Below are 125,868 nucleotides of genomic sequence, written 5' to 3'. Positions count from 1 at the left end.
CCCCCCCTCCTCCCTCCTCCCTCTGGAACAGCTGGTTTTAATTCTAAAGTGCATTCCCAGACTGGATTGTAAGGGTTAAAAAGAGCTGCAAACTCTCCTTGTCAATGAAAACGGATTGATTATTTATTGTATATCAGAGTGAATGAACACTGCTTGGAATTACTTAGAAAAAAATATATATATATATGAGGAAGTTTTTTTGGTTTTGTTTTTTTAATAACCCTAACATTGCAATATCAATATCTAACACAAGAGGGAGCCATTCTGTTTTTGTCATATACACTGTTGTCCATAAAGTTGGAATAAAACATTCTTTTTCACCTTTTCTCATGTGACAATGGGATTTATTATTGATAGAAAAAAGTATAAATGTGACTCAGTGTGTAGTTATTGCACCTGATTAAAGGTGATTAACCTTTTCATGCACGAATTATGCAAACCTTTGTCAAGATTTTTTTTCTTGAGTGTTTTTATTCCTCCTTAGGCATGAAAAAAAAAATTGCGGTTGAGTTTTTTTTTTTTTTTTTCATGTAGTTACAAAAATGTCCATGCATTTAATTTGTGAAGTAAAGAAACGTGTTTAAAACCCAATATCAGAAAGTGAGACAAAAACAGTGAAATAAAAACATTTTAATCCTGCTAATCTGATGTTTTCTCACATTTTAACATAATGTAATGTTAGTTATTACTCACTTCATGTAGACAATATGCAAAAAATAAATAAATAAATAAAAATGTTGTCTTACAATTAACAATTGATTTACACTCAAACATGTTAGTACAGATCAGGTTTATCCAGAACACCAAAGTTACAGTAATGATATGAATGTCAGTGTATGGGATGATGCATAAGTGTCCACTGTGTTGGCTGATATGGAACTAAAACAACAAAAACCCATGAATGTACAAGAGAACAGCTGGAGAAGAACTGTCCAGTGTAGTGACCACTATGCATGAAAGGGTTAAAGGTGATAGTGATGTGTAGAAATAGGAATAAAAAGAAGAATGTGTTTCAAAATGAAATTATACCAACTTTATATATTATTCTACAGATTTCCATGTCATTCTTTGTTGTGAAGAGTAGAGTATTTTTTTTTTTTTAGAACAGAATCACAATAATTTAAAATTGCTTGCCCCTGTCGGCCACTGTAACAATCAGTTGAAAAAAAGATGAATTACAGCATAAAAACAGTAATTTACGAATAAAAATATGAATTAGCATAAAACCTTCATTATAATCAACTAACTAGTGACTGACTGAATAGATGAATAAATACAATGCAGATGGAAATATTGGAAACGCCCTTCAATGCCAGATCATTTTCACATTTTCTGGGATTGTCCAAAAATTAGACCTTACTGGACTGAAATGATGAAAATGATTAACATAATAATGGGGTTTGAAATTAAACATGATTTCTGCACAGTTTATCTTGGAAATCTACCACCCACAGTCAATTCTAGAAATAAATACCTGATTAATATAATGCTGGCAGCCTGTAAAAAAGCCATAACAAGAAAATGGCTGAGCGAAGAATCCCAAACAAAGAAAGAATGGATTGGAATTATTAAAGAAATATATAATATGGCAAAACTAACTTTCTCCTTGAACCACAATTTGGACAAATTTACTAATTATTGGCTAAAATGGACATCTATCCTAGAAGATGTGACGCCCCAATAGGACAGCACCTTGTTTTACTCATGAGAAATACACATATATGTCAACATCTGTGTGTTTTATTATCAACATGTGTAAATATGCATTTCAGGAAAATGTACACAAATGTTTATGAAAAACGATGGATGTAACTATGTCAGCAGGTTTACGGGACATGATTGGATGCAATATGAGAATATATCTGAATCATCTGACTTGGACTGAAACAGGACAATACCCAAACTATTTCAACCTTCTTATTATGATGGGATAACATTGTGACTCATTGACCCACATATTTGTCGTTGTACTTTAATTTTTGATACTACCCTGTCTGTGCTTGTTGACGTCTCTTGTTTTGTATGTCTTTACTTTTTGTTTTATTATCTGTTTGTTAAAAAATGTAAAACCTGCTAAAAATAAAGTACAAAAAAAATGCAGATGGAAATATTATTGTTTGTTTAGATGGTTTATGGCTATTGGAACATAGGACTAGAACACTAGGTTACAAAAAAATGTTTTTTTGCAAGTTGTCTAGGTTTTTTCAACTGAATTAGGACCATTTTGCACCGCTAAATCCAAAAATGACATCTGTTTTTCTCAATCAGGTCAGGTTTTTTTGCTATTTTGATTTTGAAAAATTTGATCTTCTCACAAAATTGATTACATTTTTGTGACTTCATCAGTTGATTTTTTAGATAGTTCTCACCCAAAATAGGTTTTAAGAGAAAAAAAATCATTTTCTAACAGGATGTATTTATTATTTATTATGTATTCACCGCAGATGTAGCAGAATACGTCAGGCTTATTTTTGCAAGATCTTCTAGTCGAAGCCATTTCATTCACCTGTAATATTAAAAAAAACCATTAATCATAAATTGGAAAAACTAAAATCTTCAGAACTCGTTTATTGCAAGAAATATGAAAGAATTTTGTATCATATGATGTGAAAATGCCCATAAATGTAAGCAAAAATGTTAAAAAGCCAATATGTAGCATAGTTCAGAAAGTTGACCTGATTGAGCAAAGTTAATGTGATTTTTGGATTCAGCACACCAAAATTATCCTAAATCAGCTCAGAAAACTTAAACAATAAATTGGTTGTTGACCAGTGTAATGAGAGAGTGTGTATTTTTCATGGTTAGATCAACTTTTTAGTGGCAGTAGGAGCTGAAAGCAGTTGGACAGAGGTTGGGTTTGATCGTCTTAAAAAATATATGCAAAACTACATAATACTGCAGCAGGGGTTCCAAATTTTTTTAAAATTCAAGATCCAAAAAATAAATAAAAAAAACTGTCTCCTCTGGACTCAGACTTAGAAAAATATGAAATTTATTGCTATAGATCTCATTTTGTTTGTTTGTTTGTTTTTGTACTGACTCCTTTTATAAATAGAAGAGTCATTTTTGGCTTCTTTTGTCTTATATTTTATTAATTTTGTTGCGTCTTTTACTACTAAGGGCAACATTTATAAAATCTTCCAGGGAACACGTTTCTTCTAATTTAACACTTTATAGTTTACCAGTAGAAATACTCTGGAATTCAAAATTTCAACCTTAGTTTGTTATTGGAGGACAAAATAAGACTTTATTACTTTTCTGAAATTTTTCAAAAATTTTTATTGGTATGTCGAAAATCAAGGTCAAGGAAGTTACCATATGTGGTTCCTCACCCATAAGTGGCAAACAAATAAATAAATTAATTAAATACAAGAAGTATGTATAAAAAAATGACAAGAAAAACACACGTAATGAACATTAGAACATCACTTTTAGAGCATTCCAACAACATAAGTGCTGATCCAGATCCCTGTCCACATGCACATTATCCCTTTGAATATCCTTACTTACATTAGTACCATTACTTCATGGTACCTAACAAAGCAGGTACACTCACTGTTCATGCAGAGGTGGACCTTACAGACCCTGTAGACCACATTGGACCAAAAAAAAACAAAAAAACAGCTTTATTTAACCTGTTTAACCCTGACCATATTTTCAGGGGAAAAACACCTAAAAAGACATACCCAAAGTAAATGAAGAATTACTTCACAATAATAAGGTTCATATGGATGTTCTTGGTGTCTATGGACATTTAGAGACCTCGCAGAATCTATTCCCATTGTCTAAAATATTGTATCTATTACTATACCTGAGTAAACTGTAACAAACTAAAAGAGAAATTAGAATTTTTTATCCTCGCCTGTTTTTTTCCGGCTGGATTGATGATGATATGCATAAATTAATTGTTCGTGTTGGAGATTTTTAATAGCATATATTTCACCCCACAAAGATTAAAAAGCATGTTTGAACACTAAAATTTGCAATAAAATAAACTTTTGATGTACTTTTATTAACATTAGGGTCTAAACTTTGAGCAAAAGTTGAAAAAAACATCCATTGTCCTGATTTATTATATTTTTATAGTAGATGAATATTAATATAATTTTTTCGGCCTGCAGGTGGGCTGATCGGGCTAAAGAGATTGGAAAAAAAATATCCCATTGAGATGAAGAACCTCTTTTCCAAGGCAGTCCTCGCCAAGAGGCAGCATGAAATTCAACACACAGTTACAACTCACAATAATTTACAGGACAAGTCAAACTATGAAAAACAAGTGCAAGTCATTGAGTTAGTCTCTAGCACTTTGAGTTTGGATTTAAAAGTATTCAAGGAGATCAATTCAGTCAGTTTTCAGTCTTTTAGCGACAAATTCCTTGTGCAAGAAGCAGACTAGACTAATGCCCTTTTACTAGCTCTGTACGGGTGAACAGCACAAAGAGGAACAAATGCTCATTTGATCACAGACAATAAGAATCAACACATCTTCTTGTCATTAAACTGCAGATATAGGAAGGCAGTAGTCCCAGTATGGCCTTGTAAATAGAGGTGCACCAGTGTTCCAGCCTCCTAGTGGACAGGGGAGGCCATCCCACTCTGGAATACAACTCACACTGATGTGTCATGGCTTAAGACATAGTACTAAACCTAAGGGAAGCATGAGACACTGTGTCAACCAATAGTCGCTGGCCCAGTAAAGCAGTGGTTCCCAACCTTTTTTGGCTCGTGACCCCATTTTAATTTCACACATTTCTGGCGACCCCAGACATTCAAAATACAGACTTTTTTTTTTTTTTTCTCTAAAATTAATTTGTTTTTGATCATGTAATAGTTCACTATACTATGTTGTAAATAAACATTAATTTTAGACGACATTTAGTCTATATAATGAATATTATTATGGATGGAGGCAGAAAAGCCAGGTGTAGATTACTGCACAAGTGAGAATTTTATTTTCCTTGGTCAGGATATGTACAGTCAGTCCAGCTTGTATTTACAAGGCTGACAATTAATACTGAACAAACAAGAACTCAAACTATGAATTATGAAAGAGCTGCAGCATCTGAAACTGACCACAATGAACATTTGACAGATAAACAGTACCACAGTGCTTCAGTTTCAGCTTCAGTTTGTCATGTCTTTTATGGATTGGGATTGTCTCTCAACTCACCATATTTGTTTTATTAGTAAGGTGTTTTTTTTTTTTTTTTTTTTTAACAATTACTAGAAATTTCAGGCGACCTCATTTGAATTCCAGGCGACCCCACATGGGATCCTGACCCCAAGGTAGAAAAACACTGCGATGAAGGGTTAATTAGGGAAAATTAATCCATTCATCATAATGTTTCTATAAAATTTCCCCTGACAAATGCAACTCATTTTAGGTCCCAATCATAAGTTTGGGAAACACAGTTCTGACGTATAAAACACATAGCTGCCATTGATTTAATTCAAATAAAACTCATGCTTGTTTTAATTTCTGATAAAATTATGTTCAATAGCAATTTTTCTGGTATGTATGGAATGGAGTGTTCTGGGTTTGTATTTCCCAATACTATTATGCATGATGGTGAAGGGAAAAAAACAAAACACCGGGCTCCATTTCAATGTCTGGCACTGTTGGCACGGTCGGACTGTTCTTTTTTCTTAATGTGGACCATGCAGAACCAACCCCAGCTGTAAATAACACTGACACTTGTTAGAGGAAGAGCAGAGTGAACCTGGAGTTGGGAAATGAAGGTAGGTTTGTGGCGCATGTATCCTGTACAGGAGTTGGTTCATTAATGCAGAATATGCAATGTCTAAGTCATAATATGTGTTGTACTTGACAGGTTGATATTGCAGCAATGGGCATCTTGTTAAGACTCACGGCAGTGTTGCTGTTGATGTCTCTGATGTGCTCTGCCATGACCCAGATGTCAGTAAGTAATGTTATGCACCTTTTTAATGGCTTCCCAGTGTGTTTCTATGGCTCTAAGGTTCAGGTTAAACAAAATTATAGACACCTCTGCCATTCCTAGAAAGGTAACGAGGGTAACATGAATACATTGTGCTTACCAGACAGCGGAGTGACCAGTATTATATCAAAAATGATGGCAGAATTGTTTATATGTTTTTGGTTTTGGACATTTGAGGAAACGGAGTCATGTGGACCAGAGTTGGCAGCTCTCAAGCGCAACATAAAGAAGCTGGAAAACAAACTTGTGATCGGAGCTTGGCGTGTTGAATACTTGACGAGGCACAAGTATTCCCGGCCATTCCAATCTACTCTGTCTAATGAGGATCAAAACCCACAAATGGACAATGGGACATCAGACAGCTCAAATGTGACACACATGAATTCACTTCCACCAGCAGGAAGTTTAATGGTCCATGACAAAGGTAAGAAAAAGGTTGGGTTTTATTTAAAGTTAGAATTTAATACGTTTGTGACTGAATTTACAATACTTCCATGTTTTGTTTTGTTTTTTTATTTGCATACACTAAAATGTGACCCTCAAACACCTAAACATTCTGCACTGGAGAAATTTACTGATCTAAAATGTTTAATAACCAACATTCCTATAAATCAATTGAAATAACTCTTTAGTTTTTTGGCAGCAGCAGATGTAGCTTTTTTGGTTGTTCAGAGGCTCTATAGTGAACATGGAAAGTGTCATTCATTAAAAAGTCAAACCTACATGGTTTGATAAATGGCAGTAATTGTAGACACTTCATTTTATGTAAGGTTAATGGCATTATTTACTGAAAACATCACTTTTTCTTAATTGTTTTTTTCTGTTTTGCTATAATAACCTTTGAATTTACTCCAAGCTTTTCAGAACATCTCTTTGGTCAGTAGATTAAATACTGAAAAATATCTGAAAAAAGCAAAATACAGGGAGCAAATTACATATATACGTAGAATTCAGGGAGAGATATTTACAAAGAGATGGAGTCCCATGATTAAGCTTTTAATGCAATAAGCATTCAGAAGTGGTCGTACACGTGTGTTTTTTGTCATTCATGTTTCTTTTGTGACTAATTGTAATCAATATCTACTGCAGATATCCATTTTTTTTTCATGTTTGCCATATGGGGATGTTTGATTAGATACGTAAATGCATGTAAAATGTGTTGTATATTTGTATGAGCAAAACTAAATAAAAATTAAGTTTAAAAAATCAAAAAGCAAAATACAGATGATAATATTAAAACAAATGGTGATAAATCAAATCACTTTGGAAAAGTTAGATTTAATATTGAATTTTTGCTATCCTTCTAGACTGTTCTGAGCTGTTTGACAGACTTAGATGTCCAAGTGGTTTTTATCGGATCAGACCCAACTTACACCAGGAGCCATTTTTGGTTTACTGTGACATGGAGGATGGAGGTGGATGGACAGTATTCCAGAAGCGTCGTCATGGAAGGGTGGACTTTAACAGGTACACTACAAACACAAAGTTGAGGATATTTCTTTTTTTTGTGGCCTTTTTTTTTTTTGGTCATTTTTGCCATTTGTAAATAAAATTATGTCTAGTCATTAAAAAAATGTGTTTCAATTCAATTCACACACAAAAAACGTAAAAAGTGCTGTGCAAGAATCCCAACTGAAAAAAAAAAAGCCCAAAAATTAAACATATCCTTAACTTTTTGTTTGTAATATATATGAGCTACAGGGAATAGAAGATGGGGATGAGGAAACTTTTAGGTGTTTGTTTTTTTTGGTTTTTTTTTTGTCTTAATAAGGTGAAAAGTTGATTTAATTCTAATTTCAGAGACTGGGTGGACTACAGAGATGGCTTTGGTGACTTCAAACTGTGGAATGATGAGTTTTGGTTGGGAAATGAGCACATGCATTCTCTGCTTTCTGAAGGTTATCACACACAAACTCTCTAAATATCAAACTGACTCTTTTAGATGAAGAATAAAGTCTTTTGATACTGACTTTTTAATGTTTTTGTTTTTGAAATACTCTCATTTACGGAAGAGGATTAGGGCCACAGGGAAAAAAAAAACCAAAAATCAAGGTCCAATGTTTATTTTTAAATCAGTATTCTGAGAGAAAAAAGGAAAAAGTCAGAATTCTAAGATTAAAGTCTGAATCCGGACTTTAATCTCAGAATTCAGATTTTTTTCTCTCAGAATAATAATAAATAAAAAAATATTGGACCTTCATTTATTGTTTTGTTTTTTCTCAGAATAATAAAAAAAAATAAAGAGAGAGAAACTGACTCTTTTAGATGTAGAATAAAGTCTTTTGATACTGACTTTTTAATGTTCTTGCTTCTGAAATACTCCCATTTACAGAAGAGGATTAGGGCCACTGGGAAAAAAAAAACCCCACAATCAAGGTCCAACATTTAAAAAAAAAAAAAAATTAATATTCTGTGAGAAAAAAGAAAAAAGTCAGAATTCTGAGATTAAAGTCTGAATCCAGACTTCAATCTCAGAATTCTGACTTTAATCTCAGAATTCAGATTTTTTTCTCTCAGAATAACAATAAAAATATATATATAGGACCTTCATTTATTGTTTTGTTTTTTCTCAGAATAATAAAAAAAAATATATATATAGAAACTTAATTTATTTTATATTTTTTCCAGTAGCCCTAATCCTCTTCCGTACTCCTTGTATCCTAATTTGTTGGTTTTATTTTTCATCCTGAAGGTAAAAACCTGGTGAAGATCGATCTAATGGACTGGGATGGACAGAGAAGTCACGCCTTTTATGAAAACTTCAGGATCACCGATGAATCTGTGAGGGGAAAAAAACAATTCTAATGGAGCTTTGATATGTCTCAGAAATACTGTGATTCCCATAACACTGTACTTGCTCCAATATCGGATTCAGGACAAGTATCGTCTCCAGTACGGCATGTACAGTGGGAGAGCAGGAGACGCACTGACCGGCGGAGGGGGGATGGTGGAGCAGTGGTCATCTTGTCTCAGTGGCATGCAGTTTAGCACCAGAGATCAGGTGAACCATCATTTCCTGTCACATTCACAGATGACAGACACGTCTCTGACATGACGATGAATATGGTAATAATTATGATGATATTAATGATTGACAGGACAATGACCGCTACATTCAGGGCAGCTGTGCCCAGGAGAATAAGGCAGGCTGGTGGTTTAACAGGTAACACATGTCCTCAAACTTTATGTGTTTGGTGCTTTTTATGCTGGCAGACCTTATTCTTTTCATTGTAAATTAGATGTTGTTTCTGAATGGTGTTTATTTTGCCTGTTGAATCATGTCCATAATACATAACAGCCATAGTATCATAGGTATTACTAAAAATCAGCAGCAGCGGAAAATGTGACAAGACACATCCCCCTCTTCTCTTCATGGACATAGAGCTAAAGTTTATCAAGTTATCACCAATACTCTCACCTGGACCCCCTATGTCGCAAGTCTTGCTAGGAAGACTACAATGCGGATCACACACTAACCCAGTGGTTCTCAAACTTTTTCTGTCGGGCCCCCCTTTGGACCATGAAAAATCTCCAAGCCCCCCTCAACCTCAACAACATTGTACCTGTGGTGCAATTATAACTTTTATTGAAAGAAACATCAATATCGTTAGAATACTTTTTGCTTTTCCTTGAATAATTTGTTGTGCAAATTAAAAATAACTTCGATTTTTGATTGAACAATAGAAATGACCTCAACAAAACTGCTCCCTGAGACATTATTCTTTCAGTTAAAAATAGGAAATGTGTAATTATCTTACAACTATGACAATAAGGTAAATTTTTTTGTAGAACAACAAACAAATTTTGGTAACAAAGATGAACATTTTAACAATATCAGTGGCTACAATGAGCCTGTTTCCGTTGCACATCTCAGAACATTAAAGTCCAATCTGTACAAACTGTGCAAAAACAGAAACATTGCACATTTTTCTTTTCCAGTCCAATCCTTGTCCATTGTCCAAACCTAAACTCTTGGTCTAGTCTAGTGACAGATCACCATGGCAGTAGATTTGTTTGTTGTATGTCCCTAAAATGAGTCCAGGGTGCTCCAACACTAAAACATTAGTTCCACCTGATACATGTTCTAACCTGAAGAAAAAAACAAAACACCTAGGAATGATCCCATGGCCCCCCTGTGGGCCCGCCCCACAGTTTGAGAAACACTGCACTAACCCGATCAAGGGACCTTTTTCCTTTTAAGGCCAGAGTTACCATCTACAAGGCCTACATAAGACCCCTCCTAATTACCACCATACATTTCACAGCATAAAAGACCCAAAAGTTTCTATTTAAATCAAGGTGAAACTCAAGTATGACAACAATAACATCAGAAATGGTTTTACCTACACTGAGGACAAAAACCTCACTGTGGTTAATTCTTGAAAAAGTGACTGAATGCACTTTTAATTTTTAACTGAGTGCACATTTTAGTTTTGGTTAAAATATACCTAATTTAGTGTTAGTGACAATATTTCCCTCTTTAGCATCACCTCCTGCTGCTCAGTTTGGTTTATCATTAAACTTGTCTTCTGGTATGAAGGTAGATTTGTTTCTTTATTGCTTTAACCAGATAAATAAATAAAATTAAATCTACCTTCATACTTCTGTGTTTTACTTGTTCCGCTGTGATCCTCTGTATTATGTCAGGTTCAAAACCTATTATCTTTTCATTAAATACATTTGAGAAGTTTAACTGTCATCAATTTGGGTCGGGGCTTGTCATTGATAGTAGACAGTGGGTCCTGAAATCAGACCAGTTGAGAACCACTGCCTTAGAGCATTGTAGGAATGTGGCAACACTCTTTACTTTTTACATGCATTTTTTCTTCAGACCATCTCTGGAGCTAGGTGCTATTCCTCCCCAAGTTCCTACTAGCTCACAAACAACAAGATTGACAGTGACTTCAAATCCATACTGTGTAACCCTTCCTAGATCTCACAACACTCCATCAAACCTATATATACAAGAGCACGCTTCTTATGGAACACTCTGCCAACCCACATCTTACCGCCATATCCAAACATGGTTACATTTAAGGAAACTGTTAATGATCATTTATCTCAATCATACAGAAGAGGATTAGGGCCACTGGAAAAAAACATTAAGGTCCAATATTTTTTTTATTTTTTTTTTTTTTATAAGTCAGAATTCTGAGATTAAAGTCAAAATTCTGAGGAAAAAAGTCAAATTCTGACTTTAATCTCAGAATTTCGACTTTTTTCTCAGATGAGCAAAAGGTGAGTGAATGTTATGTTTTGAAACTTGTGTACCTGAATTTGAAGAAAAAGCTGTTGATATCTGTTTCTCTTCCTTTTGCTCATCTAATAGTGAAATGGCTTCCTCTGGAACCCCTTGGATGCGTAAAAAGTCACCTTAATCCATTATTATGTTAGCCAGCTTTACTCCTCCTTCATGCCATAAAGAAAAAGTGACACTCCCCCTGAATGTCAGAAAAAAAAGTCTGAATTCTGAGGAAAAAAAGTCAGAATTCTGATTTTAATCTCAGAATTTTGACTTTAAATTTGAAATTCTGACATTAATCTCAGAACTCTGACTTGTTCTCAGAATTTAGACCTTTTTCACAGAATTCTGACTTTAATCTCAAAATTCTGACTTTAATCTTGGAATTCTGACTGACTTCTCAGAATTCTGACTTTTTTTTTTTTTTTTTTTTTTTTTTTTTAAGAATTCTGACTTTAATCTCTTATTTCTGACTTTTTAAACTTTTTGTCTTTTTTATCCAGTGTCCCTAATCCTCTTCCATACAATCAAACTAAGTAAAGTCATGTATCAAGTAAAATGAAATGAAACTTTAGCTTAATGGACCGCTTTTCATCAGAAATGATAGCAACATCAGGTCCCGCAAAGTACTGTAAAAAAATAAATAACTAGATTTTTTTTAGTCTTTTTATTCCTGCAAAAGCAATATCTCACACCACAGTTAGCAAATATAAAATACTATGAAATAGCCAGAGGTCAGATAACATTGTCACTTTAACAGGCTAAATAAATATTGACTTGACAATATTTAATAATGTGCTCTAACCTTCTTATCTGCAGATGTCATGCAGCCAACCTAAATGGGAAGTTCTACCGCAATGGGATTTATACAGGCCAGTCTGATAATGGTGTGGTGTGGGGGACCTGGAAGGGGCTGTGGTATTCCCTGAGACACACAACCATGAAGGTGCGGCCGCTGGTTTTCTTGGACGCCATGGGCAGTGGAGCTGGAGAAATGTAACAAAGCCAGACCTCTTGTTGATTTTATGCAACAGGATTTGAGTTGAAAAAAATGAGCAGAGTGATGATTTGTTAAAGTTCTTTGTATTTTAATGCTTCCCTTTGCTTCATTATTAGTCATTAAAAATACAGTATCTGCTAATTCCCAGTCGGTTGTTGTTGTCTGGTAAGTGTATGGTATTAATCAAACAATAAAATGAATAGCACCTAAGCCCCAATGCCTCACTGATGTTTGTACGGAACCTTAACCCATAAAGACCCAAACAGCCACTGGTGACCAAAACCATCTACTGATCTAAACTGTTTAATATCTGTTGATCCACTAATACTATCAATCCATGTAAATAATTGGTGTAAAATGCAGTTTATCATCTTTTCATGGTCATCAGATATGACCCATTTGGACGTTCAGAGGCTCTGTAGTGAATGTGGAAACACTGTCATCTTCTACAACATTGATTCACCAGTAAAACCAATGGAGTTAGATCAATGACAGTGGATGGAGACACTTGTTTTTATGTTCAGTTACTGATTTCTTTGCTAAAAAAGTCACTTCTGATATGACAAACCTTGACTTTAACCCTTTCATGCATGAATTATGAGAACCTTAATCAAGATTTTTTTCCTGAGTGTTTTTATTCCTCTTTAGGTATGAAAAAAAACAATGTGATTGATTTCTTTTTTTTTTTTATGAACTTTTTTCATGGAGTTACGAAAATATCCACTTAGCTGAACACCATGCATTTAATTTTTGAAGCAAAGAAAGATGCATTTACTGACATACTGTGTGAAAACTATGAAATAAAAACATTTTTATCCTCCTGAGACCCAGCAATGCATTTTTGTCCTCTGTAGGGGACAAAAGTGTGACAGTTTCACTTAAAAAATGCTGTCATTACAAAGGACATTCCATTAAAAAAAATAAATAAATAAATAAAAATAATTTTAAAAAGTGTATCTGGGGGAAAAAAAAATGCATTATGCAGTTTCCAATCAAGACAATTGTTTAATGGAAAAAAACCCTGAAATTTTCATTTTCCTGGGTCTCAGGAGGTTAATGCTGCTAATGTGATGTTTTCTCACATTTGAACATACTATAATACTAGTTATTACTCACTCAGATAACATGGAAAAAAAAACTTTTTGGTTAAAAAAACAAACAAACTGTTAATTACAGTGTAATAACAATTAACAATTGATTTAGATAAAAGAACAGGAAGGTTACAGTAATGGTATGAATGTCAGTGTATGGGATGATGCATTTGTGTGCACTGTGTTGGTTGATATGCAACTAAAACAACAAAACTCATGAATATACAAGAGAACAGCTGTAGAATAACTGTCCACTGTAGTGACCACCATGCATGAAAGGGTTAATCTGAGCTTTCATGAACATCTACATGATTAGTGAATTAAGTACAGAAAAATACATGATTTACACTAAAAAGAACACAAAGTAAGGAGGATAATATTACAATCTTTGGTGATAAATCACTTAGGAAAGGTTTAATATAGAGGAAAAATCATTTGGGAACAGCCACAAAAGTAGCACTGGGTCTTTATGGGTTAAATAAAGTCACAGCTACAGAGTTCTGTTATAAATTGTGCACTTTGCTGAAATCTCTTGGGAAATGTAATAAAAGAAGGTAGTAGTGTTTCAATACACATTCAAAATGTCCCTACACGGTAAACTGCATCACAGTGAGAGTACAGTTCTGCAACATTTAGAATTCACAGCATAATTGGAAAAAAAAAAAAAAAAAAAAAATCAAGCTTTTATAATGTGCATAAAATTTATCTTAAGTAAACAAGATATTTTGTTTGTTTTCAGTTCTGCACATTAAAAATCACCCTTCTTGGACTTACAAATGCAGATGTAAAACAATTAGTAGCATGCAGAAAGGAGTCAGTGTGTAAAAGTGTATACAGATATAAGTAAGATACCATGAGAAATACAGATGAGGAAAAAATTATTAGACCATCCATGTTTTCTTCAATTTCTTGTTCATTTTAATGCCTGGTACAACTAAAGGTACATTTTTTTTGACAAATGTAATGATAACAACAAAAATAGCTCATAAGAGTTTAATTTCAGAGCTGATATCTAACCATTTTTCATGTTTTCTTGATAATAACCAAAATCACTTCAGTTCTTACATTAATAGCTAAGACATTGTACTGCCAAAAACAGTGCTTTTAGGCATTCCATGTTTTCTTTTCTGCCTGTTTTAGTCACATGATACACACAGGAGTTAGTACTTGATTGCATAAATATTGTTTTTGATGACTTTGATGGTCTAATAATTTTTTCCGCGACTGTATGATTTACTGCAACTACATCACCAGGAGTTGATACTGTAAACAAAAAAACCCAGGCACAATGTGAACTAAACAAAAATACAGGGAGGTTTAATTATAATGCCAAGTAAAACTTTAAATAGTAAAAAAAAAACACAGTATAAAACAACTTCTCAAATAGAATAAACTTAAATAGTTTTTCTCTCATTCCCAAAAATAAGCACAAAACTTTAAGTTGTAGTTCATGTTACAAATTTGGTCAAAAGTGTTCAAGGTGGTTGAGGGGTTGGAAGATAAATGTAGTCAACAGTCGCTTTTCCATTGGACATCTGCGCAAAACTTTACCGATATTTACTAAATGTCGAAAAAACAGAAGTGCGTAATGTTCGTTTTTCCATTAAATCACAAAAGCGATGATTTGTTTATTTATTATCGTGAGATGACACAAGAAGTCATTCCATAAACATGGCGACGAACGTAGATATGATGTTGATTTACAGATATATTCATTATTATCACATATTACCCCTCTATCTCATACTAAATTAAAAAATGATTGGGTTTCCTGGTGTGTCCACACATACCGCAACATGTTTTTTATTCTTCTTTGCTTGTTGTAAGGTACATCAACATCCGTTTTTTTTAATTCACCTAACTCTAATTGCGAAAAAAGGTCTTTCCATTGCAGTTTTGCGTGATATACCATTTGCACTACGCCCAAAAAAACCACCTCTTGCCACCGCAAAAAACTTTTAATCAAAAAATGAGACTTTTGACGAAATTGTCATTTTTCCATTAGGCAAATTTCTATGCTGAAGTTATATTTGCGCAATTTGAGGGTCAATGGAAAAGCGACTATTGTTACGAACACATACACCTTTGTGATCTACTCCGCTACTCCTTCTCCTGCTGAGGATAGATCTAGGTCCAACATCTTCTGCTCTGCTTCACTCAGCCTATAAGGAGAACCGCCGCCGCTACTGCTACAGTCTCCAGACATCGGCAGAGAGTGGCAGCGATTTTTCCTCTGCTCCAATGACGATACACTAAAGGTGGAGCTCCGCTGGCGACCCTTGACCCCAGAGCTAGACTGGGCCTCCTTTAATTTCCGGGCCAGGATGTTTCTCTGGATAGGAGATGGACCGCGACGGTTCCAGTTCTGCTCAGCCCGTTCTGCTCGACCGAGACTCAAGTGATTCCCTCCATGGGAAGGAATCGCAGGCCCCACGGCTGGACCCCCGATCCCTGAGATTCCCTGTCCTCGTGTCTCACATTGCCGGTTTCTTTCCACTACGACATTAAGGTTTGCTTTATTATTTCTTTCAGATGTTGAGATCATGTTTGTGTTGGTGCCTGTATGCCTGATTTCACTGTTTTGATAAGAAGCAGGTGTTTCTGTCCATGGCTTCTTTTGGTCATTTCTCTGGGATCTGGATTTAACCCACTCCGACGCCACAGTCTCTGCAAAAGGAGGACACTGCTGCCTGTCCCTTCCTCCTTTGGTCCAACAGCTGCCTTCTGGGAGGGTACGAGATCCCACCTGTAAAGGATAATACATGATCTGTGTTACACTACATAAAAGGCTTCAATAAACCTTGACAAATATATGTATTAGAACATGTACAGGGTGGGGAAGCAAAATTTACAATGAACATTTAGTTGTTTTTTCTAAGCAGGCACTATGTCAATTGTTTTGAAACCAAACATATATTGATGTCATAATCATACCTAACACTATTATCCATACCTTTTCAGAAACTTTTGCCCATATGAGTAATCAGGAAAGCAAACATCAAAGAGTGTGTGATTTGCTGAATGCACTCGTCACACCAAAGGAGATTTCAAAAATAGTTGGAGTGTCCATAAAGACTGTTTATAATGTAAAGGAAAGAATGACTATGAGCAAAACTATTACGAGAAAGTCTGGAAGATACTATTAAAGAAGAATGGGAGAAGTTGTCACCCGAATATTTGAGGAACACTTGCGCAAGTTTCAGGAAGCGTGTGAAGGCAGTTATTGAGAAAGAAGGAGGACACATAGAATAAAAACATTTTCTATTATGTAGATTTTCTTGTGGCAAATAAATTCTCATGACTTTCAATAAACTAACTGGTCATACACTGTCTTTCAGTCCCTGCCTCAAAATATTGTAAATTTTGCTTCCCCACCCTGTATATGATGTTAAGGAAGTTTTTGCTCTGCTGCTGGTGAATAATGAAATAGAGACTTCTGCCCGTCGACAAGATTTTATTTCTTTGCAAAGAAAGGTCAGTTCTGCACATGAGCAGCGACTGTGAAGAAAAGACCAAGAGCTTCTCACAAGATCCACCTTTTATAGGGTGAATCGCATTTGCAAGTGACACCTCCGGTCTCCTCAAAGGGCCTTTTGACTGAGTGATGAGCCCCAGGTTTTAACAATCAGTCACCTTTTGTTACCTTGTAAGAAAATGTACACACACAGTATAGAAGAGTTTGGGTAAGGATATGGGAAAGTTAGCAGGCAGTGGGAGGTATTTGGGAAAGTTAGCACGCAGTGGGGGAGGGTATTCAGAAAAGGATACGGGAACAAAGAAGGGAATTAGATAAAGAAATGACAATTCCATTACAAATTCAACATCAGAGCTGTATCACCTGGGTCATGCTCCGTTCTCTGAACTGTCTTGAGAGCGCAGAAGCTGGAAGCTGAGGTTTGGTGTCATTAAAACTTGAGGTTCGGCGGAAATTTGGATTCCTGTGGTAGGAGTTTTCACCTCCTACAACTCCTCCTGGTCTGAGACTTGCCAACCCACTCCTCTCTACCATCTCCACCCAGTCTGCAGTGCGGTCACGCCACTTTGTGCTACCTCTACTTGTGTGGCCGGAAACAGGTGGACCCAAGACCACCTCCACTCTGGGACTCAGTCTGTCCGACGTGGTCATAGAAGCTGGCGATGGGAACTCAGAAAAAGGAGCGGCTATGCGAAAATGGTTGTAGTTGGGGTCATCTTGGAGGCCTAACGTTAGTGCAGAATGAGTAAATCCAGTAGGTGAGGAAGTAGGAGAATGGGTAGGAGAAACCGATGTCTCTACCAAAGTGTCATGGACTGGACTTGAAGACACATGGTAGAGCTGTGTTGCCTCCTTTAAGCCCTTCTTCTTCATTTCCTTTAATTGCTGCTGAGCCAAACGGTACCTAGAGAATATTAAAAAAGACAAGTTCGTGATCAAGTGGGTTTGAAAACAGCTTTCTATGTCTGACTAAAGTGAAATACATACCCAAATATGGGTGGAAGCATCTTCTGACCACTGGGAGACAGCCTTTCTGGGTCCTGTGATAGAGGTATAACCATGGTCTGTGTAACAGGCTGACTACCCAGGGGAGGCCTGTCTTTCATACCTGGGCCTCCAGGTGCAGCATGGTTGTCAGACAAACTGGGTCTCTGGAGGCTGTTCCCACAAATGGAGGCCTCGTCTGATAACTTCCTCCCACCGGGGGAATGCATGGAGCCTCTACGAACAGAGCTGCACGGTGGAGCCTGGCAAAACTTTCTCCACACCGTTATAACGACCGTAGCCAAAATCACAGCCAGGCAAAGGGAAATGCCGGCCACGACTACCACATTACCGCCTAAGGGCGCAGAGCCAACTTGCACAGGTGGAAGGGAAGGAGAAGGAGCAGGTAATTCTGGGGAAGAAACAGTAGAGAAATTTAAGGTGTAGAATCTAGTGTAGAAAACAAATAGGAAATATAAAAATCCTGAAAAAAGGCATAAACAAGTGGTTCCAGGCACAACAAACCCCGCCCCTCACACGTATTGTAGCTTATTTTGGCATCGATCCAGCTGATGTTATTATGTCTATGCATGTGCTGATGTCAGCATATCAGTTGCCTCTATATATGTGCCAAGTTTGAAGTAAATTGAAACAAAATTGATGTTTTTATAGACATGTGAATTTTCGCCCATCATAAGTAAATGGGGAAAAAAAAGATTTAAAAGATTGATAAAAAATTTGCACTTTGACCTACTTTTCCCAAAATGTAATCAGATCTATTCTGGGTCACTGGCAACCTATAAACCCAATTTAGTATGAATTCAACTCATAGTTTGGCATTTGAAATTTCGGCCATTGTAAGTAAATGGGGAAAAAAACAATCTACTAAGGACTTTTTTAGAAAAACTGTTTCATGAATTTATACTGTAATCCAGTACTCATTCCTGTTATGATTTTTCTTTTCTTTTTTTTTTAATTAAACCCCCATTTTTCCAGTTAGCTTAGCTCACCATTTGAGGAAAACTTAATTCATTAATCATTTCATACTTGTTTGATCTGTGACACAAATAATAAGTTATTTGTTTTATTAACTAAAATCAGTCATTTCTGCACATAGACAGCTATTTTTTTTATGTAAACTCTTTTATGGAAACAATAAGGGAAGTAGCAATATTATTTAAACATGCTTTTTAAATGAAACATGAATTATGGTAACAAGGCTGTGAAAAAAAATCAAGTTACATATTTTGACCACATTTTAAATGGTAATAACCAGGGGTGGGCAATTAAGTTTCCTATGGGGCCACATGAGAAACTTTGACAGTTGTTAAGGGTCGGATCAATACATTTGCAGCTCTCCTTAATCTCTCTCTCTCTCTCTCTCTCTCTCTCTCTCAATCTCTCTCTCTCTATATCTATCTATCTATCTATCTATCTATCTATATATATATCTATATATCTATATATATATATATATATATATATATATATATATATATATGTATATATATATGTATATATGTATATATACAGGGGTTGGACAAAATAATGGAAAAACCTTCACCTCAAGATGATAATGCCCCAATCCATACAGCTAGAATTGTTAAAGAATGGCATGAGGAACATTCTAATGAAGTTGAGCATCTCGTATGGCCGGCACAGTCCCCAGACCTCAACATTATTGAGCATTTATGGTCAGTTTTAGAGATTCAAGTAAGACGTCGATTTCCACCGCCATCGTCTGTAAAACAGTTGGAGGGTATTCTAACTGAAGAATGGCTTAAAATTCCTTTGGAAACAATTCACAAGTTGTATGAATCAATACCTCGGAGAATTGAGGCTGTAATTGCCGCAAAAGGCGGACCTACACCATATTAAATTATATTTTGTTGATTTTTTTAAGGTGTTTCCATTATTTTGTCCAACCCCTGTATATACACACACACACACACACACATATATGTATATGTATATATATATATATATATATATATACTTTACTATAATACAAAAACAGTAAATGCAACAATAAAATAATAACATGAAAATGTAGAGCACAGAATACAACTATTTAATGAATATTCACAAAAAGACTTTCAAAAATGTGCAAAACCAGCTCCACATTAACTTTACATGAAGAACTATAAATGCATCCAGCTTTGTTTGTTTGCATATCACAGTTCCTTTTCATTTTCTTTACCTCTGACTTCAGAAAAGAAATACTCACAAGTCCATGTTTTGTTAAAAACTCTGCATTCGGAACCAGTCTTTTTTTTTGCTGTTAGCTGACATCTTCATTGGCTCAAACTGACCAACAAACCATTCAGTGCATAAGCCTTATTTAAGTACAGAAATTATGTGTGTGTGTGTGTGGGGGGGGGGATGGTAAATGATCCCCCTCCCTTTCTGATCCGAGGGGACACCGTGGAGAGGGTCAGTGACTTCAGATTCCTGGGTACATACATTTCTCAGGACCTCACATGGGGCAGAAACACCAGTGCCCTTGTGAAAAAAGCACGGCATCGCCTGTACTTTTTAAGGTCACTGAGTAAGGTGAACCTGTCCCAGGAACTGCTGCTGTCCTTCTATAGATGTTCTGTGGAGAGCATCCTTGCCAACAACATCTTAGTGTGGTATAGGAGCAGCTCTCAGGCTGACAAGAAGGCTCTGGAAAGAGTCAGGAAGTCAGCCCAGAGCATCATAGGAGTCCAGCTGTCCTCTCTGTCAGACATCTATAACACCAGGTGTCTGCGCAGGGCCAGAAGCATCACCCTCGACGGTTCACATCCTGGACACAGCCTGTTCTCACTGTTGCCCTCAGGGAGGAGGTACAGGTCCATCCAGGCCTGCACCTCCACATTTAGCAGCCCATTTTATCCAAGTGCAATACGGGTGCTGAATACACTACAATGACAATACCTCACAAAGGACATATACTTAACATAAGTCATAGTGTTCAGCCAGGGTCAAAGTGCAATATATACTTAGCTCTACTGTTTTTTTGTTGTTTTTTTTTTTTTTCTCGGTTGGTGACATGTCTGTTTTTATACTGTATATATATTTACACTTCCTTTCTTCTTTAAACTTTTGCACTACGCATCACCAGAGAGTTGTCACTTACAATTTCGTTGTACATATGTATAATGACAATAAAGGCATTCTATTCTATTCTATTCTATTCTATTCTATTCTATTCTATTCTATTCTATTCTATTCTATTCTAAATTAGCAGATCCTTCAAAAATAAAAGCAGTGGCATTGTATTGGTTACGTCTATTATGATGATATATTGCACTGACTTTTAATTTGCCAATGACCTCATGTGGGCCAGTTAGGGTCAGCTGTCGGGCCACATGTGGCCCCCGGGCCTTACAATGCCCAGGTCTGGTTATAACTATGCATGGTAATAGATTAGTGTTGAAAAAACTTTTTAAAAAAAAATTAAGTTTACTTTGAAAGAGTTTGAACTACCTATTCATGTAGAACTACAGAGCAGAAATGCACAGTGAATATAAATGAAAAAGAAGATACAACAGGGCAAATCAACTGACCGACACAGTCCTCCAGTGAGCAGAGGGATTGCTCTTTGACCATGCCAGTGCACTGCAGCCCTCCTACACCCGAGGGCAGCAAACACTCACGGATTCTTTCTCTCACGCCCTCTCCACAACTCACACTGCACACACTCCAAGGCTGCCACGGACCCCATGATTCTGCAGAAAGAGGAAAAAAAAAAGCAAAAACAACTCACAAAGTCCAGAAAAATTAGTACCATTTCATTCTGACTTGTTACTTGTCCAAATCATTTGCTAACACAGTTCCTTCATAACAACACTGTAATATTCAACTGTTGCTGTGAAACAGCCAAAGGCAAAACAAGGGTTTAAATGTATTTCTGGTCACTTGACACAGATAACACAGGGTTGGAAAGAAGCGAAACAAATCAGACCTTTCTGCACGGAACAGAAACATACACAGCGTTCATATCATATGACATCGGCTGGTTAATGCTGTATTCTTCAAATGGATAAAAAGAAACCGTGTGTGCTTTGACACAGCCACAGGAATAATGTAGAAAGGTCAATTTAGTGAAATATGAGAATGTCACAGTTGCAGATTTTCTTCATGTGTCACAATAACTGAGACACTTGAAAATGATTTTCACTAATCTGGGAAACAGTCTTATCTTTATATACGAGTTAAACATTGTTATTTGTTCTGAATGGCTTATCTGTCTATAGAGTATAGAGGATAAATAATAATTAGCTTTGTAATGTAATTCTCCGTGTATGACTGTTTTTTGGTTTGTCTGTCAGCAGAATTATGCAAAAACTACTGTTACAGCAGATATTCATGAAATTTGATGCAAAGGTAGAGAATGTGCAATGTAGGTGTTCTAGTGTTGCAGTTTGTTATGATGGCTATTTTATAATCTGTGGTTATATACTGTGTTTGCACAAATTCTACAAAATGTGAGAGATGATTTATTTATTATTGCTTTTCTGGGACTGCTGAATGAAAGGCATAAAAAGACAATACAAATACTCTTTCCAGTTGTTAAATGTTTCATTTTCTGTGTAATAATTTCACTGTTTTTAATTGTACAGCTGTTTTTATGTCTTCTTAATCTATTCTTGTATTTTAGTCTATCATTTTGCTTTTCTTATTCTTCTATATGACACTGTTTTTCATTGTACAGCTGCTTTATGTCTTTAATTTATTCTTGTATTTCATTCTTTTATTTTGTTTTTTTCCCCTGTAAGTCACTTTGGAAAAAAGCGTCTGCCAAATGCATAAATGTAAATGTAAATAAACCTCACCTGAACTCCTATGAACAACCAAACAAGTCTGTGCTGGACTTGGGGAGCGACTGAAGTTGAAAACAAACCGAAAGCAATATTTATTCCTTCCGGGGTAAAATACAGAACAGTTAAATTCTGTCTCATTTTCTCCCTGAGTCAGCCAGTTGAATGCCAGTGGAGGAGAAGAAGGTTCCTCTGATCCAAACCCCATCAGTGCCGTTCCTCCTGTCCCCATCCCAGAAGAAACCGCTACACCCCTTCCAACCCCGGTATCCTTATAGAGCAATACTTTTCCATTTATGTGAGCACACGGTGGAGTTGTGAGTTTAACAGTCATTGTCCCTTCACATCCACTCCTGTAAGCATTCGCATTTTCCACTGACAGTTTATAAGAGAAGATGCGAGACAAGTACAGAGGGCCTGAGCTTTTCACTTCTTGAGCTGTATGAGGGGACCTCAGAGCCACTCGTATGAAGTCTCTTTCTGTGAAGGGAAATGCACAGGGCAGCTCAAGAGTCTGGGAACGGAGGGGTTTGATTGGATGTCGTGTGCGGGTTCGGACCTTGTCGATGTTGTTTCGTCCAATCTGGTTATACTCCATGAAGCTAACCTCTAGAAAGAGAGCAGAATCTAGGCCGCTAGAGCAAGCCTGGAAGTGCTCATTGGTAGATATTCCAACCTGGTGAGAGAGAGAGAGAGAGAGAGAGAGAGAGAGAGAGAGAGAGAGAGAGAGATTGTCATCAGTCTGCAGCACAATAATGTTTAACCCTTTCATGCATAGTGGTCACTACAATTAACAGCTATTCTACAGCTGTTCTCTTATATATTCATGGATTTTATTGTTTCAGTTCCATATCAGCCAACACAGTGGACACCTATGCATCATCCCATACACTGCAATTCATACCATTACTGTAACTTTGCTGTTCTTGATAGCAGTAACATGTTTGAGTGTAAATCAATTGTTTGTTATTGTTAATAGCCTGTAATTAACCATTTTTCTTAAACATAAAGTTTTTTTGTTTTTTTTTTGCATATTATCTCCATAAAGTGAGTAATAACTAATATTAGAGTATGTTAAAATGTGACAAAACACCAGATTAGCAGCATTAAAAAAAATTTTTTCATAGTTTTCACTCAGTATATCAGTAAATATATGTTTCTTTTTACTTCAAAAATTAAATGCATATGAATAAATGAATGAATGTTTTTATTATTGTGTCTTGCATAAAAAACATGCCCAGCCATTACATGGGCTTATAAGACACCAAAAATACAAACCAAAAATCGAACACCAGACAATAGGCACAATAGATACGAACAAAACAAAATACTGACCTATTTAAACAAACACATCTGCCGCTTTTTCCAGGCTTTACAAACAAATAATGCTAATTTATATACATTAGAACTAAACAACCATTTCATCTTGTCATCATCAGTGCTCCAGAACAAATCAGGATTTTGGATAAACATATCATCAAACAAGATGCATATGTCCAGCTGAGTGGACATTTTTGCAACTCCATGAAAAATAGGTTCATAAAAAATTTCAGTCGCGTTGTTTTTTTCATGCCTAAAGAGGAATAAAAACACTCAATACACACACAATATCTTGATTAGGGTCAAAACACGGTATTCAAAATCTCTCTGACAGGACATTTTACAGACAATTTGACCCACATTTTTACTTTTAAATTCATTTTTGTTTTAGTTGGACCATAAGGGATTATCCAAAACTAGGAGCTACTTTATATTGAAATAAATGTTGGAATGGCAATCAATTAAAGTTCGCTCTCTGATGGGAGATTACTGTTTGGATCCATTAAGGTTCTCATAATTCATGTATGAAAGGGTTAATGTTCAAAGTCTGGGATCTCAATTGTCTTACCTGAAAGGACCCAGAGTGGTTTCCAGCCCTCTCCACAGCAATATGAAAAGTTGGCCATTGCACCTGCAGTTCTGAACTCCACCACTGGGTGATGCTCTGCACACCACCACTGTTTGTCCCATTAACAGGAGGAACAGTGGTGATGCTGGTCTGCCTCAGCAGGAACCGGAACGTTCCAGCATAGAGGAAGCAAGAACAGTTGAACTCCACCCTGCCTGTCGATAGGTCATTAGAAAGAATCCTGGTGAGAAGGGTGGAGTTGGTTCCCGTGTTAACCAGAGAGAGGCTCCTCTGAAGGATGGTACTGTTGTTGGGTTTCACACTGAAGTCCACAAACACACTGGCGTTGCTAAGGGCGATGTAAAAGGAGGGCCAGATGCTGAGCCCTGCAAAAGCTACAGGAAAGGATGCACAGAAGTGAGACAGGGCAGGCAGGGCATTGGACAAATCACACACACTCCCATGGAATATCATAGACTTCTAAGTCTGTCTCTTGTAAAAAAAGAAGGGGATGAGGTGTATGTAGGGTGCAAGTTTGTATAAGTATGTGTGTGTGTAGAAAAATATGTGTGTTCTAAGCATGTGTGCATTTCTATTGTGTTTATGTGTGAGTGTATATACAGATGTTTTATTTGTGTTCATCATTGTGAACATGGGTAATTGTATATTTTTATGTGTGGATGTATATACAGGTGGGGAAATATTTATATGGTTATTATTTATAGATGGGTATGTTTGTGTTTTGTAATACTTTGTAAAACTCCTTCAATTAAATAAAGGTTATATATATATTTAAAAAAAAAAGACAGGGCAGAGAGAAGGATTTATGTCAAAATGTACAGGGTGGGGAAGCAAAATTTACAATATTTTGAGGCAGGCATTGAAAGACAGTGTGTGACCAGTTAGTTTATTGAAAGTCATGAGAATTTATTTGCCACAAGAAAATTTACATAATAGAAAATGTTTTTATTCTATGTATCCTCCTTCTTTCTCAATAACTGCCTTCACACGCTTCCTGAAACTTGTGCAAGTGTTCCTCAAATATTTGGGTGACAACTTCTCCCATTCTTCTTTCATAGTCACTTTAAGAAAGTCGACATTGCTGTGTGATGTTCTATTGGTAGCATGTTCTAAAACGCCCCAAATAGCATAATCCAGAGGGTTTAGATCTGGGCTAGAAGGCGGCCATAAACATGATTCCCAAAAATTGCTAAAGTTGGATTTGTTGCTGTTGTCAACAAGTGTTTTGGTGTTCTTGTGTAAGATTTTAACTTCAAATCATATTTTACTGCATTTCTAACGGTCTTGTTGTCTACCTCAAGCTCAACTGCCATTTTTCTCATGGATTTGGTTGGATCCTTTAGGATTTTGGATTTGAGAGCTTTAATAAAAGCTTTGGTACGTTTTTTGTTGCTTCCTCCACTTCCAGACTTTCTCGTAATAGTTTTGCTCATAGTCATTCTCTTCTTTACATTATAAACAGTCTTTATGGACACTCCAACTAATTTTGAAATCTCCTTTGGTGTGACGAGTGCATTCAGCAAATCACACACTCTTTGACGTTTGCTTTCCTGATTACTCATATGGGCAAAAGTTTCTGAAAAGGTATGGATAATAGTGTTAGGTATGATTATGACATCAATATATGTTTGGTTTCAAAACAATTGACGTAAACAACTAAATGTTCATTGTAAATTTTGCTTCCCCACCCTGTATATTTTTATGTGTGGATGTATATACAGGTGGGGAAATATGTATATGGTTATTATGTATAGATGGGTATGTTTGTGTTTTGTAATACTTTGTAAAACTCCTTCAATTAAATAAAGGTTATATTAAAAAAAAAAGACAGGGCAGAGAGAAGGATTTATGTCAAAATGTATATAATGGTAACAGTTCTGTGTGTGTTCAGTTTATTTCAAATCAGTCAGTTTACTCACAAAAAAAAGGTTAAAATAGAACAATGTAAGATACAAAGCATATTTATGAAATACAACACCCAGATAGGTTATTCAGAGGCTGAAAGTAAAGGCCCAGACCCCACTTAAATAACATTAAAATACATGGTTACACATTCAGTACTTGTGCGTTTCAAGTAAAAAATATGATGATATGATTGATGTATTGAAATAATTAACTGAAAAATAAATGAGGAGAACCAGATGCATCAGTTTTAACAAATCTGTGGAAAGTTATTTATGTTTTGGACGAGACTTTGGCATTTATACAGTAGATGGACTGAAAGGGGTCATATTTTGCTAAACCCACTTTTATTAGTCTTTGGTTAATTTATTTGTGTTTTTGGACCCTACTAGTTCGAAAAGTTTGAATTTGAACCCTCCAGGTGCTGCAAAGCTATCTATATATTCATTCCAGCAAAAATCGAGTGGATTTTTACAACCTGTTTCAATTCCTTCTTAATTTGTTCCGTTTTATAACTAGTTATGTCACAACATTTGCACATGTAAGGTCCAGACTTCCGACAAACATTTCTCCAAGTACGACATAATTGTTTGTCAGCAGCAGCGGTTGTAGTCGAATACTGAAAATATGTCCAAACTTCGAGCCGATTGCCTAAAATGTTCAGTTGTTGGTTGTATTAACGAACACAAGTGGCTGAACGGGACAGAAAGCACGGTCAACAACCTGGAGGGGGTGGGGTCATGTGCATTTAAAGGGCCAGCGCTCAAAACCACCTTTCTGGTGTCGTTACTCAGAAATAGGGTTGAAGATGGACCTGTGGAGTTGAATTAATGAAGAATTCAGACCCAAGCATAGCACTTACAGTTTATGTAGACCACAGGGAAATGTTTTAAAATGCATAATTCTATTTAAAAAAAATAAAATATCACTCCTTTAAATACCATTAAAATACACTGTTAAACATTCAGTCCTTGTGAATTTCATATAAAAATGTATTGAAATTATCATCTGAAAAATAAACAAGAAGAACCAGATGCATCATTTTAGTAAATCTGTGAAAAGTTATTTATGTTTTGGACAAGACTTTGGCATAAATAGATGGACTTAAGTAAGAATTATCGTTTATCCCTTCTAACCACTGAGTTTAGCCATTATTCAGGAAAAAAAAAAATCTGTCTTGCTGTGTAGTATAGGTTTTGACAACATAATTGTTCACAACACCAAAATTCCATGTACAATTCAATTACAATAAATTATATTTACTGATATTTTTCAGCTCAAAGTGATACTTGAACATTAAATTATGCAGATTAGTATAATTTCAGTGACCACTCTGCCACAAATGATTCATTCACATTAAACTAAAATCATCTCAGACCCTATAACACAGGCATTGTGCATCCATTAAAACAACTGAAACGACATGCATTAACATTAAGAACTTTTTTCAAACACACAAGAAGTAAAGTTGGACAACGTAAGGAAGCACCCAGATAGCAAAATCATTATGGCTTAAATCTGGCCCAAAACTGGCATGCCATTTGGCAAAGTTCTGGGCAGATGTATGGGCCCTAAATGGCCCAAAATAGGCAAGCCAAAATCAAACCAGAAGGTAGCCAAAATTCACCCAAAACTAATTGTGGACTTCCAACATATAGCCATAATTGTCCCAGAAAAGCCCCAAATCCCCATAATCCAGCCAAAAAGTAGTCAAAACATGCCATACCATCCCTATACTTGATCCGGCTCTTTACCCAGTCTTTTGGTTCACCAGACATATGCCATAACTCAGCCATATATTGCTGGTGCCTCCATATCTATTATGGATAACCTTAATCATACCACAGTTAAGCCTAAAGGTTTTCATAATGCCAAAAAAAAGCCAAAAATGCCAAATGTATGCCATAATACTGCCAAAATATGTGCTATCTGGACAGTTAGTTGTTGACGTCTTAGCTGCACCTATGACTATATAAAAATGTAGTAATTACATCCTCACAAAGAAACTATTGAAAACAAATAGATGTGGGGAGAGGAAGACAGCGGCCTCTACTACCGAGTTCCGCTCCCCACCTTTCGGTCAGCTTCCTTTTCTGATTTGAATACAGGCGCATAATCATGTACAGATCTAAAAAAAAACCAGATTACATCATATTAAAGTTTACATGTACATTTTGCATCACAAGCTGTAATGTCCTACAAGTTTTTTCAGTCATAGAGTTAGTTTATTCAGGTGACAGGTTTGGTGACACTCACCATATCCCATGAGCACCAGCAGGAAAAGCAACAGCAAAACAGCCTGTGGCATTCCGATGTTTGTACCTCTGTATTCTGCTATAACGCATGACCTTCCTCTTCTGCCATCCTTGACCTCTGCAAAACAGTGAAAGATAAAAATAAAATCACAGTTATTAAAAAAAAGAAATAAAGAAAGAACAAAATGAGCAAGGAGGAAGGTTTATGATGACAAAGGAGAAGCTGGAGCTGCTTACATTCATGTGAGGTATGAAAAACAGGAAAGCTAAAGCTGCGGCTGTGTGAATTTTCTGGATTTACAATGGCGTCTTCCTCTTCCTTCCATCTTCACAATGGGTATGCAGAACGGACGTCACCACACAAGTGTAGTAGCTCCAGGAGGTCTTTACCCATGACAAATATTCATGAGGGAGTGCCAGATTGGTGTTGTTTTCCAGTAAAGGTTTGCATTGGTTGAGTTTGTGCAGAATAGAGTTTATTGTTTAACACAACACCATCCCAATGGGCCTCTTTCACTATATAAAAATATATATTTTATGGAAATTTGGGATTTTATGCAATCAAATATTAGATTTTGCATTTAGTCTATCCAAACTTGAACTTGGTTGTGCTTTCCAGTAGCATTACATAATTGGATCACTCATCATATAATTGGATCATGAAGTGGACTCATGACCATAGAATCAAAACTAAAAGAAAAAAGATGCTTTATCATCTGTTTGGACTCAAATCTGGGATCAGCTGGAGGAAATGATCATTTATATCACCCGTTTTAAAGTCTGTCAAATCTATGTGAAACTTCTGAGGTATTCTCAAATGTGAAATGTTTAATTTCCATTCATTTTAAGCTGAATCTAAAAGTTCCTAGTTTCTCAGACAACCATCCCACTCTTCTTTCTATCTCTGGAAAATAAAAGTCGATGTACTCACCCTTCTGTCAACTCTGCACAGCATTCCCCCACTCCACCTTTTCCACTAAACACCCGCAGTAACGACGACCGTGAAATAACAGAGTGGATGATCCACGGCGGTGACAGTCCGTGGGATCGGTGTGACGGACGTAGAGTGAGCCACGGGAGCGCGCCGCGCTGTGGAAGACGCGTGGACGTGCATTGTGGGGAATGTAGGATTCCTCAGTGCAGCCGTGGGATTCTTTATTGCAAAGAGTAAAGATGTCTGCACACCAGGGGCGGATCTACAAGGGGACAGAGAGGGGTAACTGATGGGACCCCCCCCCATGGAGCTAAAGTTTTACTTTTAGTGGAATTTATAGTTTTATTATAAATATTCAGGAAAGCATAGCCATAATCTTCCCTGTTTGAACTGTTTTTATCTGTCCTACTTGCTTTCTGCTTAACTTCCCTTTTAATGACCTCCACCAGGAGGTATTGTGATCACATTGCTTTGTTTGTTTGTTTGTAACTTTACAGGAAAACTATTACAACCATCTTTACCAAATTTTACCCACAGATAGGCCTAGGCCCTTTGACGAACCCATTAAATTTTGGGCCAAGTAGGCCAAAGTTCAAGGTCACAGCAAGGTCACAAAATCTAAAATTTTCCTGCCTCTCATCATTGAGCAATTTTCGAAAATTCATTAGAAAAAAAATCAAAACGACTCTGATCAGCCTCCAATTTGATACACCCGTAGCTTATAACAATATCTTGTATCTGGCACAAAATTGTTCACACCCACTGTGGAATGTGGACACTGTGGACATTTCAATTTAACACTGAAAATCCCATTTACGACACATTTTTCATTTACGTGTTTCTATCTGGTTTATTTATGTTTCTGTGTGGTTTACTGCTGGCTGGCTGGTTTATATATGTTTCTGTCTGGTTACCTCCACCAAGGAGGTTATGTTTTTGCCAGGGTTTTTTGTTGGTTAGTTAGTAAGCAAAAAGTTATGGACGGATTTTCATGAAATTTTCAGGAAATGTTGATACTGGCACAAGGAGCAAATGATTAAATTTTGGTGTTGATCGGGGGGCAGGGGGGCAGATATGTCTTGGCGGAGGTCTGTGCTCTCCAAATGCTTTTGTAGTTGTATTTATTTTACCCTGCTTGTAGCACTTTGAGGTTTGTAGCTAAAAATGTAAAGTGCATTATAAATACAATTTCTTATTATTAATACTTTAATTTCCAAAGAGATACACGTTTTGTTTGGATACAGATCTTGTGCATATATATCTGACAATACCTAATAATATATCATATAAATATAATATTTTTGTGGATCTTTTGTTGAGTATATGGGAATTTTGCCACCTCATGTCAAATTTAATAGATCTGCCATTTTGTCACTATTGTAACTTTACTTTTCTCGTATGTCAGTACGGGTGTGTATGTATGTGTATGCGAGGATGACAAGTGAGGTTAATTATAAGAGATCTAAGAGACTTGATTTTTCATATATAATGCTGATAGGAAGCTAAAGGATAGACTGTTGTGCGGAGAAGGGGTGCGATTAAATAAGTTACACTTCCTCCCACTCCTTTTCGGATGTACAAATGAAGTCGTACTTTGCTTTTATGTATAAGTTTGTTCGTTTTTTTTTTCCCATGATTTCTTACTGTTTTATTTCTAAGGACTAAGTAAGATTACTTTGTTTGTTGTATATTCAAAATAAACTAAAATTAAAAAAAGAAAAAAGAAAAAAAAGAAAAAACAAAACTGTCGATTTCCTCAAAAACAATTTGACATTTTAATCATGAAAAAAAAGCTAAATGGTTTTATTAGGATATCAGAGTGTAAGTATGTTTACTTTCAAAAGTAGGGGTCAGACTACAACAGAAAAAAACAACTGAGGATTGCACCAATGAAATATTCCAGGCAGTTTAAGCAGTAGACCACATTATGTATTGGAATTATTCAGAAAGGTTCAGTTTGCTCAGGCACCTGGGCCATCAAAGAGCTTTTCCAAAATTGCCTGAGGAAAGTGACTACAGAGATAAACTGAGATGAAAGAAAGGGGATGTAAAATTATTGTATTTTAACAGAAACTTACAACACAATTATAAAAAGAATAAGCAAAACAGGATTATACACCTTTACAGGCTGCCACAATGCAGGGTAGCAATTATAGCATTGTACAGTCGGCAGTCAGGTGGTAAAGTGCAGGACTATTCTTCTCACACAATCAGATTACCTGTCCCTCCATGAGTTGACTGACAAGTTATTCTTTCATAATCCCCTGAAGAAAACAAATATAACTGAGACTTGAACTGATGACACGCAACCATTCAGGATACGGATTCTAATAAAGTGCACCATTGAGTAACTCAGTCCATCTCAACATGCAGGAACAAGACCTATTTTGTAGAAATGCTCGACCAAAAGTTCAATGTCGTGCATGAATCTGTAATTATTGCGATTGGACCTGTATCAGTTCAGTCTCACAGATTTCCTGAACCAATTGGGTCCATCTACTACTAATAAGCGAACCACATGGCAGCCTAATCTAATCAGCTGCAGAGCTCTGTGGACATTCGTTTTCCATTGGGACAGAGCCAGCAAAAAACAGGAAGCACTTTCTGAGATGAAACACCGTTTAGCCCTCAGCTGCATTCACAACGTGAACAAAGAACCTTGCTATTCTGTGTTAAAAGCCTCAGGGGACACTGAGATTAAAAAAAAAAGAAGATTAACCCTTAACATTTCGACATGTAGCTTCTTAAACCAGGTGATAATTTACAATTTGCTCATCTTTCACACATTCATCACTACTTTTCTTACATTCCTTATGACATGGTGTAAGTCTATGAGGTAAACCGATATCATTAACCTTAAGGAAACCTCTCTTAAAACTTTCACAGAGCCTGACATTGAAGTGCTTTCTGGAGCTTCAATAACACAACTTGGCACATGGGATGAAACAACTCTATGACATTTGTCAGTATGTTCTATGATTTATACACTGGGAAACAGGAATGAAAGCAGATCAGGTAGTTTATTTACAGTATCGTGGTCTTGTCTTGCTAGAAAAAGCCATTACATTTACAGACGGTCTGATTGGACAGTGGACATGAGGCGAGACTTGATAGACACTTTTGATATGACTGTTAAAGTTATCTCCTCCAGATTCAGTACAAGAGTAGTCTCAACTTCACAACCTGACGGGTGAGGCGTAATACTGTAGACAAAATACAGCAGATACTTTGGCTGCTGTAAACCAGTGGACAGACATGAAAAGATTGTTCTGATGCAACAGTCTATTAGCAGAGACATTAACTTTTTGTTAATGACGCATCTCAACAGGTTAGAACAGATTTGGATAAAATCTTAAACCCTCAACGGAGTCATCTCTACACAAGTGACCCATCTTCTCAGCCAGCAGCAACCTGAAGAAGAGGATGAGAATGACAAAGAATGAAGAAAGAGGATACATATGGCATCAAAACAAATTGAAAATAGACTATATCTCAAATCCAACAGACTCACATGATATGTTTAATTGGTCAGTACTGCAATAGATGTGATTAACTTACCGTTCTTTTGACAGAAGAACAGAGAGTCCCAAAAGCTTTGCAAACTCTTCTGCTGTCAGTGAACCCTTCTCTGACACCTGTATAAGTGGGAAACGAGAAAGACACACAGCAATAAGATGTGGAACAAAGTCCAAACTACTAATTTAGGGTCATATGCTGATGGTAACTCATAAGTGAATGTTTTCCAAAGATATTAATCCCGGACAGGATAACAATGTTGTTTAGTCAGTGTAAGGCATGGCTCTGTTATTGCAGCACAACCTCACATCACAGTGTTTGTAATGGTACAGCTTACATTGTCCAGTGCCGAGGCTATCATTTCCTCTTCGCTGTGAGACTGCAGCTGGACCACCATCACACCGCTGTCAAACACACGTAGCCTACAAAGACGACAAGACAGATGAAGGAAATGGGTGTGTAGTTGTGTGTCTCTGCATGTAAGATAGAGGTCAGATGAAGTGGTTTATGCTGAACTGATTTATTTTTTATTAAAATAATGCAAGCTAGCTAAAGAAATAAATCTTGGGGCACTAGGACCAATGAGGTAGCCAGATAGACCAGTTTTTCTTTTGAAACCCTGGAAGTGACAGGAAATGACGGGTAGGGAAGGTTGAACACCACTTCCAACAACAGGAAGCCAGGCAGGAAGACCCGGCTGATTCTTCTGTGAAGCAGGCGCCAACTCTGCTCTGCATTCCCTCAATAAAAACATAAGCTGCTCTCCATGTAAGTGAATGGATATGCAAGGAAGTGCTGACATATTAAACACAAACACAGCTTTAATTCACCTCAGTGGGAGCTTCAGCGACTCAAACATCTTGCATGCGTTTACCAAATCTTCTGGAGATAATAACTGTGGAATCGGAGAACAAATAACCTCAGTGTCTGACAGGTCAATAACATTTACAGCATGTGTTCTAAAAAAAAAAAAAAAAAAAGATGTGCTATAGTCGTGCTTATTAAAGTTTGATCTTTACATTTCTTCAGTTATTTTGGATGTGTTTTCAAGTGAGCGTTACCTCCATCCCTCTAGCTCGGTTGACAAGACAGTACACCTCAGTCAGAGCCATCATACCTCCACGCTCCTGAGGGAGACACCAGTGAGTGGCAGATAGTACAAAAGTTGATGTGAAGGTGCAATGTGTAAAGTAATCCTAAACAAGTCCAACCATCCAATCATAGAAGGAAACCTATGGTGGCCGCTAGACACAATAAAACATGAAAATCCCTCACAAGAATTTGTTCCATTTGTCCTTTCTGCACTACTGTGGAAGCATGGCAGCACAACATGCACTTACTCCCTCTGTGGATTTTTATTTTAACATGAGTATACACTAATTAAAATCTAATTTGGAATACTGTAATTCATTTCTGCCCACAGATCCCTATAACTCCAACATATTGCACCTTTGCAATAAAAGAGTCACAACATGCGTACAATTTTCTTTTATGTGATCATAAAATTAATTCACAGAAGTTCAAACTTACCTCTAGGGGAGCCTGTAGCATGTCTCCCAGTTGCTTAGCCAGCTGCATATGGTAATGTGTACCTGAGCCATGTGTTTCCCTGGTAACGGGGTTAGCAATACCCATGCTCAGAAGGTAAGACTTAAACCTGATGGTCTATAAAAAAGATAAATATGATTAATAGAGGGTAAATGACTTGGAAATCAAATGCTTTTAACACCATCATTTTGCTGATGTGACATGCTTTCAAAATTATAAAACAGTGGAATAGTAAAGTAATGACCATTAGTGATACTGAATGGATATTAATCTATACTATTTAGAACCTTTTTTCTGATTACACAGTTAAAGTTCTCACCTCATCCTCTGTTATGTCCCCCTGCTTGTCTTTAATCTTGTTAGCTATAGATCTGGACACCTCCACCATCTCTTTGGCCTGTTACAAGCAGACAAAAACTCAGCAGTTTCTACTACACAGCACTGAATAAGTTTAGCATTGTGCTTTTCTTGTTATATAGTGTAGCTATAACTTCCTAAAATCTAAGATGATGAGGTGAATATAAGAACATACGAACATAGAAAGGAAACTGTTCTTTACCTTCACCATTAACTTGCTAAGATCCTCAAAGGCCTGAAAAAAGAGACCAAATAAGAGACAGAGCAAAGAAATGTAAACAATTAAATAAACCACAAAATTTCATAGCTAGGGATAATTTTTAAATTCCAGACACCCCGCCTTCTTTCTTCATTTATTTTTGGCTGATGTTGAACATTCTTTTACCCCATCTCCTCCCAGTACTGAGGTTTAATGTCATACCTTTCAAGATGCAGAATATACAGTATAAAATGAAATAATGCTTGGTGGTTGCTTGACCAGTGTCACATCAGCTGTGGTCAGCTTGGGTTCATGTCAACTGCAGTATTTTAGCTTCATGGTACCTCAGAAATGTTTTTGTCTGTTTCTTTCCTCTTCTCTTCTATCTTCCTTTCAATGCCAACAATTCCCACTGCACGTGTCCTTCCGCCCTGCATGGACACAGAGGAAAGAAGAACATATGTAGTGAAATAGCCTCTTACAAGACTAGAGAGTGTGTGGAGAGACTTGGGTAAACTTAAGTTTACAGGTGTGTGCAAAGAGTTGAAACAGAAAATGGGGAAAGAAAGGATACATCACTACGTATATTTGGATATACATCTTAAAAAAAAACCTACAAAAGAAGGCAGCATGAGAGACTCAAACTTAATGAAGGATTATTACTTTACATTAACAACCACTAAAATACTAATTTAATACTAAGACTGCCACCTTGTGGAAGATTATGTAAATTGACAGGGGCGTTTTCTAATGATATACAAAGTTTCCTTGAATAAGACACAGAGCCTCAACTTGCTCTTTGTGACTGTTTCACTGATGGGTGAATATGTGATTCTGTGCATGAATGGATGAATGTGACACAATAAAAAGAACTTTTAGAACCTACAAAATAGAAAGGGCAAGTACGTCTTACTAAACTCTTCAATGACACTTTGGATCATGCAATTACAGCTTTGTCATGGAGATATTTTGCACACATTTCCAACATTCTAATGAAAATATCTTTGAGATATTCATTAATGAAATATTAGTTGGATGAGGATAAACATCTTCTAACCTGGCTGCCCGTTCCTGTGGAGATGGGTTGTGAAACTGGTGTATTCTCCCATCTCTTCTGGGTCATTTCTTCTGTTAGTCTTCTGTAAAACTGTGAGACCATAACACCATGCTTATTCAAATATTAGAATATTCATATCAAGTATGAAGTATTAAAACCAGATTCTACACAGCAACATCACTGATCATTTGTGTTTAGTTATTCATACGACTTGGACTACCTCAATCTGCCCATGCTCTTTGAAGGATAGCTTGATGTAGGAGTACTTGCTGTGTTGGTAGGGACCTGGCTCCTTGTTGACAAGTGGTGGGTGCAGGTGGATAACTATTTTTGCACTAGAATATAAGAGACAACAGTAATTATGATGAACATAATCAGATCTGTTTCAATTATACACAAAAATATCAGAAAATTGTCTCAAGAGATTTTACACTCTGTTCAAGACAGCATTCTGTCTTTTAGCTCTCTGTTTGAGTTCGGAAAAAGTACCCCTAAAAACACCCCTTAAACAGGGAAACTGAAGAAACCTCGGGGAGAGCCACAGAAGAGGGACTTCTCTTCCAGAATGCCATCAGAAATGTAGTATTCCAGCTTACAGGTACTGTCTTTGTAAAAGCTGGTGTGTTTCTCCCTATACAGAGCTTAGCACATTTGAAGTTTACTATAGCATTTGCATTAAAACTAACCTAGATCGTGTGAGATGCAATTATATATTATGGAAAAGATCGCTTCATGTGTTTTGATTTTTCATCGTATTGCCAGTAAATGATGTCTGAATTTACTGTAATGTTGACATTCTAATGTTCCTTCCATGTTTACCTCTTCCCTATGCCCGCAGCCTGCTCTTCGAAGAAGATGATCTGTGACAGGGGCATGGAAATGCAGCACTCCTACAGATATCAAGAGACACATAGACTTATCACTAGCGTCAGTAAAAGTGTTGTCATGTTAGTCTTTTATTATATTCTGTTAATGCTCACTGACATGATTTTTTATGTCCCTCCAAATTAGCCGATGGGTGCTCAGTAAAACAACTCCGACATCCAGTTTAGCCTGGTTCAGTGTAAGAAAAGAAGTTTCATTAGTTCATATGTAGCATGTTTGGTTTTGTTGTCACCTTATGTTTTGGTTAAATTCAACCTCAAAACTGTCTGAACTTCCAGAACACCTGGAGAGATATTAAACTAGCGTTAAACAGCAAGTTACACTTTTCCGTAACGCTTTATGGTGTAGCTGCTGTGCTGCCGACGATTTATATTTTTATTTACGACAAAATTATACCTTGTCATCACCATCATACAGTCTGACACCTCGTTGTTGGATCACCAAAGTTTCGTTTATTTCCAAGAGTCCATTTGACCACGAAAAACGGTCCATTTCTACAGCTATGAACACCCCACCAACCTGCTAGGCTAAAACACTTTATGTTTACTTCCTGTACACTGTCAAAAACTGCCCTGATAGTGCCTGATTAGAAAAAAATAAATACGAAAAAAACGTTAAAATCACCACAGTTAATTGTTGTTTCAAGTATAGATCAAAAATTTTCAAATGAGGTATTACACTTCAGTACTGTAATAATGTTTTTTATTCATGTTTGGTTATGTATTGTCTTTTCTCACAGGCGGTGTCTATGGGGTCCTTCACGATGTTGACGTGCCTAGCGCCAGCTGTCAGTGGAAGCTAGCTGCTACATTACCCAGCGCGTTCTTTTGCGATTTTTAGTCCATCTTTTTTCATCTCTACTGACCCCCAAGCACACGATTTAAAGTACTCTTGATGGCAATTATGTGCAAATTATTTTTTTGTATATTCTAGTGTTTTTTCCTGGAACTTTGCTCAGATTTGTGATAGCAGTAGCTGGCTAGCTTGTTGTTAGCTGCGGGTAGAAATCTGGTGCAGACAGGTTTTGCATTGCTTGCACAGCTCTTCGAATTTGGAAGTCATTGTTCACGGACGGAACAGTTGTTTTGTATATTTAAGGACTCAAAAGACCATGCGGCTTGATTACGCATCTTACAGTTTACAGCGAATAATTATTGCATCGAATAATGCTTTTGCAGCATTATGAATTTAAATTTGTAATATTTGGTTCGTGCCAAATATTGAGTGTTCATGTCATCTGAATGCGTTTAACTCTGAAATTTATTAGTATAATACGCTGAAAAAAGTAATTCCCATTCTGTATTCATTACCAAAAACCTAATATTCGTTACAGTCTATCATCCAACATGGATAAGAAATCATTTGACATCGTCTTGGATGAAATAAAAAAGGTAAGGGATATCTTGTCTCTATAATCTGTCTACTTTAAAAGTGAAAGTATTTTAACACCAGGTTTTTGTATATGTTGTGTTTCAGTGCGTCCTAACTGATCAGCGGATCAAAGCCATAGAGCAGGTGCATGGGTATTTCTCGAGTGAGCAGGTACTGGTTCACCACTTATACCTTAACATCATGTTTCCACTCAGTACGAGGCAGATACATACTCTAAATAAAACCACAATAAACACCTAAAAAATGTGTTTGTCAAAGAAGATTCTTGTAACTGTGAGGAATGACTTTTTTGAGTTCTGTAAATGCATGATGATGCACGATGGTGAGATTACAGACGGAGTTGGAATTTATGCTCATGCCAAAAATGTGGTTACAACAAACACAAACAAACTCATCCTTTAAATTGTTTATTACTGTTCTTTTCAATTTTACCTTACCTCATTATTTTAAATTGTCAAACTTTATTGTGCAGGTGATTGAGATACTGAAGTACTTCTCTTGGGCAGAACCTCAGATCAAAGCAGTTAAAGCTCTGCAGCATGTGAGTAATACCTTATAAGAGACAAGTGTTTGAATGCTTATACTTTAAGTTCTAATTGTATTCTTCTCAAAACAGCTAAGATAAACCAAAGCTCAAAAGTGGAAAATAACTGAAACATCAATGATACTAAACATTTACATATAATTGTCACATCTCACAGTTAATAAATAATCAATACATTGTTTTATATATCTGTTGTAGAAAATGGTCGCTATCCCTACAACCAAAGTGGCAAACATCTTGAATTGCTTCACCTTCTCAAAGGACAGACTGGTTGTTCTTGAACTCATAGCACTGTGAGTGAATTTTAAAAATGCAATTCAATGTAAACATCATCTGTGATATTACTTTGGTCTACTGAGATTGAAAACAAACTAATGGATTTTTTTATGTATCCGGTTCACATACAGCAACATTTCAGATGCCCAAAATTACCGCCCTGTGGAGGATCTATTTCGAATCCATTTGTCTGAGAAGAAGCGGGCCCGCAGGATACTGGAGCAGGTAAGTTTGCCATTTCAAATGCACCTCTGTGGCATTGCTTCTGTTCATAGGAAACTTTTGCTAATCCTGTGTGTATGTTTTGATATTAAAAGACCTCTTTGTAGTCTCCTCAGAGTGGTTGCATAATTAGTTGAAGACAGAGTATGGTACAAATTATAAGTATTTGTAGTGAACAAGTAAAGCAAGTATACATGCATCTTTTCCAAGGTGCTGTGTGATTGTGATAAAACATTAAGTTTGCCTTTACTTATCAGTAGAAGTATTTTCTAACAATTCTGCCACCTTTAAAACAGTTTAAACTCAAGCATACAGATCCTAACATGATACTTCTTATTTTCTGATAAGGTGTGTAAGGTTGGCTGCAAGGCTCCTGTAGCCATGATCTCCTCCTGTGGTATGATACCTGGAAATCCCTATCCTAAAGGCAGACCGAGCCTGGTCACTGGCACATTCCCTGTAAGTATGTTCTGTAGAGATCTACTGAAAGATTTTTGGAAAAATAATCAGTTCTCAAGAAATTTTCATTCAATAGGCAGCAATTAAATCTGTGATTTTAGCTGACATTAAAAAAATGTCTGCTGTTACATGCTGTAAAAAAAAATCACTGATTTTGTTTTGTTGATGGTTACAGGGTATCCCTCCAGTAAAGAAAGAAGGAGAGAAGAAAGATGATTCCTCAAACAGTATGGAAGGAAAAGGAATCGCTTCTCGAATCCTTGGACCATTTAAACCTGTAAGAACTAGACCAGGACTTACCAATCAATTAATGAAGTTTGATTTATATAGCGCCAAATCATAACAAAAGTTATCCCATGACACTTTACAATTAGAGCTGGTCTAGGCCAGACTCTTAATAAGCCAATTCACAGACGCCCAACAGAATCCTCCAGGAACAAACACTTGGCAACAGTGGTGTGAAAAAACATGCTTTTAACAGGCAGGAACCTCGAGCAGACTCCTGCTCCTCGAGGATGGTTGTCGGCCTTGACCAGTAGGGGTTAAAGAGAGAGGGTTAAAGGAAGAGACACACGAATTCACAGCAAACTGAACTATAACTGTTAAAGCTAGAACTGCTGTTACTAGTATAACTACCAGTAACTAGTACAACTACCCCTTACTGCTAATACTATTACTTCATGTACAAGTACTAACAGTGGATATACTGCTACCATTACTGCAGCTGTTAGTACCAATAATAGAAACCTCCACCTTCCCAGTAACTATATGATAAACGCAATCACAACTATATGGATAAATGAATAATAATGATGGAGGCGGGGGTGGGGTCCAGAGATGATCCAGGGAAAACATGTGAGTCGATAAAGCACCAAGACACACCAAGACAAGAAGAAGGCAAGTCAGTAGCACGGCACTACTAGGGCAGGAAGAGGAAAGAGGAGCTCATTGTGTCATGATGAGTCTCCCAGCAGTTTAAGCCTGTAGCAGCCTATCTAAGAGCAGCCTGCGCCGCCCTAACTACAAGCTTCATCAAAAAGCGTATGTGTCTTGTGCCCCAGAAACACTTCTGGAATGAGTGACAAAGCCTCACATGACTAATTATGTTACTTTCCACTGATAACCCTTAAACATGCCTCCTTAGCTTGATTATGCAAGCCAGTGATAAGTTATGATCTGTGTGCGAAAGGGCTGCTGTAAATGCTGCACAGCTTAACACAAATATGTTTAGAAATAAAATAAAATGTGTTCTGTTTTTTTTTTAAGGCTGGACCATCATGTTTTGATGTTTGAATGCTCTCTAATATATTTAGAACTATAAATGTTTAGAAATGAGAATTTGTGTTCATTAAAATCCTTCATGAATGTTTTTATTTGTCAGTATTAAAATATAACGATCATGACATTTCTACACTATCTATATATACCAGCTGTAGCGAGTCTCAAAACTTTTTTGTGGAGTTTGACTTTTAAATGTTAATTTTCGTATTTATTTTCTAGTTTCCATCAACCTACAACCCTCATCGGCCTGTTCCCTACCCAATCCCACCATGTCGACCTCATGCTACCATCGCACCAAGTAAGAGACAATGTTTTTACCCTGCTTGTTGTTCCCCGTATATTATTCAAACATGGTATTAAAAATCTATTAAGGATAAACAAACAAAAATGTGCAAAGATTTAGGACGTTTGATGAATAAACTACGCAGCTTTAAGTGGGTTTACTGAGTGACACAGTTAGGTGTGTTTTCTTATCACTTTTAACTTCTGCCTGGGATTGGTTGAGGTGTACATGTAGTTAAAGATTGGGTGCGTATATGAATGTGTGGTGGAAACTGTTAATTTTTGCAACTGCTACTCAGGTGCATTCAACAACGCAGGCCTTGTTTCTATGGGAGGGGTTATAACAGCCAACGTGGCCCCTCCCCCCTACAACAGTACCCACAAAGTAGCAGGTATGATCCAAAGGAAGTGAGTGTGTATGTCGGAATGTGTGACAAACAAATAGACATTCTGAAATTTACTACCTAACTATCTGGCATGCTGCTTACCTGCGCTTCTCCAGTCCATTGCCTTGATCAGGTGAAGAATGTGCTTCTTATTTCTAATGAAGTACACTGAGTGACCTAAAAAATATAATCGGGTGTACATTTTAATGCAAGCCGATACAACAGTCTGCATAATGAATTGACACTTTTAATTACAAGCAGTTGGAAAGATGTTACGACCAAACTTTTGATATGCTTACCTCTGTAATATGTAAATGTGGTGGACAAAGTGTAAGACCACTACAGAATGAAGTCGACAAACCAGACTGGATGAACCAAAATATAATTTATTCCAAGGCTGTTTGATTGTATTGCATTGAATATTTTTTTTGGTCAACCAGTGAAGAAATATGTGTCATCAAAATGCGAGGACGGTTCTTTGGGTGCGTGAATTGGAAATAGATTTACTCTCTGTCATTAATCTCCTTCTTCTTGGAATCACGCTTGAAAACGTTCAGACATTCAACATGCATCGCTTTCAATAAGTTAATGTTCTCAGCAGTTTTCACAATTGAAATACAGCTTTCAGAGCCTTTGGGGAGATCTGAAGCCACAAACTGTAAAAACCCATACCCAAAGCAGCGGGTATTCTTTTAAGTTCATTGAAAAGAGTAGGAGAATCTGCAAAAGTGGGTCTGAGGTTGTATATAATTGTAACCAAATCAATTCACTATTTCCCCAAAGGTAAGACGGAGACGTATGTATTCCAATGTTGAAAATTGTTGGATTTTTATGTACTAAGCTGCACGCAGGTGAAGTCCCTGGCTATTCCTTTTTGCTCTGTTTTCTTCTCTTTTTAGACGTGAGTGGTTTGCTGCTTATAGTTGTTTGGGTTTTAACATTCTGTTTTGTCCGCAAGTTAAACTCGTTGTTTTAACAGTAACACTTCCAATCAGCACACACACCATGAAACATATAAGAAAGACTTTGGCTCGTTGTTTTGTAATTTGAGTCTAATTGTATCCAGAATAAAAGTTCTCACCAGTTAAGTTTGTGTTTTTAAAAGCTCTTATCTTTGTCCCACAGGTTACGCCAAACCAGGCAATCCACAAAACACAACACCTGGAGTCAACAGTGGGCCCCTCCTCATCCCTCATGGGTCCACGCCTTCAACCCCTGCCCCATCTCAGCTGCCTCCCACAACCCCCATCACTCCGGTTTTCCCTGGCATGGTGCCCTCGCATAACCCTAATGCGCCCTCTCCCTCCCCAGCACCATCCCCATCTGTCATTAAAGCTGGGCCACAGACCCCCACTGGTCATGCTACGCCTTCACCCTCTACTGTCATTAAAGCCCACACCCCCTCAGGCACCCCATGTGGAACTCCAGTGCCCAACAGTGGAGGGTTTTCCTCTTCCCCCTTCCATGCAGTTTCCCGACCAAGCACTCCTGCTAACTCTCGCGGCAGCCAAGACCACTTATCACAGACAAACTCCATGGGCTCAACTCAGCAGAAGGTTTTCCCCCAGGCAATGGAGCACCAGTCAGCACACACCTTCCATGGCATACCCCAGCAATCAGGTAACCCCACTGGATCAGTGATCAGAAGTTACACTCCCTCAGGACCACAATCTCTCATTCCTGGATCTTCCACTCCTGTAATCCCAGCCTCTTCCACCCCAGGCCTCAGTCACAAACCCTCCCCATCACACTCGGCACAGACCCCCATGGGGCTCGCAGGAGTCCTTCAAGTCGAACAGCAGCGTGCAGCCTTGAACAGACACCCTGGAGGCAGTAGCAGTGGCAGTAACAGCCCTGTGCCCTCTGCTTTCAAAGGCACCTCTCGCTCTGGAACCCCCTCTGTCAGCTCTTTGGTGGTGGGTTCAGCTCAGGCTGCTCTGGCACGTTCCTTGGGTCTGTCGCAGCCCTCGGGGTCTCCTCAAGTCTCTCTCCCTAGTCCTGTTGCCATCGCCGGACTCCAAGGTCTGTCCTCCAGTCCAGCACCCTCTCATTATCCCGGCCTGCCCTCTTTTCCTTCCCTTTCTTCCTCGCTCCCTCCTTCTTCCATTCCTTCATCGCTGCCAGCAATGCCCCCCACTTCCAACATTTCTACACACCCTCCAACGTCCATCTACCCAGGCCTTGCTCCTAACGCCACCCCCAGTGCCGCCTCCCCTTTTGGTCTAGGCCTCACCTCTGCCCCCTCTATATTCCCAGGCCTCCCACCTGGCCCAAGCCCTGCAGGCTTCCCAGGGTTGGGGGTTTCAGGAGGGCCTGGTTCTGGGAGCCCTGTGTTATCTTCTTTCATGGGACTGGCAGGGGCCACTCCATCCTCTGTGGCACCGGTCGCACCACTGCAGGCGGCAGCAGCAGCTGCAGCAGTAGCAGCCGGGGTGCCATCATCATCACCTGTTTTACCAGGCTTTGCATCTGCCTTCAGCTCCAACTTCCAGCCTGGGTATGTCTGCCATGAATTCAAAGATTTTCTGTGGTATAATGGAAACCTGTTATAGATGATTTTACTTGTTTTGTTAGATTTAGATCCTAATATTTTCTTTAATATTAAAGTGACTAACTTTAATCTTATGTATGACTCAATTACAGAATTGCGTGTATGTTCATGTGAACCATTTACTTCAGACCAATATTGTCATTCATTATCATACAAGCGTAAGGAAATTTTGTCACGTTACAAACCAGAGCCACTTTCCACAATAAAGTGGATGAAAAAAAGCATCATAAATTACACCTATTGATTTTTCCATTCTGGGTTTTTTATAAGTCACTGCAGTGAGCGAAGTCCTCTTGGAAAGTCAGACTTGAACTTTGGTATCTGTTTTTTCAGATGCGTCATCTGGCTCAGTTTACTGAAAAATAGTAGTCAGCTAGGTGTTCCTCTGTTGTGTTGCAAGCATATGCCTCACTTTTTGTTGACACTACATACTCTAAAATGCCAGGGAGTGTCTTTATTGTATTATACATTGAATTTTCCAAGTTATATATTCTGTGATTATTCAGGACAGCTAATGGTTATATCTTATAATACATAAAAACAGCATCATAGTAATTTGCATTCTGAACAAAATGAATTAATGCTATGATAGAAAAGTAGTGTAATTGCAGTAATGCTCTGTCTTTCTGGTTCAGATTGAGCAGTGGTCTCCAGCCTCCAGGGAGCAGTGGTTTCCCAGGTCTGCTGCCTTTCCCTGGGGTTCCGGGCTTCTCTCCCTCTGCCTCTCCAGCTAGCCTTGGGGGCCTTCACAACCCAGCCATGCCCTCTGCTCTGCTCCAGGTACAGACATGCACTACATCCTTACAGAGGCAAAGTGTTTGTATGCCCGTTTAATAACTTGTTGCCTTTATCTTATTTCAGGCTCATCCCACATCTGCTTTGGAAAACTTTCCTCCTCAGCCAAACAGTTTCACCAACTACCCTCCAGGCCCAGGAAACCCCTTTCCCCTACAACCTGGACTGCATCCCCAGTTGGGCTGGCAATGAAACTGTCATACAATTTGAACCACAGTGTACACTTGCATGGTTTAGCCCCACCTCCCACTAATGAACACATTTCTTTCTTTATTTTTTGCCCTAAAACCCTGGTAGGACAGGGAATAGAAGAGTTTCAGTACGATGTTTCTTATGGTCAAAATGACAATAACAAACACTACAGTAACAAACTGTATATGCAGGACATTATGAAGAAGTTGTCATGGCTGTTGTTGTAAATATCAATCATTGATTTTGCCAGCAACATTTTACATGTAGACTGTGCTTAGATTTAAAGTAGGTCGACAGTTTTATTACTATTATCAATGTTTATTAGTGAATAATGAATTCTAGAGTTTTTTTAAAATGTACATGATATCATGTATTGAACTGACAGTATCCCTATGTAGTAGAGCTGTCTCAGAGGGAAGGCCATTCTTAGGATATCAATTGGTGTTAAATCTCTTATTGTATTATGTCATGAACTTAAAATTTTCATTGTGGCAAATTGAGTGGTGTGGGTAAAAATGGAAAAGTCTTATATCTTTTCATATTTATGCTGTGTGTCAGCAGTTCCCCACATTTCCCATGGACATTATACTGGTGGCTGTCAGCAGTTTACTGTGACGTTTATGTTTACAATATTCTTTTGAAAGATGTGACCGAGTACCATAGTTACAATGTTTAGCTTTTACATTTGCAGATATTTGTGAGAACATATGTTACCTGAAATGTTGACATGATGAAAAATTACTGTATTCTTTAGTAAAGCTTTGCGGTATATCAGAATTTGTAATTTTAATGTGATTTTACATCGTACACTGTATGCTTCAACAAAGTCTCTTACTGAGGAGGTTATGCTTTTTTATTTAATGCTGGTTACACTCTGGTATTTTGGCCTGTTTTTTTTTAATTATTATTATTTTCACCTTTATTTTTTTCAGTAAACTGCTTGCAGTTACACATCTTGCTGTGTCTTTATTATTATTGTTATTATTATTATTGTTAATCATACTATAGCCATCAGACACATTCATACTGTATAATAGTTTGACTAAAAACCTCAAACACCTAGGCATTATTATCCTGCTGCTGCAACTTCACTTATCAAAATGTTTAAAGTCCAGATTTAGAAGGACTTAGAGACACTTGTGACATAATCAGCCAATTGAGTTTATACTTAAGACAAGTCCTTCACACTTTAAGTGACTTATTTTGTATTGGAATAGTTTTACAATCTTCTGACATTTATACTTTCAAATGAAGTGTAATGTATAAGTATATGTGCTTATGAGGCCGTACATCATGTGATGATTACACATTAGATTTCAACATCAAGTCGCAGGATTCCCCTGAAATCAAATTCCTGTTCTTGTTATTGTGCCAGACTTGACTGACAGACTATTAGTTAAAAATCCTTAAATCTAACTTTCGTAATTACCATTTTGTAACATTTAGGTGTAGTGCAATATGTGTCAGTACATGTAACAGACATATTATTATATACAAACACATATATTGAGCTTTGTTTTATCTTATATGTCTCCTAAAAAAAGTCTTTACACTTTATAGTTTTAATCAAGATAATCATTGTACTGGATAAGTTTTTCTAAGAAATACAGCTGAATCTGTTACTTCCTTCTTCTGCCGGTGAAATGAGAAAAAGATTATTCACGCATGCATTCAGGAAATCTGTCTAACCTCAGGATAGTAGATATTGCTGCAAGTTCAACCATGAAATACTGTGTGTTCTATTATTATACTGGTGTAAGATATAGATAGATATGGTGTTTTTATAAAATTAAGTTATGGTCATCTCAACATTTTATGGTTTACACATAAAACATTTTTTCCTTGACTTTATTGTATTGTATGACAACAGAGTGTTATCTTGGTTTGTAGATGATCAACCCTACAGCCACACCTCCAGTGCAGCATTTTATTGTTGCATTACTCCTTTAAAAGGCCGGGTGACTCCTCCTGATGAAGTGCACTTCAACAAACTCTCAGAGGCTTGCCTTTCAGTGGTGAACAGCACATGGAAATGGAGGACCAAATGGAGAGCCAGAAGAGAAGAGGAATGAGCAAAGAAGACTTAATATGTAAGTCAAACATTTTCATCAGATTTTCTTTTCAGTCAAACTTTAACACAGTACAGACCTTGTTATATTGGAGAATTGAAACATTATTAAAACCACAGTGAGTTGAAACACTAGACTTTGCACTGGATCTGGGTTGACATATGTTATATACAATCAGTTATCAGTAATGTGTGCCATATACAAATGAGCAGGTGGAAAGCAGCGACAGAGGTAAATGTCATATAACCCCATCGTCATAGTAACAAAAATCACATGCCACCGTGATAACAGGTCCCAGAAGCATGTGACCGTGAGTGTTTGTGTCTCCTTTCACCTGTTGGACTCTAAAGGGAAAACTGCCATGTTATGTATCTGGCTTTGGCCTCAATAAATGTTCTTTAATTTGATCATCAACCAGGAATATGTTCCTATCCCACTGTTTTAGTGTTGTAATCATTTTCTAGGTCTAGTTTTCAAGGTATGAGTAACATTATTCACTGTCCAGTTATTATGGCAAAAGTCAGTAAATCATCCATTGTATGTCTTATGTAAACATGACAAGAAGAAAATTAAATATGGCGTTTGTTTATTTTATGTAATTGGTGTTATATACAAAGAGGGCGTGTGCATATTACTGGTTTGAAAAGCAAGTTATGAATCACTCAAAAGAGGAAAAGATATCAATTATTTTGAATTTTAAGCAGCTAATTTACATTTACATGTTCAGATAGATCTAAGATTTACAGAGCGAGCAAAGTGGTTGTAATCTAGGCTTGAAGAGTTCTTTCCCCACTCAACACTGCAAAAATCTAAACCATACCAAGTGTATTTTTATCATTTCTAGACAAAATATCTCATCACACTTAAAATAAAACAATCACCTAAAGAGTAACTTGTAAGTGAGATATAAAAACTTAATTTTAGACAATAGATCTTGAAAATCTTATTTCAAGAAATCTTACCAATTTCATTTTCACTTGTTCCACTGACAGATTTTTTTGTTTGTTTGTTTGTTTGTTTGAATTAAACAAAAAAAAATCTTGAATTAAGCAAAAAAAAAAAAAATCTGCTAGTGGAACAAGTGAAAATTATCTTGGTAAGATTTCTTGAAATAGATTTTCAAGATCTATTGTCTAAAAATAAGTTCTTATATCTCACTGAAAAGTTACTGTTTAGGCGATTATGTCTTATTTTAAGTGTGATGAGATACAGTATTTTGACTTGAAATGAGAAAAATACACTTGGCATGGTTTCAATTTTTGCAGTACGTGTAATATATTAATCATGTGAAACAGCAGAAGTGACTTTCTCAAGTTCTCTATTGGCCATTGTTGTGCCATTTAAGTTTAACACATCTGTAAAATTCCCTTTAACACAAGAACAGGAAGCTGCAATTTCCTGTGGTTTGACCTAAAACTTAAATATGGCTTTGTACAAAAACACAAAAGCCGTTTTAGTCTAGCGCTTTACATATTCACATAGTCAAATTTAGATAACATCCTTCATTTTCAGTGTGTAAGATTGTTCCGCAATATTACAGTAAATGTTAAACAATGCAAATGTGCTTGATGTGCGTGGCTATGTCTTAGCTATGGTTAATACTATTATTGTGACTACAAGCACACAATTCTAACTGGGGACTTTTAATGACTTTAGAGACATGCGGAGATAACAACTGAAGCACAGTCATTTCAGCCTGAAACCAGTGTGTCACAGAGACCCATCCCACACTAATGACTGCTTTTATTATCAGAAGTAGTAAAAGCTTCAAGTCATTTTCCTAACAGATATCCTGTAGGTTATTTTTTAACAAATGGGAACACTCTCCTTCTCCTTCTCCAACACCAATAACCATGAACATTTCCTAATTCTCATTATCTTCCATCTTGCCTATATACAATTGTCTTTATAACAGCGTAGTACAGTAATGATAATAAGTTTAATGCACAAAACAGTCAAATCAGGCAGCAAATAAAAAGACTATCACTAGAAAATAGTTAAAACGTGAAGCACCCACAACTGAAGAATGGATCGATATCGTACAGGACATTTACATTCTGGAGAAATTGAGATTTTGTTTTAAGGGTAAAAAGGGAATCTTTTTTCACTGTTTGGTCAAAATGGACAAACTATGTAATTGGTGTGAATTGAATATATACGTTATGTGAAAAACATTTATATGATATACATTTCTTTTTAGGTTAATATAAACATACACGCCTTAGTGTGTTTTATCTAGTTGATGAAGTAGCGGAGTAAGCTCTCTCCTCCCACCCACTTTTCTGTCTTTTTCTTTTTAAAATTTGTTCTATATTCGACTAAAAATCTTTGATTAGCATCTTTGTTCAAATTTGATGTGTGGATATTGAATTGTACCTGAAAGGGAAGTTTTGCATTACATACTTTTCCAAATAAACAAAGAATGAAGAAAAAAAAAAAAAAAGCAGCCAAATCAGGTTTTTTCCTGTTTGCTTTAGTGTGTTAAAGGTCTTTAACCTCCTAACACCCAGGAAATGTCAGCAAAGTACAAGCTTTTTTTTTTTTTTTTTTTTTTATATTAAATAAGTACCTATATTGGAAACATCATGATGCAACAGTTTTTTCAGATGCACAAAACAACAAATAAAATTTAGAAAAACCCTGAACATTTTCAGAAATTAACCTATGATATATTAATTTTAACTCAATTTCAGTTTTCAAGGGTTTAATATTGGCATCCTTGAAATAACCACTATTAATATCCAGTACATTTCTGCTTCAGTCCACATTATCACAACTGTCATTTAGCTGCTTGTAAACCTGCTGTAGGGTTTCAAGATGTGGATAGCAGGTTAACCAGAAGGATGTGTTGAGGTCATTTTTGCTGTTAGAAGGATAACCACTGACCACTGACCACATTATACATTATACATGACTACAACTGCCCACTGCATGCATTTACCTATACCCACTGTCATGTCACTGGGTCTTTATATGTATGTTTCTCACTCGTGTATAAATACTTATTTTCCCTCTGTCTGTCTGTCTGTCTGTCTGTCTGTCTGTCTGTAGCTGAACGAACTGGGTCCTTGGGATGCTGCGGTTGGCTCATAGTCATACTCTCTGGCCTCATGACATTTTGCCTTTTCCCTTTTACAATCTGGTTCTGTCTGAAGGTAGGTGAACTCCACACACACAAACACAGGATTTTGCAGAGAAGAAGCTTCAGTATTGTCACTGTAATGATCTGTCTGCTGGTATTGCAGATTGTTCAAGAGTATGAGCGCGCTGTCATCTTCAGACTGGGTCGCATTACTGACAGGAAGGCCAAAGGACCAGGTACTAATATACTGTTTCATGTGGAGGTTTGAGCAATTCTTGTAAAAAGTTTAAAGTGTTTATGATCATTTTTATTATTTTTGTCTTCAGGAATTTTCTTCATTCTGCCGTGCACTGATTCTTTTGTGAAAGTGGATTTGAGAACTGTTTCATTTGACATCCCACCACAAGAGGTAAAGATGAAAAAACAACAAAAAGCTATTTGTTGCTTTTATACAACAATATGAGAGAATACCAAACTGTTTGTTTATTTATTTATTTCGATTTTGCACTAAAAGCAAACAACAAAAGGATTATATGAAAGAAAGTCCAACATTTGAAAAGGAGTGAGATGAAGTTTAATTTATAACCTCTCGCCCCCTTACCCCATCCTTCAACCTACCTTAAATTCCTACACAAAACACAAAATTGCTGTACATATTAAAGATAAACTGTCATATGTTTTCCTGCTGTAGATTCTGACCAAGGATTCAGTTACAGTTTGTGTGGATGGAGTGGTTTACTTCCGGGTCAGTGACCCCATCGCCTCTGTGGCCAATGTGTCTAATGCTGATTTTTCCACACGTCTACTGGCTCAAACCACCCTCAGAAACGTGCTGGGGACGAAGAACCTGTCTGAGGTCTTGTCTGACCGTGAGGGCATCGCTCATAGCATGCAGGTAAAAAAAGAAAAATCTACATCTGTGTTTTCTTTTCATAAATTCTTTCAAAAGCAAATCATTCAATAATAATAATAATAATAATAATAATAATAATAATAATAATAATAATAATAATAATAATAATAATAATAATAATAATACATTTTATTTATAGGTGCCTTTCTTGGCACTCAAGGACACCGTACAGTAAAACAGTAAAACAGGAGAGTATAAAACAAGCAATAAAGCAGAGTAAAAAGTAAAAGGCTGGTTAAAAAACTGGACAATGCAATTGTGTTCACAAAGAGAAGGAGGTCCTAAACAGATGTGTTTTGAGTCTGGATTTGAAGAGAGGGAGTGAAGTGATGTTTCTGAGATCTGGTGGCAAGGAGTTCCAGAACAGTTAACCCCTAAAGACCCAAACATCCACCGTCGACCAAGGGCATCTAATGATCTAAAGTGTTTAATACCTGCTGATCCACTATCGATGCATGTAAATAACTTGGTGTAAAATACAGTTTGTCATCTTTTCATAGTCATCAGATATGACCCATTTGGACGTTCAGAGGCTCCAAATGTGGAAAAACAAAAATCATCTTCTACAGCATTGATTCACCAGTAAAACCTATAAATTCTATAAGTTCTATAAATGACAGTGGATGGAGATACTTGGTTTATGTTTAGTTAATGATAGATTTTGCTGGAAAAAGTTGGCTTTTCTCCAGTTTTTGTAATATAACACTGGGTCACAAAAAAATGTTTTTGGCAAGTTGTCTAGGTTTTGTCAACTGAATTGGGACCATTTTGCACCGCTAAATCCAAAAATGACATCTGTTTTTCTCAATCAGGTCAGGTTTTTTTGCTAATTTGAGTTTGAAAAATTTGATCTTTTCACAAAATTGATTACATTTTTGTGACTTTATCAGTAGATTTTTTATATAGTTCTCACCCAAAATAGGTTTTAAGAGAAAAAAATCATTTTCTAACAGGATGTATTTATTAAGTGTTACAAACTTTAATTCCTGTAAATTGAATAATAGATATTGATAAAGGTAAATACATGTAAATTGAACATTAAATCGTCATTGCGCAAAATTCAGGGCATGAACTTTCATTTCTTCGAACCCCTCGAATGCTCAGCAGCAGGGATGTCTCTCTTCAGAGTCCAGCAGTAATCAGCCATCATGACTGCATCTCAGCGTCCCTGATACCTGGCCTCCATCTCTTTTTATGTCCTGTCCAAACTTTATCTTGGTCACCAAGTTTAATACCAAAATAAGATTGGTAAGCACACTTTATGAAACTTGTGACTTAATTCCTGTTAGGTACGATGGTGTATTCACCGCAGATGTAGCAGAATACGTCAGGCTTATTTTTGCAAGATCTTCTAGTCGAAGCCATTTCATTCACCTGTAATATTAAAAAAAACATTAATCATAAATTGGCAAAAGTAAAATCTTCAGAACTCGTTTATTGCAAGAAATATAAAAGAATTTTGTATCATATGATGTGAAAATGCCCATAAATGTAAGCAAAAATGTTGAAAAGCCAATATGTAGCACAGTTCAGAAAGTTGACCTGATTGAGCAAAATTAATGTGATTTTTGGATTCAGCACACCAAAATTATCCTAAATCAGCTCAAAAAACAATAAATTTGTTGTTGACCAGTGTAATCACTGTTGAATTTGCCCTGAGCTTTTTTTGGAACATCTACATGATCAGTGAATTAAATATAGGAAAAAACATGATTTTCACTGAAAAAACACAAAATACAGAGGATAGTGTAACAATAAATGGTGATAAATTACGTAAGAAAAGTTAAATATAGAGAAAAATTCACTTGGGAACTGCCACAAAAGTTGCACTGGGTCTTTATGGGTTAAAATAACTACACCACTAGTGGCTACTACAGCCTGGACAGTGTAATCAATCTGATTTCGAGGATATTGACCTGTTTACCTTCTGAGACTAATGTAGGATCTCTCAGACAGGGTAGATCTACATATGGGCATGTTTACATTTCAGCTCAATGTGATTCTGTCTTTCACAGTCCAGCCTGGATGAAGCCACAGACGACTGGGGCATCAAGGTTGAACGTGTTGAAATTAAAGATGTGAAGCTGCCAGTTCAGCTGCAGAGAGCCATGGCTGCTGAGGCAGAAGCTGCACGAGAAGCCAGAGCCAAGGTCAGCATAAACAACACAACCCATCAGTCCACGTTTACACTTTATTACCGTTGGACTGTTTTTAAGGATTCAGTTGGCACATACAGGGCGGGGAAGCAAAATTTACAATGAACATTTAGTTGTTTTTTCTCAGCAGGCACTACGTCAATTGTTGTGAAACCAAACATATATTGATGTCATAATCATACCTAACACTATTATCCATACCTTTTCAGAAACTTTTGCCCATATGAGTAATCAGGAAAGCAAACGTCAAAGAGTGTGTGATTTGCTGAATGCACTCGTCACACCAAAGGAGATTTCAAAAATAGTTGGAGTGTCCATAAAGACTGTTTATAATGTAAAGAAGAGAATGACTATGAGCAAAACTATTACGAGAAAGTCTGGAAGATACTATTAAAGAAGAATGGGAGAAGTTGTCACCTGAATATTTGAGGAACACTTGCGCAAGTTTCAGGAAGTGTGTGAAGGCAGTTATTGAGAAAGAAGGAGGACACATAGAATACAAACATTTTCTATTATGTACATTTTCTTGTGGCAAATAAATTCTCATGACTTTCAATAAACTAATTGGTCATACACTGTCTTTCAATCCCTGCCTCAAAATATTGTAAATTTTGCTTCCCCACCCTGTAAGTGCGTAGGTAGAGGAAAACAGAACAGACAGATTTTTTGTGCTGTACTAGACTCTTCTTTTTGATCCACTTCCAGGTGATTGCAGCAGAGGGAGAGATGAACGCATCCCGTGCCCTGAAGGAGGCGTCCCTTGTCATCGCAGAGTCTCCATCTGCCCTCCAGCTTCGCTATCTGCAGACACTCAACACCATCGCCGCAGAGAAGAACTCCACCATCATATTCCCTCTGCCCATGGATGTTATGAGTCACTTCATGCGAAAGTGAGGAGACTTGTGAGATGGCTCATCTGTGAACTACATTCAGCTTCTAAATCCACTGTTCTTTTTGGTTTATGCTGTCGAGTGGTGATCAGACCATTTTGATTCAAGTTTTTTGGGAAAATTTGTTATGGAAGTGATATAATGTTAAAATTTAGAGTATGTGACGATGAAAAACAAATGTGATATATGTTACAAATTTGATACATTAAACTGTGTAAATGTGTTTCAAACTGATCAGTGTGGGATGTTTACACTCAGGTACACAGCTTATATTGCTTTTTTTGTGTTTCCAAATGTGTAGTTCTTTAATGTCTGCAACAATCACAAATGAAGCATTACAGGGTTAGATGTAGAAAAATATCATTGCAAACTAATCTTTCCTTTTTTTTTTTTTTTTTTTTAACTCCATAAGTAGTTTACATGATCTTTTATCTACATTTTAATAATACAGTTCTCCTCAGTTGGACCTGATTTGTCTACAAGTAAAATGCCTCCAGAATAAAAGTACTGAAATTTTACCAAGTTTAATTCACTAATGAAGAAGCATAAAAAAAACAAAAAAACAAAAGCTGTTAGGTTGTAGTTTCCAAGATAGTCTTGGATCAAAGTGTGAAATTCTGATATTAAAAAGAGAATGAGGTTTTACTCAAAATTGATGTTTGTCTGCACATTAAAATACATTCACTTTTCAGGTTCTTTCTAATGGAGGATTTATAAATCTATTATATAAATGTATATAAACACACACAGATATATATACTGTATATATAGTTTTCCAGTTTGTCTTATTAAAGTATGAAACATTTAGCTCATTTAATCTCTGAGGCAGTTAATTTTTTAAGAAAATAAATAAAATTGAAGACCAGTGTTTTGTTTTGTTTTTAAATAACTGGAAAATAAATGAGGAATGCCATGACTTTTTTGAATATTTTTAATACTGTGTTCTCCCCGAAACGTACAAATAAAGCATCAACATACTGTGTATTCATTACATGTTTATCTCATTCGTCATCTTCTAGACCTCCTACGCTACTGTTACATCTTTAACATCACAATGCAGAGAGAGAGAGGTAAAAGAAGAGAGGAGAAAAGGGGAGCGAGAAACAGTAAAGACAGAAAAAACATGCTTCAGTTACTTTGTTGGTGCACTAAGACACAACTCATGTTGTAAATGTATTTACATTCAAACATACAATCAGTGCCAGAACAAACATAATCAGTAAACTTCGTCTCTGAAACAAGTCCACAAGGGGTAATTCTATCGCTGAACAAAAACCCAAAGATGTAAATTATAGTGCTGAAAGTAGACGAGCAAGCCATGAAAACATTTGCTACACCAGCATTTAAGTAACAATGATGTTTTAATCCCTACTGAATTTGTTAAATTACCCATGGTTCTTGTGGGGAGGCTCAACCAAGTGCTACGTATTAAATGGCTGCTACATACTGAACAAGAGGTCCTTCCATATTCAACAAATTCACATAAATGACTATAAAATGCAGTCATTACATTTTTGACATTCAGCGCAAAATGAGACACAGATGTCCACAGGACACATTGAAGGGTCATTGTGATACCAGTTCATTGTTTAGAAGTCATAGTTCATATTTCAGAGGTGAAATATTAACCCATGATGAAATCTGTGTTGTTCGAAAAGTCATTTGTAAACATTTCATTTTGTTGCATCCATGTAGACTGTATTTTGTTGCACCTGACGTGACATTTAGAAGGACCCTGAAGAATTACTGAATACTGTGAGTGAACTGTTATTCTAAACATTTTAAAAACACAGTGACTTTCTGACTGGTATATTCTTACAATTGATTCGTATGCAAAGACATTCTCAAAATCATCAGTATGGTATAAAATCAGTGAGAAGTGAGATACATTTCTCAAATCCTATGCTGTAATTGACATTCGTTTAAGAGTCTTTCACCCTGTGTACGTATCATACAAAAATCTCTCCAAGAAAAGAATCATTCTTATTTTTATTTTTATTATTAATAATTAAGATTAAAAGTGCTGGTATGGCAATTAATATGTCTGTAAAATCTTATGAAAAACTGTCAAACCGGAAACATAATCCTTTACATGCTGGTAAATGTTATATTTTGCTCATATTTCACAGAAAAGTGATCAGAGGCAGGCGTTGTACTGCCTCTGTCCCTCTTCAAAATCAATAATACTGTTAAATGAGTTGTTTAACATAAGTCTAACTCCTTATCAGCACTGTTCCTAAAACAGCCAAAACAGGCCTCTGGTACCCTCTTTCCTTTTCAGTGTCCTGGTTTATTTACAACAGTTCAATGTGTAGACTGAAGAAAACAAAAAGCTTACTCGCTTTGCTTTGTAAATGACGCCGTTTAAGCAGGAATCAATCACTGAGATTACGATGAATGTTATAGTTTTTCGTGTTGACTTAGTCATAGAAGCTCCAAAATAATATCGAGGACCCTGAGGGTAGTTAGTCATTACAATACAGTACAGGAGGCAGCTATGACATACTGTATACTATAAAATAATTCACTTTTATATATCAAATGTCGGTTTCTCTGTTGTATTTCATACAAATGGAAAATTATCTTGGGAAATATCTTGAAGGTGAGACAAGATATAATAAAGAAGCTGTATAAACACAACTTAAATTATTTCTAGTCTAAATTTAGAAAATAATTCCCTGAATGAAATATTCTTCCACACTGAGAATTCAGTGCAATTTGCAAATGCTTTAAATGTAAATGATAAAAAGTCAGAGAAACAATCCAGAAACACATATCAGGATGCTTCTGTGTATTGAAAGTTATTTGTTGTTTTTTTTTAATGATGAGGTTAACATAGGTTAGGAGAGGGCTACACTAATCTAGTTACATCACAGAGGTAAAAAGAAGACTAACTATTCATTAATTTTTTTTTACCTACATAGCTTATATACCAGTATCCTATCATACATCAATCCCCTGAACGTCACCTATGTATCAGGACAAGAAGTCAAAAAAAAAAAAAAAAAAAAAAAAAAAAAAATCAGAATCATTTTCTTCTTGCGAATGGATCTCAATCTATTTGTGTCCCATACGTTAAAAAAAATTACCAGTATCATTCATGTCCTTCCAACCTCTAGCTTAATAAATAGACACATCACAGCAATAATAAGTTTCACATTAAGACTGGAAGACTCTCACGGTACGTACTTGCTTAATTTGTAAAATACGTGGAACAAATAAACATCACATTGTAAAGAAAACACAACAACATTGAAACAGCAATTCCTGTGCTAGGTTTTCCCCTTAGCTTTGAGCTCCCTGGTAGCTGTGTGATAGTGTTGTTTGTTGTTGTTGTTGTTGCTGTTGAGCTACAGATACAACAGACTGCACATTCCCATTGAGGTAAGTACAAAATGGCAGACAAAGTTTTTGCATGTTGACCTGAGGGATCCCAAAAGTGAAGAGTAGCTCATGTGGCAAGAAGCTTTAGGAAGACCTGGCAAAGGTTTCTGAAAGACCTAGAAATGTCAAGTCCTCTGTATTTTGTAGGTAAAGTTCTAGGTCGTAATACAAAAAAAAAAAAAGGTTAAACCATCAGCACTGAAACTACTTGGGAAAAGTTAAAGGAGGCTGAGAAAAAGGATTTATTCTGATTTACAAACCAAATATGCATGTAAAGTCTTTGATGCTATAAAATGTTGGTCTTTCTCTGCTGGTGAGACGGCAGGGTTGAATATAAGGCGCTTTGTTCCAGATTAAAAAAACAAAACAAAAAAAACCCAGAAAAACATTTTAAGTTGAACTGATTCCAGGTCATAAATCAGATTTTCAAAACGGAAGATTGAACTAAATTGAGAATAATTTGACCAAGGACATGACTGTTTAAAGTCTCGGCTTTGTATGTGTATGAAAAAAAAAAACAATAACAGGGAGGAGTGTGCTACTTTCTGTTAATTTGTTTATGTATGTATGTGGGGATCATTTTAATCCATGCAGGGGAGGTCTAACTACATTATCTGTCTCGCTATCGCACAGTATATACAATCTAAATTTCAACATTCTGTATTAAGACAGAGTACACACATTTCTAAGCTGTGTCATCATTTTACATTATGGCCATCGTCAGCATCAAAGGCTGGAAAAAGAACACATTTCTGCCTCTTGACAGTCGTTTGTCCATTTTGTCTCGTGTCTCCAACATGTACCGTCGCATCATTCACATTCAGTTTGGGAAGTAGAGAGACGACAGTGATGGAAATAAAAGAGACTGATCCAAAAAACATAGCAAGAAAAGAGAAGAAGAAGGATGATGAGCTTATCTTTGCAGAGAGGTGAGACAAGCAGCTGCGTTACAGCGATTGGCTGGAGATCGGTGTGTGGGCGTGGCCGGGCCAGGTGAGTAATTCTGATTGCTTGCTGCTCTGTGAGTGGGCGTGGCGGGTCCAGGGGAGATATTTTGGTTGGTGACAGCTCTGTGGGAGGGGGAGAAATACTGGGCCTGGTGCTGGAGACAGCCCTGGCAGTGGGAGGGGGATTCACAGCCCCCCACAGGAGAGGAGGAAAAGAATGGGGAAGAAGGGACAGGTGAGGATGAGAAGGAGCGGTGAAGAGGGGAGGAAGAGGGGGACATGAGGGGGCTGGTTTGGAGACGCCAAAGCAGCTCCTCGTTGTTACGACTCAAACGCTTCTTCTCAGTGCTCTCCTTCTCAACAGACTCCTGGAGGTTGGCATTTTCCTCTGACAGTTGCCTACAGAGCAGAGACAGTTAGTATAGAGCGAAAACCAAAACTAGCAGCAGAATTAAAGGAATTAAAACATAAAACACTAAAAAAAAATTATATAAAACAAACTGAAATGGAAGAGATTTGCAAAAGTGACCACGGCTTTGCATTATAATAAATATGCATTATTTCACCTTATTATTTTTCATTTCTAATAACTAAATTAACATTAGAAACTTACTCAAGGTAAATATAAAGCACTTGCATTCATTCAAGTTACAAAAATGTAACTGAAATAAAAAAAAATGAAACTAACTGAAATAACCAAATAAAAATAATAGCAAATGAAAAATTAAAATTAAATATTAAAATAACAAATTTTAACATAAATGCTTAGAATTTAGGGGGTGTATTTTATTGATATATAGAGCTAGAAGTCACTGTTCAACAGCTGTCATGTCAGTATTATGGAAAACACTGATTAAATATCAGTTTTCTCAGCATGTAAATCAGTGGTTCCCAACCTTTGTTGACTTGTGACCCCGTTTTAACACCACAAATTTCTGATCACCCCAGACATTCAAAACAGAGACATTTTTTGGCTAAAATTAATTTGTTTTTGATCATGTAATAGTTTGTAATACTACGCTGCAAATAAACGTTAATTTTAGATGACATTTAGACAATATACAGTAAATTTTTATTAGTAAGTTTAAATTTTTTATAAATTATTAGAAATTTCAGGTGACCCCAGACCTTCAAAACGGAGACATTTTATTCGCTAAAATTATTTTGTTTTTGATCATGTAATAGTTTGCTATAACATGTTGCAAATAAATGTTAATTGTAGGCAACATTTAGGCTTTATAATGTAAATTTTTAGTATAGTAAGTTTAAATTTTTTATCAATTACTAGAAATTTCAAGCGACCCCATTTGAATTCCAGGTGACCCCACGTGGGGTCCCAACCCCAAGGTTGAAAATCACTGATATAAATGGTATCAAAATCTGCATAAATATTCCAATTACCAGCTTCAGTATCAGTAATGGAGATGATACAATGTTACTGATAATAATAAAGACATGTAATATTTTTGATTAAGTCTCCATGTGGCCGAAAATGAATGGATTTGTAAATTGAATTGAAGCTGTTTATGTGTGTTTTGAAGAAAAATAAGTGTTTGATGTAAACTCTACATGTTATGAGCGAGGGGTGTGACTCTGAGGATGGAAATGATAATAATATTCCACCTGGACACGGCAAGGTTCTTATCTATGCGAGCCTTCAGGTCCTCATTCTGCTGTTGCAGAACCTGGATCTTCTCCTCCAGGAACACGTTCTTTTGGGCCTGCTCAAAGTGAAAAACAAACACAGTGCAATCTTTCATTCACCGGACACACCAACATGACTATCCACATAGAAGTGTAGCTCTGAGGTGGGTGTGGTAGTGGGTTTGCGATGGCTTAATTGAGCCTACCACTTTCTCTAAGTCAGAAATCTTCTTCTCCTGCTGGTGTATCTGCTGGTTTTTCATTTCCACAACTTCCTTCAAACTCTTCAGATCCTGTTCAATGTGCTGGTACGGAGCCAGAGCATCCTGTTAAGGACAAAAATAAAAATATGATGAATATATTTTGATCACCTTTGATCACATTTCTCATCAGTACAGTATTGCAAGTCACATTTAATTTTTCATCTTACCACTATTTGTTCATCTGTGCTCCTCCTCAGAGCCTCCTCAAAGCGTTTGGCTTTGTCCCTCAGACTCTGGTTCTGAAATGTCAGAGTATCCACTTGATCCTGAACAGACCACATAGAAACACAGTTACTCAAGAAATGATCACATCTGCTAAAACATTTTTTTATCTTTTCATGGAGCCATACTTGTAGAGAAAGCCTGAGTTTCTCAAAATCCTCCTCTAGAAGTATCTTCTGCTGCTCATGAGCTTTCCTTAAGTCTACGAGACATTCAGTAGTACAAAAAGAAAATGAGTAATTATATTTTTAGCAGTGATGCTGTCTTAATGCATTCATGACATGACGTCTGTATTCATACCTCTCATGGTGCGGGCGTGCTCCTCATGAAGTGTTGCCATGGTAATGTTATGCATGTCTCTCAGCTCCTGAATGGCAGCCTGGTGGCTGACTGTCATTTCCTCCATCTATCACACACACACACACACATACACACACACACACACACACATACACACACACACACACACACACACACACATACACACACACACACACACACACACACACACACACACACAGTGACATCCTTTTAAGGCTGATCACATTAAAAAGCCAATATAAATCAGACTCATTTCTCCCAGTATTTCATTTACCTGCTCCTGTTGCTGAGTCCTCAGCTCCTCCATCTCTGACCGATGCTCCGCCCTCAGGTGCTCTGTTTCTGCAGAGTGACACTTTCTAAGCCCCTCCTCCACAGCTGCCAGCTCTGCCTCCTGCTGCTGCTGCAGCTCCTGCAGCTCGCGTTCGAACGCCACCTCCAGAGCTGTCTTTTCCCGATGGAGTCTCTCCCATCGCAATGAGTGGGATGCTTGACAAATAAAAAAGACTTGTGTTGTAATATTACTTTTTATTTTGATTGAAATATTTGAAGTAAAACCTCTTTTTGAAAATGAATGATATTGAATAGACAAGAGTAATAAAAATGTGTTCCTTAGGTCTTCAGACTGTTACAGATTAATCTATTATACTGTCTCTGAGTCACATACTTGGAGTGTCAGTAGGCAGAACTCAGGAAAACATGTCAGCATTTGTAAATGCTTATGCTCCTCCCCTCTTTTAACAAACGACTAGATTTTACTTACCAATTTCATCTCTTATCTTCTGCACTTCCAGAGACAACTTCTTTTCATTCTCTTCAGTCGATTTATTCTAAAATAGGAAATGCATTTTAAAACACTGGTTACTGTATGAATAAATGAATATTTAAAATAATTGTGATGAAATTATCCAAATGTAAACACTGAAACAGTGAAATGGTTATAGTAACAGTAAAATTATTGGACATTATACTTTCTAAACATACAAATCTGTTTACTACACTTTCATAACCTTGAAATACATCACAGGATTTAGATATGTGGAAACAAGATCATGTGGACAAAAAAATAAACAAATTTTACAATTTTAGACACAGGAATCTGTTTGCATGTGGAAAGCTTGCAGTTGCAGCCTCTGTCATAGGTCATTAACGTCAGCAGAGGGAGCTATAACCCACTCAAACCATCCCAGTATTTTATATCTGCACTTGGAGCTAGTGATTGCAGCACTCAGACAGTGACCATAAAGAAATCAGACAGTCCCTCGACTGTCTGCTGATGAAGCAGCAGCTGCATTAAAGCTATAGGACCTCGGAGGCTAAATCATTCCATTAGACAGAGAAAGCGAAATGAAACCAGCTCAGCGACACACTGAACTCTGAAGGACCCCTCCCACTGCTGCAATCACTCTTACTCATCATGCTTGCTCATTGACCGTGCAGTGAATCTCACCTCATGGTGTTGTTATACTGTACATGTTCATCAGTTCATATCTATATACAGCACATTTATATAGCCGGAAGATCCAAATGTTCACTATATAGACAAAAATACTGGGACACATCACACCTACAGCTCATAGGACTTCCCATTTCTGTTGATTTAATATATTAACAAGATAAAAATGGTCATGTCATGATAAATGTCAAATCAATATTTCTGTTAAGTTTAAAAGGATGATTTTTTTCAGAGTGAGAGCTGAAAACAGATTTTTCCTTGTGGTTTTAAAATGGATTATTTACGGTCAGAATGTGACAAATACTTTTTTGTTTTAAAGAAAATTAGACACAGAACATTTAAAACAATTATAATGATAAAAAAAAATCATTAGTGAGTCAAACTAAGTGAACATTTTTTAAGTTTACATAGAAATTAACTGTAAAGATGAACAAAAAAATGTTTATCACAATATTTATCTCAAGATAAAATTATATTATGACAATTTTCATTATCATTTTGTAGTCTAGCCCCATGTTGCAATGATACACCTAAATCCAATGTGTCCTAATACTTTAGTTAAAAGTGTGCATGAATCTGTAGGTTAAAACATTTGGTTTGTTTAGAAATTCTGTGGAGAAATGTTACAGGAGTGACAAGATGGAAGTGTCAGTATAATGATAATAATAACTATTACTGTTACTATTACTAAGGAGGAATTTTCCATTTCAGGCAGTGACAAACTGATAATTAAATAAAATTTATAACTGATGCAAAAGTCACTCAGTAGGGTAAATAATACAACATTTTTATTGAGTAGTTGCACTTCATTTAGCTACCTTGAGACAGTAATGCTGAGTGGTAATGATAAAGGCTTCCAGACCCAAGGACATCTTCCTCAGTTCCTCTCTAAGAGCTCTTAACTGTCTCTCCTGCTGCTCACAGCGCCCTTGCAGCCTCTGAACCTAGATACAGAGAACAGAATAGGATAAAATACAATAACAGAAAAAGCACAAAACCCCAGGTGGTGGTGCAGATTTCCTCCACAACCCACCTCCTCCCATTGCTCGTCTTTTTGCCTCTCCTCTGCTTGTCTTTCCCTCTCTTTCTGCTGAGCCTCCTCTTTTTCTCTCTGCAGGTTCTCCTGCTGTTCTTGTTGTGGCCTCAGGGGGGCCACGCGGCGAGGGGAACCTGGGGGGGCCGTAGCCCGCACTGCTGCTGCGAGTCGCTGCCCGGACTGGACTGTAGAGAGAAAAAAAACAAAGAAAATAAAATTAGAAAAACATCTAGAAAAAATATATGTCATTACCTAAGATCAGATTCACACAGATTCAGTGTATAGAATATATAACATTCTACATATGTCATTAATTAGGCATGTCTTCATTCCTAAATCTAACCAGGTCACATCCATCCATAATAATGGAACTGATGAGATTAAATCAGAGGAGATTTGACTTGACCTATTGCTAATGACTGTGTTCACATGATAAATGATAGTAAGTTAATTGAATCTTTTCTACAGAGGAAGCTTACGGGGATAATTTCCACTCTGGCATCCCTTATGATGACCATCTAACATCATGAAGAATGTGATCACGATCAACTAATGATTGAGCTGTGTAGCATGCAATAACAGACACGGAAACTGTGTGATTACAATGTATGCACGCATTCTGTGTGTGAACTAACGCTACCTCATCATTAATGGAGGTAATTTAAAGGCCAGATCAACATAACAAGCCATTTTTCTTTGGCGAGGACAACCGTTGAGCTACAGCTGACATACAGGCACGTTCATTAACCTCTGTGTGTGTTACCTAATCACGTGATGTGGGTACAAAGTAGCCTGCAGTGAGACACAGCATCGGTAAACAGCATCAATCATAAAAACACAATTCTTTTAAAATGTAACCTACACTTTGTTAAGACAGCCCGACCGAAAATGAGTCTGTACCTCCACCATGCGGACACGGTGCAAAAATCACCGCAGCACCACATCACCTGCCTCTGCTACATCATTCAGGCTTACTGAAGCATGGGGAATGGTTGCCGTGGCAACGTGAGGCTGGTCTTGGGGTGTGGGGTCCCAGGTAATGAGTGAAAGATCGGTTATAGAGCGAGCGTGGGGGATGAAATGAACGGAACAGTCTGGGCCAAGGATAACTGGAGGAAAACAGTGGTGAGACAAAGACTCACGGAAGAACTGAAGGATGGATGTATATCGACGATTAAATCAGAGCAAAGGAAGATGGCCCTAAATCACATCTACACATATCCCAAGTGAATGTGTGCAAATCAAACCCATAAGAATAAAATTACTTTACGCTTGCAGAAAAAGTAAGAAACATCAAAAGGTACGAAGGAGAAAGCCCTCTAATTTAATTTCATCTTAAAACTCAAGCTGTGCTGAAATTTTGCAGAAAATGCAAATATAGCAAATGTTTCAATATTATATCTTCATCAGTGTCTTTGGCTTGAAGGCACATTAGAATTTCCAGTCTTGTGAAAACAACTTCTAGAAATCTTATGAAAATGGTTGTATGTGTAGCTCTCTCGAAGGCAGGCGCACGCATTGAAACCCAGACGTTCTACCTGAAAGGTTAGAGGGAGAAGAGTGAATACTAAATGAGTTCATGGATCAGTGTGAAGGCAGCATGCAGATGGTAGGTCGGAGGCTGAGGGAGAAGGAATAATGATTTGAAAAGCAATGAAAAAAGGTTACGGTAGTCCATGCGGTGTGCCGGGGCTAGTGTTTGTGTAGGGTGTGGTTAAAAAGTGGTGAGACGAGGTTATTCAGCAGGTAAAAAACAGAACTTAATTCCAGGGCTTTGTGTGTGATCAGTCAGAGAACAATAATAACTGCTAACCCTGTAAACAAAATAAATTACTACAATGCCGGCTCATAAAAAGAAGAAAAATTGTTTTGTTTTTTTTGTATGTGAGAGTAGGAGTCGACAAAGCACAAAAAAGATGCAATAAAGAGAAATAGTGCTCAGTACTGTACACAGCAGTACTTTGGTGAGACTGCTGAAGTGAGAAAAGACAAAAGAGTAGCCTGAGGAATGTGTCCGCTCAACAAAGAAAGATGAGGAGGTCCTGTGTAATCTTTTATTAGTGGGACAGATTCTTCTTTACCGCCATAATGCCAAGAGGAAAGTAGTCCAGACTCCTGGCAAAAATCAAAACATAAAGGAAGTGGAAAGCATTTCAGAGATACAGGGCTGAGTCATAAATAAGCAATGTTCCATTTGGAGCTGTGTACCTTGCAACCAGCATAAGCAATAGGAAATTGACGCAAGCTGCCAGAGGCTGTTGAAAAGGTACGAAGAGGTCATAAATATATCGGCTATCTTTAGAAAGGTTTGGAAGCAGACGAGTGGGAGATGTGGCGAGCAAGTCTGAGTCAGGTGCTTTAATGAGGAAAGGACTAGATTCACATTTCACAGATATTTTTACTTTTCAAACACACGGAAGAAAAATTTAACCCCTGTAACCAAAGTATGACATTTCATCTTAAGGAGGGATTTTTTTTTTTTTTTAAATATGCAAATAATACAAGCAAATCCACTGCATATAAGACTTGATTTAGCATCAGACACATCATATGGCACTGGCTCAACAGACACTAGGAAAAAAAAATGACATTTTATGTTTTTGGAAAATATGGACATATACATAATCTTAACATAAGTTGAGATACACTACTATTTTTTTTTTTTATATATTAAAAAAAAAAGAGAGAGAGAGAGATACATTACTATTTTGCATTTCACCAGTGGGAAGGAAGTAGCTGGGATGGAGAGCAGATTAACAAAATCTATGACCTTGCCCCCACAGACATTTACACCCTGACTCCTGTAGGTAAATAAAAATGCTTTGGATGAATAAAAATGTGTTATTCAGTTTGAATATTATGGACTACACTGGACATTTAATTTTTTTTTGGTCATCCTCATGGGGTTGAAAAGTGCAGCCAATAATGTTTCAAACTCTGCAGTGACTTCAATGTCCACTAGGGGGCTAGTGCTAAAAACAATAAATCCCAACAGACCCCCAAATAGATTTACAGCAGAAATAAACGTGATTTAGCCTGGGTTCACTCTCTTCATTTTCCACTCTGTGATGATAGCAGCTGGGTTTTTTATTTTTTTTTCATAATTCACCAATTTAGATAATCCAAACACAAAAATTCATGTAAAATTAAGGGAGTGGCAACTATGATTGACAGGTGAGTGTCCAGTATCTGCTGTGATATGGGTTTTACTTGCATAACTTTGGTCATTTGGAGCTCTTGTTTATTTAAAATTATATATTTTTCTCTCTGACGGGCAGCTCTGCCATAATTGTATTTAAGGAGTTACAATAAAAAGACCGTCAGGATTTATTGGCACTTTGTACATAATTTAGCTGGATTAGCTAATGTTAGCATTAATTCATATTCAATTACATGATCTGGTAGCTAGCCTGCTAATTAGCTCACGTAGCTCATATTGGTGTGTTTTACATTTCTTGACTTTCACATCAATCTATGTGTGAACATTTATTACACAACTCAAATTAATTGATGCTATTTATTACTACTATACTTGTCAATGTGGTTAGAGTTTTCAGTATGTTTCATCTGTCGTTCCATAAAACCAAAATGGCGACGGTCCTCTCATACATCATAAAGTTTCAGAATGGCAGTTCACAAACTAGGGGATAACGTCATAGTGCACAGGTGTCAAACATGCAGCCCAGGGGCCAAATCCGGCCCACCAAAGGGTCCAGTCCGGCCCTTGGGATGAATTTGTGAAATGCAAAAATTACACTAAGATATTAACAGTCCTTTTAGTTTAGGTTCCACAGTCAGACCAATTCAATCTCAAGTGGGCAGGACCAGTAAAATACTATCATAAGAACATATAAATAATGACAACTCCAAATTTTCCTCTTTGTATTTGTACATATTTTCATGTATTTACACTAAAACAAAGTATAATTTTGCAAAAAATGTGAATAACCTGAAGAAATATGAACAACCTGAAATGTCTTAAGGGAAGTAAGTGTAATTTTATCAAGATTCTGCCTGTTACTAAATGTTTTGAGTATTTGTAGATCCACTGTGATCTGTAAATTATAATGTATATGTGTAAATGATAAACTGACGCATATTATTGTTAAAATTACACTTATTTTTTTCAGTTTGTTCATGTTATTCACATCTTTTGAAAGTATAATTTGTAGATGCAAACCTTTTCATGATGTAAATTTACTTTTTTCACTCTAAAACATAGAGAAAAGTTTGGAGTTGACATTATTTATATATATTATTATGTTATTATTTTACTGGTTCGCCCCACTGCAGATCAAATTTTGCTGAATGTGGCACCTGAACTAAAATGAGTTTGACACCCCTGTCATAGAGGGTCCATCCTTTATATTTAATAGATGAAGAGTGCTCATATTTAACCATGGCATTCATTATGTCTCAATTCTATATCTCAGTGGATGCCTGTGAGCAGTAGCACAACTACATGGAAACTGTATCGTTGTTATCAAGTTAGCTCAACTATCAGCACTTCTATTAATGTTTGTTTGTTTGTTTATTTATCTATTTTGAATATTGCATTAAAATCAAACAACTAAAGAATTATATAAAAGAAAGTCAAACATTCAAAAAGGAGGATGAAGTTTAACTTAGAATCTCCCGCTCCCTTACTCTATCCTTCACCTACGCTAAATTCCTGTCAGATACCCTAAGTAACTCAAATTCCTCACATATCAGACTAAATTCTGACTAAGCACAAAACACAAAATTGCTGTACATAACAAGGATAGAGTGTCCATTTTACAGCAGCATTTCATATTAAAATAAACTCTGTCCTTTTCGTAGCAGTAATAGTGCACATATCAAAAACAAAAATAAACTCTGTCCAATTTATAACCATACCCATATAAAAAAACAAAAATAAACTCTGTCCATTTCATGACAATAATACCCATATAAAATGTGAATGTACAGTAGTGGGAAAAAGTATTAGAACCAGGGGCACCGCTACCAATTGTGGGTCTCATGTAAACATTGTGGACTCTTCATACAATTCACTATCTTGTCGATCTCTTGGACTGGGGAGGGGTAAATACGTCGGGGCGCAGTCCATAATTAATGTAACTTATGCCGTCATGAAACGAAACTGAAAGTTAACATGCTTTCAATGTCCGACTCCCGACTTCTATGCCTCTAGTATACAGTAGATCTTACACGAAATTTTCACATCTTCTACCCTGTATCCACTGGACCCTTTCCACAGCTCTATGGGCCCCCCACAAATGCTGGGCCCCATGCCCCCCCTTAACAGCGCCCCAGATTAGAACACCTGACATATCTGAAAATACTGACCTTTTTTGCCACTAAAACCTGACTTCATTTCATAATGTTCTTAAAACATGCAGATGGTTGCTCTGAGTGCAACGCATATCAGATGAAAAGAGTCCTACTGTTTTTATTGACTTTTAATTTTAACCCTTTCATGCATAGTGGTCACTACAGTGGACAGTTACTCTACAGCTTTACTCCTGTATATTCATGGGTTTTGTTGTTTTAGTTCCATATCAACCAACACAGTGGAAACTTATGCATTATCTCATAAACTGCAATTCATACCATTATTGTAACTTTGCTGTTCTTGATTGGTTCCTGAGTGGAAATGAATTGTTAATATTTATTTTTTGGATATTATCTCCATGAAGTGAGTAATTACTAGTATTAGAATATGTTAAAATGTGAGAAAACATCAAATTAGCTGCATTAAACATGGTTTCATTTCACTGTTTTCATATCACTTTATGATATTGGGTTTTAAATACATGTTTCTGTGCTTCGAGAATAAAATTCATGGTGTAGCTGAGTGGACATTTTTTGTAACTCCATGAAAAACAGGTTGATTTAAAAAAAAATTAAATCACATTGTCTTTTTTTTCATGCCTAAAGAGGAATAAAAACACTCAGGAAAAAAAAAATCTTGATTAAGGTTCTCATAATTCATGCATGAAAGGGTTAATATTTACTTAATGAGCAGCATAGACCTTGTACATTCAACAGAATCACACGGTTGTATCCTAATTCTCTTGCATCACCATCAGTTTAACCACAATCACATCTGACCATGAATAGCCTAAGTAATTTGGCTTCTTCGGTGAATGAATGTGATTGTGTGACATTGACAGTGAAATAGGTTAAACTTGTTTTTTGTGATAAAAATGACAAAATCTCCTTATGATGGCTACGTTCTATGGTTTATCAAGCATAATGATGACTTTGTAGATATCTAATTTTTTTTATGGGTATTTTAATGGTGAGTGTCTTAAATATGCTAAGTGTTCTAATAATTTTGGCCATCACTGTATATTTTTATTATATTATATTTCAGTACTCACCTGGAGACTGAGGCTTGGGAGGAACCACTGCCAACCTCTTTGGGGAAGATGGGAGGGAGCGTGTGACCTCGGAACTTCGCTGAAACTCCTTCCTTCCAACTGTCAGTTAACAACAAACAATTTTTAAAAAGATAGGCAAAAAATATATTTATATTGAATTGCACTACACCACAAAATCACTGCAGCACCAACACATTCACAAGCTTTTAAAATCAACAAAATTATGTCAAACATCATCACATACACACAGTCAAGCATCAAAGTGCACTCCTCCTTTTGGCTCTTCACTCTCTCTTTCCTGTCTTCCATTTCTGTACAGATTTCCCAGTTGCCTAACTTTTTCAATCTTTCTGTAATCCTTCTACTTTCATCTCACCTCCTGCTGTGTGGTATAACTATGTCCTGTGGGATTCTGGGTCAAAGAGAATCGAAGCGTACTGGAGGAGATGTACCCATCACCTCCTGTCACATTACAAGTTTTAGAGCCAGATCAAGAACAATCAGAACCTGGAATAATTGTTATATTGTTTCACTCGTCACACATTGTAATAAATCTGTCACAGTCGTAGAGGTGTGTAGGTGTAAATGATGTAGCCGAATGTGAATCAATAGCGAGTTATCCAGCTGTTAAGAGCAGAGTGGAACATGGGATAAATGTGCGATGAAGTTAAAAAAAAACAAAAAAAAACTGTGGTGACAGAAAAGATGATAGTGAATAAGGAAGTGGGTCTCTGGCAGGCATTGAATGTGTTGTAAAGCAGAGGAGGGAGAGGAGGAGAAAGCCTTGAAAAGAAACTAATTAGACCTGTAATGGGAGAGAAGCCTCTGATCCTGAACAAATCCCGATCTAACCCTGGAGAGATACTTCAGACCCACAGAGGCACTCCGCACTGTGTGTGTGTGCATTTGTGTGTGTTCTCTGCATATGTGCTTATGTGTTCATGTACACACACTCTCATCTGCTAACCGAAACTAAGTCCCTTTCAAACAAACACTCTGCTGTTACAAAAAACCCAGAAGGACATTCTTAAACCTGTACTTGAACTCAAAGAGTAAAGTCTGCTTTACAAAACTCTTACTAGAAGAAATGTCGGAGAACAGGACAATCTATTTTCTGTGTGTTTAAAAGATTGTGTGAGCAGTGAGATATTTAGCTTACCTACTGTAAACATAAGAATACAAACAGTGAGTATAAAATAAAGAAAAGTAAATATGGTATTTAAAGAAATCATTCAGCCAGGGTCAGTTGGGACAGGATCAAGAGGTTGTAGAAAACGAATGAATGAATGCAAGTATTGTGTAATACAGTGTTTTTCAACCTTGGGGTCAGGACCCCACACAGGGCCGCCTGGAATTCAAATAGGGTCGCCTGAAATTTCTAGTAATTGCTAAAAAAAAAACCCTTACTAATAAAAAATATATAGCGAGTTGAGAGAAACAATCCCAATACATAGAAGACATGACAAACTGTGAAGCTGAAACTGAGGCACTGTGGTACTGTTCATCTTTCAAATGTTCATTGTGGTCAGTTTCAGATGCTGCAGCTCTTTTATAATTCATAGCTGGAGTTCTTGTTTGTTCAGTATTAATTGTCAGCCTTGTAAATCCAAGCTGGACTGACTGTACATATCCTGACCAAGGAAAATCAAATTCTCACTTTGTGCAGTAATCTACACCTGGCTTTTCTGCCTCCGTCCATAATAATATACATTATATAGACTAAATGTTTAATAAAATTAATGTTTATTTGGAACATAGAACAGCAAACTATTACATGATCAAAAACAAATTAATTTTACCAAAAAAAAAAAAAAAAGTTTCCGTTTTGAATGTCTGGGGTTACCAGAAATTTGTGAAGTTAAAATGGGGTCATGAGCCAAAAAAGGTTGGGATCCACTGGTGTAATATATATATTCTAGTCCTATTCAAAATTACTTACATTGGTTAACTTAATTGCTAGCATAACCCAAAGAAAACATTGTTGACAATAGATGGGGAAACACCTTGATTTTATTGTTTTTGAGAGAAACAAGCATGATGCTGTTGTTTATATGCAACAAAGTAGGTCATTTAATGGTATGAAGGTTTATTATGGTTTGATAACATGCATTATTATATACGTACTAGCGTATTGACCCATGGGGATCCACAGGTTCTAGATATAGTAGTTTTTATGCTGTTGAGTATTATTCATGCATGGTGTACCACATTTATCTAGTAGTCACTGTCAAAGTGTTGTGGATATGGCAACGTGATTGTAAGGCTACTGTATTCCAAAATTACTAATATCTCCCAAAATATTAGTCCTATGAAGTAGCTGTTTTTGCTACGCCGTTCCTTGACCAAAAATATATAAGTATGTCAAACTGTAGCAGTCAGCTCTTTGCAGATTTTGTGTGAATCCCCAGACACATACACACATGCACACAGAGGCCACTTGGCTTTTATAATACAGATAGGTTAAATATGCTATACACTATAGCCAAGAGCACTGATGCATGGCACTTAATTATTCCACACTTCAACATCAACTTCACCTGTGATGAGACAATGACCTAAAACACATGCCTCAACTGTGTCAGGGTTATTTAGAGAGAAAACAGTCAGCTAGAGTGTTGTCCATCATGTCACTTGACTTAAATCCAATAGAACTACTCTGGGATGAACTAGATTGCAAGGTCAGAAAGAAACATCCAACAGACCAAGAACACCTTTGTTTTGCAGGAGGTATGGAGAAGTATTTCAGCTGAGAAACTAACTTAGGATGTCAGAGTGTATAAAACTGCTGAAACTGCAAAGAGAGGATAAAGTTCAACTGTTTCGGTTTTGTACCAATACACTGTATGTCTACTTGCATATATTTTGTCAAAATAGATTTTCATGATGTTAAATTACCTTTTTTATTATACATAAATGATAGGAATATACATGTCTCAAAAATCACAAGACTACCCAAACTTTTGACATACACTGTAACAAACTTACATGGAGACATAAGACCTGAATACTGAACCAATAATTTACGCATATTTTGAAATAAATTACACAGTTTGCTGAGACAAACTTCAAAATGATAGGGAAATTATGGATCTGCTTGCACATTTTGTTTTGACATCTATCGACTGATGAGATTTGTGGCTGTTCATCATTTACTGTGTTACGAAGATGAGAAACACTGTACCATATATGACTTTCTTCATGCGCATGTGTTCACATTGTAACTTGTAACTTCGCAAATTCTTTGAAATAAGTAAAACTGACATTTTCTTTCCCTCTACTGCATCTGATACACAGACTTGACAAGAGATAAAAATACACACTGTTAACGGCATTATCAGTGCCTGCCTTATGAACTGCATTGTTATGTCATTGTGATATGTTGTGACATTTCTTTCTTTTTCCTTAACTTTCTCACAGACGCCCTCTCAACTGTAAGAAAATTCTTCGAACCAGCTTCACACTATATTTGACATCGCATAGATCTGTGTAAAAATTTAAAGACATGAGAGGTGTGTGTTTCTGAGTGAAGTGTGATACTACCAGGCTTGTGGTGTTAATTTTCATGTGTGAAAAACAAGTGTGTGAAAAGCATCACTGCCTCTTCCTCTTTTCTGAACACCTTATTGGTATCATCTAGTATGGCTGATAAGATCTGACAACTCAACGACAAAAACACACATCTTTATGACACATCGCAATCCACAAATACACTGTGATGATAAAATTATTAAGAATCACTGTAAATGCCATCATGAAGCTACACAGTATTGTATTTTTTTTTTTTTACAGTCTCTCATTTTAACCCATCAATATGCAATGTTTATATTTTAGCTTTCAGTCTTTATAACAAATTAGTAAGTGTAAATTTAAGTTCACTATAGCAAACAATGAAAATTAGCAATTAAATAGTCTACCCTTGGATCTCTCTCAGTGTTAATCATTTAATGGCTTACAGCATGTCCTCAAATTATATTCAAGAACCCTTAAGAGCAGATGCTGTTATTATATATGGTATTATAGAATAAAGCATCAACAAGAGCAGAATCTGGAGGAGCTCCACTCCAACTTGGCTGTTTGACTGAAAACAATCTCTGCCTCTACAAACTTTATTATTTATACGCATATTGAACAAATATTTGTCCAGAACAGAAGCACCGAATGCGTTCAATTATTTAATTAAAATAAGGGAAGAGGATCGTTTGTCTTAGAAACATGCAAAACGAGCACAATTGGAAAATATAGACGTAAAACTATGGGATGAACTTGGTGAGTTGAAAATGGGTTGTGTATCTATGATAAAAGAATTAAAATGTAAAAAAAAAAAAAAATGAATTGGTAGTATTCAAAGGATAAGCAAAAAATATCTGGCTTCAGCTTATTTCTTTTTTGGTAAATGACTGTAAGAAATGTTTGTGAAATAATCTTGGTTCAGAATTTTATATAATTAAAATTTTGTGTCAGTTCCCAAATTCATTTTTCTCTCTTTTTAACCTTTCCTAAGTGATTTATCACAATTTATGATCATATTATCCTCTGAATTTTGCATTTCTTCCAGTAAAAATCAGCTATTTTCCTATGTTTAATTGACTAATTATGTAGATGCTCATAAAAGCTTTGAGTAAAGTCAAAGGTTATTGTGTCAAAACAGAAAAAAACTGAAGAAAAAGTGACTTTTTCAGTAAAATATACCATTGATTGGACATAAACCAAGTGTGTCTGTCAACTATTACTGATCAAACTCCATGGGTTTTACTGGTGAATTAATGTTCTAGAAGATGACGGTGTTTCCATGTTCACTACGGAGCCTCTGAACATCTAAATGGGTCATATCTGATGACCATGAAAAGATGACAAACTGATTTTTGCACCAATTATTTACATGTAATGATAGTAATGATAGATTAGTGGATCAACAGTTTATATCAGAAGATAATTTTGGTCGATGGTGGATGTTTGGGTCTTTATGGGTTAAGTAATGTATTCATAATCCCTGATGTTTACTATTAAGATTTTTAAAAAAACTAAAATTTTTCTCTGGATCTATTTTTCTCTGTATCTATCATCCATCATATATCTTAGAAAATATGTGTAAATCAAATACTGTACGTTGACAACAGCTTATAACAATATGATGCATCTGCTGCAGATGTAAAGATGTGTATATATTATATAAAATATATACTAGACATATACCTTTTCCTGAATATACTTAATATTTTGGTATAAATGTGGTAATGATTAAACACATAGAAGTCCTGTCTGAGATTTCACAAAAGTCTCATAAAATATTACCGGGATATTTGTGAGAAAGTTATTTTCAACCCTATACTTTGACAAATGTTCACTCCAGGAAAACTCAAAACCTTAACAGACAAAGATGTTTTCAGACATCTACTGACCTCCGGGGGAGCTTCTTGGCTGCGCGGGCAGGTAGCGTCGGGGCAGGGCAGGGGTGGAAGGGGGCTGGAGGCTGTTACTACGGCACGGTGCCCCTCTTTGGTGATCTGTCGATGGGGGTCCTGTGGTCACTCTGTGAAGAGGAGGCTCCTCGCTCACACTGAGACCTGAAAAACACAGGATGAAGAATCAGATTTGGCTTGAATTTTCTGTTCTTATTTCACACAGACATACCACATCTTTGCTCATATCAGTATATTTGAATTATTTTCTTTTCTTTCAAAAATACATATGGCTTTTCCTACAATCCAACAGGACTGTGGTGGGTTTGAATCAAAGTTTACCAGACTGAAAAATTGGTCTATAACCTCTGGGTCTGTCTGCTGCTGATCTCAATCTTCTTTTATTAACCCTGAGCTGCACACTTAACCAACACACAGAGACACATGTTTACACACAGACACCGCTAATGCACATACTTATGGGAAAATACAATCCACAAACACACTGATCATGGCCCATCCTGATAGAGCTATAATCCATCAAATTACTGGTGGACAGGCTACACACTTGTACACACACTGACTGTATATATCCTGCTCATCTCTCCGTCCCCGATCAATAATGACGCTGTATTGTCCACCTTCATATATTAAACAGAGGGTCTCGACAATGTAATTCAAGGCATATGTCAACAGCTACAAATTGAGGATTAACGGACACGGTACCCCTCGTCATGCTCAGTAATCTATAAACTTTGGAGCGTTAAAAAAAAAAAAAAAAGCTGCTGAGCGAATTTAGATATCAAGTATACCTATTGGTCTGCAGTGTCTTTTGTTACTGCCAAGTCCCTCAGGCGCTTAGGATTAGGAGAGAGCACTGTGGGAAGTCTTGTTTGATACACTGCCATCAGAGTGGGCTGTTTTGGTGAGTGGAGGATTTTACCTCTGTGTGCATAAAACACACAAGCTTGAACGCCTCATAAACACATAATGGTATTTAGTCCTTTCAAATGTTTGCCTCATTGTGAAGCTAATTTGACATACAATCATCATCACAGAGAATCTGCAACATGAGGAAAATGTAAATTAAAGTGTCTGAATCTAACTCTACCCACTGCACGACTGCATGAGATTTACTACAAAGTCAGGAACATGCAGAGAGTGTAGTGATCAGTGTCTGAATGTGCAGGCGTGGATGATGTGTGAGACAGGAGTAGTTCAGGGAAATCAGTACAAGAAAGAATCACAAGACGCTTACACAATGTTGCATGATACTCTGAGTGGTTACATTTAGCTCTTGTATGGGTTTTACCACCTGAGAAAGATGCGCCTTAAGTGTGTGCTACATTTATAATATTTTCACTGCTTTTTGTTTGCTGTCATACTGTCTTTTTTGTGACTGGGAAGCATCTTAAACCTACCATAGTTTACTGACAAAAACAGTAATTCTCCAGCTGGTGTTGTTGTGTCGCTGTGGAGTTTAAGTCTTTTACTTTGGATTTAAAACGACAAACATAGAACTGATTCAGGCAGCAGTTTATGAGACAAAATCACTGTCCCTGTGTAAGTCTGTTAGTTCAGAATAGAAGCATAAAAAGGCTTCTTCCAGAAGTGGGATTTGAACCCACATCTCCAGGGGTGTCTGCATCCTGAATGCAGCACCTTGAACCTTTCAGCCTTTCTGACTGATGTGACTGTTTCAATTCCCAGCCGATGCAACAGACTCTTTGATTACATTCCGATATGGCCATGCTTTAGTCAAACCAGTAAAGGTACAAACACATACTTTGACACAAATATCCATGTTGTTTTACCAAAGACCTTCTGCTGCAAGCATTACAAGTCTGGATGTTCTGTACAAAGGTTGCCTGGTATAAAATGCTTCCAGTTTTTCCCTCTACAGCTTTTGTGAGTCTTTGATTCAAAGGTAGAAAACAGGCACTGTGGGGCAGTTAAGCAGCAAGTACACACCTGTTTAGCCTTTGTCAGGATAAGAAAAGACCTGAAAATAATTGTTAGACACATCTGCCACACATTTCTAAAGGAAAGTCTGTTGATCTGTCCAATTTCTGCAAATCCAACCCAAATGTTGACTTGAACAGGAGAATGAGGGGATTACTTTCTCTTGATGAAGGTTGCTAAACTAAATATAAGTCTGTAGCTGTTTGTGGGTTGCACATAATTAACAGAACACTATAAATAATTTACCTTGATAGGATTTTAGTCACATCTGATTGAATCTACTGAATTACCAGTCAACAGTCCAAAACTTCCAGTGAATGTAATCATTGACGCCCAATACGTGCGCCCACAGCAAAGAGTTTCACATGGTTATGATGGACAACACACTCACATAAATTAGGAACTGATCTGAGGATCATAAAAGACTGATGTTTGTTGAATTTCTAGATTCTGAACAGTTTGAAAAAGGAGACCTTTCCAGCAGCAGAGCTCTGGAAACTTATAGATAAGAAAGTGAAAGAAAAAAATCCTTCACAAGCTAGCTATTTCATGTTGACCGATTTTTGGTTATGTAGGGAAAAAAATTAAGTCTTTTTTTTTTAGATTAGTGACAAAATAATCTTACATTCCAATGAAGCGATGCTTAAGCAGAGGGTTAAATGCTTCCTTTCAGAAATTTCCATTGGTTTAGCTCATTTGATTAATTAGTGATTAAAAAAAAAACATGTTTTTTGAGAAAATTGAAATTCCTTACATAACCAGCACCATCTGATATTAAAATGCTTAAAAAAGCAATTCACACCAATTTTTCAGACAAAATGATTTTTAGAATGATAAAAGGGTGTGTAAAAGGTCATAAAACTATATTGAAAATAGAAATATATGATTGAGATTTCAAATTATAGCAATGACAATTAATGTTATTATTCATTCTTAGAGAACTTTCTGAGGGACTGAATTTAGTTGATTTAAAAAGTTCTGTAATTTTCTTGAAAATCCTTTTTTGGCAAAAATTTTAATGGATTTAGAAACTTAAGATGTTATACTATTGAACTACAAAAAGTTTGAGATCATTATCTCAATTTTAATTTTTTAATTCAAAGTCAATAGGCGCGTGACTTGACCCATACACTTTTTTCTCCCATCAAGGAAGTTTAGGTGTCCATTAGTTCACACTACAGACAAATACACAACTACTGAGTCACAGTCCAATACATTAAAAATGTCACGTAATGTATCATGTAGTCTGTACAGGGTTACAAATACAACTGCTTCATATTAAAGTACTCCATAATGGAATACTCTACTGGGTCCAGTCCACTTCAGATGAGTATTTACCATACTTTCTGGACTATAACCCGCACCTGACTATAAGCTGCACTCACCCCGTCTCCAACGTCTCACCATCACTTCATTGATGCCAAGCTTATGTGGAGCAGCTCTATTTCCTTCTTCGCCAGCTGGATCGATTGTTAGCCCAGAAAACATAAATTAGCCACATCATTTTAGAGCTGTGGGTTCACAGTGTGTGGAAAAAAGTAGCGGCTTATAGACCGGAAATTACGGTAATTCTTGTAGTTCTACTGATTAAAATAGCCTTTCAGTGTGGACTCTGATGTTAATATTATATCTCACTATGTTGACGTGGACAAAGAGTTCTCATTGATGAATCCTATGATGAATACAAGCCCCAAAATTAAAACGTAGAACTACAATACAGATGAGCTTTATTGATCCCCAGGATTCACTGTATAATATAATATATAACACAATAAACTCCTTCCTTTTCATTTTTGTAATGTATTATTATTATTCTCTATATTTAATGTGACCTCAAGCACAGATTAAAAGTAAAGTGCATTTTTTTCGAGACTAAACATGAAATGACCTCATACTGGTCAAAATCTCTTTTTCAGGTGAAACATGAAAAGTTGAATGAGATTTGGCAGAATCTGACAGAAGGATGAGTAGGCTGAACATTTCATATTAAAGGTGGTAAGTGATTTTTTTTTTCCTAAAACTCTTATGATGTAGAGTCACTATTTCCTGATTTTCAAACAGGAAATGACCAGTTAAACTGATTTCACCAATAAAATACACTTTTGTTTTTTGTTTTGCATATTTGTTAATTTGTATATGCATTAACACCAGTATAATTTCATTACCATTGACTCATATGATTCACTTCAAAATTCATGTTTTGAGTGTTCAAGTGTTTCATACCATTTGTTAAACAAAATTAAGATATGAGTTCTTATCGATGCTGCATGTCTACACGTCCCTCCCACAAGTTGAATGTCTCTAAAACTTTGTTCACATTCTGGGAAATGAGTCTGAGTATTGGATATTCCAATAGCCTTGTTAGTCATTGCAGAGCTTCTTTGGGAGATGATTGGTGAGGCTGTTTACAGTACTTTCTCCTCATTACACAGTCAAGGGCGTAGGCACTGCGTCCAGCCCAGATATGATCATGGACCTGATGCTGCAGTACTGCTACCGAATTTCTACTGTCAGCATCCTCTGTGCAAACTCAGATTTAGCTGTCTCTGATTGTCAGGCAGCAGCTTGTATGCAATGAAACACCTGCTTTGCTGAATAATGAATTAAATTTGAGAGGGAAAAAAGGTATTTGACTGAATCTCCATTATCTGAGTTGACACAGATTGATTGGAAACTTGATATCAACAGTAGTGTCCTCATTAGTCATAGGTCAAGTACATATGAACAATTTTCCAAAGCACCAAGCGGAGGGGAAGAGTAAAGAATGAAAATTAGGCAGGGAAATTGAGAAAGTGGATGTATTTTATTAACAGTAAAAGCGAGCCAACATGCATCTGTGATTGGCAAAATGCCAGCTGTGATGGATAACACAGAGAAATCAGGAGGGATGAGACTGGAAGTGTGATGAAGCAGTGGGGATGCAAATAAAACAGGGAAAAAGAGCTAAGAATAGAAATGAATGAAGGGTGTTGAGATGGAGCCAGTGGCAAGATTAGCATGTTCTGAAGACAGATGAAAAATCCAAAGATATTGAAAAGGGAGTGTGAGCAGGAGGGGGAAAAAGCTGAGAAAAGAAAGTGGTCTTTTTTTTTTTTTTTAGCTCAGAGAAAGGCCATTTTATTGTAGCAGTGAGCACTTTGGGCAGAATAATGCTGACTCCTCAATGTGGACACTTACAGACTGAACGAGACAAAAGGACACACTTAAACTCAGGCACTGACGAGGTTTTCATTGTAATTATGATCTTGAAATGGGTACAGACCCCCCCCCCCCAAAAAAAACCACACCCTGGAGATAAACTTAAGCCAGGTCTGCATAAAATTGGATATTTCATTTGACAAAAAAAACCCCCAAAACAAAACAAAGCTAAATCAGCACATGCACATTCTGCAGAAAGAGCCAGTGTAGATCAGCAGCTGAGCATGAACACAGGTGCATACACACATACAAATACATCTGAACTGGACTCCTGTGGTGCACAGCTTGCAATGCTGATGTGATGGAGAAATAGCTCTTATTCTTCAAAAACAGGCCACTGGGAAATAACTGATTAGTCAGAATTCTACGCTTAAAAACTATAAACAGCATTCAAGCAGATTTCAATCACTGTTTCCCTATTTTTTTAGCAAACACAGCAGAAACTGGCAACAACACTCAAAGGCCATGAGTCAGAAATGTTGACCTCTTGTGCCTCTTGTGTCTTGATGAATTAACTCAATTTACTGGTAAACTGTCAGTGTCAGTAGATGTTAACTTTGAGTGTGAGTGTGACAGACTCAACGTTAATCAATATGTCGATCACTGTCAACACGTATGAGGATAACGTGTGACATCAAAATCAGATTAATACACTTAATATGAGTTTTTTCCATTGATAAACAGGCTGTAATGCTGCATCTCAGGCAGGTTTTTGAGCCCATAAAACACGTCTTCAAACCACGACTCACCATTTTGTAACGTTTCAGGCAAGTCACGCCAAACTGCCTGAGCGCAAGGAATTATGGTAGCTAGATGTAAACAAACCAGCATGGTGGACCGTATGGATCTTATGTTCATTTACAATCATTTCTATGGCCAAAGGTGTTTGCTCTTTGCTTTTTTGAGGTAGGAGTAAAAATAGCGCATAAGGCAAGAGAAGCTGTTATACCTTTTATGTTATGTTATTTGTATATTTGGATACGTATTTGGTATTAATTTATTCTTGTCCTCAATGGACTGAAAACTAGCTAATGCAAGAGTAGCTGCTGATTCTGCAGAACATCGGCAGATAAATTACATTAAAGCAATACCTTGTTTTAATTAAAGCTGCAAGCAGCATTGGGCGGGACCTCGCACCGGGCGATCTGCCTCCCCCGTGATCCGCCACCCGTGACTGTCGACGCCTCAGCTCCACTCACACCTGTCCGTCCCCATACCAGTTCCCACCCTTTAGTGTCTGTCCTCCTTACATCTGTACAGAACACCAGTGACCCTCTGCTGAAACCACCATCACCTTTAAAATGAGACTTTTATTTTGGAAACCCTACTGTGTGTATGTGCATTTGTTTTTAATGTGAGAGAAAGAATCAGTTTGAAAAATGAATTGAAATTGTATGAATAAGTGAGTATAAAAGTGATGATTTACCACATTTAAGGCTTTTATTTTGGAAAAACCCTATTGTGTGAGGATGTGTGTCTGTGAGAAAGAGTACTTTTGAATGAAGAAACATTGTACAAACAGTTGAGTGTTTGGTCATAAAAATGAAAAGAAGTTATGTAATAGACATTTTGTATTATTCTTAATTTTGGTTTTATTTTGAAAAAATGTACTCCGTGTACTTTTGAATGTGTGCAAAATTTGCAATATCCACAATACAATGCAGTAAAACCTGTTTTAAAATAAAATTAAAAAAAAAAAAATTTTTGGATTACCTGGGACTTGAACCAGGGTCCTTCGGCTCCATAGGCAGCTACATGAACCACTGCACTACAGAGAGACACATGAAAATGTGCACCAGCAAGAATTTTATAGGGATTTTGCCATTTGGAAAAGTGAAACTAAACATAGTCTTCCAAAAAATCACTATAATTCCATAACCGTAGGTCGTATCTGAAAAATTCTTTCACTTTTGGATTCTGCAGACTTGTGGGAATTCAATGAGGTCTAACTTTTATGTCAAAACTCTGAAATGAATAAGCAGTAATTGCAGAAACGTAGAGTAACTTTCAAAGGCAGATTGCCAACTTCCTGTTGGAGTTAGCTCATTAGTGTCAGTGTATGTTTTTTCGGGCTCAATCAGACCAACATTTTGGCATTTGTTTCATGTTTCTGTGACATTCCTACTGGCTGCTAGGGCAGATTTTGTGTGTTTTTTAGTACATAGGTGGCGCTACAGAGTCCATTTTGGCACCCAAGGGGTTAATTTTTGATATTGTATGAAAGTGTTCACCAGCCATGACATACATGGCAAATTTGGTGAGTTTTGGAGCATGTTAAGGGGGTCAAATGGCAGTCTAAAGTGGAAAAAGTATGAAAATAAAAGAATTGTTATAAATCAACAACCATACATCCTATCTCAAAAATTTTTGCATGTGAGCATTGTGCTGAGTCCCATGAACGTGTAGATATGTCACATGTCAGGAAAAACTGCAAAGTGAAAAATGAGTTCCAAACATCACAACTTTGCGGGCTTGTAAAAAAAAAACTAAGACAGTTCCGGAAAAAGTGAGAGATCACTTTTTTGAGGAGGTTTCACTCTATCTTTTGATGCTATTTAGAAGTCAATATGACAAACGGTGTCATCGGAGTTAGTTTTAGAAATTTTATTTTGAAAGGCATATTGCGAACTTCCTGTTGGAGTTAGGTCATAAGTGTCAGTGGATGATTTGTAGTGCTTCATCCAACAAGAATTTTGGCACTGGTTTCATGTCTGTACGACATTCCTAGTGGCCACTAGGGCTTTTCCCATTTTTTTCACATAGGTGGCGCTAGAGAGGCCATTTTGGCACCTATGGGGTTAATTTTTACATTTTATCAAATTTTTCGCCAGGCCTGACATGTGTGCCAAATTTGGTGAGTTTTTGAGCATGTTTAGGGGGGCAAATTCCAGTTTAAAGCGTCACGGAAAAATAATAATAATAATAATAATAATAATATAAAAACGAACGAAAAACAATAGGGCCTTGCTTGCAGGCAAGGCCTCTCACTGTGTGAGAGGGCCTTACCTTTCGGCTCGGTCCCTAATAAACAATTTGGCATAAACACCGCATCCACGGGGGCCGCCATTGTTGAGAGCTTGGAACTGGGAGTACATCGATCTAGTACGAGTTCGCAGGTGGGAAGTCATGGGTTTGACTGCCATTCCAGTGCATTTTCACCGGTAGAAGGTTGAAAAATCAGTTAGTTGAAAAAAGTTATGGGTGGCCTGGAATGAAGCATAATAGTGGCCATACTAAACTTTAGAGATCATCATGGGTTATTTCTGTCACTTGGCTTTTATTACCTTAGATCAGTGATTCTCAAAGTCAGTGGAAGTCTGTTTTTTATATCATATTTTATGCTTCGTTATAGGGCTGGGCAATAAAACGATAATGAAATATATCGCAAAATAACTTTTCCACGATAGAAATATGAGACATGTTTAATACAATTTCGATAGAATTCATTGGTCCATGTTTTGACAGACAGAAGAACAGCCAATCATAATTAAGTAGCGCTGCACCAAAACCAATCACACTAGAGCCATATCAAGTTAGGTTGACACACACAGCTTGACACACACAGCACAGGTGTAAGAGCAGCGGCAGCACACATGCTAATGTTTGGGCTGCAGCGGGAGGTAATGAGTGTTTCCTCTGGAGAAAATTTGACTGAGAACTCGGATGATCGGGTTACTGAAAAGTAGGGGTGTAACGGTGCACTTGTTTGTACTGAAACTGTTTCCATTCAGGGCCTTCAATACAATAGAGGGAATGCACATACGTCACTTCCCCCCTGGGCCACGCCCCTCTAAGTCAGACTGAGTGGCAAAAACAAACCGGCTCAACATGGCGGAGCATAGCAGTAACTACAGCGAGACTGGTAAAAATGTGGAATATAACATGAAATTAAAGACAGTTGGACTGGACATGGATCCATACAAGCTACCAAACAACAAGTGGTCTATGAACACTGATATGTGGACGGAAATCACGTATCCTGACATTTATATGAACCTGATTTCAACGCCGGGAAAATCCACAATGCAAAGGCTGAAAGCATACAAAACCCAAAGAGTTGTTGACATCCTCGTCCTCGTTGATTAGAGGATTACAACTGGGGAGTGCTTTCAATTCAACATACTATTGTTTTTGAGGTTTTATGTCAGCGCAGATGTATTTTCTTGGCGGTGATTGCCAAGGTAAAGGCCCAGCAGTAGTGCTCACAGTTCGCTACTGATTTAGTGGAGTTGAACCCTTAGTATCGACCCAAGTGAGTGGATGATCTACTGGTACTGTGGATATTTAAGTAGAGTTAACATCAAATACTTGAAACAACACAGCTACAACAGCTTTGTGCTACAGTACCCCCTTATTTGGAAAACTAGGTTAGCCTCAGTTTAAGCTAGTTTACAAATCATGTAGAGTACAAGGTTCATAATCACACAATTGAAGACAAAAACGTTTCTGTTATGAAATATAGAACTAAATGACAGATGCTAACATTAAGAGCTTTACTAAGAAGTAACGTTAGCCAAAACGATATGTAATTTAAGGTATGATTTTACGCAAGAACACAGCATAAATTAACGTTACCTGACACGAAATGGCACCCACAAATCCAGGTTTCGTTTCCTGGATTCCAGTTATTTCTACGAATTGCAGCGATCCATCTGCTTCTTCTGTCTTTGGCTTTAGGTAGCCGCTAAAACGATAGCTCCAAGTGCTTTTTAAACCTATCTGTGCAATCAATGGCACAACAGCTCTTCCCCATTTTTTAGATTGTTCTAAAGTTTTCGCAGTATTCAAGCCAAAACCGCTACTCATCTCCCTCTTTCTGCCACTCAGTGGGCAGAACTGCGGTGACTTCCACTAGCGGTGACGTCACGTGCATACCCTCTATACGGAGATGTACTGAACTAATACATGTAGCCTATGTGAAGAATGCAAACACTGGCCTTTCCACACGAACCTTTTTGGAATGAAGATTTTATATAGTTGGAGCTGACCAACAAATTTAATGGTCTGTTTTGTTTGTGTTCTTTTTTAAAACTTGACAGCTTTTGCCTGCTGGTCAGACTTTTAGTTTAGTTTTAAATATATGTACCTGTTTTATTTATCTGAAACAGTTGTATAATGTTCTTCAGCACAGTTGTCATGTTCAAGCTCTGACAGAAAAGAAATCATATTTAAATCAAAAATAACCTTCTGATGTCTTCACATCTAACTTATGAGTAACAGAAAATTTAAGCTTGACAAAAACAGTGATTTGATTTATATCGTGATACATATTATCGACTGATATGAAAAAAAAAAAATATCGTGATATGATTTTTTTTCCATATCACCCACCCCTACTTCATTAGGTTGTTTTCATCTTGTAATGTCTTTTATTCTGTGTTCTCCTTGTTCTCCTCATTTTCATCTTGCTATCTCTATGACTTTGCTTTTGTATAAGTGCGTCAATTTTATTGTGTTGCATCTTTTACAAGTGAAACCTCTCCCCTGCTCGTCATATGCACAGAACAACACTCTTCTGTTTTAATTGAGAAAATCAATCAAAAAAATAATCAAACTGTTGCACTGAGTTTTCGTCGGATAATTGGTGACCTAATAAAAACAGCCTCACAACCCAGTTTTGGAAACAGCCATGGTCCAACAACACAGCTGGATTTTATCGCCTGAATTCAAACAGAATTTCAACAATTTCTAAATTTTATTAAAGCCAGGAAGAAAAATCACATCCCCAAAAGTTTATACGAATATCTAGTAGTCTGTGTTATATTCAGATGACAAAAGTGCACTGTTTGTGTATCTGCAGGAATATCTGCCAAAGTCAGAGTTAAAGTTACATACATAAAATATACAGTAATATTCCATCATGTCTGGGCTTTGGACTGAGATGCAGCAGATTAAATGATAACAGTAGCGCAGCCAGCAGCCGCTACATGACTCCTGATATCCCACTGATGCTCCTCCAAATCTATTATTATTTGACACCGTCTAGAAAGTTAATCATCGTCTTTTAAAACTTAACTTTTTGACTCCCAGACATATGGATAACGATTTTGTCTGCCTGTAAATCCAGATCAGCCTTTAGGTACTCTGATGATGATTATTCACACAAGCTATTTACTTGGTTTGAGGCAAAGTGTTAAATTAATCCAAAGTGGAAAATTAAAGGCAAAAGTGAACATTAATGTGAAAACTACATGTCAAACGAAAACATATTTTTGGTACTTTAGTAAGGGAATGAATGTTAGGGAGAAAAGCCAATGCCTGCTGTGGAACCAAAACTAATTTATTAGCAGTGTAGACAGTAATGAAGCCTGCTCAGTAGGAGACAGGAAGAGGAATGGGAAATCTGTAAAATATATTCAGACACAGGAAAAAATAGACACTCAAGCTTTTAATTTCAGTGTTATGCAGAATTGAATATTAAAAAAAAAAAAATTAACTCCATTTAAACCTTTATCAGGGGTTGATTTTTTAAAGGTAGATTTTAAAATAAGACATGAAAACACCTGAGCCAACAGATACCATTGTTCAGTTCACTATCTGTAATATCAGAGTGGGGAAGAGAAGGTGAAACCTGCTTAAGGCTTTATCTGATTTCCTGCTCCTGGTCTCACATTCACAGTGTTTTAGTCAGTTGGGACGATTAGTTAAGCTTATAAACAATAATTTACTTGCAGCTGGATGAAATACACTGGGTGTTTATCAGTTAATGAACAAGCCCATTCAGCCCATCCACACTGTCACATCTCTAATGCTTCAGTAAGCCCCTGCCATGTTAGTTTTTCTGTGCTCAGCCGCAGAATGGCAGCCATATCTAATTGGCCCATCTGATTTACTACTAGTGTGTGTTTGTGTAGTTCTGCGCATGTACGTGCGTGTGCACATGCACCATAGAAACCATCTGTTCACAGAGAGCTAGCATGAGTCACAGACCAGATCTGAGCCATGGCATCTGGGGTATGGCATCCACTCTCCTCCTTCCGCCAACCTCTCCATGCTTCTATCCATCCTCACTTTTCTTTTCCACATTCTCACTTCCTGTCTTCCCTCTGCTCATTTTGACACGCTGCATTTGCCTTTATCACTGCATCCCTCCTTAGCTTTTCTTTCCTCTGCTCTCTCCTCCAGTTTTGGTTTCATTCATTTGCTTTTGAAGCATTATTTCATTATCACCTAAAGAGAAGTCAAATAGACTTCGGTTTGTTCTAACGATCGAGCTTCTGTCATAGCCTCAGCGTGGCTTAGAGGCACAGGCTTCATCAGCCTCCCCCTGCTTGAATCACCTCCCAGCTATGTAATAGAGCCTGTCAATCACAGGAGAATTAACAACCAAACCCCTATGTGTCTTACACACATGAATGCTCTTGTCTCGCACACAAAAATTACACACACCTCCCCTCAAACACCTTGTAGGATGTCAACAGCTGGGTTAAAGGGATGACTGGGTTAATGGCTAATCAATTTCATATAGAGTAACCCATGGCCCCCTCCTCCTCATCCAGACACTATATAAACATGCACACAATTGCCTGCATACTCAAAGACAAACAGGCAATAAGAATCAATTAAGGCCTTACCCCCTTTGGGTCAATGTCACCTTGGCTACCTCAGTGTGTTTTGTCAAATTTTTCCAGTAATAAATGCATTCATTTTAAAATATACCACATCATTATACAGTATATTTGTGCACTCATTACGCATACAGTACATATAGATTCATTTTTACATTGCAAATGTGTTTTATCTCTTTTCATATAATTATCACATCAAACACTGGCTGTTGTCCACTCTTTCTGTTGTATGTATTGTGTACCGTATGTAATACATCATAGAGCTTTCACATATGTATCTTCATAACCCCAGGGAATAGAACTGACCCAGTGGTGCAGTATGCAATTTTCTCTCTGCAGTTTTATAATAGACCTGCAGGCTAAACCTGTAGAAGCTATACTACCTGCACATATGTACTGACTGTTCTGTGTAATGCATCTTTGATTAAAAAACAAATAAGATCAATAATACTAAGTAATGTTTCTGCAAGATATAGCACTGTGTAGCCTGTGCAAACTATTATTGCCTTCCCATGTACAGCATTGTGCAAACACACACCCACATATAACCCCAATGAACAGAAGACGGATGCCAAGCAACGACAGAGTGGAGTTTAACTCCAGGGATTTCCTTCCAACCCAGCAAACCGTTCCTCTTCATCGCTCTCTTCCTTAATGATTCCTTGAACCCCTATCTTCCAGAGCCCTAATGGAGTCCGTTTTGCTTGCTGATCAATAGGGAAAACGAGCAAGTGAGCTTGGGCTTCTTTTTTCTCTCTCTGCTGAAGAGAGAGTTGCTGGTTTTCCTATCACTCCCCTGACATCTTTGGTAGAAGGATGTGTGAGAACTCATCTGTCAGTCTGTATCTTGTTTGATCTAAGATGGAGCACAGTGAAAGGGGGCAAAGATCCCCTAGTGAGGCAAATCAGGTATCATCGACACTCTTGCATCCAGGCTTTACTCACTCAGAGTGTGTGTGTGTGTATATATATATATATACATATATATATATATATATATATACACACACACACACACACACACACACATATATATACACATATATATAAGCAATCACATGACAGACAGATACTACATAGACAAAACCCTTAGAAATTACAGATTCACCATTGTTTGTTCTCCTTGTGACTGCTACTAAACTTTTCTCCACCAACTTGCTACGACACAGAACAGTATGGAAATAGGTTTGTGCAGTCAGTCAGAAACATACCCTAATATGCAGTTAATGCACTGATGAAGATGTATGTTTTTTATCAGCAGCAAATTCTGTAATGTAGTGGAAACTGCATCAGGAAAATATAAGTCATGGTATTTTATGTCAGTCAGTTTCAAAACATTACCAGAAAACCTTGGAGCTAAACTCTTAAAAGTGACTCCACAGTGGGAGCGACAGAATCGGGGATTTACAGCCAAGCCCATTTTATTCTGGAAGGTCAACAGGAGCGAAAAGTTCAAATACCCAGCTGGTAAAGGTCATAAGCACCATGCAGCATCAAAAGTGGAGGTAAATGTTTCCGCTTTTCCGATCTGGCCTCACACACACACACAAAAACAGGAACATCAAAGAACCTAAATCTTTTTGCCTCTCATGTCTATCGTTGTGGTCCTACCGTGCTCTGAGGAACAGCAGGAACATTCTGCTGCAGGCATGTCTTTAAAACCTCTAGTGTTTCAGGTTCTGCTGGCAGGTATTTCTGTGCTTATTTTTTGTTGTGTGAATGTGGATGTCTGTGGTCAACCTGTGGGTGGACCTTTGGAACAACATGCCATATGGGGTAAGTCTGCTAAGGATAAAAGTGACAGCCAATCAAAAGGACAACACACAATCAGACAGGGATTAGGTCACTCTTAAACCTACAATAAATGATTTCTGGCCTCAGGGCACTCAGGTTTACTTCACTTGGGTTTGTCACTTTGAGTGGCACATAATATACTGTCATTTCAGACACTGTTACAATGAAAGCTGCATTTAAGGTTTACAATAACATAGATGGACACAAATGACAAAGAGGGAAAAAAAGAAAGAAATTTTTGTCTACTTTGACTTACAAAGAAATTTGATGTTTACTTAAGTAATTAGCATAGAACAGTAAGCGACTTGCATAGAACTACACAAGTAAAGCTAATATCTGGAGGGTGAACTAATTATTGATGGTTATGTCTGTCTCTGACAATAAATCTAAAGGTTGTTTAATTACAACTATCCTGCCAAGACGTGAATTCTTCTTTTTCTTTACAGTAGCTGATCTGGAGCATCCCCTGCACAGTTAGACAGTTTATGTTCAATTCCAGCCAATGAGAGAGAGAAAAGGGGGATGAAAAAAGTATGAGCGCTGGTGGAGGGGGGGGTAACAGGGGAAAACAGTGATGACATAACAGGGGGCCTGGCGTGCGTGAGAGTGGAGGCGCTTACGTCAACTGTAACTGGGAGAAGAAGAGCAAGCAATCTCTATGTAGGTCACATTAAAAACACATGCAGCTACCACAAATTCAGCCAACTAACCAGCTAGTCAACCAGGCAGAGAAGAAATCTCAACTGCAAGTGCACTACTGGTTTTAAAGAATCAAAATGCACAAAGGTATTAGGAAAAGGGTACTGCATATATTAAGGGTAACGCATATATTAATCTGCTGGTTATAAACCCAAGTAAATTACTCATGAGTCTGAAGAAAGATATACATTGGCAATATATTTATCACAAAAAGCAATCTTGAATCAATGGAAATTAAACAGTAACCCAAATTTCATCCTCTGAATTTTTCAATTCAATGAATAACTTCCAGTAGCACTCAGTTTTAATGCATATTACTACATATTCAGCTTTTCCCCACAAGTCAGTCTGTCCTACTGACTTAACACAACAACTTACACCATGTTACCTCCTTGCTTATTATTGGTAAGAGTGATTAATTAATGATGAGAGCATGTTTAGATCTGTCGTGTTAATGATAGTGATTTCCATTAACTAATATCAGTGTAAGTCTATGGATTAATCATGTGTGACACAGGAACAAATAATAATGATTTCCACTGGCTCCTACTGGATGCCTTTAAGGTAAAACTGTGTGTGTTGGTTTTGATATGCTAGGGCTCCACATTAATGACACAAACATTAAGAGTGAAAATACAGAGTTAAGTAGAAATATGAAGAGGGGTGGAGCTCAGGAAAACAAAGCAAACTGCATGATGAATGTGGGAGGAAGCTGTTTATGCAAACTACATTCATGAGGGGGATGCACAGAGTAGATAAAGATAATGAAAAGAGTCTGGTGATGATGGTGATTTAATCAGTATTGTAATAGACAATAGCAATATGGTGAACAGATTAGGTTTATGAGAAGGATGGGCATTAATGGGGCTATTGATATTCCAAACTCTCAACAGCAGGTGGGTCATTCCATATGAAATCAACAGATTTTAAGAAAATTTCAGATTTTTCTAAATTTTTACATACTTATAGAACATTATATATGATGGGAAAATCCAAAATTTCAAGGCTTAATTGTAAATAGTTCCAAAGTTATGACCATTTGAAGTAGGTAGGGGGTACCCTAAAATTGCGACCAAAATTAAGACTTGAAATTTTTGGCTATTTTCAGGCTTCTATAACTTCTGAACAACAAGAGCTAGAGGTGTGAAATTTTCAGAATCATTTCAAAGGAATCTATAGTCCTAAGAAATGTGAAAATATTTACTTAAAATTTATAATTGCATGTTACAGAGAATGACAAAGTTGAGATTTTATCCATGGCGAACTTCTAAAATGCTACATTTGGCCACTCATTACACAAAACCTAATCATCATATTCATTAGAAATTTTATGTGCTATATCTTGGCTACTTTGGGAATGGATCTGTGTAAAATGAAGGTCCTATGTTATGTTATGTATGATATATGAACAGCTTAAAATCAAAAATATCTGTCCAACCTCCTGATTCAAAGGTCAATATCAGCATGTGGGATAGGTAGTATCACAAAATAAAAGACACCCAGTGAAAGTACAGGAATTGCCCTAAATTTTGACACCAAGCACAACTTGCTTCTATAAATCCCATATTTTAGCCAAAATGTCCATATTTAATTTGAACATTTAACATAGAAGGATTTATAGTAGCAAGTTGTGCTTAGTGTCAAAATTTAAAAGTAAAAGACATAATGTGAAAGTACAGGAATTGCTCTAAATTGTGTAATGAGTGGCCAAAAGTAGCATTTTAGAAGTTCGTGATGGATAAAATCTCAACTTTGTCATTCTCTGTAACATGCCATTATAAATTTTAAGTAAATATTTTCACATTTCTTAGGACTATAGACTCCTGTGAAATAATTCTGAAAATTTCAGACCTCTAGCTCTTGTTGTTCAGAAGTTATAGAAGCCTGAAAATAGCCAAAATTTCAAGTCTTAATTTTGCTTGCAATTTTAGGGTACTCCCTACCTACTTCAAATGGTCATAACTTTGGAACTATTTACAATTAAGCCTTGAAATTTTGGATTTTTCCATCATATATAATGTACTAGAAGTATGTAAAAATTTAGAAAAATCTGAGAGGGTCAGATGGGGACCACTTGATGAAATTATATGGAATGACCCAGGTGGAGGTCACATAGAACACACTTAAGACAACCAAAATAACCAACAGATTAATGCTATGAATCCACAGACTGTATCACTCACTGAATAAAGCATGACGCTCATTGTTAACCTGTACTATAGTATCATCAAGTTTTCTTCTTCAAACAGAAACTAGTATTTAGTCTAAATAATAGTGTCTTATAGTCACCTCCATTTTCTGTATGGTTTGTATTGTCAATAGCTGCACTAAAGTTCGGCTTGGAATTTTCCAAATAAGGTCAGAACTATCACAGTTTAGTCAGAACTGCGGATTAACAAACAACGAACTTAGCAAAGATAAAAACATCACATAGCACACATATTTCAGCATCAAACTCCATTCTTTTCATTTAGAGCTATGTCCAGTGATGAAAAGAACACATTTTCTTGCAGTGTCCCTTTCTTTGACTCTAAAAGTTGTGTCTTAATGGTTCTCATCTGATCTGGTCACTTTTTTAGAGTTTGATCAAAGGTCCTGTGGTGTTAGTTTTCCTCACCATGGTAGACCAGCACAGTGACTCACTACTCCCTCTAGTGGTCACATAAATCTGACAAACTGTGGGTATGAATAGATTAGGGTCCGATCAAGCAAAAGTGAACATCAACATGAAAAAGTAAATTTGCACAAATCATTTATTAAGTGGGCTCATTTTTTTGCTAAAGATCTCTATTTTATGGAACTGTTATCCCTTTTAAAATACCACCTATACAGTACAGAAGATGTTTCGAACCTTCTGCTAGGCTGCATTAAATTAAAAAAAGACATGCAAAAACTGTCTATTACTTTGAGAAATTAAAATTCTGAATGATGAAGATTGTGAATTCATAGACTGATCACATTTAAAATGACTATCTGTGAACCGTTACTGAGAGATTACTCTTTTTTACCTGTATCAGAATGGACCACCACAAGTTGTAAATAACACTGTGTTAGTGTTAAATACATTAAATAAATCAGTGTTTATATCTGGCTTGTCGTTTTAAAAACTAGGTCAACATTTTGGGAGATGCATACAATGGTAAAGAGTCATCTGTGTGTTACTATGGCGGCCTGACCACGTGTTAGCACATTCTCGTGTAAATAAAACACACTTTTCAATATTTTACTCCAAATTTTATTTTTGGCATAGTTGAACATAATATCTAAAAGGTTTTGTCCTACTTGATATCAATTTCTGTGGAGAACTGCATGTTTTGAAAGTTTGCATAAAGCTTAAAAAATGTATGTCTATTTCAAGTCCACGTGTTACCAAGCAGTAATTTGACATTTTTCACCTAAAAATTTTATCTCCCCAAATTTTGTTGTACATAATGTTAAAGTGTTTATAAATTCCTACTCAAATATATATAATACATGCATATAAGTTCCTCTGATTACATGACAGAGACTGTTGAACACGAAATGTGTCCACGTGTTACCGCTTGATTGGACCCATTAGTGTATCTCTTAAGTCAAATACATTGGCAACTTTGGCACAATTTCACAGCTCCTTATTCAATATTAATCCATAAATAGCTGCCAATCACATATTCAGCCCCTCTACCTGTCTGAACACATGTGACTAATCACACAAATCACCCCAAGGTTAATTTTCTTCTACCTGAAAACAGAGTTCAGAGAAAACAAAGGGAGTTATGTTTCCCTCTTAATTACAGTACAATATGCTAAAAAGTAATTATGGGGCTGTTTCCTACTGACAATCACTGCAGCTTTAACAGTCACTACATAAACAGATTTGTGATGAGCAGACTCACGGTGGGTTGTCCTGCAGGGGTCGCTCTGTGTGCTGTCAGCGGAATGGGCTGAGGAGACAGAGGAGACGCTGGAGCTCCTGACAAAGCCAAAGGCTGCCAGACGACCTGCGGGGAGACGGTTGGAGCTGAAGCCCGGAGGGCGCAGGCCTGACTGGCTGGCTTTAGGAAGCAGCGACCTGGAGGCCATGGCCTGAGCCTGGGCTGTCGATGGAGCAGGAGCATGATGAGTGAAAACTTGGTCATCTGTTGGAAAAGGCGCAACAAAGTCATGATGTATAATTTTATTTAGCAGAACGTTGATGAAAAATAGTGTATGTATTGTTTCACGAAGGATGTCCTTAACCAGGGGTGGGCAGTTCCGGTCCTTGAGGGTCAGTATCCTGCATGTTTTACATGTATCCCTCTTCCAACACACCTGATTCAAATGATAAGCCTATCATCAAGCTCTGCAGAAGCCTGATAACGACCATCAGGTGTGCTGGAAGACGGAAATATCTAAAACATGCAGGATACTGGCCCTTGAGGACCAGGATTGGACACCCTTGTTTTGGATATTTCCCTCTTCCAGCACACCTGGTTCAATTAATGATCAGCTCATCATCAAGCTCTGCAGAAGCCTGATAATGATGCAATGGCTTCCAGGTGTGATGGAAGAGGGAAATACCTAAAACAGTGGTTCCCAACCTTTTTTGGCTCGTGACCCCATTTTAACTTCACACATTTCTGGCGACCCCAGACATTCAAAATGGAGACACTTTTTTTTTTTTTTTTTTGCTAAAATTAACTTGTTTTTGATCATGTAAGAGTTCACTCTACTATGTTGCAAATAAACGTTAATTTTAGATGACATTTAGTCTATATAATGTATATTATTATGGATGGAGGCAGAAAAGTCAGGTGTAGATTACTGCACAAAGGGAGAATTTGATTTTCCTTGGTCAGGGTATGTACAGTCAGTCCAGCTTGGATTTACAAGGCTGACAGCTAATACTGAACAAACAATAACTCAAACTATGAATTATGGAAGAGCTGCAGCATCTGAAACTGACCACAATGAACATTTGAAAGATAAAGAGTACCACAGTGCTTCAGTTTCAGCTTCAGAGTTTGTCATGTCCTTTATGTATTGGGATTGTCTCTCTCAACTCACCATATATGTTTTATTAGTAAGTTTTGTTTTGTTTTTATTTTTTTTTATCAATTACTAGAAATTTCAGGCAACCCCATTTGAATTTCAGGCAACCCCACGTGGGGTCCCGACCCCAAGGTTGAAAAACAGTGATCTAAAGCATGTACGATACTGGTCCTTGAGGACTGAAGTTGCCCACTCCTGTCCTCAACTGAACTGGTTTTGTGCCACAAAAGAATATACAAAAGACAGCAGACTGCATTGTATACAGATTATGTTAAATGAAGTAATCCCAAATTTTATCTCATCTGGCAGTAAGACACATTAATGCACAGCTTGTTTGAACATCTATACTGTAGTATATGCTGATGAACAAAAAGCACTGCAAGTAAAGAAAGCAGGATTGTGTGTGTTTGTGTCTGAGTGACTACTGTAAACTCATTAAACTGAGCTCACACACCAGCAAAAAAATCAGTAGGTTCAGCATAGCCATGATGTTTATTTCCCCCATGAATCATTCATCATTCTGTGTTGACTAAGCTCTCGGCAGGCACCAGGAACTTCTCTCTGGTATGACTCCAACATCTACAGAAATCAAATATACTGACTGTACACACAACAACCTGCGAACAACCGCTTTTGGCTTAGTCCAGCCTTACTTGCAGAGTGGGTTAGGAGCCAACAGTTTCTCAAAAGACAACACTTAAGAGGATATAAGGCACAGAAGATATATGGCTATGTTTATAATTCATTGCACTGTGGGTAATTTGTAGGTTGTACACATATCATAACAGCATTTACTTCCATCACGTGCCATAAACCCTTGTCTCGATTTACTGCCTAGACTATAGACTGTGCTCAATGTCAAATTTTTTCATGTGTAGGAAGTGCTGTGTTTTTTGTGCTACAGGCATATCTTTGGGTGGTCTGTGGGTGGACAAAGCGCCAGACATTAGAGACCGCTTTTGTTTGAGGTTCACTCAGAATAAGATCTTGGTTGCAGTTAGATATTTACTTTTTTTTTCATTTTTTCCAGTCACAGGTTACATGTATACAACAAGCCTTTGTATATGAAAAGACATAAAGTCAGTAACCTAGGTGACAGCAATATATAAAAGCAAAATAAAACAACCTCAACAAAGACCAAAACAGACAACAAAAAAACAGTACCTCAACATTAAAGAGTACAATTATATGGTCCTATGTAGGTCAATCAGTGAAAATAATATGGTCCATCTCAGCATTTAAAGTGCCTCATTACGCACGTAATCTCAGGCTCCTATATGTTCAGGAGTAAATTAGGTTTAGTTCATTCCAGTCCAGTGGGGAACTGCCACATATGTGAATACAAATAGCACATTCAGATATATATACAGTGGTGTGCAAAAATATTAGAACACTTGTCAAATCTTAAGAAACTGGTGTTTTTTTTTTTTTTTCCCAGAGCCTGAATTTCACTTTTTTGCCATTGCAAAAGGTAAAGGCAAAGGTACTGAGAATATTTCACCTACAAATTTATCAGTCCAGTCCTTTTTTTTACATTTTACTCTAATAATTTAGTGTGGCCCCCCTTGGCTACAATCACAGCAGCACACCTTTCTGATATTGTGTTGATGTATTTTCTGAGAGTTTCAACCCCAATGTCATTCCACGCTTTCAGAAGCTCATTCCAGAGAGTTTCCTTAGAGTTTCCTTAGATTTATGCCAAGGGGGGCCACATTTAATATTAGAGTAAAATGTAAAAAAAAAAAAAAAAAAAAAAAAAAGGACTGTACTGCTAAATTTGTAGGTGAAATATCCTCAGTACCTTTGCCTTTACCTTTTGCAATGGCAAAAAAGTGAAATTCAAGCTCTGGGAACAAATAAACTACCAGTTTCTTAAGATTTGACAAGTGTTCTAATATTTTTGCACACCGCTGTATATATTTTTTGTAAACGTTAAAGAAGGTTAACCCTATAACGCCAAACGCATCATATTTGAAACATGAGTTTTGAAGCCCTCTACATGATCAGTGTGGTATTTTTGAAAAACCTGATGTATACAATTAGATACATGCAATACACTGATAATCCACCAGGGGGGAGGAATTCATTCACCAGAGGCCTTTCCAGCAACACAACAAGATTGCCATTAATGAGGAAGGAGGCAGAACTTTGACAGTTTTGAAAAGGAATTACCAATTTGTTAGACATGTTTGTGTTATATTTTGTTTTTGTTTGTTCAAAAATAATAATATTTGAGCATTGAGAACAGATGTATCAAATATGATACAAAATTGAAACTCATACATGGAAATTGATATTTGAAAAAAACATTTTTTTTGGTTGTTCAGAAGGACCAATAAAGGCTCCAGTTTCAAAGAACTGGAATTTTGTGTCAATGATTTAATGGTTCAGGCTTTACAGGGTTAATTTATCGGTGGCACTCTCTTTCTCTCAAACTGTATTTGTTGTTGCAAATTATGTAATTTCTAGAAAACAGACTTGCCTACTATGTAGGTTTTTAGACCAAACAAGAACAAAGGCCTGGAAGAAAATAAAGATGAAGTGAAAGCATCTGTACAAAGACGGGGAAAGCATCATCAACAGGGAATCAGAGAAGGAGGATAAAAAAGTAATCAAAGCTACACAGTGGCATCTATTGTCAGCAACCTCTGTAATCTATGGTTTTCAACAGCAGAATGGAGGAAATGTGTAGGCACGAAGAAGCAAAGCTGCACACACACTCATGCACACAGTGGACAGAGACTAAATCCCTAGGTCTTGGATTGAAGCCCCATCCAGCAAAAAGGTCCAGATCCTGAGCAGAAGAGGAGCATTATCCCCTGCTGGCTGCAGAGATAAGGTAGGTAGCCCTCCTTTCCCCTCCATTTGGCACAGCTGTGAGCTCCAGTGCTACAACTCGACAGTCACTCCACATCAGCAAAAAGTAAAAAAAAATTGAGAAGGAGGAAGTGGAACAGAAAGTGGGAGAAATTGGAAGGATAAAATATCTCTAGTGCATCTCTTCTCCAGCAAAATCAGTGACACTGTGCCTCACTTATCACCACTTTTCATTCTTCCTCGCTATCTGCCTCAGTGGTATGTGATCTGTTTATTAGATTGGTGCCTGCTCCTCTTGAGTGAGAAGGTCAGGATCATTAAAGATAAATGTCCTCATTTTCCTCCTACCCCCCACTCTATCCATCCCTTCTGAGAGTCAAGAAAGACAGAAGAATCTTACTCATCTACTTTAGCCTAGAAACCTCATGTCTTGTTTAATGAGAATACATTTTTAAACACAAAGAACACCTGGAGAACAAATGAAATAATTCAATACTATTTATTATTTACTTTATATTCTATTCTGGAGCTGTCTTTAGACTTTCTCTTAAAATGTGCACCTTCTTCTTTGCATTCATAACACATCTCTCAAATAATCTGTATCGAAAAAAAAAAAACAGTGTGGTTTTGGAAAATGTTTTTCCAGGGCTTGCAGTTTACTAGGATGACGCTACGGCATCTCAACAATACCAGCTACTATTAATATTTGTAAAATTAACCCATAATAAATCACCAGTCTTCTCTCCATGATGAAAAGAGTATCTAGATATGATAAGGTTTAGGTAAAATGTGAGCAGAAAAGTCAATAGGACAGCTGGAATAAGACCTATAATGACCCATTGATTTTAATTATAAGGCATTGTGCAAAACCTGCATGGATTTCTTCACCTAAGCATTAAATTGCATGTTATTAAATGTGATATTTGAGTGCAGAACCCCTAATGCACAGCTCAGACATGGTTGCTATAAAAAAAAGAAAATGGAGATGAGAGTATTATCATTAAGAAGTTGCAGCGTTAATGTAGCTTCAACTGGTCCTATAAGTGTCTGATACTCATTAACATAACAATGAAGAGTTAAATCTTATATTGTAATTGTATGAGAGGTTATAGTGGTTTCTGCAGTAGAATGTAGTGAAGGGCTGAAATAGTTAATTCCACGATGATGAAGAGAGCAGAAGAGAAACAAATGTGACAATATTGTGGATATATAGTCATAAATTCCAAACAGTCTCTAAAATAAGTGATTGTTCAAAGAAATCCATAACACAGTCTACATAGGGCTGGACTATAAGGCCAAAAAATGTCATCCATAAATCTTCCTCTGCTTATCTAAGAAACTCATTTCCATCGCTTGTATCCATGGTCTCATTCTTTCAGTCACTGCCACAGCTTGTGACCATAGGTGACGGCAGGAATAAATTTACCAGCAAATTGAGAGCTTCGCATTTTGGCTCATTTTCCTTCTTTACCACAAGAGACTGGTACAGTATCCACATAACTGCTGACAATGCCCCAATCACCCACTCCATTGTACCCTGACTTGTGACCAAGACTCCAACATGCTTGAAGTCCTCTGGTTGGGATAGTAACACATACCCAACTTGGAAGTGGCATGCCACCATTTTCCATCTGAGAACCATGGCTGCTACACACTTGGTTGCAAAATGCCACAATGAAAGCCTTAAGTTAGACCAAGTCAATAGGACCACATTATCTGTAAAAAAACAGAGATCTGAACCCACAGCCACCAAACTAAACACCCTCCACCCTCTTCCCAGGAAATTTTGTCCATTTTGCACTGAGAATGAGTCTGACTTACTACTAGCGATGTAAACCAAGCTTTGGGTATGTTCAAACAAGTACCAAATATCCTGTAGCTGAGGGCAATGGACCCCATACTCCTGAAGCCCCTCCCCCCCCTCCCCCCACAGGATGCCCTAAGGAATGTGGTCAAGTGCCTTCTTCAGATATACACCCTAGGGCTCCACTACCAATTTTAGTCTGAGCTGGTGGTGGTGGGGGTTAGCGGTCCATGCTTGACGGAGCAGAAGGTAGCGGTCCATGATTGTCGTAGCGTTGCAAAGTGAAAGTGAAACTGAAGATGCTTTACTATTCCTCTAACTCTCCAGTCCACACCACATATATGGACTGGACGGACAAACTTCCATGAGCCCTCCAGCACCCTGTAGAGCAGGAGTGTCCAATCCTGGTCCTCGAGGGCCGGTATCCTGTTTGTTTTAGATGTTTCCCTCTTCCAACACACCTGACTCAAATGATCATCAAGCTCTGCAGAAGCCTGATAACGACTGCCAGATGTACTGGAAGAGGGAAATATCTAAAACATGCAGGATACCGGCCCTCGAAGACCAGGATTGGACACCTTTGCTGTAGAGGGTAAAGAGCTGATATACATAATTATCTCACTACACTAAATATCAAGTTATTGTTTGTTTTTAGGGTTTTTAAGCCTGTAAACAATACATGTTTAGCCGTCTTGCTCTTCATTGGTTAAGCCATAAAGACCCAAACAGCCACCATCAACCAAAAGCATCTACTGACCTGAAATGTTCAATAACTGTTGATCCATTAATCCTATCAATACATGTAAATAATTGGTGTAAAATACAGTTTGTCATATTTTCAATGTCATCAGATATGACCCATTTGGACATTCAGATGCTCCATAGTGAACATGGAAACACCATCATCTTCTACAACACTGATTCACCAATAAAACCCATGTAGTTTGATAAATGACAGTGGATGGAGAGGACTGTTTTTATGCTCAGTTATTGATTTATTGATATCTTTGTTGAAAAAGTCCCTTTTTCATCAGTTTTCTCTGTTTTTAATATCATAACCCTCAACTTTAATCTGAGCTTTAATGAACATCTCCATGATCAGTGAATTAAATATTGGAAAATACCTAATTTTCACTGAAAAAACACAAAATACAGAGTATAATATTATAATAAATGGTGAAAAATCACTTAGGAACGATTAAATAGAGAAAAAATAATAATTTGGGAACTGCCACCAAGTAGCATTGGATCTTTATCGGTTAAGTATACCAAACACTCCATAGTGCAACCTTATGAGATATTATATCTTGTGACGTGCATATGTGAGTTCAGCGTACTGTCAAAACACTGAAATTATATCAAATATTTATCAAACTGTATTTACACTGAAGAAAATGATCAGTATTGCTTTATCGCTGAGCCTCACTCAAAAACAGTGACAAACACTGACACCAGTGCAATGCTGACAAATGCTGCATGTAGAATAAGAATATATAATGGGGATGTGGGTCGTATTGGTAGCAGAGGGAAAGGAGATGATGCCAGCAGCAAAATACTGATGTTACTTAAGCGTTAATTGCATTGCCCTTCAAAGCTTACTTCCCAGAGGGCCGAGCAGCACTGAGAAATCATACATATGTATTAATAGGGATTATGATAAGGAAGCCTGGCACATCATAACAGTATGCAGATCAATTCTTTATGTGCATTTTTTTCTTGACTGAACTTCAGGTCCGGGTTATCACACCCAGAGAGAGACCAAATCAAATATGCATGTGAGTGATAAATGGTAGCGCCTTCCAGCAGTGTGCAAGATGATGGGCAAATTTCCACCTTGGATATTCTAGCGACAGTGGACTTACAAGTATAAATGTGACTTGAAGTTTTGCAGATTGTGAATACTGTGTGTGAAGAGAAAGTACAAGCACTTCTCAAGCACTTATTTATTTATTTAGTACAGTAGATGCACACTTCTGGAGCAGGAAAAGTCCCCTCAGAATATTTCTTAAAGCCATCCAATCAGATCTGCCAAAATTAATCTCAGCAAATGCATTTTAATGAGCTGCCTTCATCTCAAGCCAATTTGAGGGGGAAACAGTCCCACAACTGCTCACAGCTTAGAAGAAGAAAGATAAGGTAGCTCTCTAGAGTGTTAAATTTTAGGTTGCCGAAATTCAATCTGAAACTTGCCAGAGCCCAAAGGAGGCCATCTCCATCTGGCATCACTGTGTTCAGTGAGGTAAACTAAAAAAAAATATGATGGAAGAAGTTTTTTTTAAAATGTACCTGTACTATCTTGGATTTTCTGGCTCGTCGCTGGGCTGACAGGCTGAACAGGTTGGCTGAAGACTGGTGCTGATCTCTGGCCTTGACCTGGTCCTCTGCCCTTAGCTGAGCCTGGAGTCGTCCTGGTCACAGCTCCCAGGCCCAGACGGAGACCCCTGCTGGATCGCAGCAGGCTGCCGCTGCCTCCGGCCTGGGCGGCTGTTCGGGCCTGCAGCGGGTCCTCCCCAGGACTCCCTTTAAAACTGGCAGGTCTTCCCACCTAAAAATGATCATGATGAATGTAATGAGCTCAGGTGTCCAGGTGGAAAGTTAGATATACTTATAACCTGAGTTGACAGTTTTATTTAACACAAGTCGCTTTTCCATTGGACATCTGCGCAAAACTTTTTCGATATTTACTAAATGTTGAAAAAGCAGAAGTGTGTAATGTTGGTTTTTCCATTAAATCACAAATGCGATGATTTGTTTATTATCACAAGATGACATGAGAAGTCATTTCATAAACATAGCATTGAACGTAAATATGGTGTTGATTTACAGATATATTCATTATTATTATGTATTACCCCTCTATCTCGTACAAAATTAAAAAATGATTGGGTTTCCTGGTGTGTCCACACATTCCGTGACATGTTTCATCTTCTTCTTCACTTGTTGTAACGTCTGTCAACATCCGTTTTTTAATTCACCTGACTCTAGTTGCAAAAAAAGGTCTTTCCATTGCAGTTTTGCGTGATATACCATTTGCGCTATGCCCGAAACACCACCTCTTGCCAGCGCAAAAACTTTTAATCGAAAAATGAGACTTTTGGCAAAATTGTTGTTTTTCCATTAGGGTAAATTTTTATGCACAAGTTATGGTAGCGCAATTTGAGGGTCAATGGAAAAGCGACTACTGTAAACCACATATCAGTGCCCAACACTGATTACTGTCAAACAAACTCACATTTCTTGAACAACGTTAGAATCAGTGTATAAAAAATGTAATATTTTCAGATGGAACCCCTTAGTAATTACCTGTATTTTAATCAATAACTAAAAAGTAACTAAATATTGCTTCTCAGTAATTGTAGCGGATTACAGTTACAGTCCTGTAATTTAATGCATGACCACACATATGCCTTTCTCAATCTTTGTAGAAATATACCGTGGTGGAAAAAATGTTTTGGACAAGACTAAGCATTTGCGATATATTCCATTAAGAATCACTCTTAAGTAACTGAACTCTGCCAAGTATTCTGCCAAGTATTCTTAAAACCCACATGCTCCCTTCTGCACATGTACTGTTCCACTGATGTCAAAACTGGATGCTTCAACAAGAAAATGCACCCCTGAAACACAACCAGTGCACCACATGTGTCAAAACTGTCAAGAATTTTGTTTTGTTATTTTTTCTTGTTAACAATAAACACAAAATTCATATGCATTTGTTTCTGTCTGTCTGATTCAGCCACACCTTTTGAAACATACAAAAAAAAAAAATAATTCTGCAAATATTTCACTATAATATTTGAGATTGTGTAAAATTTTAAGGATGTCCGAAAAAATGTTTCCACTACTGTGTGTACAACTGGAATATAAAGTAAATATCTATAAACTGTATAACAAACAAAAAACATTTTAGAAAAAAAAAAAGAATATTGCCGTAGTTACATGGGATCATCTGGACAGAGAAAAAGATAAAAGACCATGAAGGTGTGTAATATAATACGAGATTATTTATTAAAACATCCAAGCAGTCGACCCAAGAGAGCAGAAGGTTTTAATAAATTCAAAGTAAGGTTAGTTCTGATTGGTGTGTATGTGTGTGTGTGTGTGTTTCAATAATGTGCACATACTTCCTGCATATTTCTTGTTAGAAATAAAGACACACACCCATTATAAACCTGCAAAAACAACAAAGCTAAAGGCTCCCTTTGACTTTTCCACAGTACTGTATGTCAATAATTCCAAAGTTTAAGGTGTAAGTATGTTCCACTATTTCCCCTTTTCTCTTCTAGCAGTATGGTAATAGCAGCAGCATAATTTAAAATCTTCAAACCCTGTGTGTTGCTGTCATTACCCTTTGTATTCAACCAAATATACTGAAGTAATTTTACCCCTGCTACCCCCCCACCCCCCGGCTTTATACATCAGCATCCATTAACTATGTTAGGTGGTGAATTCCAAATGAAGTTATTCAGTCAGACTCAATCAGGAATGATTTTAAGCAGCCCTTGTATGAGTAGGAACAAAACGCATAAAATCTACAACAATTAAACATGGTTTACTGCAGAACAGAGGATATTGACATCAAGTGAAGAAATCGATGTGGAGGGTTAACAAATTTAACATAAGAAGTTTGTCATTACACTGATTACGTTTATGACTTTATATGATCAAGTAATTCCGTGAAGCAACAGCTAATTAAAGCTGCAGTGCTTGGTAGTTTTATGGCATCACTAGGTAAAAAGCCTATAACTGCCTTTCAGCGCACTGTTATTCAAATGATCTGACAAGAAACAAGAATTCTACCGCCTTCTCTGGACTCAAGCTGTAGAAAACCTACCATGTGATGGGTTCTCATAGTGTATTCAGGCATGTAGGGGGTTCAAATTATGTGACCAACAGCTGTAATTATTACAGATTGATGTTCAGTTTCACTCACTGCTCTCTGGTTCCCGCAGCTTTAACAGATGAAATGTCATATTTTAATTCTATATGACATTTTTCATTTTACATTCTTCATATTTCATTACTCAAGGTTGTAATAGTGTGGGATTTTTCATTATGGTTTAGTTTTATTTAGTTTAGTTTAGTTTTTTTTTTTTGCTCTAAATCAGTTAGTTTTAATTAGTTTTTAGAGCAGGTTTACTAGTTTTATTACTTTTCTTTTTTTTCTAAATGCTTAGTTTTAGTTTAATTTTAGTATTAGCTTGAGTTTTTTCATATCTTTTTATCTTCCTCGCCGTCGTATTCAAAGAAATCCCATACAGGACTCTGCTGCTTTCTCCCAACTTTAGTCTTCATGTTGCCAGGTAGAGAGGGGACGAGAAGATGACTCTAAATGACAAGTGACGAGAATTTTGGCTGATCGTGAAGTGTCATATGGTGCCGCCAGCTAAAATTACTCGAATGAAACAAATCGATTTTATATCAATCATTGACAAAGACAAAAACGAAGGGGATTTTATCCATAATTTTTATACATTTTAGTTAGTTTTGTAAGCACACAATACAGTTTCAGTTAGTTATCATTTTTTATTTTAATTATAGTTTTTATTTATTTCAGTTAACGAAAATGTTATTTCAATTCTAGCTTTCATCATTTTGTTAGTTTTCTTTAACGATAATAAACTTGCCCTGCATTTTAATTGCTCCCAACACGCTTGCATTTGCCTTCTGTAGGATAAATAATCCTCTCATTTCTGTCCTTTCTTTCCTAGAAAAGTACAGTTACATAATTTCTGTGAGTAGGGAATTCTCCATTGAAACAATAATAAAAGCACTAGTTAAAGGATTTTGCGAAGAGCCATTGGCTCATCTTCATTCATTCTTCATTTTTACCAATGAGAACAATAATTGTGTGTACAAAATTTTATCCACATTACATTTAATGATGTTATGTCATTTCATCTAAGTGAAAAATGACACAAACAAGGCGACCAAATGACTCTGAATAAAATAAAACTATGAATTTCTCTGAATTTGATTATTGTTGTAAACATTTACACAAGTCCGATTATTATAACTTTTATGTGCAGATAGTACCAAGTGCTTACCTCTGATGGCGGCCCATAGAAGTTTTCGGCTTTGCTGCCCAGTTTGGGGGGTGCTGTATGGCTGTGGTTATGTGCATGTGGCGCACCATGTGTATGTGCAGGGGGGACAGTGTTTGTGTGTCCAGGCGGCCTGACACTCCTGTTCAGCATTCCAGATGGGAAGATATTTGTCTGCATCTCTTGACGGTACTTGTCATAAAGCAGGTTGGAGGCACTGAGTACTGGAGCTCCTCTGGTTTCTGCATCAGGTTTGTCTTTAGGGATGTCTTTGCTTGAGCTGGCTGTTTGGTTGTGTGTATAAGTTGAGAGTCTGGAAGGTAGAGAAGATACCTGATAAGGTCCATCAACAGCCTGGGGCTTAAACTGAGGATTTTTTCTGACATAGGTTATGATTTTGGGGCGTACCCCTTTAGGTTTCGGGATATGTTTAGGTGATGGGGAGCTCTCTTTAGGGTTGGGGTTGTGGTTAGAATTGGGGGAGCTTTGCTGGTTGTTAAGAGGCGCTTTGGGGATTCCAGTTGTGCTTATATTAGTTTTTACTGGTGCTCTCAAGCAACTGTTGCCATAGCCCTGAGTGGATGTTGTTACAGCAGGGTTGCATCCAGACGGGATATGTCGAATTACTCCAGAGGCATTTCTGGAAATGAGGTACATGGAGGGTTGTCTGCGTGGTGAGCCTTGGGGTGTCCTGAGCGGGGAGTGGGGAGGGGTAGATGCCCTGGAATCGACCCCTGTCCTGTTGGGACTGGAGCAGTTCCTCCTATATGTTAACTGAGTCTGGGGTCTCTTCTCTACAGTGGGACGGTTAGAGGGGCTGGAATTACGCCGTTGAGTGGTAGGAAGCTGCTTTTCCATAGGCGACACCTCCCTGTGGGTTGCTTGGCTAGGTTGTCGCTGTTGAAAGACTCCAGATGAGTTGTACAGATGTGAGAAATCTGAAGGTTCACGTAAAGATGATTTGGAAAACTTTCGATTGGACCCATTACTGTGTGAATCGGCAGAAGGGTTAGGGGAGGAGGGCTGCCCTGTTTCACTCTGAGGAGTGTTGGATTCTGGTAAGCTCCTTGCTCTTCCCATCTCTGTCTGACAAAGGGGTCTAACAAGCTGCTGTCGTCTGGGCGGCAGCACCCTCTCCTCAAATCCAGCCTTTCTCCTTTGCCCCAATCCACCATCAGAGGATAATCCATTTCTACTATAACTCCTCCCCTCGTGGCTCTGATCCTGGCTGCAGTACTGAGGACGGTCATGTTTCTCCTGAGGACGGAAAGGTGGGGAGTTCTTGCTGGAATCTAGTGGGGTTGCCCCTCTTCGGGTCTGGGCTGAGGTAGTGTTGTTGACATTGGAGTAGGAGTTGGTCTTGTAGTTGGGCAGAGAGATGAGAGACTGTGCTTCTCCACCACCATCTAGAGCACTAGAAAGACTCCCACTGAGGGAAACAGCTGACAAACTGGACACAAACACATTTGTCTCAGACTTGGACTCTTTCAGACCTCCTTTCCGTCTCTCATGGCGTCCTGATCTGCCTGACCTGGTGTCCTCTTTCTCCATTGAAACTGACACACATGTATCTAGCTCTTCAGTGCTGTGACAGGCAGCCCTTTTCTGCATCTCCCTGCCCCTTTGAATCCTGCTATCCACTTTGTTGCTATCGTTGTCATTCCTCTTCACCCCGGTCGAAGCTGAACTGGCAGTTGAACTGGAGGATATAGACATCGGACCCTCATCTTTTCCATCCCTTAAGCTTCCTCCATCATCTTCATCTTCATTTTCTTCATCTTGATCCCTTTTCCCCAGGAAAGTGTGTATCTCCTGACACTCCAACAGCTCAAACTCACTGAGGTCAGGATCCATGCATTGGTGATCAGAGCTCCAGATCACTATTTTTTCATTGGTGTCACTCTGGGAGACCAAAGGAGGAAGGGAACCTGTGCCATACTCTAGGCCTCCAACTAGTCCTTCTCCTTGATCACCAATCAATGTTAACTGATTTGCATTATCGTCCCCTGATTGGGGGAACTGCATCTGGGTTTTGGTTGTCATTTTCTCTCCTCTATCAACACTGACCCTCAGTCCCTGGAAACTAGTTGGGACACTCATGTTGGACTGCTTCTTTTGGCAAACTCAAAGACACCTGCAGGGTCCTGAGGCCATTTATAGTTAGAAATATATCCTGTGTTTCCTCCTGGTGTTGCCTATACACCGTGTGTTTGTCCTGTGTAGGATCTGTGCAGAGATGGGTCTTCAGCTGATGATTCCAAGGGCAAAATGTCATCTCATGAATTATACTCCATTTCACTTCACCAAATATTTTACATTTGGTTTGAGTTGACAAAGATGTCTCTAATGGCTCTTCTGGAAAATGATGATATTTCAGCCTGGAAAAGAAGAAAACAACAAATTTCTAACACTGTCTGATTCCTATAATGCAGTGACAAAAGCAACGACAAATGTTTTATCATCACAGAACACCAAACAAAAGAGAACTGAACGTAAGACTAGATATTTTGGCCAAAAAATAAAAACAGCTTAATTCAGCATGACAATTCACTATTAATCAACTGCTTTTTCCCTCTAGGTGAATTCATTATCAAGCATGAGTCAAAGAAGGTTTCCTTACAACATATATATAGAGTATATATGTATATAAATAATGAGAGAGGCAAACTGGTTTTTGAATCTTCCTTGAGCAAGAAAAGTCACCAGAGTAATAATATTTAATGATATTCCTTGTAAATTAGGCATCAAGAATTTTTCACAATTTTCAGAAGGAAATTAATCTTATATATCTCCATGCCCTCAATTAACTGTAAAAAAAATCCTTCCACACATTGGTCATTTTCTATACCATCTATCTATTAGTAGATCGCACACTATATATATCTAAGTCACTCCTGAACTTAATAATCTCACTTTAATATGCAGTGAAATCAATTCTCAACAGCAAACCCTTTGGGTGTTTTTATGCTTTGTTTGGCCTGGGTAGAGGCAATTTGTGCAATTAGGATGGTACATAGTACAGCCTTGAGTATGTGCTTTTTTACCTGCGTGGGTTACGTCTATAATTACTAACTTATATGAAACAAAACTGAGCTTGTTTCCATGAGATCAAATCAAAGGCATAATTATAAATGTCATTCCTGGAATCAGCTTGTTTCTATTTTAAAGGCATATTTTATCTACAAGCACCTGTTGCATTAAAAAATGGCACATAAAACATAAAATGTGATGCAGCAGGTGGCTAAGTACGCTCAAGGAGTAATAACCTTGCTATCATGAACAGCAAATGTAGTGCAGCAGCATTAATAAGAATGAAATTAGCAAGTAATGATGAATGCTATATTTTGCAGGAAAATAAACATGACTGGAAAGTGAAGAGAAGTACAGACTGTTTAGATGTAAGTGAAGGAGTCACCCTGGGGAGAGCTGATGCAATACAGGCAAAGAGGCAAAACAGACAGGGTGAGAAGTGATTTGTAATGAGTTTGCTTCTCTAGAGACACTAAAATACTGAAGGCAGTTAAGGATTGGATGAAAAATCTGCAGTAAAAATACAATTCCACCATTTTGTTTTAAAGACTATGTTTTTTTTTATGTGCACAAACAATTACAGTCTTTATTTAGCTTTTGAACATGCATGAATCCCAAATGGAGATATCATGAAAATAACATAAAGCTGGTAATCAATAGTGTTTACTGGGTGAAGAGTAACATGACCACCGCCACAGGAGAACCAAATCCATACTGAGGGTCTGTGCACTACTGCAGGGTTAACATTCCTCTCTCAACATGCCTCCACCAACATACCATATGGCTGATAAAGTCGATGCAGTGATTCCGTCATATACAACAGTATCACATGTATTTCCTACTACACAGAAAAAAATACGACATACTCTGAGATGTACTGATTTTCAATACATTCATATAGCTCAAATACAACACCTCAGTTCAAGTAATCTGCTGTATGTAAATGTCACTAAAATGAGTAGAGTTAATACATGAGCAGATGGTAGGGAGGGCAAATGTCTGACAGGTTTTGTCATACCATGTTGCACCATTACAGTACGGTGTAATGACAGCGTGAAATAAAATAAAATAATAAACAAACAAACATGACAACCAAACAATAAATATCTTAAGTCTACGTAAATGTTTACTGGCTGTGACATATATTTACTCATGCCATGTGTTTGCTCTGAAAGGAAAGGCTTCAGGGTGTCTCTTTACATTTCCATCCTTCCATACAATTATGCAAGAGCTGTGAGGAAATCTGCTCCTCGAGCTTTGAAGCAGGAACATTAAAACCAGAGAATATTAATGGGCTTACTAGAATGTCTTGTGCCTAGCAGAAACAGCATATTTTACTTGTTTAGAAGACATAGCATATATACTTTACTCATGTTGACATAACCATGCTACCATATTCTGATAGAACTGTGACCTTCATGCTATAATTTGCTGTTTGGCAGTTCAACCCAGCCAAATATGTCTTCACACCTTTACACTGAACATCTTAGTAGATTCCAAAGTTCAAACAGTGCTCTATTCCTTTTAATTATATGTGTCGCAGGGGCCTGATGTTTCTGCCTCTGGTATATTCTTACAAATATCTGCAAATTAGGGATGCACTGAAACCACTTTTTTCCAGATCGAGTACAAGTACTTACATTTAATTACTTGCCGATACCATGTACCGATATAAGTACTTAATAATACCATTACAGTTCTTAGTTACTTTTTAAAATGTGCTTTCTTGTCATTGTCATTAGTCTTTCTTTTTTTTTTTTTTTTTTTTTAATTTATAGCAACCAAGTGATGTACTAATGTTGGCTGCTTTATGTCTTGTTTCTGTCACCTGCCAAGGGACTGCAGATGGAAAATAGTTATTTTAACTAATTCTGGCATATTTACATGGGTGTATTTTTTTATACAGCAATGTTCATAAATGTGCATGATCCCTATTAAATAAACTAATAAAGTAAAATAAAAAAAATAAAATAAAACAAAGTGCTGCTACTGACATTTAATGCGTTGGAATGAGCGTTTTTCAATCAATCCATCAGAGGGCACCACTCTTAATTAATCATACTGTATTTGCCAAATACCACAAGAAAGAAAGTTAATAATAACAAACATGGTGACGACAGAGGAGGTAATACTAATGTGGATACTAATGTTGATACTGATGAGGGTAGTTGTCATAAATATGTCAGTAGTTTTTCACTAACTCACATAGTCGCTCTTTGAAAATATCCGCTACCTCCATGGTCCCTGGTGATACTGCTTCTCCATCTGGGTATGCACAGAGCCTTATATATAAGATAATATGATGATCTTTATATGGCTCTGGGTATGCATCCGCTATCTCCCTGAAAACAGACAAAATTACATGTGGAATGTACGCAGAGGACGACAATACACTCCACTGTTACTTTTACCACCGTCGTTTATTTTGAAACATCTCCACACTGCTGACATTACTCCTCCTCCATGTACCTGCTGCACTATGAGGTGAACATCACGCTGACGTCAAGTGGTATCGGTATGTTTGTATTGGAGCACTTTTACGAGTACGAGTATTACTACACACACTAAGTATCGGACCGATACTGGATACTGGTATCGATTTCGGTGCATCCATACTTAGTAGTTTCCAAAGTTCAAATAGTGCTCCATTCCTGTTAAGTACATGTGTCGCAGGAGCCTGATGTATCCACCTCTGGTATATTCTTACAAATATCTGTAAATCAATATAAAGATAGATCTACCTGAAGGGAAAAAAAAAAAAAAAGGATTTGTATGAAAATTGAAGTTATCATAACTAGCGGCATTGTACCTGTGGTGCCATTTTACGATAGCAGGGGAGGCTAAAATCGCCCAGCATACTTCACAACATTTGAATATGGACATAAAATTGTGCCCAGTAGACAGTCAGGTAATGTTTCTATTCCTTTGGCGAGTTTGGCAGCGATCGGGCCTGTGAAGGCTGAGAAAAATCTGTACAAACGCCCTCCTGTGCTGCAACATCGATCAGACAGACGGACAGACACAGAACGTGCATTATATAGTAGGATATGCTCCTCAAAAGCCATAAAACGGGTAATTCACAGGAGGAAATGACTTAAATATGTTTCTTAAAAGGTGTTTTTACTCAAGGGCTGTGAGTATTAAACCTTGCATGAACCTGCCAGAATAAATACATGTTCAACTGTACTGTCTATCCTTGAATAAAATGATATGATGTTAGTTAAAGGAAATATTTCTTCTTTGTAATCTGAGGTTACTGAGAGACTAAGCAAAAAATGTGCCATGCTACACAAAGCGATTCCATGCATTGTCTGCTGCAGTCCGCCGCTGCGCACACTGCCAATATTTACTCTCAACTGGTGCACACAATCAAGTAATTAGCTAATTATAAAACACACACACACACACACACCCCAGACAGACAAATTTCAAAGAGGCGGGAGAGGAAGAGGAAGAGGGATTGTAGTGAGAGAAAGAGACAGAGAGTGAATTCACAGAGACGACATGGTGGCAGATCGATTACAGCAGTGATGTAGTGCTGGACGTTTTGCTGATGACAGCAGTCTTGCGCAGCAGAGCGCTACATTCGGCCACAGCAGATGAATTAGAATAAGCTGCACAAAATAAGCTGCAAAAAGCCAATATGCCAAAAAATCATGTAGTAGGATGCAGAAGAAAATACAGTGACGTGTGTTTTTGGATAAAAAAAAAAAGCTTGTTCCAATTAAGAAAAACAAAGAAAATTCATTATTATTATATACTTTTTCCCATCTGGGAATGCTATAGGAGATATGAACTTGGAAAAAGCTGACAGGAACCCCCCAGTGCCTCATGATGGTGACAAACCCAGTTTCCTAGTTTATAAAACTGCCAAAAACAACTAAGATCATATTGGATTTAAGTGGATGAGTGAGGATTGTATGTTGTTAAACTGTATTCTTTTACTGGAATATCCATTATCTATATCATAATACTGGAAGGTCTCAGAGTGTGTGTGTGTGTGTGTGTGTGTGTATCTGCACAGTTCTGAGAAACTGAGATGTTTTTAATAGAATATATATCGGTTATCAGCCAATATATCGGATATTTGCGGTTTTTAGCTCCCCATGTCGGTATTAGCAACGTCCCCAAAAATCCCATATTGGTCGGGCTCTAGTTTTTAACTGGCCTTTGGTACCTACAGTTGAGGAATAGTCCCATCTCCACATTAAAATGGAGTTGATAAGACCAATATTTTGGGAGATATTAGTCATTTTGGAATACAGTAGCCTTACAATCACGTTGTATTGTTGACAGAAAGTGCAGTGCAATGCTGTATGATGGGAAATAAAGTTAAAAACAGGAACAATGCATTTACTAACTTCAGTCCCTTGATATCCATATTAGTAACAGACTAGTACGATCATAATTGCAACAAATGTAGATAAATCATTAATTCAAAGCAGAAGAAACACAGTGAATACCTGAGTATTCTAGGACCATGGTTGTCTTTACAAGACATGACAGTAGTTATACATGTAAATAGTGTAGATAAAAAGTTCTCTTGAGTTCTGACAAGCTGCTGTCATCTGAGGTAACTTGTAAAGAATATAACATTACACAAACTTAGGACAAAAATATTACAGAAATAAAATGACATATGATCACTTTTAAAAAAATACTAATTTGCTTGGGAATCATTCAGAATTAAATCACTCAGAATTAAATATTAAAAAAAAAACTAGAAGCACTCGGAGAGCGCAGACCTCCGTCAAGGCTGATCAGTGCCCCCCCCCCCCCCCCCCCCCCCCCGTGGGCCCCCCCACCCCCGATCACCACCAAAATTTAATCATTTCTTCCTTATCCCATTTCCAACAAACCCTGAAAATTTCATCCAAATCTGTCCATAACTTTTTGAGTTATGTTGCACACTAACGGACAGACAAACAAACAAACAAACAAACAAACCCTGGCAAAAACATAACCTCCTTGGTGGAGGTAAAAACGTACAAATAAGAAATATATGGTGAGTTGAGAGAGACAATCCCAATACATAAAAGACATGACAAACTCTGAATTTGAAACTGAAGCACTGTGGTACTGTTTATCTTTCAAATGTTCATTGTGGTCAGTTTCAGATGCTGCAGCTCTTTCATAATTCATAGTTGGAGTTATTGTTTGTTCAGTATTAATTGTCAGACTTGTAAATCCAAGCTGGACTGACTGTACATATCCTGACCAAGGAAAATCAAATTCTCACTTTGTGCAGTAATCTACACCTGACTTTTCTGCCTCCGTCCATAATAATATACATTATATAGACTAAATGTCATCTAAAATTAATGTTTATTTGCAACATAGAACAGCAAACTATTACATGATCAAAAACAAAGGAATTCTAGCAAAAATACATGTCTCTGTTTTGAATGTGAGGGGTCGCCAGAAATTTGTGAAGTTAAAATGGGGTCATGAGCCAAAAAAGGTTGGAAACCACTGATTTATTGTCTGTTCCAAGTAAAAACAGAAATTCATGGCTTTAAGACAAAATTTAAAAACCACACTCTGGTATTAAAACCACTCCAACACTATCAAAAGCCCAATACAATCGTGTACGCTGAGGAAATTAACATTCGTATACATTGAATGTAGTACACTGCTTATTGTATTTAATGAAGATAAAGTGTGTGTCACCTGGTTGAAGTGACCACCATCTGAACCTCCCTTTGAACCCAGCAGGATGTAAAACCCACAAATATATGAAGAGTTTCTCTTGTTGTTGTCATGGTAATGCCATATGCCTGAGAACTGGAAAATACATCTCCTGACCCTGACGTGTTCCAAAAAGGTCAGCGCTAGAAAGTGACAGGTTACTGTGAAGGTCAGCTTTATGCTTTTCCTCTCAGAGCTCCTGCGTGCACTCTGTTGTGCATCACCTTTACATGTGAAGTCACATGTGTGCACAACCATGAAAACAACATTTACGCACTCACATAAACACACACAAAACACACACCTACACTTGAAATAGCTGAGGGAGATTCAGTTTTCTCCCATGACAACCTAGATGCTACACATCTAGAAGCAATCACCTCCCCAATGGATGGATCATCGAAGCGAGAAAAGCACAGGGAAAGATGAGCAAAGACCCAATTCAGAGAGGCATTGAGTTTTGTGGAAGTAAATGAAGAGGTGTGAAACAAATATGGACGTCGTTGGGATCGATGTGATCAAGTGCTGCAATTAATCGCTGACATCCCACTCAGAAAAAGAGAGAGCATGAGAGCATTCCTTTCTTTTTCTGTGAATAACTTTAAATGTGTGTGTGAAAATTTAAAAGTGAGAATCAAATATAACACATGTAGATGGATACAGGAAGGAACAGAGCTGTTAGAACATTATTTAGCTTCTAACTGGGATTAACCCATGAAAACCCAAACATCCACCGTCGACCTAAACCATCTGCGGATGTAACTGTTTAACACCTGTTGACCCACTAATCTTATCAATACGTGTAAATAATTGGTGTAAAATACAGTTTGTCGTCTTTTCATGGTCATCAGATATGACTCATTTGGACGTTCAGAGGCTCCATAGTTACCATGGAAACATTGTCATCTTCTACAACATTGATTCACCAGTAAAACCCATGGAGTTGGATCAATGACAGTGGATGGAAATACTTGGTTTATGTTCAGTTAATGATAGATTTTACTGGGGTTTTTTTATATAATAACCCTCAACTTTAATAAGAACTTTTAAGAACATCTACATGATTAGTGAATTAAATATAGAAAAATACCTGATTTATACTGATAAAATGCAAAATACAGAAGATACTATTATAATAAATGGTGATAAATCACTTCAGAAAGATTAGATATAGAGAAAATTTCACTTGGGAACTGACACAAAAGTGGGTGTTTAAGGGTTAAATGATTTATTGTTACAATATTAGCTTCCGTATTTTCTATTTTTCACTGTAAATCATATTTTTCAACTGTAAAATGCAGTTTGTCATCTTTTCATGGTCAACAGATATGACACATTTGGACATTTAAGAGGCTCCATAGTTACCATAGAAACACCATCATCTTCTACAACATTGATTCACCAGTAAAACCCATGGAGTTGCATCAATGACAGTGGATGGAAATGCTTGGTTTATGTTCTTTTAATGATATATTTTACTGAAAAGGTCACTTTTTCTTCAATTTTCTAAGTTTTATATATAATAACCCTGTATTTTAATCTGAGCTTTAATAAACATCTACATGATCAGTAAATTAAATATAGCAAAATATATAATTTACACTGAGAAAACACACAACACAGAGGATAATATTATAATAAATGGTGATAAATCATATAAGAAAAGTCAAATACTGAGAAAAAGCTATTTTGGACGTGCTACCAAAGTAGCACTGGGTGTTTATGGGTTAAAAAAGGGAATATATCACCTGCAACCAAAACAGCCCTATATCCACATTCCTGACTGCATGTACTGTATGTAGCGTCAAAGAAAGTGAACATACTGCAATCCCAAGACGAGTAAAGTAATTACTGAAAATCCATATCCACCATATATGCATAATAGGTGTAAACTGTCTGTAGGCGGACAAAGGACTGCATTAAGCTCAGTCATAAGTGAACTATGCTATTCTTTTTCCCATATGGATTTATGCTTATCAAGACCGTATGGATTCTCATTCATTTCTCTTTGGTAGCTGCTATTTTATTGTTCATTTTACATTCTTTAAATATCACAGAACCAAGAAATTCAATGTAGCGGTAGTGAGCATAAGGCACCAGTGATATTGCCAAAAAATGGAATCTCAGTCTTAGTCAGGGATGATTGTTTTTGTTTTGTTTTTTCCCTTCAAGATAAATTGAAAATAGCTTCCTTCATTAAAACTATGCACCGTTTATGTGCGATCACAACAGGAAGTAAGAAAAAGCAGCATTGTCACAGTCATGTCACTGAGGACTAAAGCATTTGAAACAGAATAAAGTATCAATGATATTCATGATGTTAACACATGCAAATAGGTTGCATTTTGAGAACAGTCTCAAGAGGAGGCAACAATCTTGATTTTTTGATTTGGGCTTTACTTTTATGCTTCTCAAAAAGCAAAAACAGGTCCAATCAAAATCATTCTCCGTATTGCAAACCTTAAGTACGAGTACCTTGTTTACTCTTACTTAAGGTCGGTTTACATGCTGGTATGGTGATTGGCGTTTTCATAAACATATGTATAAATGTGATAACATACTATCTGTGTATATGAGCCCACTGGTGCACACATTCACACTCATTAACACACATACACACACGTCACATTAACACATGTACATACACTTCTCCCGGCGTCTTTGTTGTCGGTACAGTGGCACATGTGGCTATTACAGAAACCATTTGTCTTTGGCACTTTGCTTTATCCCTCTCCACCCCCACTGGATAGCAGACAGGTTTTATAGCTCTTCGATCCCAGGGGAACACACACACTTACAGATCCCACACCATACCATTGCTCTTTCATCCACACACACACACCTCTAAAGACATGTGAATTCCCGCACACCAAAATAGAAAAAAAAAAAAAAAAAAAAACGCATGGAGGGAATGCAAATGGACAGAGCAACGTGTGCGTAACCATAATTTATGGCTCTTGAGTCTTAGCACATGACATAATTAGATTTAGTGCTGGATTTAAATTAAAATGCGGTGTAGCAGTTATCCTCAAAGATAAAACTCAGTTCCTCTTATATAGTACATGCTGTGACTTTGCATGCATGTAATTAATCTCTAATGGCATCATCCTTGCATGTCCTTGTACGCTTTCCCGGGGCCGAATTATGTGTTAAAATTTGTGTGTGTGAAATTGTGTATGTGTGAACTTGGGAATTTCCACCCTTCGCAGATATATTTAGGGATTTTTCACACTGAAAAATAAACAGATGTATTAGGTATGCAGATATATCCTCCACATCTTCTGGTCAATTGTTGAAGAAAACATGGAAATCCTTTTTTTCTTGTACTTTGTATTTCATTCACATTCTTCCAGGATTTCAGCAGAATAAAGCTTAATGAGAATATCTAAGCTAAGCTTGACTCATCCATTTCTTCTCCTCCCATCCCTGTCAATGACACAACGCAAACAGAAATAGCAGTCATATAAGCTAAATGCTCCACTTTCTCACAAGAACACAATACAGACCCTGTAGACAGATTTTCACAAGTGATGATTCACTAAACTGTGCTGGTGTGTTCGCGTGAACCAAGCAAAAGCTCACAATGCACTGCAAAGGGATTAACATCACACAAAACACTGAGGCAGTACCGGGAATATCCAGAAATAGCAGTTGCTTGAATGTTGTTATGCACTGATTATCTCCGAAACAAAAAACACAGCTACTCCAATAATGTTTACTTGTAGTTTCTCTGCTGCAAAGTACAGCTCAAGAATGCAACATTCATTTACACTTTGTTCCTTCCATGAAACCTCTGTCTAATCCCCTTCTTAAAAAAATACTCCACTCCTTCCACTCCTCCACTGTTTTATTTCCATTTTACCTTAATGTTATGCAGTTAATGATGGCAGGGTGAGGTGATCAATCGCATTTTCATCCTCGTAGACGACACATCAGCAGACCACATCTGCCCAAATAATCTCATCTTTCTGTACCCCGTCTGTCTCTCTCCCACTCCACTCCCACATACACACAGTTGGATGTTTTTTTTTATACCCCAGGGGAGACATTTTATACCGCGTGGGGTAACTGTAACAGGATTGCTGTTGGATCCGCAGGTCAGGGTGGGTGGTCATACCTAACTGAATAAGGAGAACGAAAAAACCAGATCATCGGCAATGAAAACTAATTATTCCCGTATTGTTCGTGCCGTGATTAAATTGTCGGAAAAATCACAATATCTCAATAATAGGATTTATTGTCCAAAGCGAAATGAAAAATGGCCGCGTGCACAATTTCACGTGCATGCACAGATGTTCACAAGCATGTGGACACATGACAAGGTTTGTCTCTTTGTTTTTCCCACAGTTAACAAGACAAAAGAAATCTTAACAGCCTTTATGCTTCAATGTTAGGGAAAAAACAGAAAATAATAAGTCAAATGTGCACATTATGCTGCATATATTGAAATATAACACCACCTACACACAAACACACACACACACACACTCCAGTACTGATTATGACTAAAGCAGGAACAAAAGACAAAGCTTTAACTTGCAAAACAGTGATATTTCACCTAGTTTTTGCACTGATGCTTGTGGCAAGTACTAGGAAAGAATTTTTTAGTAAATTAGACCCGGTCCTGCTTCCCCCTCTCTCTCTCTTTGTTTTGCTAAGCAGCCTGTAAGGATTGATTGTAGCTAAGAAAGATAATGGGAAGACAGATGTTAAGGGGAAATGAAATGGGAAATTAGACAAGAATATGATAAGTTAAGATGAAAACAATAGGGATCTGTGGGAAACATTAGCGTGGCTGGAATAAACTGGCTGCAATGGCCTAGAGGAGAGACAGTGGAGAAGGAGTGAATCATTAGGTGTGTTTATTGGTTCATTGAGCCCCACAGTTATACACAGATCTAGACTGGAATGGCATGGATGAGAGGAGAAAGGGTGTCTGTCCATGCTGGTTTGCTGGTAGCACCGCATTGTTATTAGCAAAAGCCCCTCCACCCACTACCCTCACTCCTGTCGCAGAGAAAAATGTTAACTCTTGCATGTCTGGTGGAAAACCTGTATGAGGGGACAAAGACAAGAGAGGAGGAGGAGGAGGGATGAGGAGAGGAGAGGAGAGGAGAGGAGAGGAGAGGAGAGGAGAGGAGAGGAGAGGAGAGGAGAGGAGAGGAGAGGAGAGGAGAGGAGAGGAGAGGAGAGGAGAGGAGAGGAGAGGAGAGGAGAGGAGGAGATCCAGACAAAAAAAAGGAAAAAAAAAAAAGATGCAACAATAGTGGAATCCTCTGTGGGACTACATGGAAGTTTCCACAAGCTTACATGAAAACACAGTCAGACATAAAGCTGGCAAGGTTAGACAGCACAGACAAAGAAAAGCAGAGGCTGACTCATTTTTTTTTTTTTTTTTTGTTATTTTAGGAAAATATGATAATAGAAACAAATGATGCTGCAGAGAGCAAGGAGAGTGCAAAGGGTGGGCATGTGGGGGATTCTAGTTAGTATTGTAATGTGGAAGAGTGTGTATGCATGTGTAATGTGCAAGTGGTAAATCCCAGGGGGGGTTATGGGGGGAGGGAGATGTGGCAAAGGATCAGGGAGAGGTGAGCAAAGAATAAAGTGAGCTGGGGGGGTGGAGGTGGTGATGATGTGCGAGAATAATATGGTAATGGTTGGAACCAACTGTGACTTTCTGAAAGCAGACTGTTGTCATATAATGGACAAAAGGAGGTGAGGGTGTTCAGGATGGGATGGAAAACTCCTTTGGGAAAAGGAAAAAAGAAGAATCTCTAAGCTGAAGCATTCACATACTGTTGCTGTGGGATACAACATACAGTATCAGTCTATTTTTGTGACTCAAAAAAAAAAAAAAAAAAGAATTTAGATGTTGAGAGTGGAGATGTATCATTAAAAATTGATGGTACAGGCTTAGTCAGTGTTTCTGTGGCCTCCTGCAAGTTAACTTACAGCTTGTCTTTGTTATAACACAGCTGCACATATGTTGTCTTACATAATAAATCCCTCCAGTGTGCTGACTAATGCACCTTAAAATAAATTTAGAAAAAGGTAAAACTGCAGTAAATCCCTTCAGCTATAGCAAAAATCGGTCAAGAGCAGACAAACGGATATACACAGAAAAAAAAAAAAAAAAAAAGGTGTCTTATATTGACTTGCACCAGGACAAGATAGTGTGTGTTTGTGTGTACCATCGGTGGTGGAGGCGTGTCTCTCTTTTCACCCTCTCATGTCCTGCCTGTGACTGCAGGGGAGGAGCTACAACAAGCTCATTGCCACCTTCCAGACAAAGGCAGCAGCGTGAATGTGAGAGCGCGTGTTTGCCTGCGTGCTGACACTTCATTCACGCTGAATTCTCACACACAATCACACACACATATGCACTTGCCCACAATGAGCACAGAGAAAGATTACAAATGGTTTAATTATCAGTGAACGAAAACATGGGTTAGTAAAATAAACACAGCCGATTCGCTTTCTCTGTCTCTTTTTTTTTTTTTTTTTTTTTTTTTACAGCAATGGTTTTTTTTTTGTTTCCTTTGGTTTTCACCTTATATAAAACTAACACACTGCCTACAGAAAACAGGCCATATATGTTCTGCTAAAACTATGTATAACTAAGAGGCATACTGACACACTTTTTTTAATGTGTCAGATTATCTTTTCTTCACTTAACTGTTTTTCTGTATTTTTACTGTTCTTATTTTCTATTTAGTTTTATTTTATGTTATTGGTTTATTTAATCGGGACCATGCACATTTATGAACATTGCTGTATAAAAAAATGCACCTATGTAAATAAAAAAATAAAAAAATAAACTACTTTTCATCTGCAGTCCAACAAAACATAATACAACTAATAAAAAAAAACCTCACTCCTTTCCTTTCCTTTCCTTTCCTTTCCTTTCCTTTCCTTTCCTTTCCTTTCCTTTCCTTTCCTTTCCTTTCCTTATTTTGTCCTATTAAAATGACCTTGAAGTCACACCGCTGTGCCCCACTCCTGGGCTTTGTGACAAACTGTCTTACCTGCAGAAACACACACACATACATACGCACAAGAGCTGGAACACACACACACACAAAAAACACACTCTCTCCCCCTCTCTCTCTCTCTACTGCAAGTGATTTTCCAGCTGAATTGATCGCTGCCCAGACATTGCAGAGGTCAGATATAATGAATCAATCACACATGCATCAGCATCTAGAACAGCAGCCGCAGCAGACAGCATGCAGTTACAAGCCAAGGCCAAAGGCTCTGCTATGATGCAGTGTCAACCTCTACATTAACAATGACTGGAAGGCATTGGCAAGGTTTAGGAGAAATGACAGAACGATCCATAGATGTGGTGAGCCCGCACTGACAGCAGACAGTAAACACACAAATAACACACACTTCCCACACATACTTTGTTTACAAAATCTGAGGCTAGAATAATATTGACTGCATATTTAATGAAGCATAACCAGGTGCCAAATCGTGTGCAGAGAAGGGGATTCAAACAAACGCAACCAAAATCTGTCGGTTAAAAAAAAAAAAAAAAAAAAAAATGTTCTCCCACAGCCTCAAGGGTGACCTGATCATCAGACACCAATCAATCACAACAGGAGACAGCAGAGCATGAAAGGCATGCTGTCAATCTTCTCATCTTTATTTGATCCATCCCTTCCTGTCTTTTCTCCTCAGTCAGCCCTTTAACTAGCCTAAAGGTGAGACTGAGGACATGTGAAAAGTAAAGCCCAAGTGCTACCAGCGCGCCTTTGTGTTGAGAACCTCTGCAAAATGTTCATTATGTTAAGAAAATATTGAAATGTGATAGCTTCATTGGAAATACACAAGAAAACAAGCAGAACTGAATGGAACTGGTTGTACCTTTCAAGAAGATGAAGAGTGCAAAAGGTTTCCTTGAAGGTTTAATCTTGACAAAGTGCCTCTGCTTTTTCATGCTCTGCTCATACTTCAATATCCTTGTTAACGGACTGAAGTATAAACCAGATAAAAGCGTTTAATTTAATAAAAATGCATGACATATAAAGCATTACTATGGGAAATATTGATGGCCAGAATACAAAACCTCCTATCTGAAAAAAACACTTTTTTCAGGAAACAAAAAAACATTTAGTTTTATTATAGTATGGTCTTTGTTAAAAATATCCAAGCATATTCTACTGTTCTCAGACGCTCTTTCTATATTATGTGTTAACAATATCATCTTTGTTCTCAACGTTTAATGTAAAAACTCAAAATCTAAAAATTTGCAGATAGGAAGTTTTGTTTTTTGGCCATCGATATGAGAAACATGGGTTTGGAAGTAAGAAAAGGAGTTGCCCATACTGTGATAAAATCCCCAAATAAAGTTAATGACATCCAAATTGTCTTCTTTGTCACTTCTGAGTACAGTGGATCATGAAAGACTCAGTTCTAAAGCCTGGATAATCTATGTCTGATCATTAACATCACCCACAGAGACTTGACCTGCTCCATCCATCACACCAACCTGGATTTCCTTGTCTGACCTCACTTTTCCAGCCTTGCTTCACTCCCTTAGCCTACTGCTCCACTTCTGGACCGGTTTGCAGGTCAAGTTTCCACAAAACAAACCTGCTTATTTTTTCATACAATAAACTAAAATGCCTCAGATCAGAGCGCATGGCCTCATGTATATGGCGCATACATCAACACAACACCAGAGCCATGGAAAAACGCAGAGAGAACCGAGTCTGTCTAAGGATCCAAACAACAACAACAAAAATATGTGCACTTTTCAATAAAAACACGACTGATTATGGATCATGACTTGCAGAATACCTAGAGGAGGTTTTAAATCAGTGCGTCGTACCTTTAGATTTGACTGGCGCTGATTCACTGAAGAATGTCGGTCAAATGCAGGAGTTGCAAAACGAAACACAAGCTTGTCTTTCCACTGTCTTCTCTCTGACTGGCAGAAACAGCGCATGGAGAGAGAGAGAGAGAGAGAGAGAGAGAGAGAGAGAGAGAGAGAGAGAGAGAGAGATGCTGCGGGTAGAAAGAGGAAGGACGAAGAGGAGGAGGAGGAGGACGAGGACGAGGAGCGGTGCTGATGCTGCAGCCGACACCTGGCAGAGCATCCTTGAGAGCTCGTTCGAGGAGATCTGTTGTTTATAACGCATTAGCGCCCTCTGCTGCATGAAGATGGAAAGGTCAGAGAGGTAACCTACTATACACACTGCAAAAATCCAAATCTGACCAAGGTTATAATAGTTTGGGATTTTTAATTATACTTTAGTTTTATTTAGTTTTGACTTTTTTTCCCCCCTCTAATTCAGTTAGTTTTAATTAGTTTTTAGAGCATTTGCTAGTTTTTATTAGTTATCTTTTTTTCTGAATGCTTAGTTTTAGTTTAGTTTAGTTTTAGTATTAGTTTTAGTTATTTCATATATTTTATCTTCCTCACCATCCTATTCAAAGAAATTAGTGAGGCGCGAATCTGCGGGTTACTCTGGAAATTTTATTTGGGGGTCGGGTTAGGGCGGCTCATTGACTGAGCAGAGACACAAACACATGTTCATTATGATGTATAAATTCCCTATAGCAGGTTGGGGGGAGGGGGGGGGGTAATCCATACACAACATAACTTACGTGAAAACAATGCAAAGATGTGCAAAGCGTGAGAGGAGATGCACAAAGCAGCCAGCAGTAAACCAGACAGAAACATATAACCCAGCTAACCAGCAGTTAAACCAGATAGAAACATATATAAACCAGATAGAAACATATATAAACCAGCTAACCAGCAGTTAAACCAGATAGAAACATATAAACCAGCTAACCAGCAGTTACACCAGATAGAAACATATATAAACCAGATAGAAACATATATAAACTAGCTAACCAGCAGTTAAACTGCATAGAAACATATATAAACATATATAACCCAGTTCATCATCAGTAAACCACACCTTAGCATTTACCTCATCTCTTAATCATCTCCAGTTCCATTATTAGCCAACTTTGCTTCAGTTCAGTTCAGCTAGCTGTAGCTAGTAACATCAAACATTTTTTTAACATTATAACAGGTTCCATACCTCTGTAATTGGATTAGTTTTCATCTTCCTCTTTCCTCCTCTTCTAAACTGTGCAGTTAAGGCCTTGGAAGGCCTTTTCATGGTGATAAACTCCAGTTTTTACCTGGATGCTAATCTTGTCTGACGCTGTCATTTAGCTCCACTCTGTCTCTGTCACTCACCCGCACGCAGTGAGCCCAGTTAAGATTTTTTTTTTCTTTTTTTTAAGTACTTTTTTTCCTGTTGTTCAACTAAATTACATGATAAATATCTGCAAGCTTCACGCATTCGATTTTATAAATTGGTATATTATTGTATTCCAAAAAAGTAAAGACTGCTGTCATTAATCTGTGAACACCCCTAGAGAAAAGCACAAAATGGTTCACTCCACACTGAGTTTGACAAATGCACCTTGCTTGGTAGGTTATTCTCTGCATTGAAAGCACATTGGCAAGAGTATTGGACTTTAAACCTTCCATGCACGAATTATGAGAACCTCAGTCAAGATTTTTTTCTTGAGTGTTATTATTCCTCTATAGGCATGAAAAAAAAATGTGATTGAATTTTT

General features: G+C 37.3%; 6 protein-coding genes across 9 annotated transcripts; 3 read left to right on the top strand and 3 right to left on the bottom strand.

The window, feature by feature from the left end:
• The first annotated feature begins 5,836 nt into the window (after positions 1-5,836).
• On the top strand, positions 5,837-12,221 carry fgl1b (fibrinogen like 1B). The gene is made up of 8 exons (XM_030154373.1): positions 5,837-5,921; positions 6,135-6,381; positions 7,265-7,424; positions 7,758-7,855; positions 8,650-8,738; positions 8,833-8,958; positions 9,056-9,120; positions 12,019-12,221. The coding sequence occupies exons 1-8, from the start codon at positions 5,847-5,849 to the stop codon at positions 12,197-12,199; spliced, it is 1,041 nt and encodes a 346-aa protein (XP_030010233.1). The 5' UTR covers positions 5,837-5,846; the 3' UTR covers positions 12,200-12,221.
• Positions 12,222-15,250: 3,029 nt separating this feature from the next.
• Positions 15,251-29,729, bottom strand: thsd1 (thrombospondin, type I, domain containing 1). 2 transcript variants are annotated; one of them, XM_030153299.1, is made up of 8 exons: positions 29,552-29,729; positions 28,622-28,738; positions 24,443-24,837; positions 22,570-23,230; positions 21,301-21,462; positions 17,753-18,161; positions 17,129-17,669; positions 15,251-16,036 (listed from the first exon to the last, which is right to left on the bottom strand). In XM_030153299.1, the coding sequence occupies exons 2-8, from the start codon at positions 28,671-28,673 to the stop codon at positions 15,383-15,385; spliced, it is 2,874 nt and encodes a 957-aa protein (XP_030009159.1). In that variant the 5' UTR covers positions 28,674-28,738; positions 29,552-29,729; the 3' UTR covers positions 15,251-15,382. The 2 variants fall into 2 exon arrangements, with proteins under 2 accessions (XP_030009159.1, XP_030009160.1); XM_030153300.1 differs by lacking the exon at positions 29,552-29,729 and adding an exon at positions 28,858-29,062.
• A 2,826-nt stretch (positions 29,730-32,555) lies between these two features.
• On the bottom strand, positions 32,556-37,608 carry vps36 (vacuolar protein sorting 36 homolog). Its single transcript, XM_030154800.1, has 14 exons — positions 37,513-37,608; positions 37,216-37,284; positions 37,051-37,121; positions 36,452-36,566; positions 36,232-36,321; positions 35,519-35,605; positions 35,178-35,210; positions 34,938-35,015; positions 34,601-34,735; positions 34,132-34,197; positions 33,901-33,965; positions 33,408-33,492; positions 33,113-33,189; positions 32,556-32,965 (listed from the first exon to the last, which is right to left on the bottom strand). The coding sequence occupies exons 1-14, from the start codon at positions 37,606-37,608 to the stop codon at positions 32,884-32,886; spliced, it is 1,149 nt and encodes a 382-aa protein (XP_030010660.1). The 3' UTR covers positions 32,556-32,883.
• A 270-nt stretch (positions 37,609-37,878) lies between these two features.
• On the top strand, positions 37,879-46,447 carry proser1 (proline and serine rich 1). 3 transcript variants are annotated; one of them, XM_030153836.1, is made up of 13 exons: positions 37,879-38,507; positions 38,593-38,658; positions 38,981-39,049; positions 39,251-39,345; positions 39,460-39,553; positions 39,899-40,009; positions 40,185-40,286; positions 41,510-41,588; positions 41,872-41,964; positions 43,084-43,578; positions 44,215-44,455; positions 45,145-45,289; positions 45,371-46,447. In XM_030153836.1, the coding sequence occupies exons 1-13, from the start codon at positions 38,463-38,465 to the stop codon at positions 45,494-45,496; spliced, it is 1,761 nt and encodes a 586-aa protein (XP_030009696.1). In that variant the 5' UTR covers positions 37,879-38,462; the 3' UTR covers positions 45,497-46,447. The 3 variants fall into 3 exon arrangements, with proteins under 3 accessions (XP_030009696.1, XP_030009694.1, XP_030009695.1); XM_030153834.1 differs by having other exon boundaries at positions 43,084-44,455; XM_030153835.1 differs by lacking the exon at positions 41,872-41,964 and having other exon boundaries at positions 43,084-44,455.
• Positions 46,448-47,260: 813 nt separating this feature from the next.
• Positions 47,261-58,158, top strand: stoml3b (stomatin (EPB72)-like 3b). Its single transcript, XM_030153837.1, has 7 exons — positions 47,261-47,586; positions 50,617-50,720; positions 50,811-50,883; positions 50,974-51,056; positions 51,339-51,542; positions 53,576-53,710; positions 54,422-58,158. Exons 1-7 carry the CDS (start codon positions 47,523-47,525, stop codon positions 54,608-54,610), a joined length of 852 nt encoding a protein of 283 aa, XP_030009697.1. The 5' UTR covers positions 47,261-47,522; the 3' UTR covers positions 54,611-58,158.
• Positions 57,428-124,254, bottom strand: mtus2a (microtubule associated tumor suppressor candidate 2a). The gene is made up of 16 exons (XM_030153833.1): positions 124,097-124,254; positions 106,543-108,917; positions 102,782-103,040; positions 94,740-94,982; positions 75,644-75,808; positions 70,245-70,343; positions 63,877-64,064; positions 63,662-63,787; positions 62,151-62,217; positions 61,662-61,876; positions 61,367-61,472; positions 61,195-61,268; positions 61,012-61,110; positions 60,788-60,907; positions 60,561-60,658; positions 57,428-59,336 (listed from the first exon to the last, which is right to left on the bottom strand). The coding sequence occupies exons 2-16, from the start codon at positions 108,637-108,639 to the stop codon at positions 58,904-58,906; spliced, it is 4,389 nt and encodes a 1,462-aa protein (XP_030009693.1). The 5' UTR covers positions 108,640-108,917; positions 124,097-124,254; the 3' UTR covers positions 57,428-58,903.
• Positions 124,255-125,868: the final 1,614 nt, after the last annotated feature.

This window comes from Sphaeramia orbicularis, chromosome 14, assembly GCF_902148855.1.
Source record: "Sphaeramia orbicularis chromosome 14, fSphaOr1.1, whole genome shotgun sequence".
Classification (NCBI taxonomy): Eukaryota; Metazoa; Chordata; class Actinopteri; order Kurtiformes; family Apogonidae; genus Sphaeramia; species Sphaeramia orbicularis.
This window is presented reverse-complemented; position numbering and strand designations above follow the sequence as displayed.

Coding starts and splice junctions, on each gene's coding strand:
- vps36 (XM_030154800.1), bottom strand. CDS start 37,608: ATGGACCGTTTTTCGTGGTCAAATGGACTCTTGGAAATAAACGAAACT. Junction 33,966..34,131: donor ACCGAGCTAGAGGGATGGAG/GTAACGCTCACT, acceptor CCGATTCCACAG/TTATTATCTCCAGAAGATTT. Junction 32,966..33,112: donor GTTCTTCTGTCAAAAGAACG/GTAAGTTAATCA, acceptor CCTCTTCTTCAG/GTTGCTGCTGGCTGAGAAGA.
- fgl1b (XM_030154373.1), top strand. CDS start 5,847: ATGGGCATCTTGTTAAGACTCACGGCAGTGTTGCTGTTGATGTCTCTG. Junction 5,922..6,134: donor CTGCCATGACCCAGATGTCA/GTAAGTAATGTT, acceptor TGGACATTTGAG/GAAACGGAGTCATGTGGACC. Junction 7,856..8,649: donor GCATTCTCTGCTTTCTGAAG/GTTATCACACAC, acceptor TTCATCCTGAAG/GTAAAAACCTGGTGAAGATC.
- proser1 (XM_030153834.1), top strand. CDS start 38,463: ATGGATAAGAAATCATTTGACATCGTCTTGGATGAAATAAAAAAG. Junction 39,050..39,250: donor CAGTTAAAGCTCTGCAGCAT/GTGAGTAATACC, acceptor TATCTGTTGTAG/AAAATGGTCGCTATCCCTAC. Junction 40,010..40,184: donor TGGTCACTGGCACATTCCCT/GTAAGTATGTTC, acceptor TGATGGTTACAG/GGTATCCCTCCAGTAAAGAA.
- mtus2a (XM_030153833.1), bottom strand. CDS start 108,639: ATGAGTGTCCCAACTAGTTTCCAGGGACTGAGGGTCAGTGTTGATAGA. Junction 64,065..70,244: donor TCCCAAGCCTCAGTCTCCAG/GTGAGTACTGAA, acceptor TTCTCTCTACAG/TCCAGTCCGGGCAGCGACTC. Junction 59,337..60,560: donor AAGAACCTTGCCGTGTCCAG/GTGGAATATTAT, acceptor TCTGCTCTGTAG/GCAACTGTCAGAGGAAAATG.
- thsd1 (XM_030153299.1), bottom strand. CDS start 28,673: ATGCCACAGGCTGTTTTGCTGTTGCTTTTCCTGCTGGTGCTCATGGGA. Junction 21,463..22,569: donor GGTTGTTCATAGGAGTTCAG/GTGAGGTTTATT, acceptor CTCTTTCTGCAG/AATCATGGGGTCCGTGGCAG. Junction 17,670..17,752: donor ATGCTTCCACCCATATTTGG/GTATGTATTTCA, acceptor AATATTCTCTAG/GTACCGTTTGGCTCAGCAGC.
- stoml3b (XM_030153837.1), top strand. CDS start 47,523: ATGGAAATGGAGGACCAAATGGAGAGCCAGAAGAGAAGAGGAATGAGC. Junction 47,587..50,616: donor GAGCAAAGAAGACTTAATAT/GTAAGTCAAACA, acceptor GTCTGTCTGTAG/CTGAACGAACTGGGTCCTTG. Junction 51,057..51,338: donor TTGACATCCCACCACAAGAG/GTAAAGATGAAA, acceptor TTCCTGCTGTAG/ATTCTGACCAAGGATTCAGT.